This window comes from Quercus robur, chromosome 5 (assembly GCF_932294415.1).
Source record: "Quercus robur chromosome 5, dhQueRobu3.1, whole genome shotgun sequence".
Taxonomy (NCBI): domain Eukaryota; kingdom Viridiplantae; phylum Streptophyta; class Magnoliopsida; order Fagales; family Fagaceae; genus Quercus; species Quercus robur.
In genome coordinates, this window is record NC_065538.1 from 8,288 (window position 1) to 115,512 (window position 107,225).

At 35.4% G+C, this 107,225-nt stretch overlaps 8 protein-coding genes and 2 long non-coding RNA genes across 11 annotated transcripts; 2 read left to right on the forward strand and 8 right to left on the reverse strand.

Annotated features, from left to right (window-relative positions):
- The first annotated feature begins 12,228 nt into the window (after window positions 1-12,228).
- LOC126724730 (uncharacterized) lies at window positions 12,229-15,699 on the forward strand. Its single transcript, XR_007655101.1, has 3 exons — window positions 12,229-12,644; window positions 13,629-13,715; window positions 15,483-15,699. It is a non-coding gene; the product is annotated as an uncharacterized LOC126724730 (long non-coding RNA).
- A 21,872-nt stretch (window positions 15,700-37,571) lies between these two features.
- LOC126724718 (26S proteasome regulatory subunit 8 homolog A-like) lies at window positions 37,572-38,434 on the reverse strand. The gene is made up of 2 exons (XM_050429092.1): window positions 38,189-38,434; window positions 37,572-37,712 (listed from the first exon to the last, which is right to left on the reverse strand). Exons 1-2 carry the CDS (start codon window positions 38,432-38,434, stop codon window positions 37,572-37,574), a joined length of 387 nt encoding a protein of 128 aa, XP_050285049.1.
- An 831-nt stretch (window positions 38,435-39,265) lies between these two features.
- On the reverse strand, window positions 39,266-41,431 carry LOC126724719 (kinesin-like protein KIN-10B). Its single transcript, XM_050429093.1, has 8 exons — window positions 41,143-41,431; window positions 40,810-41,015; window positions 40,369-40,679; window positions 40,226-40,289; window positions 40,041-40,104; window positions 39,848-39,948; window positions 39,638-39,747; window positions 39,266-39,525 (listed from the first exon to the last, which is right to left on the reverse strand). Exons 1-7 carry the CDS (start codon window positions 41,429-41,431, stop codon window positions 39,718-39,720), a joined length of 1,065 nt encoding a protein of 354 aa, XP_050285050.1. The 3' UTR covers window positions 39,266-39,525; window positions 39,638-39,717.
- A 1,158-nt stretch (window positions 41,432-42,589) lies between these two features.
- On the reverse strand, window positions 42,590-44,383 carry LOC126724731 (lysine-specific demethylase JMJ29-like). The gene is made up of 4 exons (XM_050429102.1): window positions 43,998-44,383; window positions 42,933-43,340; window positions 42,786-42,858; window positions 42,590-42,708 (listed from the first exon to the last, which is right to left on the reverse strand). Exons 1-4 carry the CDS (start codon window positions 44,331-44,333, stop codon window positions 42,605-42,607), a joined length of 921 nt encoding a protein of 306 aa, XP_050285059.1. The 5' UTR covers window positions 44,334-44,383; the 3' UTR covers window positions 42,590-42,604.
- Window positions 44,384-45,366: 983 nt separating this feature from the next.
- LOC126728977 (acyl-CoA-binding domain-containing protein 4-like) lies at window positions 45,367-46,361 on the reverse strand. The gene is made up of 3 exons (XM_050434754.1): window positions 46,282-46,361; window positions 45,740-45,850; window positions 45,367-45,549 (listed from the first exon to the last, which is right to left on the reverse strand). The coding sequence occupies exons 1-3, from the start codon at window positions 46,330-46,332 to the stop codon at window positions 45,382-45,384; spliced, it is 330 nt and encodes a 109-aa protein (XP_050290711.1). The 5' UTR covers window positions 46,333-46,361; the 3' UTR covers window positions 45,367-45,381.
- A 24-nt stretch (window positions 46,362-46,385) lies between these two features.
- LOC126724720 (acyl-CoA-binding domain-containing protein 4-like) lies at window positions 46,386-48,954 on the reverse strand. The gene is made up of 7 exons (XM_050429094.1): window positions 48,882-48,954; window positions 48,689-48,786; window positions 48,463-48,533; window positions 47,726-47,789; window positions 47,562-47,633; window positions 46,453-46,652; window positions 46,386-46,422 (listed from the first exon to the last, which is right to left on the reverse strand). The coding sequence occupies exons 1-7, from the start codon at window positions 48,952-48,954 to the stop codon at window positions 46,386-46,388; spliced, it is 615 nt and encodes a 204-aa protein (XP_050285051.1).
- A 105-nt stretch (window positions 48,955-49,059) lies between these two features.
- On the reverse strand, window positions 49,060-50,325 carry LOC126724721 (leucine-rich repeat extensin-like protein 5). Its single transcript, XM_050429095.1, has 2 exons — window positions 50,080-50,325; window positions 49,060-49,866 (listed from the first exon to the last, which is right to left on the reverse strand). Exons 1-2 carry the CDS (start codon window positions 50,323-50,325, stop codon window positions 49,060-49,062), a joined length of 1,053 nt encoding a protein of 350 aa, XP_050285052.1.
- A 2,770-nt stretch (window positions 50,326-53,095) lies between these two features.
- LOC126724732 (ethylene receptor-like) lies at window positions 53,096-56,363 on the forward strand. Its single transcript, XM_050429103.1, has 2 exons — window positions 53,096-53,314; window positions 55,697-56,363. Exons 1-2 carry the CDS (start codon window positions 53,130-53,132, stop codon window positions 56,052-56,054), a joined length of 543 nt encoding a protein of 180 aa, XP_050285060.1. The 5' UTR covers window positions 53,096-53,129; the 3' UTR covers window positions 56,055-56,363.
- A 4,548-nt stretch (window positions 56,364-60,911) lies between these two features.
- On the reverse strand, window positions 60,912-63,968 carry LOC126724733 (uncharacterized). Of its 2 annotated transcripts, XR_007655103.1 has the most exons (3): window positions 63,549-63,870; window positions 62,011-62,423; window positions 60,912-61,969 (listed from the first exon to the last, which is right to left on the reverse strand). It is a non-coding gene; the product is annotated as an uncharacterized LOC126724733 (long non-coding RNA). The 2 variants fall into 2 exon arrangements; XR_007655102.1 differs by having other exon boundaries at window positions 60,912-62,423; window positions 63,549-63,968.
- A 15,735-nt stretch (window positions 63,969-79,703) lies between these two features.
- On the reverse strand, window positions 79,704-81,105 carry LOC126724722 (uncharacterized). The gene is made up of 4 exons (XM_050429096.1): window positions 80,961-81,105; window positions 80,591-80,873; window positions 80,236-80,448; window positions 79,704-80,130 (listed from the first exon to the last, which is right to left on the reverse strand). The coding sequence occupies exons 1-4, from the start codon at window positions 81,103-81,105 to the stop codon at window positions 79,704-79,706; spliced, it is 1,068 nt and encodes a 355-aa protein (XP_050285053.1).
- Window positions 81,106-107,225: the final 26,120 nt, after the last annotated feature.

Sequence of the window (107,225 nt, forward strand, 5' to 3'; positions counted from 1 at the left end):
TAAACCCTAAACCCTAAACCCTAAACCCTAAACCCTAAACCCTAAACCCTAAACCCTAAACCCTAAACCCTAAACCCTAAACCCTAAACCCTAAACCCTAAACCCTAAACCCTAAACCCTAAACCCTAAACCCTAAACCCTAAACCCTAAACCCTAAACCCTAAACCCTAAACCCTAAACCCTAAACCCTAAACCCTAAACCCTAAACCCTAAACCCTAAACCCTAAACCCTAAACCCTAAACCCTAAACCCTAAACCCTAAACCCTAAACCCTAAACCCTAAACCCTAAACCCTAAACCCTAAACCCTAAACCCTAAACCCTAAACCCTAAACCCTAAACCCTAAACCCTAAACCCTAAACCCTAAACCCTAAACCCTAAACCCTAAACCCTAAACCCTAAACCCTAAACCCTAAACCCTAAACCCTAAACCCTAAACCCTAAACCCTAAACCCTAAACCCTAAACCCTAAACCCTAAACCCTAAACCCTAAACCCTAAACCCTAAACCCTAAACCCTAAACCCTAAACCCTAAACCCTAAACCCTAAACCCTAAACCCTAAACCCTAAACCCTAAACCCTAAACCCTAAACCCTAAACCCTAAACCCTAAACCCTAAACCCTAAACCCTAAACCCTAAACCCTAAACCCTAAACCCTAAACCCTAAACCCTAAACCCTAAACCCTAAACCCTAAACCCTAAACCCTAAACCCTAAACCCTAAACCCTAAACCCTAAACCCTAAACCCTAAACCCTAAACCCTAAACCCTAAACCCTAAACCCTAAACCCTAAACCCTAAACCCTAAACCCTAAACCCTAAACCCTAAACCCTAAACCCTAAACCCTAAACCCTAAACCCTAAACCCTAAACCCTAAACCCTAAACCCTAAACCCTAAACCCTAAACCCTAAACCCTAAACCCTAAACCCTAAACCCTAAACCCTAAACCCTAAACCCTAAACCCTAAACCCTAAACCCTAAACCCTAAACCCTAAACCCTAAACCCTAAACCCTAAACCCTAAACCCTAAACCCTAAACCCTAAACCCTAAACCCTAAACCCTAAACCCTAAACCCTAAACCCTAAACCCTAAACCCTAAACCCTAAACCCTAAACCCTAAACCCTAAACCCTAAACCCTAAACCCTAAACCCTAAACCCTAAACCCTAAACCCTAAACCCTAAACCCTAAACCCTAAACCCTAAACCCTAAACCCTAAACCCTAAACCCTAAACCCTAAACCCTAAACCCTAAACCCTAAACCCTAAACCCTAAACCCTAAACCCTAAACCCTAAACCCTAAACCCTAAACCCTAAACCCTAAACCCTAAACCCTAAACCCTAAACCCTAAACCCTAAACCCTAAACCCTAAACCCTAAACCCTAAACCCTAAACCCTAAACCCTAAACCCTAAACCCTAAACCCTAAACCCTAAACCCTAAACCCTAAACCCTAAACCCTAAACCCTAAACCCTAAACCCTAAACCCTAAACCCTAAACCCTAAACCCTAAACCCTAAACCCTAAACCCTAAACCCTAAACCCTAAACCCTAAACCCTAAACCCTAAACCCTAAACCCTAAACCCTAAACCCTAAACCCTAAACCCTAAACCCTAAACCCTAAACCCTAAACCCTAAACCCTAAACCCTAAACCCTAAACCCTAAACCCTAAACCCTAAACCCTAAACCCTAAACCCTAAACCCTAAACCCTAAACCCTAAACCCTAAACCCTAAACCCTAAACCCTAAACCCTAAACCCTAAACCCTAAACCCTAAACCCTAAACCCTAAACCCTAAACCCTAAACCCTAAACCCTAAACCCTAAACCCTAAACCCTAAACCCTAAACCCTAAACCCTAAACCCTAAACCCTAAACCCTAAACCCTAAACCCTAAACCCTAAACCCTAAACCCTAAACCCTAAACCCTAAACCCTAAACCCTAAACCCTAAACCCTAAACCCTAAACCCTAAACCCTAAACCCTAAACCCTAAACCCTAAACCCTAAACCCTAAACCCTAAACCCTAAACCCTAAACCCTAAACCCTAAACCCTAAACCCTAAACCCTAAACCCTAAACCCTAAACCCTAAACCCTAAACCCTAAACCCTAAACCCTAAACCCTAAACCCTAAACCCTAAACCCTAAACCCTAAACCCTAAACCCTAAACCCTAAACCCTAAACCCTAAACCCTAAACCCTAAACCCTAAACCCTAAACCCTAAACCCTAAACCCTAAACCCTAAACCCTAAACCCTAAACCCTAAACCCTAAACCCTAAACCCTAAACCCTAAACCCTAAACCCTAAACCCTAAACCCTAAACCCTAAACCCTAAACCCTAAACCCTAAACCCTAAACCCTAAACCCTAAACCCTAAACCCTAAACCCTAAACCCTAAACCCTAAACCCTAAACCCTAAACCCTAAACCCTAAACCCTAAACCCTAAACCCTAAACCCTAAACCCTAAACCCTAAACCCTAAACCCTAAACCCTAAACCCTAAACCCTAAACCCTAAACCCTAAACCCTAAACCCTAAACCCTAAACCCTAAACCCTACACCCTAAACCCTAAACCCTAAACCCTAAACCCTAAACCCTAAACCCTAAACCCTAAACCCTAAACCCTAAACCCTAAACCCTAAACCCTAAACCCTAAACCCTAAACCCTAAACCCTAAACCCTAAACCCTAAACCCTAAACCCTAAACCCTAAACCCTAAACCCTAAACCCTAAACCCTAAACCCTAAACCCTAAACCCTAAACCCTAAACCCTAAACCCTAAACCCTAAACCCTAAACCCTAAACCCTAAACCCTAAACCCTAAACCCTAAACCCTAAACCCTAAACCCTAAACCCTAAACCCTAAACCCTAAACCCTAAACCCTAAACCCTAAACCCTAAACCCTAAACCCTAAACCCTAAACCCTAAACCCTAAACCCTAAACCCTAAACCCTAAACCCTAAACCCTAAACCCTAAACCCTAAACCCTAAACCCTAAACCCTAAACCCTAAACCCTAAACCCTAAACCCTAAACCCTAAACCCTAAACCCTAAACCCTAAACCCTAAACCCTAAACCCTAAACCCTAAACCCTAAACCCTAAACCCTAAACCCTAAACCCTAAACCCTAAACCCTAAACCCTAAACCCTAAACCCTAAACCCTAAACCCTAAACCCTAAACCCTAAACCCTAAACCCTAAACCCTAAACCCTAAACCCTAAACCCTAAACCCTAAACCCTAAACCCTAAACCCTAAACCCTAAACCCTAAACCCTAAACCCTAAACCCTAAACCCTAAACCCTAAACCCTAAACCCTAAACCCTAAACCCTAAACCCTAAACCCTAAACCCTAAACCCTAAACCCTAAACCCTAAACCCTAAACCCTAAACCCTAAACCCTAAACCCTAAACCCTAAACCCTAAACCCTAAACCCTAAACCCTAAACCCTAAACCCTAAACCCTAAACCCTAAACCCTAAACCCTAAACCCTAAACCCTAAACCCTAAACCCTAAACCCTAAACCCTAAACCCTAAACCCTAAACCCTAAACCCTAAACCCTAAACCCTAAACCCTAAACCCTAAACCCTAAACCCTAAACCCTAAACCCTAAACCCTAAACCCTAAACCCTAAACCCTAAACCCTAAACCCTAAACCCTAAACCCTAAACCCTAAACCCTAAACCCTAAACCCTAAACCCTAAACCCTAAACCCTAAACCCTAAACCCTAAACCCTAAACCCTAAACCCTAAACCCTAAACCCTAAACCCTAAACCCTAAACCCTAAACCCTAAACCCTAAACCCTAAACCCTAAACCCTAAACCCTAAACCCTAAACCCTAAACCCTAAACCCTAAACCCTAAACCCTAAACCCTAAACCCTAAACCCTAAACCCTAAACCCTAAACCCTAAACCCTAAACCCTAAACCCTAAACCCTAAACCCTAAACCCTAAACCCTAAACCCTAAACCCTAAACCCTAAACCCTAAACCCTAAACCCTAAACCCTAAACCCTAAACCCTAAACCCTAAACCCTAAACCCTAAACCCTAAACCCTAAACCCTAAACCCTAAACCCTAAACCCTAAACCCTAAACCCTAAACCCTAAACCCTAAACCCTAAACCCTAAACCCTAAACCCTAAACCCTAAACCCTAAACCCTAAACCCTAAACCCTAAACCCTAAACCCTAAACCCTAAACCCTAAACCCTAAACCCTAAACCCTAAACCCTAAACCCTAAACCCTAAACCCTAAACCCTAAACCCTAAACCCTAAACCCTAAACCCTAAACCCTAAACCCTAAACCCTAAACCCTAAACCCTAAACCCTAAACCCTAAACCCTAAACCCTAAACCCTAAACCCTAAACCCTAAACCCTAAACCCTAAACCCTAAACCCTAAACCCTAAACCCTAAACCCTAAACCCTAAACCCTAAACCCTAAACCCTAAACCCTAAACCCTAAACCCTAAACCCTAAACCCTAAACCCTAAACCCTAAACCCTAAACCCTAAACCCTAAACCCTAAACCCTAAACCCTAAACCCTAAACCCTAAACCCTAAACCCTAAACCCTAAACCCTAAACCCTAAACCCTAAACCCTAAACCCTAAACCCTAAACCCTAAACCCTAAACCCTAAACCCTAAACCCTAAACCCTAAACCCTAAACCCTAAACCCTAAACCCTAAACCCTAAACCCTAAACCCTAAACCCTAAACCCTAAACCCTAAACCCTAAACCCTAAACCCTAAACCCTAAACCCTAAACCCTAAACCCTAAACCCTAAACCCTAAACCCTAAACCCTAAACCCTAAACCCTAAACCCTAAACCCTAAACCCTAAACCCTAAACCCTAAACCCTAAACCCTAAACCCTAAACCCTAAACCCTAAACCCTAAACCCTAAACCCTAAACCCTAAACCCTAAACCCTAAACCCTAAACCCTAAACCCTAAACCCTAAACCCTAAACCCTAAACCCTAAACCCTAAACCCTAAACCCTAAACCCTAAACCCTAAACCCTAAACCCTAAACCCTAAACCCTAAACCCTAAACCCTAAACCCTAAACCCTAAACCCTAAACCCTAAACCCTAAACCCTAAACCCTAAACCCTAAACCCTAAACCCTAAACCCTAAACCCTAAACCCTAAACCCTAAACCCTAAACCCTAAACCCTAAACCCTAAACCCTAAACCCTAAACCCTAAACCCTAAACCCTAAACCCTAAACCCTAAACCCTAAACCCTAAACCCTAAACCCTAAACCCTAAACCCTAAACCCTAAACCCTAAACCCTAAACCCTAAACCCTAAACCCTAAACCCTAAACCCTAAACCCTAAACCCTAAACCCTAAACCCTAAACCCTAAACCCTAAACCCTAAACCCTAAACCCTAAACCCTAAACCCTAAACCCTAAACCCTAAACCCTAAACCCTAAACCCTAAACCCTAAACCCTAAACCCTAAACCCTAAACCCTAAACCCTAAACCCTAAACCCTAAACCCTAAACCCTAAACCCTAAACCCTAAACCCTAAACCCTAAACCCTAAACCCTAAACCCTAAACCCTAAACCCTAAACCCTAAACCCTAAACCCTAAACCCTAAACCCTAAACCCTAAACCCTAAACCCTAAACCCTAAACCCTAAACCCTAAACCCTAAACCCTAAACCCTAAACCCTAAACCCTAAACCCTAAACCCTAAACCCTAAACCCTAAACCCTAAACCCTAAACCCTAAACCCTAAACCCTAAACCCTAAACCCTAAACCCTAAACCCTAAACCCTAAACCCTAAACCCTAAACCCTAAACCCTAAACCCTAAACCCTAAACCCTAAACCCTAAACCCTAAACCCTAAACCCTAAACCCTAAACCCTAAACCCTAAACCCTAAACCCTAAACCCTAAACCCTAAACCCTAAAACCCTAAACCCTAAAACCCTAAACCCTAAAACCCTAAACCCTAAACCCTAAACCCTAAACCCTAAACCCTAAGATTCAATGGAAAATAGTGAATCAAAATTGGGCTTTTCTCAAAACACCCTCAATTCATCTTTATTTGATTTGGACCTTTTCTGGCCCCAATCCTTTGCGTTTAAAGTTTCTATTCACTATTTTGTTGAATTGTGATAGATTTGACTGAAGGGAATGGTCAAAAATCAAGCCTATGATCTTTTGCTTTAAGGTATTCTTTCTTTCTTCCGTTTTTTCATTTTATGTTTTTGTTTTTAGTTTTAATCCTTCTGCTTTGCGTAGTTTAGGTTTTTATATTTTTGCTTAGGTCAATTTTATAGTGCTATTGTGTTCTGAGGATGCTAGGTAGTTAGAATTAGGTTTTTTTTTTTTTCTTTGTTGTGCTTTGTTTTCTGTTTCAGAATGCTTGTGCCTCTGTCTTGTATGCTTGTTGTCTTTAACATGCTTTGAATAGGATTTTTATGTTTGTTTCTTGTTTTGATGCTATGCCATTCATTCACATGTCCATGCATCAATGCCATAGGTGCTGAGTTGCTAAAAGTTAAGTAAAGGGTAAGTCACGCGTTAGAAACGTCCACGAATTTGTGTTGTGGTTTTATTTTGATGATATGATGAAGCATGCTTAGATGTACGATTTGGGTTTATAATGTGTTAATGCCTTGTTTACGATATGTTGTGTGTTTGATGATATGCTCGTTGCCATGCTTGGGGTTGCTGCCTCGTTTAGATGTATGATAGGGTTTTCGCATGTTAGATGAATGCTAGGGTTTCTTATGTGTACTTGGCTCTCTTTTGCTTTATGGATAGATAAGTATGCTTGTTTAGGGTAAAGATGTCATGTTGTTTGTTTGATGCTTGATTAGTGTTTTTGTGTGTGTGTGAGTTTAGAATACAAGTATTTAAATAGTTCTTAATAAGGTTAAGACATAAGACACAATGATGGGAGGTCAACCTTAGGGTTGGATGATCTTGGGTGCCTAACACCTTCCCAAGAGCATACGTAAACTCTAAACCCATACTCTTGTAGTAAGATCAAAGGTCCTTCCTTGAAAGGATGCTATATATATGGTTCTTAGACCATTGCAAGGACTAGATGGCAACTTCCCCCTTGTGTCCACAATAGGCACCTTTTGTTTGGTTGCTTGCTTTAAAGCTTGCAATTTTAAAAAATTAAATAAATAATAAAAAAGTAAAAGTAAAAATAAAAAAATTGGGCAAGTATGCTCAACTCTACCACAAAAGTGACAAAACCACTGAGGTTTGTGTTGTTTCTTACTTCTAGGATGATTGGGTTTCTTGGGTTTTGACTCACTAAGATCTACCCTAATCTTCCCAGTAGCTAGAATCTCTTCCTTAGGCATCTTGACTTCTGGTGTCACTACAACAAAAGTGGGCTATGGTGACAAAATCTAGTGAGGATAAACAATTTCATCACCAAATGATAACATTTAGTGAGGAAAAGAAGAATTCATCACAAAATATTATAAAAATTTTTAAATTGGTGATGAAATCAATATTTCATCACCAAAGATGTACCAATTGGTGACAAAATCAATATTTCGTCACCAAAGATGTACAAATTGGTGACGAAATATTTATTTCCTCACTATAGGTCATGAAAAAAAGGCAAACCTAGGATGACGAAATATTCGCGTCACCAAAGACTTACCAGAGGTGACGAAATTATAAATTCGTCACCCAATATTAGAATGTAGGTGTTTTTGGTGACGAAATAAATTTTCGTCACCTATTGTTTAACCAAAGACTAACCAAAATACATCTGAAATCTAAAAACTGACTGAAATAGCCTGGATGCTTGAAAATTACCAAAATACCCCTAATTGTAAAAAATGACCAAAATACCCCTCAAAACCCAAAAAAAATGACTAAAATACCCCTGAAACCTATAAAATGACAAAAATGGCCCTAAAACCTATATGATGATAAAAATACACCTTAAACCTAAAAGATGATCGAAATACCCTCAAACCTAAAAATGATCAAAATACCCTTAAATGACCAAAATACTCATTTTTATAATTTCTAGCTATTTTGGTCATTTTTTAGGTTTATGGGTATTCTGGATTTTTTATAAGTTTCAAGGGTATTTTGGTCATTTTTTAAGGTTTTGAGGGTATTTTCAGTTATTTTATAGGTTTTGGGGGGTATTTTGGCAATTTTCATATTATGAGGGTATTTTGGTCATTTTAGGTTTCATGGGTATTTTGGTAATTTTTAGGTTTTGGGGAGTATTTTGGTCAATTCTTAGGTTTAGGACGTATTTTTGTCATTTTTAGTTTTGGGGGGTATTTTGGTCATTTTGAAGGTTCCGGGGGTATTTTGATTATTTTTTAGGTTCAGGGGGTATTTTGGTTTTTTTTTTTTTTTAGTTTCCGGGGATATTTTGGTAATGTTTTAAGTTTTAGGAGTATTTTGGCAATTTTATGATTTTAGAGGGATTTTGATCATTTTTAAGGTTTAGGGTGCATTTCGGCAATTTTAGAGGATTTTAGGAGTACTTTGGTTATTTGCAAGTTTTAGGGGCAATTTGGTAATTTTGATTATTGGGTAATTGGGTGGATTGGGGCTTACCCATAATAATTTGGTTGAGTTAAGTTTGGGTTAGATTTAATTGGTTAAATGGATAATAATGGGTAAATTACATCCGATTGACATGAAAATTGGCATGCATGTTAAGACCATATAGAACATGTAATCCAACGGTTAGATTTTCAAAATATGAAATCAATAATAATTTATTGGGTGGTGTAACATTTTTTAGAGTTACATTAGGTGTAACTTGAACCCAACCCTATAATTCTTAATTCGATGTGAATTTTGATAAATCTACCGTTAGATTACATTATCTTCATATATTTTTCATGCTTATAAAATTTCAATGTGATCAAAGATTAATAGGTATGTCATCAATCAATTGTCTAAATTCAAGTTTTTGTATTTTAAAATAACGTAAAAAATATGAGTTTAATGTCATGCATGGTAAATTACACCTGATTGGCATGAAAATTAGCATGCATGTTAAGAACATATAGAACATGTAATCTAACAGTTGGATTTTCAAAATATGAATTCAATAATAAGCTATTGGGTGGTGTAACATTTTTTAGAGTTACATCAGCTGTAACTTAAACCCAACCCTATATTTCTTCATTCAATGTGAATTTTAACAAATTTACCGTTAGATTACATTATCTTCATATATATTTTCATACATTCAAAATTTCAAAGTGATAAAAAATTAATAGTCATGTCATTAATCAATCATTTAAATTAAAGTTTTTGTAGTTGAAAATAACGCATAAAAGATGAGTTTAAAGATCAAATGGTAAACTACATCCGATTGGCATGAAAAATGACATTCATGTTAAGAACATATAGAACATGTAATTCAACGGTTGGATTTTCAAAATATGAATTCAATAATAAGCTATTGGGTGGTGTAACATTTTTTAGAGTTACATCAGCTGTAACTTGAACCCAGCCTTATATCTCGTAATTCGATGTGAATTTTGACAAATCTACCGTTAGATTACATTATTTTCATATATTTTTCATGCTTACAAAATTTCAAGGTGATCAAAGATTAATAGGCATGTCATCAATCAATTGTCTAAATTCAAGTTTTTGTAGTTTAAAATAACGCATAAAAAATGAGTTTAAAGATCAAATGGTAAGTTACACCCGATTGGCATGAAAATTTGCATGCATGTTAAGAACATATATAATATGTAATTCAACGGTTGGATTTTCAAAATATGCATTCAATAATAAGCTGTTGGGTGGTGTAACATTTTTTAGAGTTATATCAGGTGTAACTTGAACCCAACCCTATATTTCTTAATTCAATGTAAATTTTGACAAATTTACCGTTAGATTAAATTATCTTCATATATTTTTCAATCTTACAAAATTTCAAGGTGATCAAAGATTAATAGTCATGTCATCAATCAATTGTTTAAATTCCAATTTTTGTAATTTAAAATAACGCATAAAAGATGAATTTAAAGATCAAATGGTAAGTTTCACCCGATTGGCATGAAAATTTGCATGCATGTTAAGAACATATAGAATATGTAATTCAACGGTTGGATTTTCAAAATATGTATTCAATAATAAGCTATTGGGTGGTGTAACATTTTTTAGAGTTACATCAGCTGTAACTTGAACCCAGTCCTATATTTCGTAATTTGATGTGAATTTTGACAAATCTACCTGTTAGATTACATTATCTTCATATATATTTTCATGCATTCAAAATTTCAAGGTGATCAAAGATTAATAGGAATGTCATCAATCAATTGTCTAAATTCAAGTTTTTATAGTTTAAAATAACGCATAAAAGATGAGTTTAGAGATCAAATGGTAAACTACATCCGATTGGCATGAAAATTGGCATGCATGTTAAGAACATAAAGAAAATGTAATCCAGTGGTTAGATTTTGAAAATATGAATTTAATAATAAGTTATCAGGTGGTGTAACATTTTTTAGAGTTATATCAGGTGTAACTTGAACCTAGACCTGTATTTCTTAGTTCGATGTGAATTTTGACAAATCTACCGTTAGATTACATTATTTTCATATATTTTTCATGCTTACAAAATTTCAAGGTAATCAAAAATTAATAGACATGTCATCAATCAATTGTCGAAATTTAAGTTTTTGTAGTTCAAAATAACACATAAAAAATGAGTTTAAAGATCAAATGGTAAATTACACCAGATTAGCATGAAAATTGGCATGCATGTTAAGAACATATAGATCATGTAATCCAACGGTTGGATTTTCAAAATATGCATTCAATAATAAGTTATCGGGTGGTGTAACATTTTTTAGAGTTACAATAAGTGTAACTTGAACCCAGTCCTATATTTCTTAATTCAATGTGAATTTTGACAAATTTACCGTTAGATTAAATTATCTTCATATAGTTTTCAAGCTCACAAAATTTCAAGGTGATCAAAAATTAATAGTCATGTCATCAATCAATTGTTTAAATTCAAGTTTTTGTAGTTTAAAATAACGCATAAAAGATGAATTTAAAGATCAAATGGTAAGTTACACCCAATTGGCATGAAAATTTGCATGCATGTTAAGAACATATAGAATATGTAATTCAACGGTTGGATTTTCAAAATATGAATTCAATATTAAGTTATTAGGTGGTGTATCATTTTTTAGAGTTACATTAGGTGTAACTTGAATCCAGCCCTATATTTCTTAATTTGATGTGAATTTTGATTGCTCTAACAACTATGACTTCGGGATCATTTTGGGATCTTAACAGAAACGTTCAAAAACTGGTTGAGTCGTCTTGGTTTTCGGTTTTCACGGTTGATCAGCCGATTCCTAGTCAATCTTGGGTTTTTACTATTTTTCGGTTTTTAGTTATAACCAAACTGGATCTATGATCGGTTCCTGGTTGAATCGGCAAGTTTGGTCCAGTTATTAAAACCATGATAGTGCCAACCATGGTTTTAAAAACCGATACGAACAAAGAACCAAAAAAGTTACTGGTTACCAATTTTTTGGTTCAACCGGTGACGTCATAAATATTTATTTTATAATTATAAAATAAAAATATAATAAGTTTATTACTAATAATATGTAGGTAAAAATTTGTAAAAGATTTATGTGAGTTTTCACATCTTATATTTAGAAAATAAAAATAGCAAAATGTAAAAATGTAACATTTAGTGATACTTTTCATTTAGATTTAATTATTTTTCTTCAAAATGGACCATCGCATATGTTGAATTGTAATCTTAAAAATAAAATGTTTATTATTTATTTATATGTGTATATATATATTAATGAATTAATGTTAGAGAAAAATTAAGTACTTTTTAAATTTATTCACTTAATTAGTTAAAACTACTATTTTTTTTAATCATAATTATAATAAGAAAAAAAAAACTAAATTCAGTGAATAACAAAGCTAAATCATAATTATCAAGTAGTAGTGGTAATATATATATATATATATATATATAATATTATAATGTTTTTGAGAAGTAGTATTACAACATACGCTTAACCAAAAAAAAAAAAAAAGTGTAATGTCCAGTGTTGCAAATAAGACAAAAACTAAAAGTAAAGGCTTAAAAAATATCAAAATTACGTGGCTCTTATTCATTCTATATTAAAAACTCAAAAACAAAGGTGTGGCTCTCATTCATTTGTTGTGTACACAAATAGGACTAGCAGACTAGTAAAGTAGTGAAGCACACACTTTGTAAACTGAAAGTAGAAGTTCAGCTTTTTCTTTTGAGTAGTGAATAGCACGTAGTGAAATTTTTTGATTTCATTTTGCGCGGTGACCAATTTTTAGGCGGGCTCTAAATTTTTTAGGTTTTTTTTTTTTTTTTTTTTCATTATTTTTTATTCGATAAAATTCTAGTACTGTTGCTTAAGTTTCTCTCTTATGATTTTTCCATGTGGCTACTTAATTTTAAAAATACACTTTTATTCATGAGAAAAAAGCCACGTAATAAAATCTTAAGTGAAGAATATGAGGAATAACATCTAAGAATTGTAGCTAAGTTTTACCCTTCTTTGTTTGTGTGAACAAACCACTGTTACTCTCTCTTTCTCCTCCCATAGACAGACCCACGCCTCTCAGCCTCTCCCAAAAAGACTGGTAAGCTCTCTCTCTCATCGATCCTCTCTCTGCAAAAGTTTATAAAGTTAAATATCAGATCTGATTTTCTGTGTGTGCCGTTTTAAAGTATGGATTTTGGGATTATTTTTGAAGTCTTTGCATAATATTAGCAATAAATGCCTTCTGATTGATTGCCCAACAATTTTTGTAAATGAATAGTAATTATTTGCTCTATGGATCCATAATATTTTGTAGTGTTGTATACGTGTATGTGTTTAATATATTGAGTTATCATGAATTAGCAAAAACCTTGGTATTTGGAGATTGTATTGTACGCTTTTTAAAAAAAAATAAAAATCTATATAATAGTTTGTTCTTATTTATTTATAAGGTGTTTGGATATATAATTTCACTAGCCGTGCACAGATTAATTAAAATTCATATCTAAAATAAGATCAATTCATTTTATTAAAACTATAAATTGTGGGAGATGAGCAAACCTATTTAAATAAATAGGTTTAATTTCTTTTCAGATTTTCCAAACTTTTAATAATACAATTTTCATGTAAATAGTAATTTAATCGTATTGGAAATTTGGCAATAGGGCTTTATGTAAATTTAAATTAACTTAATAAATTTAATCTGTTTAAAGTGTAGTGAGAGCATAAGGGGAGGGTATATAACATATGATATTATAATCCTTGCATTATTCTAGGCCTCTTTCCTGAAAGTATTGAATTGATAAGTTTGTGGTATGCACAGCTTATTTCCTTAGGCCTTGTATTGTTCACCTTTCTTATTATGTTGTTTGCACTGCTTGTTGTGGACAAGTCTTGTGGCTGTTTCATTTTAATTCATTTGTTTTTTTGATTGGTAATTTACTCGTCTTTTGAATGTTGCCTGCTTTTCAGATGAGCTCTGTGCCAATGCTGCATACATGTCTTCTGAATTTACATCTACTTTTTTTTTTTTTTTTTTTTTTTTTTTTTTCTAATTAAAAGTTTATATTTTGGTATATGGTAGGTTATAATGCTAGTGGTTCAGATTCAGATGAATTGAAGGGTGATTCTTAGCAAACCCTTTAGGCCTGTAAGTCCGAAACAATCAAATGTAAGTTGATATCCCTATTATGTTTGGCCTTATTGTACTTAATTTTTCTCATTACCTTGTACTTAATTTAGAATAGCGAGATGTTTACATGGCCTTATTGTACTTAGTTTTTCTCATTACCTTTTACTTAATTTAGAATAGCACGATGTTTATAAACATACGAAGATCATGGGTTATTCACTGTTAATTGTGATAACATGCCCTTTTGTGTTTGGTTTTGTGAGAACCTATTTTGTGCATTCACATATAATTTTGTTTTTACTTGGCAGTAAGATGCACTTATCTGAATTTGATTAGCGCATTTAATACTATAATTTAGTAAGTTGATTTACCTTTTTTTTGTTATTAGCGCACTTAATACTATAATTTAGTAAGTTGATTTACCTTTTTTTTACCCTAAAAATAGTGAAGCTTTTGTTGGTTTCTTGTAGATTCACATGTGTAGGTTTCATCTTTCTAGACTTGCTTGTTTGATTTGCCTTAGTGTAATCATTGAAGCTACTGTCTCTCTTGTTAATTTGTCCCATAGAACACACCTTGGTTAGTGTTTTATTTTCCTGCCTAAAAGCATTAGTATTGGGGCTTGTATATGGTATATGTTGCTATATTGTTTAATGGTGGTGGTGGGTTTTGTACATGTGTTAATGATGGTGGCTGGATTTTTTGTTTATTGTGTGGTTAGATTTTTGTGTTTATGGTGATGATTGGGTTTTTTGTTGAATGTTGGTGGTGGGTTATTTGTTTATTGTGATGGCTGGGTTTTTTGTTTATGGTAGTGACTGTGTTTTTGTGTTAATGGTGGTGACTGTGTTTTTTGTTTAATGGTGGTGGTGGGTTTTTTATTTATGGTGGTGGTTGAGGTTTTTTGTTTAATGTTAGTGGTGGGTTTTTTTGTTTATTGTGATGGTTGGGTTTTTTGTTTATGGAAATGGTTGAGTTTTTGTGTTAATGGTGGTGGTTGTGTTTTTTGTTTAATGGTGGTGGTGGGTTTTTTGTTTATGGTAGTGGCTGGGTTTTTGTGTTAATGGTGGTGGCTGTGCTTTTTGTTTAATGGTGGTGGTGGTTTTTGTGTTAATGGTAGTGGCTATGCTTTTTGTTTAATGGTGGTGGTTGGGTTTTTTTATTTATGGTAGTGGCTGGGTTTTTGTGTTAATGGTGGTGGCTGTGTTTTTTTGTTTAATAGTGGTGGCGGGTTTTTCGTTTATTGTGGTGGATGAGTTTTTTGTTAATTGTGATAGTTGGGTTTTTTGTTTATGGTAGTGACTGAGTTTTTGTGTTAATGGTAGTGGCTATGTTTTTTGTTTAATGGTGGTGGTGGGTTTTTTGTTTATGGTGGTGGATGTGGTTTTTGTTTAATGGTGGTGGCTAGTTTTTTTTTTTTGTTTAATATTGTTAGCTAGATTTTTTATTCGTTGTGGTGGTTGGGTTTGTGTTTATGATGGTGGTTGGGTTTTTGTTTTGGATTTCACTTTATTTGTTTTATTTTAAATTGAGATTTTTTCTGCATTCTTTTTTATTTCTCCATGGTTTGTAATGTGGGTTTAGTTTTTATTTGATGAGAATGTTGTGGGTCTTCTTTCTTTGATAGTTTGGCTTCATATGATGTTGCATTTTGAATATTTTGTCTAGTTTGTTATTAGGTATTCTGTGAACTTTTTATGCATTGTCTTACTAATAATAATATTTTTTTGTTGTAGTACATCTTATCAAAGATATAGGTTTGTAGTCTAGTTTGTTATTGATGTATTTTCCTTTATACTTGTGCAGATATGGGATTGGTGGCAAAAAGATAGCTTTTGTGGGACTACTTGAACTCAAATAATTTTTTGTAAAGTTTGGAAGCTAAGACATCATTTGTATATAAATGGTTGTAATTACTTTGTGAACATCTTTATTGCATTTTTAGATTGTATGGATGTTTTTTTTTATGGATTTGGTTAGAAATGAATGGATGTTTGTTTTTATGGATTTGGTTAGAAATGAACAGGTTAATGTAATGGCAAGTAAATGTAAAGAATATTAATACAAAAAATAAAATTGGTGACATAATTTTCGTCGCCATATTTGACTATAAGCAAAAATTAGTGACGAAATAATTCGTCACCTGATCTATTGAAATTAAAATAAAAAAAAAAAAAATCAGTGACGCAAAACTTCGTCACCTAATCTATTGAAATTGGAAAAAAAATACATTTGGTGACTAAATATTCCGTCACTGAAAATAAGGTTTAGTGACGAAAACATTAGGTGACGAAAAACTTTTGTCACCTATCATTTTTTATTGGTGACAAAAAAATTTCGTCACCTATCATTTTTTTATTGGTGATGAAACATTTTCGTCACCAATACATTCTGTGACGGAGCTTAGGTGACAAATGCTGTTTCGTCACCATTTCGTCACCATATGTATTTGGTGACGAAATAAGAACATATTGTGACGAAAAGTTTCATCACCGTAGTCCACTTTTGTTGTAGTGTGTAGGAATAGATGAAGTAGGTACAAACTTAGTAGGATGAACAACAGAAGTGGAAACACTATCAACAAACCCTAACCCCGTCTTATTAGAAGTAGGTTTTTGAACATTCAACATGTTATCCAATTTAGAAGTTGAATATCTATCAAGTTGTTCTCTAGTAACAGATAATTCGGATTCTAAACTTTTAACTTTCTCAATCAAACACATGTTCTCAATCTTAATAAAGGTTATGAGTTCATTAGCATCAAACAATTTAACCAACAGATTTTTGTTCTCTTGCTCAAGAGTGTTTATCTTTTTCAAACCTACGTCAACATTCGTGGCATCCTTGGCTGTAATCTTGTAAAGCTTGTTATAAGCCTCTTGCAAGTCAGCATTCTTAGAGAGTTCCCCAACAGAGGGGTTCTTATCAACAATTTCAGACTCACTTACTACAGCAGTAGCAGTGAAATCCATGAAATTTCCATCTTGATCACTTTCAGACTCATGATTAGAAACTTTCATCATCACTAAGGGTAATAGCCATAGTTTTTCCCTTAGATCTCAAATAAGTAGGACATTCTGACCTAAGGTGAGCATACACCTGATAATCAAAACATTGTTAACCTAGAGAATTGTTAGAGGATTGAACAACCTTATCTTTTGATTTTTTAGAATTACTTTTTTAGTTGTTTCATTCTTCTTCACATTCTTAGGGTCAGTATTGTTTCGATTTCTTACCCTTCTGTTATTGTTCCTTTAAAAGTTTTTAAAGTTCTTGGCAAGATAAGCAATCTCTGTAGAAGAGATTTCATCAATAAATCCACAATCATCTACATCATCAACAGATTTCAAAGCTATAGATTTGGATTTGCTAGTTTTGGGTAAGTCAAACTCATAGGATTGAAGAGATCCTACAAGTTCATCAACAGTTATAGTGTCAACATCCTTGCTTTTAGTTATAGCAGTGACTTTAGGTCTAAAATCCTTAGTTAAGGATCCAAGAATCTTCCTAACAATCTTAGGTTGATCATAAACTTCACCCAAATTAAAGGTTGAGTTTACTATGCCATTCAGTTTGGCATAGAACTCATCAAAGGTCTCATCTTCAGACATCCTAATGCTTTAAAACCTAGAGGTCAACTATTGTAGTTTATTAATCTTTACAGCCTTAGTGCCTTCATGCACAATTTGCAAAATATTCCCAGTAGTATAAGCAACCTCTACGTTAGAAATTCTTTTAAAATCTTCCACAGAAATAGCATTGAATATTGCATTCTTAGCCTTGCTATTAAAGCTTGCTGCTTCTTTTTGAGAAGTAGTCCATTCACTTACAGTAGTGGTAGGTCTCTCCCAACCATTTTCAATAGAGAGCCATACTCTCTCATCCTAGCCTTCCAATAAGCATAGTTATTCCTATCAAAATGTGGAGGGATCACAAGAGAGCGACCATGTTCCATGACAGTAGGGGTCAAGGATCAACTCAAGGTAAACTACCTAATCAAGAGCTAACCAGCTTTCATACCACTTGTTTATTTGTTTAGACCCCTTAAAACAAATTGTTTAACCTAATATATTAGTCAAGTGATTACTTAGGTTAATTATGAGATCTAGGTTAAACAGTGAAAGATCATATCATGCACAGCAGTGGAAAAGTAAATAATACACAGATATAATGACCTAAGAAAACCAATGAAACGAATCGTTTCAAGGTAACAACGTGGGGAGGATTTGACCGAGCTGTCCTCAAGTTAAACAAATTCACTAACAGAGAATTGAAGTTTTTACAATAAGATTTAATCCTAAATTTATTGCTACCTCTAGTAGTAACTTATTGACACGACCACGTGCAAGCTTCAAATCCACAAACTCTTCTCTCTTGGATTTGCAGCACACAAGCTCCCACACTTATGACTTTGAGATCCCACTCAAAGATTTCAGATCACCACTTGTTGATCTTGCAACAGCAACTAGATTCCACTAGCACTTAATTGTAGAACTTGTCTGGGAGATACTTGTAAGGTTAGAAGATAGAGAACCTCTTAGATCTCACAGGAGTAACTCACAAGTCTTCTAAAAGTTTTCAAAATGTAGTTAGGGTTTTCCTTTTATACTTAGAAATGTTGGACTGAAACCCTAAACATTTTTGCAGGCTTGGGCCTGATTTAAAATTCTGCATAATTTATTTTTCTGCGATTTTCGATCAGTCAAGCCTATCCTTCGATCGAGCGAGCTTCAATGAATTTCAATTCTTTTTCCTGCAGCTTGAATGTTCTTGAGACTTGACTTGAATCACCTTGAGCAATGTCTAACACTTATTCTAGACATGTTTTAGTTCTTGGTTTGCCAACATAAACAAATTAGTACTCTAAACATTTAATCTTAAATCTTTAGAACCTAACACTCCGAACCCATACTCTGGTAGTAAGACTAGTCCTTCCACGTAAGGGCACTATATTCATGGTTCCTAGACCATAAAACTAGGTAGTGACTACTTGTTTCTCAGCCCCAGTCCATTCGACCGAGACGTACTCCCCAAACCACGCTTTACGCCTACAGTGGCTACTCCACTAGGATAGAGAGTTTCATTCCAATGTGCCCTATTTATTAATCTTAATAAAAACTTGTTCAATACTTGTTTGCACACACTTTACTTGGTTCTTTTATCCCATTACCTCGGTTGGTGATAAGAGGGAAGATGAGTACGCTCCATATGGGCCAAAATCTTTCGAAGTTTATCCCACCAACTCATAACGTGTGCCATTACCTATGATGGGCTTTGAGTATGTTAATGGTTTACCACCAATCCACAAAGGTCCACTTAGGCCCTCAGTTGGAATTATGGCCCATCTAATTATAAGTGACCTACTTATCTATCTTTTAGCTCTAAGGAACCTACTCACACTTAGAGAGATCCTAGATCCCATCAAAAGATGATACCCTTTATTTCTCTTGTTTGTTCAACCATATATCTGTTGGGAAAATAGTATTAAGTGAATAAGAAATTGACGTTTAATTTGTTCACTTGAAGATGTTATTAAAAATGTTGAAAATCCTTAGCCCCACATTGGAAAGGAAAGAGATAATATATGAGTTTATATGCTCATGGGCGGGACATTAGGTTGGGCTTTGGCATATTTGGACTGGGCCCTTTTGTCCAAATAATAAATTTATTATTTTATTTTTGAGTTAATCAGTCTGTGCACAATAATTTTTCTTTGAACAATGTGTCTGTTCACTAACGTATATAAATTCATAGTCCCTCATTCATGAAAACTAACTTTTTTAGAGAAAAACTCTCCCAGAGAGAAAATATTTTTGTGCATTCTGATATCGCACAGAATCAGTAGGTTGAATGCTCCGGCTTCGATGGGCTACTGGTGACTGTGGAAGGCCTACAAAAGTGAACACGCAATCAAAAGTGGACCGGAGTAGACCGGCCAAACACCCTCCGATGGCAAAGTTAGTCTCTTACAAGAATGGAGTTCCAACTTTTTGGGAGTAAAGTATCAGAATGTTCTTACCTTCGTTTGGTTCAGACCGACCCTTTATATAGAGACCCTAGGGATGGTTATTTATCCAATAACTTCCCCAAGATTCGTGGAAGCCAATGAGTCCAGACATAACTTCCTCAACTGCTACAGAAGTTGTAACTGCTAACGGAAGTTAACTTATTCGAGGAATTCATGGCGATAATTATGGGTTTAGTAACCGTTCCAAAGTGTTGAAAGTTTCCTAAGTATTGCGTGTTCGTCCATCCATTGTACGGACGATTCGGTCGTCCCTAGACATTTGATCATCATCCATGGACGACCTCTATGGATGACCTTGTTATCGTCCATGGGAGACTTCATAGTTCATGAGTTGTATTCTGGTCCATGAATATCTTTTCTTCTCCTTAGGTTATTCCTTATCTTGTTTGCTCTCTTGGTCCTGGACGATCAACATGGACGAATTGGAGGTGAACTAATTTTTCGCTATCCCATCAACTCTTAGACGAGATGGCAAAAAGGAAAATGAGGGGCAAGGAAAAGAATGCACTATTTATAGGCCCCAGAAACAGGGTTAGTGAAACAACGCGCACCATTCAAAAATTGACACTTGGCGGTTCCTTTGGGAAACGAGATCCATGTAACAGGCCAACCACCGGCTTTGCGACACGTGGCTCAAAAAAAATTAAAACTTGATTAAAATCATATAAATATGCATTAAATCAAGACAATATCCTAGACGACCCTTTGAACAAAGGGGCAACTAATGGGATAGCAAAAAATTAGTTCACCTCCAATTCGTCCATGCGGATCGTCCAGGACCAAGAGAGCATTATTTAGACTGTTGCTTGTGTTCGTATTGTGCAAAAAAAAAAAAAAAATCTGATTGTTTTTAATTTGTGTGCCTTCTTTAATTTCTGGGCATTTATTTCGGGCTGTTTGAATTTAGTGTTTTCCATCACCCATTTTTATCACCCATAACTCAAAATTGGTGGATCCCACGGTTGTTTAGTTTGTTTGAATTTTTTTTTTCAGTTTTTGTTTCAATCACTTAATTCTCTGATTTTTGAATGATGAGTTATGGAAACTGAAAACAACTTTTAGGTATTTTTGAGTTATGAAAATAGAGTTATGATGACATTTTGATAAATACACACATATTTGAGGGACCCACAACATGTAAGTACTCAAATCGAGTTGGTCTTCTTCTTCTTCTTCTTTTTTCCTTTCACACTGGTTGGTCTTCTTCTTCTTCTTCTTCTTCTTCTTCTTTAATTCCTTTTCATTGGGTTTGGTGAGTTTGGGTATTGGGAGTTGAAGGAAAAAAAAAGAAATAAGAAGTAAAAGTTGTACCAAGTCAATTTGTGAGTCTCACAAAAAGTAAAATTTCTTGAATTATGAAAATTAAAAACATGGAAGCCACCATATATTAAATAATAATTAAAAAAAAAAACTCTTCCCCTCTCTCTTCCATTTTCTTTTTCTTTCTTCTTTTTGACTTTTTCTATCTTTAATTCACTTTCCTGGGAGCCGCCGCATATTAAATAATAATTTAAGAAAAAAACTCTCTCTTCCATTTTCTTCCTTTTTCTTTTTCTCCTTTTCTATCTTCAATTCACATTCCTTTCACTTTTCACTTGTTACATCACCATCCTAACAACTGTTTTCACACTCAATGATAACCATTCGCGCATCATTCCTTTCTTTCACATCTTTTTTACTCTCCTATGACCGAAGCTCCCAAGGCAAGGATGGTTACATTTTTGGTTCTCTCATACAACCTTGCCTCACCGTCTATCCAATTAACTAACTTTATTTTCACCATCCCTAAGGGTCTATTTGGTTGGAAGAGTGGAGAAGTAGAAGGATCGAAAATAAGGAAGTGGTAGAAAATGAGGAAGACAGAAGAAATTTAGTTTTTTCTCTTGTGTGTTTGGTTTGGATGTGAAAAAGTGGAAGGATGAAAAACTTATTTGATTGGTTAAGAAGAAAAGTAAGAAGATAGAAAATGAAGTTTGTATAAAATTACTCTCATACCCCTACATATAATATAAGAAATAATTTCATTGCAATCGTTAAAAAAAATATTTATTATCATTTAAAATTAAAAGAATAACATCTTATAAAAATTAACATATTATTAATATTATTATTTTATTTTATTTATATATAACAATTAGAGGTGCTTTCTTTGAAAAAAAAAAATGATTGCCCCCATTTGATAACACCACCGTTGATTAGAAAAAGAAAAAGGAAAAGCCAAAAAATGCAAGAGCAACCTTTTGAAACTTTGAATAAAAAGACAAGACGTTGAAAAGAAAAAGAAAAAACAACACAACGTGAACGTTACTCAATGCATAGACACACTGAAAAGGGAGCGGTAAATATGGTCTTTGGTTGGTATGGTATTTTCTCTTCAGTTTTCTCCCTAAATTGGGGAGAAAACATATTGGTGGGCCCAGGAAGAAAATACCCAGGCTCCACCAATTTTTTTTTTCTTCCCCTCTCTCCAACCAAACACCCACCAAAAATGTTTTCTCTCCTTTTTTTTTTTTTTTTTTTTTCATCCTCCCTAAAATCCACCCAACTAAACATACTCTAAGGCCTAGTTTGGTTGCGATAAAAGCAAGGGAGATAGAAAATAGGGGAAAAATGAGAAAGGATGAGTGGGAGAGTGGTTTTTTTTGGGGGGAGGCGAGGTAGGGGTGGGGTGGGGCCTGACCGTATTCATCTCGGGCCCACCAAATTTCAACCCCAAATCAGGGAGAAAATAGGGTAAGAAGAGAAAGGGCTGATGAAAATTAGCCATCTACCCATGGTCCTTCCCCCACTGTTTTAAACATTGGATTTTCTTCTTCTTTCTCCACCCCCCCCCCCCCCACTTTTTTCTCTCCTTCCCCCCTCCCCCAACCCCACCCCCACCCCCTACCCTTACCCCCACCCCAAAACTTTTTTCCTCTTTTAAGTTTAAGTTTTGGAGTGTATTTTTTTTTAGACATGGCAAAACAAGCGGGTCGGGTCAGGTTCAGATTGGGTCAATCGGGTTTACGGGTCAAAACGGGTCGCGGGTCAAACAGGTCATTTTTAAACAGGTCAATCGGTTCGCGGGTTGAGTCGGGTCGAGTTTACCCGTATTTTTCAAACAATTTTTTTTTTTTTTTGAAATAGATGCGATTTGTCAATTGTTTATGAGTTCCTTAACTGTGATTAGATTCTCACTGGTGATATTGTTACCAATCACCACTAAACACTTGATACCCAAATTTAGTGCAACTCTTGTTCCAGCTTTCTAGAAGCTAATCTTGGTATAATCTTAAATCTGTTTAAAGTAGGAAGAGAAAATGAAAGTGGCAAGTAAAGAATGACAAACTATAATGGAGTACATGACATATTAAGTAAAGAAGAATAAGTAAATTATTTATAAGAATTACACCTCAATCTCAATCTACTCAACGTTGGTAGACGTGGCAAAATGGGCGGGTCGGGTCGGGTTGGGTCAATTGGGTCGTGGGTCAAAATGGGTCATTTTCAAACAGGTCAATTGGGTTGCAGGTCAATCGGATCAGGTCAAGAAATTCTGACCCATTTTGCCATGTCTAATTTTTTTACCCTAACTTTAGTTTTTATTTTCTTTATAAAATATATATTTTTAATATAGGGTCATGAGCGTAAATTTATAAAAACAATATTTTCCATCTTCTTATTTTTCTTTTTAACCAAACTAAAGAGTTTTCCATCCCTTCAAATTTCTGCCCCCCATGGATGCAAAATACCAATTTATTCCTTTCCCCAAGTCCAACCCCTAAACAAAATTTATGTGAATTTTTTTTTTTCCATTTTTTATGTTTGGTTTGTTTTTATTTATTTATTCCAACAATAATTTTTTTATCCTGTATAAAAAAAAAATAAAAAATAAAATGTAATGTAATAGGGGTATGAGAGTGAATATATACAAAGTCTATTTTCTATCCCTCCACTTTTCCACTCTAATGAATCACAAATGAGGAAAACTAAAATCTCTTATATCTAGGAAAATTACACTCTTGCCCCTTAAACTATACCAACTTTTACACTTATCCCCTAAACTATTACTCGTGTAACACTTTGTACTCTTCCATTAATTTAGCTATTAAGTTGGATGGAAATTACAGTCACTTGACTTCTGCATACATGGCACCACATGAAAAGACCAAATTGCCTCTCACTTTTTAATTTCTTCGAACATCACAAGTCCCCTAAATCCTTCTCAATCTGTTGCTTCACACTCCCTCAGTGCTAGTCTCTCGCTTTACCCCTAAATAACCCTTAAATTGAATTTACCTTATATTTATTGTTATCGAAAAGATTGATCCAACAGGCTACTGGAGAAAAAGAATAAATAAAAAATTAAATTAAATTAAAAAAAATAAAGAAGAACAACCTAACAAAAAATGCAAACACAAAGCACCGAATCAAAACTCAATAAATAAATAAATAATCGATAGGAAAGGAAGAACCGAAAGGAGCCAGGAGAGAATAGAATAAATTAATTAATCCTTATCAGATCCACCAATTTCATTTAACCTCCACATCGACAATTCCTTTTTAAAATTCAATTTTATTGGTTGATTGGATATAACTTATAAGTAAACAATGGATACGACGTCTTCTTTGAGTTTGAGTCAGATGGAGTTCAATTACCTATTCAAGTTGTTTTCAATTTGGGGTAATTTGAGTCTTAGGTTTCTTGCGAGTGGAGAGACTAGGATTGAGGGAGTGTGAAGCGAAAGACTGAGAGGGACTAAGGGAATCTCATATGAGTAGGGGTGTCAGATGGGTGGATTTAGGGTGGGCATAATTGGATTGGGTATACAAAACTCATTTAACTAATTGCTTTTAACCCAAACCCAACCCAACCCAATTATTATGGGTAAACCCCAACCCACCCAATTACCTTATTATCCAAATTACCAAAATGCCCCTAAAGTGGAAAACTCAAATCTCACGGCTCCACCCCTTATCCTTCTCTGGTTCAAAAAAGTGAGGTTGGAAAATTTCATCAAATCTCCACACACAGACCAAAAAAAAAAAAAAAAAAAATTGCCATCATCCACTAAATAAAATAATCCAAAATCCAACAAATTTAAACCCTTCTGCTCATTTTCTACAACCCTATATCTTCCCTCTACGTTTAATTGTTAAGAAAACGCAGGAAAAACAAAACTCTAATTTTCTCAGCAACCAAACACTCCTTAAGAAATAGAAGTGGAAGTGAAAGTTAGACTCCCAGACTTAACCTCCCACCAAAAACTCTCTACACTCCTCTCCCCATTCTACAGCAAAACCCTTCTCCAAGAAAAAGTCTTCTTCAATGGCTCCGACTCCCAACTCTCCTCCAACCTCATCGTCCTCCGTCTCTGCTTCATCACCACCACCACCACCACTGCCAACCACTGTGTCCTCTCCCTCAAGGCCAAACCCGTAATTTCACAAGGAATAAGCCATGCCCAGGAGCTGGAAGAACCCAGGGGCCCCACTCTTGGTTGCACTTGCATAGCTGAGCCATGGCAGCTCTTGTTAATCACTAACTCCACCATTGTTGAGAGAGTGAAGCTAGAGTTTGGGGTTTTTGGGTTGGTTTGCTTAGGTGAGTTTAGGAATCTGAATACATAATTGGAGGCTGAGAAAATGAAGGAAAATTTTAAAATTTGAAAACCTAGTGAAATGATTAGAGATGCTGAAAGAGGGGTAGGGCTGGGTTTTTTATTTTTATTTTGGATGGGAAGGGCTGGGTTGAATTTGGGTTAATTGTTTTTGGGCTAAATGGGCCTCAATGGGTTTTTAGTTAAAACCCAATAATTACTAGCTTAATTGGGTTGATACCCATTTAACCCAAATAATAATTGGGTGGGTTTGGGTTCAATTAGAGCTGGTGGGTTTGGACAGGCAAATAGGTTTGGACTTATTTTGCCACTCCTATATATGAGGGACCTTATCTAAAAATGTGAGGGACTTGTAAGGCCGTGATGTTTGACGAATAAAAGAAGGGATAATTTGGTCTTTTCCTATGGGGGTATTCAAAAGTCAAGTGATTGTAATTTCCATCCAAATTGATAGCTAAATAATTTGTTGGGTGCAAAGTGTTACACTTAGGATCTGTTTAGGATCCACTTATTTTGCTGAAATTGAAAACTTTTTGCTGAAAATGCTGTAGATAAAGGTAAAAGGTAGCTAAAATAGTACAGTGGGACCTATGAATTGTATCAAAAAGTGCAGTGGGGCCCTTAAATAGAACAAAAATAAGCTGAATAGTAAAATAAGTTGGCAAAAAATAAGCTATCCAAACGCACATTTAATAATTTAGGGGGTAAGTGTAAAATTAGGTATAGTTTATGAGGGTAAAATGTAATTTTCCCCTTATACCCCCACTTTTACATCACCTTCCCATTTTCGATCTCCCCACTTTGCCACCCCCCAACCAAATAAAGCCTAAGTGTGTTTTTGGTTAAGGATAAAAAAATGAGGAGGGGCAAATATGGGAGGATTTTCGGTGAGGGGGTTGTTTGTTTAGGAAGTGAAAAAGGGAGAGAAAATGATGATACCTATATGTTTTCTTCTCAGACCCACCATTTTCTTGTCTCACGAAGATAAAACTTTGTTGGGATAATTGTTACCCACATATGGTTAGGCCCATTTTAATAGTGCCTACTCGTGATTTGAAAGTGTCACTTAACCTACCTAAAGAAGCCTCTGTTAGACAACCGTAACCAACTTCATCACTTTCACTGTTAAAAAAAAAAAAAATGCTAAAATTGTATTTTCAATCACTTTTTATGTCTTGCTCCTCCATACCCTACTTTGGATCCAGAACTCCAAGAAAACCCAACTATCCTAAAAACCCCCAAGATCAAAATTCACAAATCTCATAGTCCAACCCCAAAGAAAGAAATAGAGAAACAAGTCAACAATGATAGATTACTAATGTTAGGTTCTAATGATTTAGGATTAAATGTTTAGAATTTCAACTTGAATGTGTTGGCAAACCGAGAAAAAAAATATGTCTAGGATAGATGTTAGACATTGCTCTAAGCTGTACAGGTCAAAACTCAAGAATGTACAAGCTGTAGGAAAAATGATTAATTTTTTGTGAAGCTCGACTGATTGAAGGATGAGGCTTAATTAATCGAGAGTCGTAGAAAAATAATTTCTGCAGAATTTTTAAACAGGCCCAAGCCCGCGAAAACGTTTAGGGTTTTAGTCTAACACTCCTAAGTATAAAAGGAAAACCCTAGCCATGTTTTGAAGACTCTTGGAAGACTTGTGAGTTACTTCTGTGAGATCTGAGAGGTTTCTGTGCCTTCTAACTCTATAAGCATCTACCAGAAAAAGATCTACAATCAAGTGCTGGTGGAATCGAGTTGTTGTATAGATCAACAAGCCATGATCTGAAACCTTTGAGTGAGATCTCAAAGTCACAAGTGTGGGTGCTTATGTGCTGCAAATCCAAGAAAAAAGGAGTCTATGGATTCGGAGCTTGCACATGGTCGTGTTAGTGAGTTACTATTGGAGGTAGCAATTGATTTAGGATTAAATCTGATTGTAAAAACTTCGATTCTCTATAGTGGATTTGTTTTACAATGAGGATAGTTAGGTCAAATCCTCCCCAGGTTTTTACCTTAAAACTGTTGGTTTCATTGGTTTTCTTAGGTTATCATATCGTGATGTTATTTATTTTCCGCTGCTTTGCATGATATGATTTATTTTGTTTAACCTAGATCTAAATAATTAACAAAAGTAACCACTTGGTTAATATATTAGGTTAAACAATCTGCTCTAAAGGGTCTAAACAAACAAACAACTAACAAAGTGTCGTTCTTATTGTAAATCTTCAAAGGTGTTGAAAGAGCCAAAAAAATCAAAGGTGTAGTTGACCTCAAAGGGAATGGCTTTGGCGTTTAAACTTTTTGTCTCTATTCCTTCTTTTCTTTCTCGATTTGGGGTTTTTATTCCCACAATGACAAACCAATTTTATACACTTTTTAGGAGCCCCAAACCTTATTATTTTATTTCTGAATTTAATGGATTTGTAGGTTTAATATTTTTGGGTTTAATGGATTGATAGGTTCAAATTTTTTGGGTTTACTAGATTTGTGGGTTCCAATTTTCTAGATTGGTTAGAATTTCCCTTTGGCTTGATGGTTTTTAGATTTTCCTTGATGAGGTTGGGATTTGCTTTGATATGGTCGAAATCTTGTAATTGATGGAGAAGTTGCTAAAGCCACTACTAAACTAGAAATAGAACAAGCTTAACCAAAAAAATTTGAATCAACCTAGAAAATTGGTTCTTATTTCTCTCTTTCTACCATTGGGTTATTCAAACATGAATGCACCTGTTAGATATGAGATTGGCCACCCGAAGTATATCTTCTTGCTTGCATTTAGTAGAGGGAACTAATTCTTATGTTGATCAAAAAAGATTCTAGTCACAATATGGGATTTAGGTTTAAAGATTTGATTTCTAAGTTAGTGAGAGAAGGAATTTGATAATATGTTGCTTAGATTAGGTGTTTATTGTGTCTTATATACTAAAGGTTTTTTTTTTTTTCCTTACTACAAAGGGAGAGGTGGGTTATTGTTGTCTAACGAAACCAACCTCAAGTGGGTTAAGTGATATTTTTCAAATTATGGGTAAACGTTATTAAAATGGGCCTAATCAAAAGTGGGTAAACTGCAATTAGCCCAACTTTGTTTTACTATTTCCTTTACATTTTTTTTCATGTGGAGTGTGTGTATATGTGTTTATTTTGATTTTTTGTGGTTGATTTCCTCTTGAGTTTGTTGTTGGTTGGGTTAGGGTTTAGATGTTTGCCTCATGGCTATGTGTGAACCCATTTCCAAGACCAAAAATTGATGTCATCTTTGATATGTGGTTTGGGGCTCGTGTAGGGTTAGGCCCATTTTGTCACACAAACCTGAGGATCTACCAAATGGTATGTAGGGATATTTTGAATTTTGTTATTTTTTATCTCGTCAACGTACACATTTATATAAAAACAAACAAACAAACACACACACGTATTTTTGATTTCATTAACGAACACGTTTTTATCTCAATTCCATTGATATATAAATTTATATATCTTTGCTTGCATTAAAATACTTATACCTATGTGTTTACAGATTTTTGTCAATATATATGTTGTTGAATGTTTATATTTCCATCAATATGTATGTTGTTGAGTGTTTATATATGGATATGTATGTTTATGTGTTTATATTCTAGCCAATATAATTGTTTGTATGTTTATGTTTCTTCGATATTTGTTTATGTACTTATTTACGTGTTGTCATTTCTTTATGCAAAAACGGATATGCACATACACGCACTCACATATAGATATATGTATATGCAATATATATGTTGTTGGGTGTCTATATTTCCATCAATATGTATGTTGTTGAGTGTTTATATATGGATATGAATGTTTATGTGTATGTATGTATATATATATATGGATAGGCGTAAATGCACTTTTAGTCCTTACATTTTGCATCTTTTCCGTTTTGGTCCCTATGTTTTCATTTCACCACTTTTAGTCCCTAAATTAATTAACGCATTCCATTTTGGTCCTTATCGTTACTCACTTAACAGAAATTGTTGATGTGACAAATGGAGTGCACTGTTGACACATTAAATACTGATGTGGCCAATAAAGTAATATTAAAAAAATTATTTGGCATTTAAAAATGCCACGTCATCATTTAAAAAAAAATTGAGAGCATCATTTTAATTTTTTTTTAAAAAGTCATCTCACATAATGTTTGAACAAAAAAATTAAACTAAAAACAAACATTAAAATCTAATAACTAAATAATAACAAATCATTAGCTTTCATTATTTTTCGGGAAGAACACTTCTGTTCTTTCTTCCCCAAATCCAGAACATGAAAAGTCAAAGGTACCTCTCTCTCATTTTCAAAGAGAGTGGTTTGAGATCTAATTGGATAGGGGATATAAAGTGAGATTGGGTCACTGCTAGGAATTCATTTAGGTTTTGGCCTTGAGGGTTTGAACCATTGAGAACATTAGCTTGGGGTTTCGGTCTAAGAGGATGGGTTAGAGAGAAAAAGGTGTGGAGAGATGGCGAAAGACCAAGTTGGTTCAAAGAGAAGTCATCATCGAGTGGTGGATGTGAGTGACGAAGTGCTGGTTTTCTTCTCCAAAGACACAGATCTGGGAACAGAGGTGGAGTGCAGGTTCAATCTCTCTCTTTCACTCAGCTCAAAATGACCGAGACCCACGAACTCAACCATTAACAACAGGGTGGCACACACCAACACCACCACCAATGGTGGCCGTCGTTATCACTCTCCCTTCCTCTTTTTTTTTCTTTTACATTACTCTATTTATTTTAATTTCATTTGTCTTTTTTGTTTTGGGTATGGCCGAGACTCTTTTTTTTTTGGTTTGGTTTGTTAATTAGGTTTGGTTGCAAGAAGCTGATGAATGTGTGTAAATTCTGATTGCTTTCAAAATGGGTGTAAATTCGGACGAATGTGTGTACTGTGGAAGTGTTTGTGTTTTGAATTTTGAATTGTAAATATGTAGGCTTTGGTGTGTGTGGATATGCATGTTTGGGTTTACATGTTCTATGTGTTTCCTTGCTGGATTTATAGATTTGATTTGCTGGAGGTTTCAAGTTTGTGTGTGTTCTTGTGTTATGGAGGTTATTGTATTTGTGATCTTGTATTCCAGTTGTGTTTTGAGTTTGTATTCTTAAGATTAAAATTTCTAGGTTGTGTTCATGTTTAAGATGTAATTAGATCTGAATTCATGTTGGGGTCATCTCCGGCGGGATCGGTCCAGCAAGAGCGTTGTTGGAGAGATCTAGGTAAACGAGATAAGGCAACCAGTTACAGATTTGAGATGGGAAATTTATGTTTTTGTCAGTAAATGTATTTTTTCTGAGTTTGTGTTCATGTGATTGAATATTTTGGTTTTGTATTCTTTCTTGTTCATGTTTAAGATGAGACTAGATCTAAATTCATGTGTATTTTAGGTTCTAATTTTGTTTTGTTTTTTTTTTCATTTTTTTTTTGTTAAAATAGATAAATTAATTTTCAAAATCAAAAGTTGACGTGGATGCTTATGTGTCTTTTTTAATCATTATTTTATGCTGACGTGACATTTTTTAATATTATTTTATTGGCCACGTCAGCATTTAATGTACCAACAGTGCACTCCATTTGCTATATCAGCAATTTCTGTTAAGTGAGTAATGGTAAGGACCAAAATAGATATGCACACACATGCACTCACATACAGATATATGTATATGCATGATGTAATAGATTTATATATTTTACATATGAAAATCTAAGAAGATAAATGAACCCCATTTAGACTTATTCCGGGTTGTTGTCGGGTTTCGACTCATTTTGTCATATGGATCCAAGGGCCCACCCTATGCTTAATCAGTTTTGTTATTTTATCATATGTCCATAGGACTCATGGGTCAAAATGTGTTAAATAAATTCCTAGATTTAACTCAACTCTTTATATATTTTTTGCACATTTGCTGAGAAATAATCTGCGTGAATATTCATCACTAATGATTCGACTGGAATTCTGGTATAAGTTAGCCTCATTAACCCTTTTAGCCTCATTAACCCTTTTAAATTCATGTCTTTAAATTATGCATTTCAACTATATGTTTTTGATTCGAGTAATATGTGTATGTTATGTTTTCCTATGTATGCGCTATTTTGAGTTGATGGCAATTATGCATTAGAATGATGGATATCACTATTCAGTACAAGGTAGATCCTATGTTGGATATGGATACTGAATCACTAGGGTTTGAGCATAGAACCAAGGCAGAAAATCTGTAAGTCCATGTACATCTCCTAGGTGTATATTTCGCATAATTAACTCATATGTGTTTAAATTCGAGTATATGCATGTTTTGATATCTCCTATTTATGTTATAAGTTGAGTCAATGTTAAGCATGCTTTAGAATAATGGATGTCACTATTTAGTATGGAGTAGATCCTACATTGGTTAGGGATACCAGATCTCTAAGGTCTCTGCAGAGTCCCAAGGTAGAAAAGTTGTAAGTAAATGTGTGTGTACATAGTACAATTGACCTCATGTGTGAGTGCCATGATCTATGTTAACCTCAATGCAAAATGCTGTAGGGTTTCTGTCATGTAAATAGTGCGGCAGAGCTCAACTGAATTTTCACCTTGGAAATGGGATAGAAATTCCTATTTACCGAAGAAACACGAATAGAGGCCACAAATGTCCTCTTTTCAAACAAAATCACCTAAGTCCATTCTTATCACCAATGGACGGCCCACATTACTTCGGTTTTATTGGGGGGGTAATGTGATCTCGATGATGTCTTAGGGCATAGGATCCATGTTAATTATGTTAGGATTCTTAGGGCGAAAATGGGTAATTACCCATCAAGATGAAACTATTCAGTTAGTTGGCCCGGTTTTGAAAGAAATTGGGAAACTAGCAACTCGAGCCTCAGAGGCTCGATTTTGGGCCCCTAAATCGAGCCTCTAAGGCTCGGTTTAGGTTGTTTGATGTGGCAAAAATCCACGTGACGTTTACATGAAACTCGAGTCTCAGAAACTCAAGTTCCACGTAGATGCCACGTGAAACTCGAGTCTCTGAGACTCGGTTTCACTTTAAGTAAACCGAGTCTCAGAGACTCGAGTTTTAAGCAAAAAAACGCGCGCATTTTAACTTTGAAACCGAGTCTCTGAGACTCGAGTTTTAAGGCAAACTGAACTCGAGTCTTAGAGACTCGAGTTTCAAAGTACTCTCATGTCTGCCTGTCTGGTCATATCAAGCTGTCTTTGCTGTGCTCTGTGCTAGTCTATTAGCTGTGTGCTCTGTGCTAGTCTATTAGCTGAATACATTGTGCTTTGTGCTAGTCTATTAAGCTTGTGCTGAAGGACGTGGATATAATTTGTCTGTTGCTTGTTAGCCTATTAGTCTATTTTGTTGCTTGTGCTAGTCAACAACAGTCTTTGTTGCAGGTACACTATTAATTGAGTACGTTGCTGAAGGACATGTGAATATAATTTGTCTGTTTTGAGACATATTCAAAAAATATGTTAAACTAGCACAAGCACCAAAAACTTCTCTCAGACTATGTTGAACCACAACTCTCACACCTTCAACAACTTGAATCACAAAGCCTCAACAACTCTCACACCTTCAGCAACTTCAATCACAGAACCTCTCTTAAGAACTCTCACAGAGACTGAAACTCTCATACATATTTAGCAGCAAAACATTGCTCCTCTCACTCTCATACAATCTCAGCAGTACATTTGCACATCATTATGTCAAGTAAGGGTCTCCTCACTCTCTAATTAGTTGTTTAGTGTATATAGCTGCTTTAACCATTATTGCTTGCATTGTTTTAGTGTATATGCCATTTCGTAATAAAATATTTGTTTGTATTAGGCAAATATATTTGTTTCCTAATAAGATATTTGTTTGTATTAAAATATGTATATTTGTTTCCTTATAAAAAATACGTATATATATTTATATTTATATTTATATGTATATTTATACAACTATATAATTAAATATTTATATATACATATTTTTATTTATATATTTATAAAACTATATAATTAAATAATTAAATATTTATATAAATATATTTATATTTATACAACTATATATATAAATACTTATATAAATATATTTATATAAATATATAAATATTTAATTATATAGTTGTATAAATAGGCTAAATATAAATATATTTATATAAATGTATTTATATAAATATTTAATTATATAGTTGTAGCTTTTGTTTAGCTGGGAATGTTTTGTGGTTTAAGGTTCTAGTTCTTTGAGATTAATAAGCTTTTTGAGGCTCTCTTAGTTGGATAGTACATGGTATTTGCTTTTTGTTATTTGGGCATAGGTATAAAGGTGTTTATGTATTTGTGGCTGCATACGTTTGGCTTAAAAAAAAAATACATATATATATTTATATTTATATTTATATGTATATTTATACAACTATATAATTAAATATTTATATATACATATTTTTATTTATATATTTATAAAACTATATAATTAAATAATTAAATATTTATATAAATATATTTATATTTATACAACTATATATATAAATACTTATATAAATATATTTATATAAATATATAAATATTTAATTATATAGTTGTATAAATAGGCTAAATATAAATATATTTATATAAATATTTAATTATATAGTTGTATAAATAGGCTAAATATACAAATATATTTATATTTATATATTAAATTAGATGATATGTCTAATTTGATTGATCATGATTATATTCACATTAGTGTTTTTTTTTTCTTTTTTTGTCTGATGAACCCTGCTCTATGTTATTTCATCAATAGTAGTGTAATAGGGTATGGCATTAATTTAAAATTACTTGAATGATGTTGTTACATAATTGCACTCATTCATTTGCACATCCTCATGACTTTTGTTGTTTGGTTTGATATTTTTATTTATATTTTTGTTAGAGCTGAGTTTCAATTTTGTAATGGGGGTGAGTTTTGTCTTCAGTTTTTTTATTTGTTTGACTATGAAATTATAATGATTGAGTGTGTTTGTATGTGATGTGGGGTGAGTATATGCAATTGTTACACTTTTAGAAGTTGCGATTGTTGTACTTTGAGTAGATAGAAAAGGTTTTGTAATTGATGTTAAATCAAAGAGATCAAATATGTCACTAACATAAATTTACTTGGCTCTCTAATAGGTTCACAATCTTTGAAGAATATTGACATAAATGTATACTTCGGTGGACCCCTTTACAATCCTGAAGGGATTGACGGATTTCCATTTAGAGGGGAGGGTATTGAATGCTACTACATGATGTTACGTCGTAAGTTGAAGACGTTGACTGATTTGAAGAGGAAAATAATGGACGAATTGAAATTGAACCCTGCTTGGTATGACATCAAGATTATTTATCGTTACCCACAAGAAGTTCTTCATGAACGGATAAATTACGGGTATATGGCGATTAAAGAAGATAAACATGTAAAGATGATGTTTAATAGGATCCAGAAAATGTCCCAAGTAAATGCTGCTGAGTTGTATGTAAGTTTGGAGGCGAGTGTAGACAACAGTACTGAGGTGGTGCAAGAAACATCTACGGCTTTACAATTTACAACCCTAGATAATGGATGCACTACAATGGGAGGGTATGCAATGGGAGGTTATACGCTCCCATCTCAAGATTATGTTGCAAATACTGGTGAAACCCTCTACTCTCAAGAGACACATTTAGAGGAGGAAGACGAAGACGAAGACGAAGATCATGCTGCGAATGATAACATAAATAATGATGATATGGATCAGTACGAAGAGAGGATTGAGCAAGGTGACTTTGAGAACGATGTGGATGAGCATGAAGTCGTTCCTAATTTTGAAGAGGAAAATATGGAGTACCATGATGAAGGTGATGCAGATGATGATGATATTGGTGTCCAGCATGATACAGATACGACCATTGGCTACAGAGCTCCTGCGGACTCATTCTACGCAAATACTTGGGAAGATATGGTTGATCCTTCACTTCTTCAGATACCATTTCTTTGTACTTGGCAAGATGGGATGCATTTTTGTAAAAGGGTTGACTTTTGCAAATAAAGCTGCGGTGAAGCGTGCATTGATAATATACGCAGCAAAGGATAATAGAAATTTCTCCATCCAAAGGTCGAGCACAACTCAATTGTGCGCCGCATGCGTTGACGACAACTGCAAGTGGTATGTTGGGGCATACATGAAGTCTAAATTGAATGGTCTGTGGATGGTCACGTCTTATGTGGGTCCACACAGTTGTATACCCTTTGGGCTGCGAAGAGACGGTAGAATGATGGATTCTAATTTTGTTGCATCAGAAATTGTGGGAAGATTGCGAAAAAAGCACACTGCTACTATTGATGAGCTTTGGGAGATCATACGTACTAAGTATGATCATGAGATTTCTTACTATAAAGTATGGGACGCAAAACAAAAGGCAATTGCTAAGATTTTTGGGGATTGGGAGGAGTCTTACCAAAGGTTGCGAAAGTTGTTGTTGGCATACTTGGATCAAGATTCGGGTACCCAGTATAGCTATCACACCATACCTAAGCCATTAGAAGGTACTACATTACTGCGCTATGTATATTGGGCATTCGCTCCATGCATTGCTGCATTCCAGTATTGCAGGCCAGTGATCAGTATTGATGGAACTCATTTATATGGTAAATACAAAGGGGTATTGATGATTGCAATGGCAACGGATGCTAATCAAAAGGTTTTGCCTATCGCCTTTGCTGTTATGGATAAGGAGTCAGGGGCTAGTTGGGGGTGGTTTTTAGAGTGTCTCAGGACTTCGATAGAGCGTGTTATTGAAAACAAGGACATTTGCATTATTTCTGACCGACATAAAGGTATCAAATGCGCCATTCGAGAGTGGCCTAGAGGGCAAGACGGAAGAGAACGGGTATATCATCGATATTGCCTTCGACATGTTGCTAGCAACTTCAACACACACTTTGATAACCCGACTCTAAAGGCATTGGCCTTGAAAGCTGGATATGCGACTCATGATGCTAAATTTGTGTCCATAATGCAAACCATTAAGGAGGCCGAGATTAATTTACTGAGGGGTGTAGACCCTACTGATCGCCGGATTATACGTTATATGCCATACACATATCTAATGAGTGAGGATGTAGACAAATGGACCCAGTGGAACTCGAGTATCTTATACTCGATTTCCATAAATAGAAATCGAGTCTCTAAGACTCGATTTCTATTTATAGAAACCGAGTATAAAATACTCGAGTTCTACTGGGAATTTTTTCCTTTACTTTTTGCCCCAATTTGGTGACCTGCGGCCAAAAAAGAAAAAAAAAATTCCCAGTGGAACTCGAGTATCTTATACTCGGTTTCCATAAATGGAAATCGAGTCTTAGAGACTCGATTTCTATTTATGGAAATTGAGTATAAGATACTCGATTTCTATAAGTGGAAACCGAGTCTTAGACTTGATTTCCATTTATGGTAACCCCATTTCTACTGGGATTTTTTTTTCACTTTTTTGTTATTACCCCATTTGAGAACTAATTTCAGGTAATTTTTTACTAAACCGCCAACATCGAAGAGTAAACCTTGTAAATCCAAAAATATAACTGAAATGAACAAAATAAAATTATACAATCTGGTTTTTTTGTTTTCAACTGCCAACATCTAAGTAACCCAACCCTGTAAATCCAAAAAAAAAGAAAAAGAAAAGAAAATCAACATCTCATGTCTTCACAATCCAACAATACACAAAAAGCACACATTCAGTATAATTTCATATCACATTGTAATGCACAAACTATAAGCAAGAAAATTGAGTGGAATATTAAAAGTTCAAACTTGTTCTTTTAATTTTATTTTGAATATAATTGAAGTTCTAACTCTAATTAGCTCATTTACAACCACTACATGGTAGGATTGATCCCTGAGTGCTATGTCTCATGCTACAGCTACACATGCCCAGAAAACTAAGCCACATGTGCTTGTCCACTAAGCACAGATTTTTAATTATCATTCTGGTCGTCTAACCAATAGATTGATAACAGATTGACAGTCATTGTCTACGGACATTCTTGTCAGATACTTGAAGTAAAACACATATTACATAAAAATGTATCACAATAAGAATATTTAACAAAATAAACAGAGATGCCAGTGGTATTTAAAAAACTTCAACAAAGTGTGGGCACCCCCATGTGGCTTTTATATCCATACAAAGAACAGAGTTGTTGGCTGTGTGTGAAGAACAAAGCCACGGATCAATTATATTCAGGGTGGTGGAGTGAAACAAAACATTAACATGGAGACACACTACTTCCATAGCTTCCGCAATGACATGTTTTTCTCGGTCTCCTTCTTCATTACCTTTGCCACTACCATCTCAAAATCTTCTTGTGTTACATCAACCCTCCTCTCCCTCAGAGCAAACATCCCAGATTCTGTGCACACAGCCTGCAGCAAACAAAATAAACGAAAAAAGGAAGAAGGGATAATATGATTATGCACAGAGAAAACACACAATCTTTCACTTCTGAAGACTTTAATAGCCCAGTGCAATAGGTCGTTATGGAATTAACAAGACTATACTTATCATTTTGTCCAAATCCATCGAAAAGAGTTCAGATTGTTTAAATTGAATAAAATACTGGCAATCTTTACAAGAATGAAGCCTATTTTGACATGCTTGCCAAATACTTACAATAAGAGATGAATCTGTTTAAATAGTTGAGGTCACAATAAAGAAAAGTACCAAAAACTAAACAACCCAATCTGCATAATGAAAACACACATGAAATGTACATTTTTTTATTTGATGCTTCAAATCCATCCAGCTGGTTGAGAAGCTCCAGCATAGTCCGCTGCACTTCACTGTCACCATTGCCACTACCAGTTTAAATGCAGAAAGTAAAAGGGTACACGAGGCAAACCTCCTTTATCTCTTTAATTTGCTGGTCAAGACCGCCAATCATGTCATATGTGGAATCTGGAACCTTTTCAACTTTCATGAGGTTGACCAATGGATCAACTTTGCTTGGCAAGATTAAATGAAGCACATAACTGTCATTATGGAGAGCAACTCTTGTTGATGGAGTTATCTTGGTGATATCGATATTTTTATCAATGTCAACAACATATTTCCGTTCAATTGTAAGATTGTAAACAATATGAAACATTAGATAAAAATGTATTCAAACTATTTTCAAACCATCTCTTATTAACAAAAAGGCACTCCTAAGGCACTCCTTGTGCATGTAATAGTCTATTCCCTTGCTAAAATATCATTACTTTTCAAAAAAATATATAGTTAAAAAACAGCTGCAAATTTACAATTGAGTGCATTCATATAGGAATATTACTTACCTTAACTAAAACGTTATTCGTCCCCATTACTTTGACAAATAGTGTGTATATATATAACTTTAAATTGGCATCAATGTTAATATAAATGTGCTAATTTCGACTTTCAACATTTAAATGAAGTTAATTTTATTCTTAGAAATTGGTTTTAAAAGTGTATGAACAACACTATTGATACAACTAATAGTTGGGGAAATTGATTTGAAAGTCGAGGGACAAAATTGATACTATTAAATGGCTTGAAAAATTTACGATGCTCTAAAAGTATAGGTTTAGGAACTATTTTTAAAAGCATTTGATAAAAAAAAAATTAACTAAGTTTTTGTCCTTAAAAATGATTTGGTAACAAATAATCTAAGGGCATCTGTTAACAAGACCCAACTAAAACTAAAACTGTGACAAATTTATAAAAACCAAAATCTCTTTAATTTGGCCATTTTATTAATTTTTTTTTTTTTTTGGAGGGTGGCCATTTTATTAAAGTTACTAAAAAAATTCACACCTAATGATGACATTGGCTTGATTTTGCCAAGGCTGAGTGATTAAATTGATACAAATAGTATTTCTAAAAAAAAATTTATTGATACAATTATACAAATAGTAGTTGAGTGTTAAATTAAATTTAGCCCAAATAGTTTGAAACCAAGTTAGTAATTTAACATTCCATTTATTTTATTTGTTTACAAATCTTTTTTTCTTTTTTTGGGTAAAGAATCTACAAATGTAGTTCAAAGTTTGCATCTGTCGTTGCCAATGGTTGCAAGTTTCAGAACAGCAACAACAACCATCTTTTATGCAACCACTATCACATACAAAATTTTAAGATTCATTCCAAGAAGGTTCGTGGTAGGCACCCCAACTTTCCTTCATCCAATTGATTTTCCTTCCTTTCACTGGCTTCTCATAGCTGCACAATAGAAATACTTATAATACTTAGCAAGAGGAATTGTTCATCAAATTCCTATCAATTTGAAAGTCCTTGTTCAAATGGAAATATGAATAGCTCCAAAAGATCTTACCCATCAAAAAAGTCAAAAGAACTCTTGAATTGATCAGGCAAATTAAGAAGTGAAAAGTCTTCGAAGGAAAATCTTCCCTATTAAGCTATGTTATGAATGCAAAAAGCAACCTGCCATCATTTGTGAAGCTGTGTTAGATCCTAACAAATAGAAATTCCCAAGTTGACCACAATTCTGTAGGTAACCCAGATCAGCGCAAGGACACCTTACCTTGGCATTTTTATAGAGTACCCTTGATTTGTACTTTGTTTTTAGGTAGCATGGAAGAAGAGCAGTGTGCCAATCATTGGCAATGAAGACAACATCCTCCCCTGCAAGAAGCAGAAAAGAACATCCTTAATGAAGCTATTTATTTTAAGACACTTCAAGTTTAAGAAACAGAAAATGGTTCCAATGTCCACACCATATGGTCCAGAGAAATGTTCACTGCTTTTTAAGTTCAGAACCCTTGGTGCCTCCAGAGCAGCCTGAAATTTATAAGAGGGGAAAAAAGTGTATTTCAGCTATCTACTCAATGTCTGAAATGTTAATAACTATATGTCAATGAGCTGTTAGTACAAGGCGCATCTTACAATTTCAGATTCTTACCTCCAAGCAAGCATCGGCCAGACCTTCGTTGTTGTTTAAATTTATGAAAGGCACGGGATCAAACCTGCACATATATTGAACAAATTAGGCAATCGGAATGTTACTTATCTTAATCTGTGAAAGGTTCAATCAATCATCCATACCTTTCTTTTGCCTTAGAAGCACCTTGTTTGGTACTACCCTTTGCTGTCACAGAGCTGGGATAAACACTGGCTTTCTTAACAGAGCTTAATGAACCCAGAGTTTTTCTCGTAAAAGGAGAATTGAATGGTCCAATTCGTTGTGCACTCTTTGTCTTGCCTCTGGTGTCAAGCCAAGCAAGCAGTTTGGCCTCCATGTCCATTCTAACCTTTGGGGTCTCTAGCTTATGTGATGAAGGTACAAATTTGGATACGTGCCTTGACCGAGCAGCCAAGCTCACAGTATGAACAGATTCCTGGTACTCTCCTGGATTCTATTATCAAAGAAAATAATTTCCCTTAAAAAACTTTAATACACTTAAAAATTGCAGGGTCAACAACATGAAATGGAAAAAAGAAAAAGAAAAAGAAAATAAGGAATAATTGCTGAGACAAAGTCCATACCAGGCAAGCAACCATTAAAGCACGGCTTATCCCACCAAGTGAGTCTTGCAATATACGGGTCAATTTGCTTTCTCTATAGGGCACACGGGTTTTGTTATTATTCAGTGCATAAATCACATTGGACAATGCAAACAAAGACTGGTTGATACGGACATTCTCTAGGAGACAAATTCCTTCATTGCAGGTCCTTCTATTATCTTCATTACCTGTTTAAATTACAGGCAGAATTACACAAATCAAAATTTGGGAAAGACCAGAAATAAACCCCTCTTTTAGTCTTACGTACAGCTGAGCTATGACCCTGTAATTGCACAACTTAAAAGAGGAAATAACCTGCCAAGTCTATAAGGTTCAGCTTCCCAGTAACAACAGCCTCAGAGCCATCACCACAAGGAGTAGAAACGGCAATCACTAGCATCCCATGGCTCCTACTAGAGACATCGTTAAGCCCGGTGTGCGCGATTTTCCTCCTCTGAATCCCACAAGAAAATATCTCATAGAATTCAGACATCGACTTCACAGGGACCTGAGATAGTCCGCGGAGATGAATTTGCCCGTTTTTATCATCCAAAACTGCAATTTCCTTCCCCTTGAGCTCTAAAAGATCGTAGCACCTGTCCATATAGACCTCATGACAACTGTAATACAATGAATAAAGTCGAAAATCATACAAAGTGAAACCCAATAGAGGTAACTTTAATGCTAAAAAACTCTGCACAGTGACACAACAACTTACTGCAAGAGCCTTAGCTGAATCTCCTTCAGTTAAAATCAAGGTACATTTATCAGCCACCCACATTAAAAGCCTACAAAAATTTTGAAGCTACGGCTGTATAAATATAAATTGAGTTTGTTTTTCTGATAAAAATCTCGTTATGCTAATTCAAGGTTGCAATATTTGGGAAACAAGCATACCTTTTTATTCAATTAAGGTTTCAAAACCTTCATTTAGATTAGCTCCAACATTAGTGCAGCTACTTGAACGTGAGAGGTAGGGTCCAAGGAAACTGATGAAAAGGCTGATGAGGTTCTAAAGTGGAATATTCTGGACTGTTGGACTCCACAAAATCATTACCGATGGTCTAAACCCAACATGTTTAACACTCAGATTCAGTCCATCCGTAGTGATTTTCTGGCGTCCAACAATCCAAAATATCCCACTTTAGAACCTCATCAGCCTTTTCATCAGTTTCCTTGGACCCTACCTCTCACGTTCAAGTACCTGCACTAATATCCACTGCATGTGATTGAATCCCCACCTACAAAGAGTCATACAGTAGTCTGTGAGATATATACACCTCAGGAGACTTGTAGGACAAGGTCTAGGAACATGCTCCCTTGAAGAACTCCAACAGATAGAAGAACAGTTAGAGAGGAGCGTAAGCAGCATTAGAGCTAGAAAGGTTAATTATAAAATCCCTAACTTGGCTTTCATGATATTTTACTAAATGGTAGTTTAACATGCTTTATCTTGGTCTATACTTTCAGCCGTACATTTATCAAGGAACAAATTGAGCAACTAAAGGAAAAGGTAAAGTTTTAAATTGATTGATATGTAGGCCCAACAAGGTGATTTCAAGTTGCGTAGAAAGAAGTTTCCCTGTTTTTTTTTGTTTTTGTTGAGTTCCTGGCACTGAAATATTGCAGCACCATAAGTTTTTTCTTAACAGAATTCTTCAGTTGTTGCTGACTAGTATATGTTCTATTTTCTAATTTTTCTTCAGGAAAAAGTCCTAGCAGCTGAAAATGCAAGGCTATGTGAGAAGGTGAACTTTTGCAATTATTATTACTAGTACTAGTATTCTTTTATTACCTTGAGATTCCTAACTTGGTGTGGGCATCCAGCAGGTATAAATACTGCTTCCCCAAGCCTTTGCACAAAGGTCCACGGTTCAACACCTACAAAAGTGAAGTAATTGTGTAAATAATCATGCAAGGGTATCACTAAAATATTATTGCATTTTTATCATACTCACCAAATTCTTCCTTTAGCTTCCTTTTGTGCTCCAAAGTTAAATAAAAGGATTGGTCATGAATTGGGTGGACAACCTAAAAAAGCATTATCTATCAGAGACTGCACATGAGACATGGCTAATCAGAAGCTTAACTTGCTAATAAGTTACCTGTTCAACAGGTGAACAATAGGTGTGCCTAAATTCGTTTGCATGCTTTCTAAGATATGCCTCTAATTGAGGAACATCTTCCCTCCGAAAAATGTCCCATAAAGCACTGCCTGTTTCTTCTGTTTCTTGTTCTATGGAGAAACCAGGACAAGTAGCCCCTTCTATGTCACTTTTTGACATCTCAATTTTACCATCAAAATCAGATGGATGCTTGCTCATATCTGCAATTTCTAGGACCTCCATGTCCTCACCGTTGCTATGAACAAGTTTTTCAGTTGGACAACTTAACTCCTCTCGATCTAGACGCTCCTTCCAATCTTGGGCCCTATGCCTTTCTTTTAAGGTTGCAATTGCTGAGCGCTGCTTGTCACTCAACACTACTTCTGCTGTATGTGTCAAAATATTCACCTGCATTAATCAACATTGGAAAAAACATGTAACAATGTTGCTTTCATAGTACCAAAAAAAAAAAAAAAAAAAAGGAAAAATTTTTCCACATCCCATTTCTATAAGGAAATTGTATTTTATCACATGTAGCAATTGTAGAGTATAAACAATTACCAAATAACACAATTTGGACCATTAACTTAAAAGAATACAAAATTATTGACTACATGGCCAAAAAGGACATATCCTCAAAAATGATTATTCACATCTATAATGTTTCTAAGAGCCCAATATTCACATGTTCAGACATTGTTAGGAAGTTTTAAATCAAAATTGACCAATGCTTACAGTCTTCACCAAATACACTGCATTTTTTAATTTTAAGTTACTCTGTTTACACACAGTTACAGCTAAGCAAGCCTTATAACAGAGTTTCTATATATTTTAAAAAAGAATTCTAAATATTAATTTCAATAACCAGATTTGAAATTGTTAAAAGGAAAAAAATTAGCAGGAAAAAATATTGATAGTTTTGAAAATATTTGTGCATGCGCAAAAAGCCAACAAAAACTGTTCCTTGACTCCAAAATATAACTAAATTGCACTTTTTATATCCCAAAGTCTATGACAGTTTGAAATGCAATGTCACGTGCTACAAGTCATATTGTTATAACATACCGCATCTGACATATCACAATGAAGCTTAGTTACAGAGTCCCCTCTTCCAAGCTCCTTTGCGAGCCCATATCCGATATATGTTTTTGGACCCAGGTCTGGTTTCAACACACCAGGAGGCAACTTGACAGCTAAGTTAAGGAGGCCTGACCTAGGATCTGTGTACTCTTGAAATGGCAATGCACGGATAAATTCATCACAATGATGGGGCAAAAAATCCTCGAACTTGTTAGAGGGGGGCCAGTCCTTTAGTTTAAGCATCTCAGGCCAAAAGTTATAGTATGTTCTACCTTCCATATAGCCTTGAAAAAATTCACGGGTCTTAATCTCCACCTGCATATTTTAACAAAATCAACATTGGAAGTACAAAATTGAGCAGGCATAACCTAGTAGGATAATAATATATTTGAGCAAAAAAAATAATGTTTCAATTAAAAGTCATGAGAATGAAGAACTGTTTAGAAATGGTATGATGAGGAGAACAATAGTGCATGTCTTCAGTATTATTGTACTGAATGGCTTGCATAAGTTTTGAGCTTTTTACATCATATACTATATAATAAAAGTTGCATTATAATATTTTCTTCATTTTTTTTTTTTTGTTGCTATGTGGCACATTTTGAGCACATTAAAGCTATTAATATAGTTTCCTCTTAAGTGAAACTTTATTTCCAAAGTTATAAGAGGTTCAAAAGTACTACAGCAAATTAGAATTTTTTATTTTATTTAAAATTCACTTTTTATGTTACCTTATTTTAATAATCTACCATAATCTTTTTTAATAATAAAGTTGGGTTTTATGCATTGTACTTTTACTATGTGTTTCAATGTAAGCATTACACAGTACGACGTGATTTTGTAACGTGAGACACTACAAGTATATACAAATTATTAACATAGTTTACTACTCGATAAGGATTTGAATCATTGACAAAGTTTTCAGAAATTTAAAATGTTTTCATGAATAAATTCAATAATTAAAGGATCGAGAGATCTAAAAGGCATTTTATTGTTTATTTTAATTTATGTGACCAAAATTCATTATAGTTTTTTGTTTTGACAAAAACTCAGTCTAACACTGTGCTTTCGCCAAGTAACTTAAAGTTTATTTTATAATATCATTTTTACTAACTATTTTATTGTGTAATTTAAATTATATTTTTGAAGTATTTTCTTTATTTACGTATGACTTTTGATCAATCTGTGTATCAGACATGCCAATGATTAAAAATTTTATATTACTATAACTGTCATGAATCTCAGTAATCCATACCTCTTTTTAAAGGTGAATCACGCGTCAATAGATTTAGGTCAGAAATGGCAGAATGTTCCTTTTTCTGGTCATAAATGTTTCTCTAACTTAAAACTTTCCACGGTTTTTCCACTTTTATAAGTACGATATTTCCACAAAGTTCACAAACTCAAATAAATCAAAAGGCAGTAAATGATATTGACTTTTTTTGATAGGTAAATGATATTGACTTATACCTTGTATACTTTCAGCTGGATCCTTTGTATGTCCAGCAATAGACAGAAGCTTATTCTCCCATGGTATCTACAGAAATAACGCAAGATTATAATTTCATCACCACTTAAAAGAATTCATTACCGATACAAAAAATGTTACAACTTACAACACATGCCAGTAGAAACAAATAGATAATATGCAAAAGTTCATATATTACTGAGAAAAACTTTCTTCAAGAAGTCCACATAATGAAAACATAAAACTGCTCTTTACTAACCAAGGAATGACCAGCACAAGGAGCAAACGTTACTGGAGACGGTGACTCCAGGGACTCAGCCCCAGACTTTGCCTCAATCTTTGACCAAGTCCAACTTCTCAAATCCAGTACCTGCATTATTACTCAAGTTAGGGAAGGTGGAAAAATCCGTAACCACATCAATGCAAAGGCAAAAAACAAAAAGAGTTTAAATGTAAAACCAAGATTCCATCTAAAAAATGAACACACAAGAAAATAAAGCTCAGAATCACAAAAGCACAATGCTAAATATTCAAAGTTGCCCAGAATAACTCTTACTTTTACTTTCTATTTATTGCTCCTTTGTTTTTTGTGAATGAGTAACTACTTATCGAACGTATAAAAAGAAAAACAGAGAACTAATGAAAGCAAAGGAGACCAATTCAAATACCAAGTAAACAGGAGACAACAACCAAAAAGGCAGTGCCCTAGCGATAGCCCGAGGAGCAAAACAAAATGGGAGATGTTATTTCTATATCGCATGAGGCCATCAACACATGTATATGTAAAGAAAATTTTCTTACATGAATATCATTAAGGTAACGACCATTGTGGTTTCCGCCATATATGTACATCTTGTCTTACACAACTGCTGCAGCATGCTGAAAATATGTGACCAATGCTTTGTTCAGAGAATAGAAGAAAAGGCCAAAAACAAATTCATACTATAAAAAATAAATAAATAAATAAATAACAATATCTCATATCGGGCTTTTGGGCGTTGACCAGATATTGGAGGTGCAATCCATTGATCATACATGGCAACTGAGCCAAGGCCTTCCACAACAATATCTTTATCCTGAGTTTCTGTCAGGCTCCCATTTTCAGTGGAAATAGTTTTTGTCTCAGGAAAAGAATTGCCATTCTCAACCACTGGCTCAACTTTTGAATTATGCTATGAACCATCCAAAAAATTATGCAAAAAGACGAAGAAAAAGTGAAAAACACAATAATCATAGTAAGAACAAAGATGAAAAAGAGCTGGATGCTATACATGCAGAATTAAGGTATAATTATTACACCTATGGCTGTCAAGAACACAAGACTTTGATCACTTAGAGCTCCCTCTTTTCCAATCCCAATTTTAAAAACAGACGCATAGTGGAGTATGAGAGCATTTTATTTTATTTTTTGGTAAGTAGTGGAGTGTGAGAGCAAACAAGAACAGATACATAAGAGAACAAGAATATTTCCTTTTTTTAGTGGCCTTTTCAAAAGCAGAAGAAACATGAATGTATTGAGTGATCCACTTAATGCATAGATAATTTACCAACAAAAAATAAGGCAGAGGATTAAAAATAGATGAAATGCGATGTTGGTTATGTAATTCAAGATAACCGTGTAGTGGTGGTGGTAGGAGGGTCGAAATCAGGGAATGCCAGTGCAACAGCAGTGATTGGATAGGCAGTGGTATAGTGACAGTGGTATGATAATGGAGGCTTAAGTGAGACATCGTCACTTTGGTCGCAATGCTTTTTTGTAAATTTATGGTGCCTTGCTAGTAGCATCAATGTAAAAAAGATGGTGTATTTGCCATAATACAGTGCCAGCAACAGCAGCAGAATAGAAGTAATAGTGATGGGTAACAGCAATGGTAGTGATGAAGCATAAATGGTAATGGTGGAGCAGATATCAGAGTGGTTATATGGTTATCGACAGAGATTTTTTTCACATTGTTCTGTACGGTTATCTATTATGACAAAATATGAAGATAAAATTCTTAACTGACATTGATTAAGTCAATCAAAAATAGAGGAAGAAGAAGAAGGAACTACACAATATAAACAAGTTCCATGATACTCACATTCATTTGCACATCTACTACAGGCTCTGCAACAAAGTTAGAAGCTCTTGAATACCAACTTGGATCATCTTCCTACACAAAAGGAAAATATAAAAAAATCAATTACCCAAGTTTCTACACGACATTACAAGAAAACGCCCCTAAAAAATCTTAATTGCATGGACCTCCAATATTTTCACAAAGAGACGCATAGCTTCTGTGGGAGACGTGTTTCCAAGCCCGCTCCAGCTGCATAAATAATAAAACCCTTGAGAAAACCAAATCCAGCAAAGGCCGCAGATATCAAATAAAGTCCGCAAGTATACCATGTGCCATATCACCAATGATGTAACAAGGTCCCATTCATTAATAACATCATCATCATCATATTTAACCAAATTCCTCCACATCCAGCAAACTCATATCCAACTCTCCACAGAAAATATAAAATGATTCGGTAACTGCCCAATTTTTTTTTTTTTTGATAAGTGGTAACTTCACAATTTTTTAAATGCTAACATTTCAAACTTCTCCCTCAACCACTTTTCAGCTTTCCTCATCCTAAGGCTTCAAGACCACTTTTTTCCTAATAGCATGTGTTCATTTTAAGAAGCTAAAAAAAAAAAAAAAAAAAAAAATAAAAAAAAGGTACTCAACTAGATAACTTTCAAAAATCCCATTCCCTAGCAACTAGCTAATGCAATGGGTTCCCTAAGCAAAGCTCAAAACCTAGGCTCATCAGCTCATGTATGTGTTCTAAGGTCTGACAATCCTTTATGCCGTTTCCAAATATCACCAACTCATTTTAGAATACACAAATTAAAATATTGTGCTACAAGTGCAAAAATAAGCACAAATTTGTGTTTAACACATACACATTGGCATATGAAATGACAGCACAGGAGAGCTTAAGAGCACAAACCTCTTCCATTTGGTATGCTCAACAACTTTCCAAGAATTAGGTTCTGGTATGTTACAAGCTCCAACTGTCGCCTGCAACAGAACGAATAGCAAATTCAGCAATGAAATTCTTTTTAACAAAAATCTCAAATCAAACAAGTCATTCCTCTCTACAAATAATTCATGAATCAAATACTCCACACATAAATACTTAATTTGACATGTAGCTTAAGGTTACAGTTAAGAACCATCACACTATCCAAATTCCTAATTCTTTTCCGTGATCTCGCCTTAACAAGAAACATTGTTTCTTCATCTTCTTCAAACTCGTCGCTAAAACAATCATCTTCGGAATAAAATTATATGTAGATTAAAATAACAAATGATGCAAGGAATAAAATTGCAACAAAAGCATTTAACAACCAACACATGTTGGGTTACCTCCATTGTCACATTTAAGAACCATATCCTTGTTGGAATATCTACCTCCAGCTAATGTCCTTATTTGAGGCATTCACCTAGTTCCAATAATGTACGTTCAAACCATATTGAAAATAAAAATAATCTTATTGAAATGTGAAAAGAGAAATAATAATGGAATAAAGTGTGTTGTTTCACATTAAGCTTTCAGATACCCTTTTTGAATCTTACGCCGTCTCGTATAATGAGGAGGAGGTCTTGCATGTCCTTCGTCAGATGCCTCGGGCCCAACATTGTGTCCATGTTTGTGCCCCCCTGTCCCACATGGAGGTGCCTTTGATATGCGTTTAGGCCGACCTTCAGCCTCTGTAGGTAACCCAACCGCCTGCTCAGCCTGAACATGGGGTGGGTCAATGGCTGAAGAAGGGGTACTAAACAAACTATGGGAGGGTGGCTCCTGCTGCATGTCAGGTGGGGTACCCAGGTCAAAGGATGGAATGGGTGACAGCTGAAGAAATGACTGTGGGGTGGGTGGACGGACGTCAGAGCCAGAACAAGGAAGTGGGGTGGGTGGAGGGATGGTGGGGCAAGGAGATGGATGGGGGGTGGGTGAAGGGATGGTGGGCGTAGGGGCTGGATGTGGGCTAGGTGAAGGGATGGTGGGCGTAGGAGCTGAATGTGGGTTGGGTGAAGGGATGGTGACGGTAAGGGATGGATGTGGGGTGGATGAAGGGATGGTGGGGCTGGCGGATGCATGTGGGGTGGATGCAGAGGGATCGGGGGTAGGGAGAAGCTGAGGGGTAGCAACAGGCGGACGGGATTGACATCCGGCCAGAGCTGTGCTCGTGCTTGGGCCGGTAGGCATAGCTGCCTCCTCAATCGGGGCCTCAGGGATAGGAGGTTGGACACGTGCCATCGCCTGCACTGCCGTCAGCACCTCAGTAATGTCATTGTGGTCCTCCGTGCCCACTGGATGACGCCTCAACAAATGGACGTATCCTTCAATCTGCACATGAAAAGACCACACATATTAGACCTGCAATACGAAATCAACAATGCGAATTGATAATAAAATAAATGTTGGTTCTGCTACTAAAAATTGCAAATTAAAGGGAGATGAAGTGCTAAGCAAAAAATACACGAGGCAAACATCATGCTCTCTAAACAGTGGTTTCATGGTAAGAAACACGGTAACTTGGGTTAGAAATAGAGAAGTTACCAGCAGAGTCACTACAGCACCAGACCTATCGATGAACCTCCGAGTCACCCTTTTGAACCAGTCGTGGTACTCGTGCTCTGGAGGCATATCACCAAGCACTGCTTCACAACGCCGATAAAAGCGATTACCCCACTCAAGGATATGCACAGCATGTTTCTGCATCCAATTAACACCGATCTTCCCCCTCAAATCAATGCCATGAAGCACTCTGTCAGTGTTAACAGCTTCGGGAATTTCTTGGATCATCCCGAATTGACGAACAACACGATCCGGTGTATGTTTCTCTACTAGGTGGAAAAATACAAGCGGCACCGTTGCCGTTCATACGGCCCTCCCTGCAACACACCACGGCGGGAGGTCGTCAAAATGAGCTTCATATGGCTGCCACACCACCTACAATAGCCAAAAAAAAAGTACACAACACATTAGCGAACAATGTTTATATTTCAAAGTTCACAAAACCTATATGGATGTTCGTAAAAGCGTAAAATAAGGCATTTTCATACCTGGTCTGGCAACATGGAAGCTAGTTGCTCGCGATACCTGTCCCTGAAAATGTGGGCGGGCCTATTTTTCTTGTTTGGGACCCACAACCACCTACAATCAAGAAGAATGGATCAATAAGTACTGAGATAATCTTAAAACTATAATGTAATCACAGATATTAAATATCAATATAATACTAAAAGCTGAAACGTAGCAATTAATGTTAATTGGATGTTAAAACTAAGATATTAAACTAATTAATAATATCAATATCAATATAAAACTTATGAGTCTGTTAAAACTAAGATAATGTAATCACATATAACTACTGAGATAATCTTAAGGATATTAAACTAATTAATAATATCACTGGAATAAGAAACGGCCCTTTTAAAAGACAAAGCACAAACCAGCTATATTGAAAGTCACAAAATTATAGTAGATTAACATAAAATTCTACATTGGACCTCGGTTTAAAATGTTGTTATGTTGACATAAAAAATTGCTAGAAGCCTTTAAAATCAATAAATAAAATCAAGTTACATGATTGTGGAGTGGGTAATGATCAATCCGGAATGATAAGTGTTATTGGACCCCAATGTTTCTGTGTAGTTCATGATTGGGATGAAACAAAGGAGAAAAATCAAGATTTCGGTGGCTGTGAACAGAAAAATAAAGAAAAAGAGACTCGTGGCTGTCATCATTCTTTTAAAATTCACTCTCTCTATGAGTGTTACTGATTACAATAAAGCCTTTATAAATAACCTAAAGAGACTAGGACTTCAAATAGCAAATAAAAATACTCAAGAAGAAGTTAGAACCAAATAGAAAAAGAACTCAAAACATAATATAAGACTCGTGCTTTGGTGAAGACAGTATGTTATAGCAGTATGAGGTAGAGACTTACTTCAGGGATAGTGGACCACGTACTAGAGGACCGTAAGCACCCACTGGCGGGCCTCGCTCAACTGTCGGGCACAAATAGGGGAACCTGGCCCATGCCCAGTACTGGAGCAACAGCAAGCACCCACCAATCTGACTGGTGTCCTCGCTTGCCCTGCATAGCTCTCGATACAACCATGCAAGGCAAGCACTTCCCCAACTGTACCTCCGTGGGTTGTGAAGGTCTTCCAACTGCTGCACCCACATTAGATGCACCCTATCGCCGGATTTGTCCATGAATATTGTGTCCCCCAATAGCGCTAGGATGTAGCATCGTGCGTACTTATGCAACTGATCCTCTTCAGCATCAGGCGGCAATGGGTTAGCAACTTCCTCCAAAAGGCGGTTGATGAGAATCCTCTGCCCATCAAATTGCTTATGGTTGTTTTGAGTTACAGGTCGAAAGCCAAGGAAGTCCCGGCACACATCCACCCAAGTTTTTTGTGTGCTCCCTGTTATAGCCTCACCATCAACAGGAAGCCCGAGAAGAACCTCCACATCCTGCAATGTGATGGTCACCTCACCATGTGGCATGTGAAAGGTGTGAGTCTCGGGCCGCCATTGCTCCACTAAGGACGTTATGAGGCCATTGTCAATCTCTCTACCCGGGACCCACAGGAGTCCCTCCAAACCAACTGTGGTGATGATGTTCCTCACTCGGTCGTCCACCATTGGAGGTTGCTTGGAGAACTCTGAACTACGACTACGGCAGGTAATGGATCCTGGATCCTGCACATAACATCTCGTTATGGATTAATATAGTATATGCAAATACGTGTACATTGTATGGATTAAATGCATGTGCACAAGTAAATATTTAGTTGAGTGTTTTACCCGCCCATTCCAAATAGCTTCGGACCGATGCGTCGCCTGCTGTGACAACACCGAGTCGTCAATGGGTCCAGGCTGTGTATAGTCAATGCGTCCAGCATTTGCAGCAGCCATATTGAAGAAGAATGATAAGCAGTTAGTTTCAAAATTGAACACACAATATGCTTAAATATATAGGTATGAGTTAGAGCAACTAAAGCCAATTTGTACAATGAGAATTCAGTAAAAGATGAAAGAGTAAACCAAAAGAGACCAATATGAACACAAAGCTTTTTAGACTTAGGATTTTATTTTTAAGGTTACAGTTTTGAACACACGCAGTTTTTTTTTTTTTTTTTTTTTTTTAGAAGAAGATCACACACAAAATAATGCTTAGTTACAAATACCACAATACAATGAAGGGCTTTGATAAACTTACTATCAAACATGAGATTAAAGGGTAATTTAGGAACATAAAAAAAGAAAAAGAAAAAAGAAACTAATGTATTAAATAGTATTGATTGATTTCATATCAACAACTAAATAAATTAATTTTTGAATGAAAGAAACAATTTTTTTTATATCAATTTTATTACAAAATGCTTACAAATTGACATGATAATTCTTTTGTTGTTAGATGTTTAGCTTTGGTTTGGTTTTGTTAGGCTATACATTCAGTATATGCAGGTGTCTCTGCCTGTTTTTTTTGTATTGCAGTTTTTGTGGACTAGATTTGAAAAGACTATTTTCATATAAAGATGCAGCTGTAATTCTTTTTCCTTTCCTATGATGTGATCAGGTTTGTAAATCTTATGGAGGGACATATCTGGCTTGAAAGTGACGGCCTTGCCAAGGGATGTACTGCCACTTTCATTGTAAAACTTGGAATTCCAGAGCGATCAAATGAATCTAAGCTTCCCTTCACACCTAAAGTACCAGCAAATCATGGTCAGACAAATTTTTCAGGGCTGAAAGTTCTTGTCATGGATGATAACGGGTCAGTAACTTTGCCATCTTTTGTACTTAGTCCTGGAATTGTATCTATGGTTGCGAAATAATACCAAACAAAATGTCATTTAATTGGTTCTAAGATCATTAGACCACGTAATCCTGGATTTTGATAAGGACATAATGCATACCTCTCTTAGCAATCAAAGTGCGTTGTCTCCCAATGTATTTATGTTACTCTTTCTCTTTTTCTTTAGTGTTTTGTGGATAGGTGCAGTTCCCCAAAATAGTTTTGGTGGCCAACTAGGTTGTGGTTTGTCTTATTTATAAGACTTTAGGTAAAAACCTTATAGAGAGATTGAATGTGCGATCCTTAGTGATATTAATCTTTAGCTATAAAAATTAATCATTTCCTTTAAAAGGCTATTGACATAAACTTGTAAACTCTTTTCCGTAATCAAATCATTCAATTGACCCTTGAAGATTTGAAAATTACAAGTGAGGTCTGCACCTACAATTTCTCATATTTTTCCTTCCTCCATTCAATATTCCACATGAGCCTCTACTTCAAAACAATTTCTAAAAACTCTTAATACATGTGTATATATGTAGTTTGAAAAATGTCACCAGCCAAGTTTCATTAAAGTCCAACCCCCATAGAAATTTTTGCTATATACTATCTCCTTTTAGAGACTATTGGGTTCCTTGCCTTTGGTTCATTAACCACCGGTATGATTTTTCTAAATTGATGCCCTCACAAAATCTATGTCAACATCATATGTCTCACTTTATCAATAATTATACCCATAATAATCATGCATGCGAATATGACGTTTATTATTAAATAATAAATTCTTATACTTGGTTGTTGAGTGTTCAATTACCATTTCTCCCAAAAGCTTCAAGTTATTAGAAAATGGTAAATTTAATCATTTAACAATAGTTTTAACCCCCCCCCCCCCTTCTCTCATATGAGTCTAAACTCCCCCTTAATAAATGGGGCCCAACAAGTGGGATTTTTAACATTTTAAATAGAAGGTAGAATCAGAATCTCCTGCCATGATACCATGTTAAATTGCCAGGTCTCCCCAAAACTTAAGCTATTAGAAAATGGTGAATTTAATCATTTAACCATAGTTCTTATATTGAAGGTATAGGAGTCTTATACGAAATTTTTTTTTTAAAAAAATTTCTAACATGTACCACTATCTTATTAGGGGTTTATAAATTATTTACTCACTTAGTGAGGTATAGACAGGCTGGAATACAACAACGTTTAATCTATGGTTACAATCCTTGAAACAATTAATAAAAATGGCTCTTTTTTTTTTTTTTTTTTTTTTTTTGATGAGTAGAAACAGCTTGGGAAATGAGAGGCTGGGATTTAATCTGATTTTGAGAATTAAGCAAAATGCATTGGTTTAATATTTGCCAAAATTTGTGAAATTTCTTGGAGATACTGAAATGATGTCTTTTTGTCTCCAAAACATTTCCCATGGCATTTCTGTTAGTTCATCTATGTTTCTGTTTGACTTTGAACACACTATAAACAGAATCACACTTGAGATCAGATGTTCTGGTAACTGGGCTCTAACTAATCCTGAATCACTTGGGATGTGTCATATTTGACCTCTAGCTCAGGCCTTGAGCTTGCAAAATGTCTCCAACCAAGGCAAGGCGGGCATCTAAAGAACATGAAATCCAAGTTAGCTCAGACTTTGAGTTAACAAAATGTCTCCAATGAAGTTAGCCTAACCTCTTCCTTTTGCAGCTGGACATCTGGCAGGTAAGGCAGGTCATCTAAAGAACATAAATTCCAAGTTGCCACCAGGCAAACTGATAGAAGTCATAATATAAACAACAACAATTGGCAAAACCTGGCATCTCAAACATTGACAAGGGAGAAGGCTTTAATAAGGATGGCATTCTTTTTAGGGCAAGGCTTGCTAATTAGGTTAAGGAAAATATAGTTACCATTTACCACTTTCCAAATTTCCATTAATATCAGCTCTCTCTCTCTCTCTTGTTGTGTATGTAAGTCTTTATTTACTTAATTACACCACTGATCGTGCATAAAAATTTGGACTTAAAGCCCTGGCACTTGAAATGCTTAAAAACAGCTACAATTTGCTTTAGTCTACGACTTTATTGTGTTGTGTTGGTTGAAGTTCTTGAAAACTGGGATTTTAATTTAAGTAATCTTGACAAAGTCTGAACTAGACAACTTGTCTACATTGGACTTAGACTGTAAGAAGTCTAAATTGTATATTGAAATTACAAACAATGGGATGGTGTGGCACTTCTAGTTTAAAATGTGTTTATATTTAGTGATAATTACTATCATTTCAATATTTCATTTCAAGTTCAATGGAACTATTGTTAGCAATTTCAATCACATTACTGAATGTTGAATTTTATTTGTGTTATACAGGGTTAGCAGGATGGTGACAAAGGGGCTACTTGAGCACTTAGGATGTGATGTGTCAACTGTAAGCTCAAGCGAGGAGTGCTTGCATGTTGTTTCTCATGAACACCAGGTGGTGTTCTTGGATGTGTGCATGCCTGGTATAGATGGTTTTGAGCTTGCTGTCACTATACGTGAAAAATTCGCAAGACGTCATGAAAAGCCACTTATAGTAGCACTTACTGGAAACACAGACAAGGTTACCAAGGAGAACTGTATGAGGGTTGGTATAAATGGAGTAATACAGAAACCCATTTCAGTTGATAAAATGAGGAGCATTTTATCAGAACTTTTGGAGCACCGAGTTCTATACGAGGCCCTATAAGTAGCAGAAATATGCAGCACCATTTGAGTGGTTTCAGTCTTGTGTATATACCACGTGTATTGGAAACTTACATTAAAAATGAAGCAATGATGCAAATAACATGACATTCTATAAACGGCTTTATGTATTCCTTCTGTGCAATTTGCTAAAAAGCGTTGGCAAGAAAGAATGATGACGGCTTGCTGCCATTTTTTTTTGTAAACGAGTTGGTTCTTATTCGAATCAAAAAGGAAATTGTCATTTGGTAACTTTTACAATGAATTGCTCTTCTATTAATTTGAAATTTTATTTTGAGTTTTAATATAGAAACATCCAATGTTCCATTCTCTATGCTATCAGTCCATGGGAATTCTGAGGTGTCCTATTAATTGGGAGTGGAATAGTCCGATAAAGGCTGGGAGATTACTTCCTTATATGGAAATTTCTAGATACCTAAAACCAATTTATGCCAAGCCAGCTAACGTAAACAAAACTTCTAACCAAAATCCCTTAATCAAAACTAAATCTAATCCATCTATTTAAACTAATTAAACAAAACCATTCCTAACCGAAAAATCTAAATCATAACCAATCAACCAAAATACATAACTGAAAAAAGACTATGTAATTTGTTTCTTCAATAGCAAACTACTAAGTGCTTTTTTATATGCATATAATTTAGTAATTTGTAATGGTACGCAAGCACTATAAATATATGAGATAACTATTTCATATAAACTTGTAAGTTCTAAGCTCCTAATAGACAAGCAAATGGGCCTAATGAGATATACAATTCTCTCGTAAAAGCTATAATCCTAATCAGCAATAACAATCTAACCTGAAGGCAGAAATTTGGAAACTCTTAAGGATGGCAGCAACAATATGCACTATCCAAGCAACAATGTCATCTGCACTCACCAAATCCAAACCCAAATTTCATAAAAATCATAAAATAAAAATTAAATAAACTATCTACCACAAAATCCAAACCCAAATTTCACAAAAATCAAAACTGAAAATTAAATAAATAACCTAAATGTTAAGTATCCAAATCCAAACCCAAAATTTCACAATAATCAAAACAAAAAATCAAATAAATAACTTACCAAGCAAAATCGGAATGGGTAACCAAGCAAGTTTGACTTCAGCCAAAGAGAGTTGAATGTCATCTGCACTCACCAAATCCAAACCCAAATTTCATAAAAATCATAAAATAAAAATTAAATAAAGTATCTACCACAAAATCCAAACCCAAATTTCACAAAAATCAAAACTGAAAATTAAATAAATAACGTAGATGTTAAGTATCCAAATCCAAACCCAAAATTTCACATTAATCAAAACAAAAAATCATATAAATAACTTACCAACCAAAATCGGAATGGGTATGGGTATGGGTATGGTGAGGAAAAATGAATGGGTATGGGGGTGGTAATGAGAGAGAGGGAGAAAAGGAGAAAGGATCTCCTAGTGAGGGAGAGAGAGATCGATGAGGAGAGGAGCCGATGGCTGGGCTCAGCCTCGTCGGCGTCGTCGCTGGGCTGGGCTGGGCTCTGCTCGTCGACGCCGGCGGGGTTCTGTGTGTGTGTGAGCGTGTGTGAATGTGAGAGGCCATGTGAGAGATAGAGAGAAAATGAGAGAGTTTTGTGAGTGTGGGAAATGAAAATGTAAGACTGAGGGTGAGAGCGCTCTGGTTTGTGTGAGAGTGAGAGGGTGTGAGCGTGAGTGTGAGTGAAAGTGAGACAAATGCAATAGACGAAGACGTTAATTTTGAAAAACCCCAATTGGAAACCGAGTCTCTAAGACTCGATTTCCGGTTGGAATACACGTGGAAATCGAGTCTAAGAGACTCGATTTCCATGTCAATGCCAGATGGCAACTCTGCCACATCAGACGTGGTCAAAGCACGTAAACCGAGCCTCAAAGGCTCGATTTAGAGGGCCAAAATCGAGCCTCTGAGGCTCGAGTTGCTAGTTTCCCAATTACTTTCAAAACCGGGCCAACTAACTGAATAGTTTCATCCTTATGGGTAATTACCCATTTTCGCCAGATTCTTAGTAAATCTTGAAAATAACCAATATGAATCTCATCATTTTCAAAAATCTATTGTCAAAAGCTTGCACACAAAGCAATAAAACCATCATGGCCATCTACTTACATCACCCTTGATGTGGGCAAACAAGATGGAACATTTTACCCTAAAAATCCAATGTTAGTTGAACCATGTTAGGACATATGTGATTCACTTACTAGGAACATATATCACAATTTTATATAATTAACTTATCCTTTGACAAAATGCACTTTACTTGTATTTTGGTAGATCTAGGATATGTTTAATACTTCAAGAAACTGAGTTTCAAGATTAGGTGTTGAATTCATGCAAGTTTGTCCAAGATTCAAGCTGAAGAAGTGCTATTCATTAAAACTCGACAGCTAGCTATCCATCGAGCTTAAGAAGTTGTTCCAGCCCCGTGGCTCGAAAGCTACTCGACAGCATCTCAACAGACAGATATCTGTCGAGCTTTATGAAAAACAAAATTCCAGTTTTGTTTTGACTCTAATCTGTGATTATGTGTTTGGGCTTTCTTTTCTTCTAACCCGAGACATATAAAAGGATTATTTTAAGGGCCGTCAAAGAGTACACAAGTTGCACAAGTGTTGAGCAAAGTTTGTTCAAGCAATTTGTAACCGGGGACAAAGTTTTGCCCTAGTTCATCATTCTTGCGAAGAAGTTGCTGTGTATGTGCACCATAGGGTTTTGTGACCAAGCATCTTCTTGATCTTCATTGTTAGAATGAACTAAAGAACTTTGCAGCCAACAACTTTCTCTAGTTACTAATTGAAGTCGCATACTGGGATCCGCACATAGGTTAGTCACATACTTGAGAGCCGTGCATTAAAAGGGGAAATTGTCACTACATAACAAGTCCAATTGAGTATCGGGGCAAGGGTTCAATTGTAGGTTGGTATAAGGTACTAAGATTCCTTTACATGTAACTGCTTATTTTGATAATAGTGGAATTTCGGGAGTGGTGACTTGAAAATCACCCGGTGGGGGTTTTTGCTGTTAGGTTTTCCCCATTCGTAAACAAATTACCGTGTTATTTATTTTCCGTTGCATAATTAGTTTATTAGTGATTTGTTTGTGCTACCACACGTTTGCATATTAATTAACTTACTTAATTCACTTGGCTAAATTAATTGGTTAATTTATCACAAGGGATCAATTCGTTTTTGGCCTATCAAACCACTTTCTTTTAAATAAAGCACCATTAGTAAGTTGACCAAAAAAACTATCGGCGAAAATGGGAGTCATGGGTGCCTAACACCTTCCCCATGCATAACCAAACATCCAAACTTGCAATTCTATTTCAAGAGCTAGTTTTAATCCTTAACCTAAATAGATAAATCTATATATATCTTAATCAATTTAGAATTAAAATCAACATAGACATAGATGACTAATTACACCTCAGAATCTCAATGGTTAGTAGTGACTCCATTTTTCTACGTAAAATCCCCATTTTACCAAACCCATTTCCTCAAACATGTGTGATACATGTGAAAGGATCACACTTGCACTTTTTCACTAAAGTACACATTTTCACTTTACATATCCATAATAAACTTATTTTTTTCATGTCATCATTACTGGTGGTATGAATGCACGCGCACATCTAACGCCTTTCTCTCTCAAGGGACTGAACAAGGTATGTCAACAATAGGTAACCTAAAGGAATTACCACTATGATAACTCAAAGGAATCATGATGAAGGGTTGCTTTATGTTTTTTATTTTGTTGCAAGGAACCTAGAAGAATTTAAACTCAAACAATCTAAAGGATCATGATGAAGGAATTTTATGCCTTTTTGTAAATTAATTACGTTATGACTCTATGTAAGTCCATAGATTAAGGGGCACAATATCAACAATTGAATCTCCACCTTGAGATTCGCTACTAGAGGATTCCTTTTCATTACCCATTAAATATAATAATCTACAATCTCCTTGGGTTGTGGTAAAAAAGAGAAGAAAAGAGAAATGTCCAAAAAATTAGGATTCAAGTTGTGATGTCCTAGATTTGATTAAATGTGTGTTGTGTGGGTGTGTGATGGGTCCTAGATCTAAAATATACTGGGCTGATCTAGGCTTTATAAATAATCACAAGGAGTCTTAATTGTAACTAGTTCTTTTGGGGTATGAGCGTAGATGTGATTAGCACTTTTTCTTAGGTCATAACAAATGATATCAGTGTCGGCTTGGTTTTAACTCATTATTATTATTGAAAGGTTAATATGAATTCTTATTGAAAATAATGTCCTAATTTTTACTAACAGCTGCAAACAATTCTTTTTTGAAAAGCTAGAAAATGCCCCAATTTCTTTTGGAGATTGAACAAAAAAAAGTGCCTTAGATTTTAAAAAAATAAATTTTAACTTTTTTGATTGTTTGATTGAAAAGTGGGTTGTAAGGACACAAAAATCAAACAGCCCAAGCCCACTTAGAATAGTAAGGTTCGTGCAGCTCAACTAGGCTCAAATTAATAGATATTTGTAAAAGAGTGGGTTAAACAAAAAAAGGGGGGGCCTAGCCTGAGGACAAAAATAGGTGAAGAGTGACTATGAATCAAGAATATATAGAAGGCTTATTACAAGCTTGCCTGAGGAGGTAGTTGTCACGCCCTAAACCCGATACCCGGATTTGTGACCATGACCAGCATGCTAATATCAAGTTTAAACTTGATATTAACAAGAACCAACTTAACTTTTAGTAAATTTTTCCAAAATCTTCTCTTTTTCTTTTCATACTTGTTTCTTTACTTCTTAATATAATTTTTCACTTGATAGTCAGAGCATCTACACCGTACTCAAAATATAACATAATCCACCAGTCATTAATTTCATACTTATACATAATACATCTCTTAATACTTTAAGGTACACAACTTTCATTTGATCCTAGAATACACAATAACTATAAAGCTAAACGTCAGAATGCTAACTTAGGATCTATACATATAAAACTAAAACCAGCTCCTTCCAAATTCGACTAAGGCTGCCTCTGCTCCAAAATAAAACTTGCTAACTGAAAGAGTGGAAGGGGTGAGCTACACAGCTCAGTAAAGGTAAGATATATGAGAATTCAATAAGGATACATGTAAATCAGATGATTTCATTCTATGAATATTCGAATAGGAGAACATCTTTTCATGCATAGTATTTAATACTATTCATAATAATAACTTATATGCTCTTCATAGAAAACAATTATTCTCCTTTTCTTATTAGGTTAAAATTACCAAACCTTTTAGATTAAACTTCTTTCATTTCCTACAAAGTCGCCATATATATATATTCTCATTACAAAATAATTATTTTAACTTAAATCAGATAATCGGCAACTTTGTATTAAACTAGAAACATCTTGACTAATAAGAAAACTTTTCCTTATAAACTTCTTCTCATAGAATACTATAATTTTCATGATCATAAAACTTAACGTTTCATAAAAACAGATATCTAATAGCTTTTAAACATAAACTTGTACTTTTATCAGAAACTTTATCTTTATAGCACAACAGAACTTCAGAAACTTTTATTTTTAAAGAACAGCTTTTCTTTTCATCATAAACTTCTTTTCATGAGAGCTTTTAACTTTTTATAATACATTTAAACAAAATCATTCTCTCATGATTAATAACATAATATAGCTATTCATAAATAACTTGTTGGTTAGTCCATATCTGATAAATCTGTACAGAGAAGGCCTCATCACATTTGGGTGCCCCCGTGTGTATGATATTGTCCCCTTTGGGAGGCCTGATGGCACATCCCCTCCAGGTTTTGTTCCTCCCCGCCGTCCATACACATTGGGGAGAAGGCCTTATTCAGATTAGAGTTACGGGCAACCCCATTTCCTCTACTTTAAATGGCCTAGAGTTACGGGCAACCCCGTTTCCTCTACTTTAAATGACCAAACAGATAACATTTTTCCATGGAAAGCCAATAATTAACCCCTACTAGCCGAGTTCAGATCATCAGAGGACATAACCCGAAAATGCTTCATACTTTACATCATACTGAAATTTTGCATAACATTTCATAATAATAGCATTTCCATTCTTTTCTTTAAACATCATGTTCATGGAATCAATAATAGCATCAATATGCTTAAATCATATACATAAGTTTTTCGAAAGCTCACAAACATATCTTTGTCAGAATAATAATTACATGCCATATCTCTAATCAAAAACATTTTAATGCATAATATATTTTAAAATAATCTCATGACTTACCAAATGCCCATATAACTTATCCCTTACCTGAAAGTAGAGGAACTGAGAGCCTACAGTCGAAGGAGCTTAGACCTGGATACTGGTAACACCTAAACCAAATATCAAAGCTTATTACTATCCATAATTCTTTATCATAAACTTACACATTCATCTCAAAACCTATCTCTTAGAATTAAGGAAATCCTAATCCTACCTCAAAGAGGTTCCCACAAATACAAAATACATTCATCAGACAACAGGTACAAAATCCTAGAGAAACCAACATTCTTATATTAATCCCATATCTCTAGAAGAGCCAACTTTATTTCAAAAGGTGCTTTGAGGTTAGGGCAACAATGCATACATAAATATAAAATCCTTTAAGCATGGTCATGTAACTATATACATTCGTGTGGTAACATACAACACGTCGGACAAAACAGCTTCATAAATACAACTGTCTCGTGGTTTAGAACCCCTCCTTTGAGTACTAAACCTCAAAACAAGTTACACAAAAATTAATCTATGATCAAGACATACCAAAAGATAAGCATATTAAATTATAACTCAAAACCTTCACCCTAACTTTGGAATTAAATCCCCAAAGTTAGGCATGTCCCTTACTGTTCACTGTTTTATTCCAGCAGCGTATGCCTCATTTGTAAAATACAAATGGGATGTTCACGCACATCCAATTGTCATGAAATTTTACAGAACAACTTCCCTATATGTCCAGTATATACCAGAAAAATTTCGGAGTCAAAGCATAAACCCATGATTTATTAAAAATCATACAAGACAACGTACTCAAATCTGTCCTGACAGAATTTCATGCAACTTATAAATTAAACCATTATTTTTATATTAATCCAAATTCTGTGATAAAAATTCAATAACAACCACAAGTGTCTTAGGTTTCATAGGAATTATCCCTAGCATCCAAATTTACTATATACAATTTAATACATAATTTAACATGCATGAACACACAATCTGTCACAGTGACAGCTTCAGTACATATTCTTACAAAATCATCAACAAATAACAATAGGCCTTAATTTCATTTGGGTATTTTTATACCTATAATTAAAATACTAAAATATGTTATTAAATATTAAATAAACCATAATATCATCAAACCTTCAAATCACTAAAACAGAATCATAATTCAGCCTATAAAATCAGGATAGAGGTTAAAGAAGTAGAAATAAACAAATAAATTTTTGATTACTTACCCCCAACAATTTGAAGCTGAAATTTTAGTATTAACCCTTTAATTTCTTCTTTAGAGAGGGATATTTTGTTTTGGTGAGAGAGGGAGGGCTGCCATGTAAGAAGGGAAGAAGAAAGAAACAAAGAACAAGGAAAAGAGTAGGGAAAGAGGGGCTGGAATTTCTGTCTGGTGCAGCCAAGAAAATGAGTTGGGGGGAAAACTTTTGGGGCAGCAAAATCAGATAAGAGAAGAGGGCTTTTGGGTGGAATACGTGTATGGCTAGGGAAAGAAAAAATCACACTCACTTTCCAACTTTCTTGCATTCATACTCAAACTTTCCTACAAAATAATTTCTTGCATTCACACTCACACCTTTCTACAAAAATAATATCACTTTGCATATACATACATATATATATATATATATATATCCTTACCTTTATAAAATTATATCCATCACATTAAAAGAGGATATATGTTCTAATTACTTTGAGAGAGCATAAAAGAAGAATTAGGATGGAGTCTTGTCTTTCTTTCAAAGTGTGGACCCATGGGTTTGCCAAAAGGGACTTAAGGGAGTTCCTAGCACTTTCCTTAAGAGAAAAGAGACAAAAGTGAAGTGAGAATTCAGATTTTCCATGGACCCGTGGGAAATGAGAGCAAGAGAGCTTATGGAATGTCCTAGAGCTTGAGAAAAGTCAAGAAAGAAGTGAGGTGGAACTTGGTGATTGCATGGCCAACCAAGTCTTGATCTTTGGGTTGTCAACATGCATGAAACTTTGGCATTATGAGTTGAATTCCCATTGGTTGCATGTGGGTGAAATTTCTACTATACTATCTCATGCATCATGCTTAATTAAAATACCAACTATGTATGTAATAACTTAACCCACTTAATATAGTTTTGTACATGCTAAGTATATATTTATAATACAAATAGTCATTTCAATTATTTATAATCTTTACAATTCTTATTCAATGACATTATAAAATAATATGTTTATTAAATACTCTTATATCAATTTTTGTAAGTAAGTGGCTTAAAATATTAATCATACTTAACCACTTAAACACATAGTTTAATTATAAAAATTGGGTCGGGGTGTTACAGTAGTTCTTACACAGAATGATCCACTGTTCACTTTCTTCTCTCAAGGCTCTTATTCTAATTTCTATATTTCCACTATTTTTGTCTGGATCCCTTTTACCTAGAAGTTCCCTTCCCTTATATACTTCTTAGCCCTTTACATCTTGGCCCTCCATCTCCACCTACCTAGGCCCTCACCATGACACTTGTCTCCTTAAACTTCTGTTGAAGGTGGTAGAAGGTGCTGCTTCGCTATAAATTCCACTATTCAGGTCATTTCCTCATCAATGCCGCTGATAAAGCTATTGTCAGTCATTTAATGCGGAGGCAGTAGGATAATTCTCACTTGAGACTTCCCTTACCTTCCATGATTCTCTCTCTACACCTCATCCTTCTCTTCCGGACTTCCCAGAAGTCCCTTGTCTCTTCTTCTCCCATCCTTGGTTGGATCCCCTCTTCGGGCTTATGATGCTTTAATAATGATAACAACAACTAATCGAACCCTTCCTCAGTCCCGGGCCCTCATATATATATATATATATATATATATGTATGTATGTCTGTGTGTGTATCTATATTATATTTTTTTTTATTTAAAATATTTTTAAATATTTTCCTCCATTTTTATATGTTTCCTCCATTTTTAGTTTGATATGTATCACATTTTCAAATAAAATGGAGTAACTTATTAAGTATGATATATATTTTATTTTAAATTGATATATAACTATGATATTATATCAAAATAATTGGACCCTATTGCATTTTTTCTAGATCGAACGTAAGACTTTTTTTTTTTTGGGGGGGGGGGGGGGGGGGGGGGGGGGGGGGGGTGGGGTGTATCAGAATCTTCAACTTTAGACAATTGCCTATGGTCAAAATTATTGGACCTTCCTCCTGTCCTTTGGTTCGTTGATTAGTTGCTGTTTATTTATTTAGTTTTTTTGGTAAAGACTGCTTTCTCGAGTTTTAAACCTGATGGACTTGTTTAATATAGGATAAACTTGTTGAGATGAAATTTTTTTATTGACGTAATATTATTTTTACAACATTGTTTTTATTATTAACCAGTCCTAACCTATCACATCAACTGTGGTGAGAAAAAGCATGTAATTTATTGAGTCATTCGACCCACTGTGTGTGAGTGCAGTTTTATTTATTATTTATTTATTTATTTATTTCATTTCTAAAGATTTGGATTTATGAATTTTTGCCACTCATTGTGCCCTTGTCTCCTCTCACACGCAAAATTATTCTTAAATAGACAAAATTACTAGGTACTCTTAGAATATAGTGACATGATACTCCCTTCACTTACATAAATAGTGAATTTTGCCATGAATTCAATTAATGTGACTTATTATTATATGAAATGAGAGAGTACCAAGTCATTATACTCTAAAAATAATGAGATAATAATGGCACATGCACTAATATATGTTAGTTTTGTATTTGATGAAAGATAGGATCTGCTATGGTATTCATTGCTTTGTGTGTGTATATATATATCATTTTAAACGTTTTTTTTTTTTTTTTTTTTTGGAGAATGTCATAAAGAATTATAGTAACTCTAGTCACAGCACATAACTACTTGCTTGGATTTTTAAAATTCATAAACGCAATAAAAACTGAAATATTCAAGAAAATTGATGCCCCTCGAGGGGGAAAAAATGCAGGTAGTCAGATTTTGATATAATGCTGTATTTGGGGTTGGTTAAATAGGCATCAAATACCAAAATCATGATCATTTAAACGATGAGGACTTCCAAAACTGTGAACTACACCAAATATAAACTTTTGAGTACTTTTTATAAGGGGAAAAAGTGTGGTAAATTGCAATTGGTAAGACATTGGATTTCCTTTTGATAAAAAAATTAAAAAAAAAAAAAATTCAAAAAAAAAAAATCCACAAAAAACAAAAAACAAAAAAAGAGCTTAACAAAACAAAGCCGAAGCGTGGGGTGGGGTGTATTTAAATATTTTTGACCAAGATTAGAAAAATTCAAACGTGTGAAAGCCCAGCTTGTTTGGTAAGTGTTCTTAAAATGTTTTTTGAGCAGTTAAACGTTAAAGCATATAAGACCCCAAAAGACGTTGTGCTATTCATACTTCTCTACACGCTGCTATTGTTGGTAAGCCTTCGGTGTGAACGGTGATATAGGCTCTCTTGCAATGGTGGCACGAGACAATCCCTTGAGGAAGATGTCAGATTCAATTCAGGCGCTTGCAGATACTGTAAACTCGGAAAATCCACACATCAAGGTCAGTGATGTGGTTCAGCTTTGCCGTCTCAATTATACTGCCATTTCCTACCTTGGCATCGCTATTAAGTTTACGGACCTGGAGCTCCAAACCAAGGTGTGAACCATAGAATAATTTGATTATGACTTAAAATATCTACTTCAACAATGTTTCTTGGTCTGTATTCCTTTTAGCTTCATTATTTTCCTTTTACTCACTACTGTAAGTTTGCTCACTGTCTACCTATAATCAAAGGTGGATAATCTTGTGGAAATCTCAAAGAAATACGACACAATACAGACTTTAGTGGAGACTGAAATTAAAAATGGTTTTGCGAAGGATAACAATAGTCATTGCAGAAACCTGGTACGATTAAAGCGAGTAATCAACTTGGCGAGGGAATGTATGGAGCGACTTCTTGAGCATGGCTGGTACGTCAAACCATGGACCTTCAAATATATATATATATATATATATATATATATATATTATTTTTTAAAAACACGTTCTTTTATTTTATTTTTATATGGGAAAAAAACTCTGTTTTTAATTTAACTAGTAGTTTGCATTGTTGGGTAATCAATTACCCAAGTTGATTAATTAGTCTAGTTACATGCAAGATTCAATTAAAACAACCAAATCGCTAATCTAGAGTTAAGTGCAATGAAAGATAAATTTGACACATCAATGTAGTTATGATAAGAAAAACTCTAACAAGTAATTATGTAGGCTACCACTCCTGAATAATCCACTATAAAAGATTGAGGTTACAAGTACAAGAAATCTTACCATATCCTGAAGTACAGACACACGATAAAACCTTCTAATCTATATAACAGCTTAGATCTGATCCCAATTGGACTACTCTTTCTAGTTAGTAGACTTCTTTATTACACGAATCTCCTATCCATAACTGATTGATGCAGATTAGTGCAAAGTCCTTCACAACAACACACTTCAAGGAATTGGTAGCAGCTAGGTACAAAACTCTAGTCACACAGATGTTGTAGCGGTTTCACAGTAGCATGTGTCTCTTTGAAGTTATGATCATAACTGAAAAATATTGATTTTATATAAACATTGAGAATCCTAGTGCACAAATACTAAGATGGGTCAAGCCATCATAGGTTGGAACAGATAAAACTGTTTTGAAATCCCGTAACTTGATAGATTAATAGGTATTGAGTTAGGTATCGAGTCTAATAAATCTCGATAAATTGATAGGGATCAAAGGACCTGTTACATTAGCTGATTTTTTTGTAGTTTCTTAAGTAGTTTTTTGTGTCTTCATTTATACCACTTGAATACAAATAGACACACTTAAACAGAGACTCAAATACATAAATAGAGACTCGGATATGCCAACACATAAAAATATGACCCTAACAATCTCCCCATTCAGTTATTTGTAACAAAACCCAAGAGTACATTAATGTCCTAGAATACATTCTACTCAAGTTACATTAAAAATAGCCTAATCTAAAAACTTGAAATCTGGAGGAACTTTGTAGGAACGGAGATCTAGTCCTGATCTGGCTTACAATCTTGTCTTTCATTGAAATGCAGTAAACAATACACATCAAGGCAGCATGTAGAAAATAAGACAAAGTAAAAAACAATAAATAATGCTCAAAGTAAATCAACACCTGCACGATATAGTAATCAGTTACCAAGCATGTGGATAGCCAATACAAAATATCAATCTATATAGATAAAACATAAGTGTATCACGGTAAATGTATCAAACACCATTGTGGTGTTACCAGTCATAAAAACCAAAAGTACATCTCCCTTTCACTACAAAAAGATAAACACTTCATGCTCATACTCTCTAAACTCTCCTAATAAGTAGCCTAGCTACTCCCTCTTTTTGTCACGATGGACAAAAGACACAATCAATCACCGCCAGAACCAGAAGCAACAGGCTCGTCATCAACAGAGAAGTCATATCCAGCATCCTCATCATCATTAGCCTCATTTGCAATAGGCTCGGGAGAGGAAGAAACGTACTCACGAGAACGAATCTACCAGTTGGCTATGCGACAACACAAGTGTCCTGTTGGTACATATCCTCCGTGAATGTAACCAACCTCTGCTTATGTGCAGTCTATAGATCCATAACCTGACAAATGTCACCTCGCATGAGACGTATCTCATCCAAAATGGTAGTTGGTGTCACCTCAACGTCGGAAACGGAAGCAAGAGCCTAAGAAGATGGATGATCAACATAGGTGGCGTCCTTAGCAGTATGGATGACATCATCCTCCTCTTATTCAAGCGTCTAAGTGAAGGGAGCACCAAAGGACCGTTAGCGGTTGGTCCTAGAAGCAGACAATTGTGCAGAACTCCTGGAGATAGTATCCTTCCCAAGGGCACCATGAGGAATGAAATAAGGATTGGGAGGAAATGCAACATGGTGGTGTAGAAGAACATGAACGATGGCAGAAGGAAAGATCAAATTTTCTTGATGAATGAGAGGATCATGTGACGAGAATTCAATGGAGTGACCCTGTCATGCCCCAACTCTTCATTTGCAAGATATTGTCCTCTTTAGGAGTGACAACTTTTTCTCTCACAAACTTTCACATCATACATCTATCTCCTTTTATAGGGTGAAGTTACAAGAGCTATCATTATTGTCATAACTCTTTGTTTCATAACAAAAAATTCTAGAATGTGGAAGACTCAAAGATACAAACGTTTTGGAATGACAATAGACACAAACAGCTATAAAAAAAAATAAAAAAAATAAAAAAAAAAACAAAAAACAACAATAGTTATGGAAAAACAAAAGACACAAACTGTTATGAAATATCAAGAGGCACCTTTTGATTTTCCACTTCCAACATTCCCCCTTAAACCAAAAGCATCTTCACACCAAGCATTGTCCTCAATCTTCTGAATCTATCAACTGGTAAGGCTTTGGTAAAAATGTCTGCTACTTGCTTTTCTGTATTGCAACACTAGAGCTTCACAACTTTCTGTTTCACATAATCTCTGAAGAAATTATACTTCATGTCAATATGTTTGCTCCTTCCATGTTGAACTAAATTTTTAGAAAGTTCAATAGCAGACTTGTTATCCACATAAATAATTATGGATTCTTCTTATGGATGATCAAATTCTTTTAATAAATTCTTTAACCATATTGCTTCACAAACAAAAGAGGATGTTGCCACATATTCAGCTTCACATGTTGACAAAGCTACAATACTCTACTTTTTGGACATCTAAGTGAAAGTTGTTGATCCAAGATTGAAAACATATCCAATAGTGCTTTTCCTTTCATCTTGATCACCTCCCCAATCACTATCTGAATATTCATATAATGTGGCATCATTATTATATGAAAATAAAAGACCAAAATCCATTGTACCTTTTATATATCTTAGGGTCCTCTTTGCTACAAGCCAGTGAGATTCCTTTGGTTTCTCCATATATTTGCTCAAAAGACCAACACTATAAACAATGTTTGGCCTTGGGATTGAGAGATACCTTAAACTTCCAATCAAACTCCTAAATAGAATTGGATCTATAATTTTCCCTTCTCCTTCTCTTGTCAATTTTAGATCCACTGCAACAGGAGTATTGACAACATTGCAATTTTTCATATTAAATTTGTCAAGCAATTCCTTTGCATATTTTTTTCTGACATATGAAAATACCATCTAGTTGCTGTCGTACCTCAATCTTGAGGAAAAATGACATTAGTCCAGAGTCAGTCATCTCGAACTCCTTGAACATAGCTTGTTTAAACTCATGGATCATTTCCTGACTGTTTTCTATGAATAACATTTCATCAACATAAAAGCAAGTTATAAGAATTTCACCATGGGCATTCTTCTTGATGTAGATTGCATGCTCATAAGGACACTTGACAAAACCACTTCCTTGAAAATAGCTGTCAATACGAGAGTTCCAAGCTCGAGGAGCTTACTTTAGCTCATATAAAGTTTTCTTCAAACGATACACCTTGTCTTCTTCTCCTTCAACCATAAAACCTTCAGGTTGCTCTGCAGACACCTCTTCTTCAAGTATGCCATTTAAGAATGCTGATTTGACATCTAGTTGGTATATTTTCCAACTATGATGTGCTGCAAAAGAAATCAACATCCTCACTAAGGGTGTAATCGGTTCGGTTTGGTCGGTTTGAAGTGCGATTTTTCCATCGAACCGAAAGGGAGGAACACCGACACTGAACTAACTGGATTTCAATCGATTCAGTTCAGTTGGTTTTTGGTTGCTTCCAATTTCTTAGAACCAAACAGATCAAAAAAAAAAAACCCTATTTCTCTTTACTTTCTCCCACATTTTCTCAGCACCCAAACACCAAGCAAAAAAAAAAAAAAAAAAATCAAAATCAAAATCATGTATATAATCAGAAAACATACCAAAATAAGAAAAAATATATATTTCCTTTGCTTTCCCACGTTTTCTCACCACCCAAACACCAAGCAAGTAGCAAACACACAAAAAAAAAGAAAAAAAGGAGAGAACGTAGAAGAAGCAGAGACCGTGAGAGAAAGGGACTGGAGAATGGAGTGTGCTTCCGTCTGTGAGAAGAAGTACCAGTCGGCGCATTGGAGGGGGTTGGGGCAATTGGTGGGGGAGGAGCCAGAGGCGAGGTTGAAAGAGCGGAGGAAGGCGATGGAGGAGTGGCGAATAGAGTTGGAGCCAAAGAGGGAGTCGGTGGCTTTGAGGTGGGAGCAGGAGCATGAGACGGTGGAGAAGAAGTCGGAGATGGAGACTTGGTTGGTGATGAGGCTGGTGCGGATCCTGGAGCCTGAGCAAGAGCCGAGGTGGCTAACTTTACAGAGAATAGAGAGAGTGAGAGTGAGTGAAAAGTGTAGCTGGGTAGGGTTTTCCAACTTTTATTTTTATAGTTTAATTAGTTTAATAGAAATTTACTTAGTTTAATCGTAATTAGTTAATCTAACGGGCCTAATGTTTTAAAATAAAATGAAAGGGTTGGAGCCCCAACTAATGTACAAACTAGAGGCCCACTTTTTAAAAATAATAATAATAATAACTAACGGAGGCCCAAATTACAAATATATACAGACTTTATATTAAAAATTTTATGTAAAATATATTATAATATGTTCGGTTCGATTTCGGTCGATTTGATGTATTCAAACCTGAAATCGAAACCGATCCGAAATTTTCAGTTTTTAAAAATTAAAACCCGAAACCAAACTGAACCGAAATTTTGGCAATGGTTCAGTCGGTTTTGGCCGGTTTTTTCGGTTTATCGATTTTTTGCACACCCTTAATCCTTACCGTGTCAAGTCTTGCTACTGGAGCAAAGACTTCTTCATAATCTACCTCATGTTTTTGCTTGTAACCTTTAGCTACAAGCCTTGCCTTATAGTGCTCAATTCTCCCATCAACTGTGTGCTTAATCTTATATACCCATTTCACAACAATGGTTCTTTGACCTGGAGGAAGTGTAGTCAATTCCCATGTGTTGTTTTTCTCAATGGCATAAATTTCTTCTTGCATGGCATTCCTCCAACAATTCTCTTTCACAGCTTCTTTGAAAGTAAAAGGCTCATGGTCCACATACAAACCAAAGAGATTTGTCTCTTCAATTTGTGCATAGATATCTTCTAGGTCATTTTGATTGGTGTTGGAGATGGAGAAATGCTACCTGGGCTTCAGATTGATGAAGTGTCTGTTGATGATGCATAGTGGTGGGGTGTTGAGGAAGGTCTCTCTAAAGCTTCATAATTCATATCTTCTTCTTGCACTTCAAACTCAAGTGGCTTCTCTTTACTTATGATGTCATCATTCCATCCCCATGACTCTTCTTCACTGAAAATGACATCTCTACTCACCACTACTTTGTTGGTAAGTGGATTATAGAGTTTGTAAGCTTCTCCCCACGATCATCCAACTTCTTTCTCTTAGTCTTAGGCACTTGAGCATATGCAATACACCCAAAAATTCTTAAGTGTGACACACTTGGTTTGTAGCCACTCCACGCCTCTTGTGGTGTCATATTCTCAACACTTTTCAAAGGGCATCGAGTGAGTAAATAGGTTGTACATGCCACTACTTCTGCCCAGAAATTCTTTGGAAAACATTTTTCTTTGAGCATGGTCCTTGTCATATCAAGGATCGTTCGATTTTTCCTCTCTGCAATGCCATTTTGCTATGGTGTGTATGCAGTTGTAAACTGTTGCTTGATGCCATTTTTCCTACAATAATCTCGAAATTCATTTGAGGTGTACTCACCACCTCTGTCAAATCTAAGTATTTTGATCTTACAACCACTTTCCACTTCAACATGTGCCTTGAAACTTTTGATTATAGTGAAAGCTACAAATTTTTCTTTGATAAGATAAACCCATAATTTTCTACTGAAATCATCAATAAAAGGAAATGAAATATTTGTTACCTCCAACAGAAATTGGATCAAATGGACCGCAAGTATCCGTGTGCAACAGCTCTAATGGGTTAGGTGCTATCCATGATCTCCTGCTTGGAAAAGGACTTCTTTGTTGCTTGCCAAGAGTGCATATCTCACATACATATTCTGGCTTTTCAATACTAGGCAATCCATGCATCATGCTTGATGTGGATAATAGTTTAAGCCCACTGAAATTGAGATGCCCAAGGCGAAGATGCCACTTCCATGACTCATTTTTTACAAGCCCATGGAAACATTTCTCTATTATTGAGTTAAGATGGAGTGGAAACATACGATTGTGACCCATTTGAACTTTTGCAACAAGCCTTCCTTTAGCATCCTTCAAAACAAGAGAGAGTTTCTCCATGTGTATAATATACCCCTTTTCTAGGAGTTGCCCAATACTAAGAATATTGCTTTTCATGTTGGGCACATAGTACACATTGGAGATAAATTGCAAAACACCATTCCTTTGACATATTCTAATTTTTCCTTTACCTTTTATAGGCAATTTGAATGAGTCTCCCAAACGGACATCGCCTTGAACACCTTCAACAAGCTCAACAAAGAGCGCCTTTTTTCCACTCATGTGGTTGCTAGCTCCAGAATCAAGATACCACACCTCTTGCGAATTATTTGCCTCCTCTTGTGCAAAAAGAAGTGTACATTCTTCTTTTTCAACATTTGATGCCTCAACAAGATTAGATTGTTCATTATGCTCCTCCGATTTATTGTACCAACAGTCTGATGAATAATGTCCAAATTTGTTGCAATTGAAACATTAGACATTTCTATTACCTCCACGTTCACGAGCAAATCTGCCCTTGAATGTTCCTCTTCCACGACCCTTACCACAGTTGCTATTGGTATATCCTCCATGAAGAGTTTGCAAACGAACTCTTTTCACATGATCAACACCCATGCTTCTTTACTCGACTCTACTTTGGCAATTTTCTCAAAAGTTGACTCATCCACCCCTTATTAGAGTAGAAATAGTGTCTCCTTGTCTTTCTTCCTTTGATCTTTGAGTAAATTTTTTCGCTTTGCGTTGTAGGTGGCTTCTTGCTCACTTATGGGTTCTACATACCCATTAGTGATGAGCTCCCATAGCTCTTGTGATCTAAACAACGCTTTCATTTGAATCTGCCAGCTCTCAAAATTTTCTTTCGTCAATTTAGGTATTTGTGGTTGCACCATATTAGAAGACATCTTCACTAATGGTGTAGACAAAGACTCTAGGCTCTAAGAACTTGGCTCTTATACCACTTTGTTGGCTTTATAAAGCCTTGACTTAAAATTTAACAAAGTACTCGCAAGGAAGAGAGGAATAAAAATTTTATTAGAGTACTTCAAACTCACAAACAAAGAGATTAGGCTACTTCCTTGAGAGCTCACTACAACTTTTTCTCTCACACACTTTCACATCATACATCTATCCCCTTTTATAGGGTGAAGTTACAAGAGCTATCGTTATTGTCATAACTCTTTGTTTCATAACAGAAAATTATAGAATGTGAAAGACTCAAAGACACAAACATTATGGAATGACAATAGACACAAACAGTTATGGAAAAACAAAAGACACAAACTGTTGTGAAATATCAAGAGACACCTTTTGGTTTACCACTTCCAACACGTGAAGCATAGTCAAGATTTAGTTCTCCCTCAACTCACCCCATTTAAAGGTCTTTTGGCATTTTGGGTCTCCACAATCTTCCCCTCTAAGGGCCACACATCCCTATGTGGAACCTACCCACCATTCTGTCTTGTAGGGTCCACTCTAATACCATTTTGTCACTCATCAACTCTTCATTGGCAAGATATCATTTTCTTTAGGAGTAACATACCGCCTCTTCCTTAAAATTTTAAGAAGCCTCTTACCAATTAGTGTGCAAGGCCTTCCATATAAGGTTTAGGACCTCCCCTTATTTAGGCAATGTGGGACTTGGTCAATATTCACTTCTCCCTCATCCCACCCCACTTAAAAGGTCATTTAGTATTTTGGGTCTCCACAATCTACCCTTTTTAAGGGCCACACGTTCCCGGGTAGGATCTACCCACCATTCCGTTGTATAAGGGTTCGCTCTGATACCATTTTATCATACTTCAACTCTTCTCTAGCAAGATATTGTCATCTTTGGGAGTGATACAAAGCCTCTCCCTTAAGGTTTTAAAAGACCTCCCACTAATTAGAGATCAAGGATCTCCATATAACGTTTTTGATCTATTCCTACTTAGGCATGTGAGACATAGTCAAGATTTGGTTATCCCTCACTTTACCACACTTAATTTTTTTTTTTTTTTTTTCTTTTAGGTCTCCACAATTTACCCCCCTTAAAGGACATATGTCCCCTTATGGGACCTACCCACCATCCTGTCATGTAAGGGTTGGCACTAATACCATTTTGTCACACCCCAATTCTTCATTGGCAAGATATTGTCCTCTTTGGGAGTGACAATATGTCTTTCCCACAAGGTTTTAAAAGGCCTTTTACCAATTAGAGTTCAAGGCCCTTCATATAAGGCTTTAGACCTTACTCCACTTAGGAAATGTGAGACTTAATCAAGATTTGATTCTCCCTAAACTTGCTTCACTTAAAGAGCCTTCTAGGTCTCCATAATCTACCCCCTCGAAGGGCCACGCTTCCCCGTGTGGGACATGCCCACCATTCCTTCTTGTAAGGTCCACTCTTATATTATTTTGTCATGCCCTAACTTTTCATTGGCAAGATATTGTTTTCTTTGGGAGTTACATAAAGCCTCTCTCTTAAGGTTTTAAAAGGCCTCTTACCAATTAGAGTCCAAGGCCTTCGATATAAGTCTTAGGACCTCCCCATACTTAAGTAATGTGGGACTTAGTTAAGACTTGGTATTCCCTCACCACACCCTACTTAAGAGGTCTTTTGGCCTTTTGGGTCTCCATAATCTATCCCCTTAAAGTGCCACATGTCCCCGTGTGAGACCTACTCACCATTCCATTGTATAGGAATCCACTCTTTAGGGGTGACACAAACCCTCTTTCTAAAGGTTTTAAAAGGCCTCTTACCAATTAGAGTTCAACGCCCTCCATATAAGGCTTAGGACCTCCCCCTACTTAGGCAATGTAGGGCCTAGTCAGGATGTAGTTCTCCCTCACCTCACCTCACCTCACTTTAGAGGTCTTTGGGTTTTTTGGGTCCCCCCCCCCCCCCCCCCCACACCCGAAAAAAAAAATACTAAATAGAAAATGAGCACGAGTGTCAATGATGGTATTATAATAAGTCACTGGAGTCAGAACATAAGTCATGATCATGTTAAGAAAACGGGGATTCCTAAAAAAATCTTGTGTAATTATGTCATTTAGAATACCACAAAGGTAATACAACCTCAAAACTATGTACCAAGATCATCACAAGATGAACCAATGTTGTCTAATTAAGAAGGATAGTCAAGGTTCTCAACCTTAGGAGCATGAAACAACTCATGGAAGAAGTTTGGTGTCATAGAGATCCTAATGCCTCTAACACGAGTGTTAAACATAGGAACATAAGTATCCACTGTGGAGATATTAGAGTAAAACTCATGAACAAGAAAAGTGGGGCAAATGATGGAGGCACCACTATGAGATTCTCAACCACAAGAGCGGAAAGTCTTAGGTACACGGGTACAAGTGAGATCACCCGAGTATCTGACACTCATTGTGACGCTGGCATTTAAATTAAAACATTTCTTATTGAAGGCTTGGTGGTAGTTAGAATTAGGGAACTTACGCTCTATAAGCTCAGAAGAGGTGGTATTGGAGGAAAAAGAGATAGGATTACGGCAAGGAGTGTCTTTCTTGGATCTACAAGAATAGATACTTTTCAAGAGAAAAAAGAACCAAGAAAAGAAACATAATAAGAACGTTGTCCCCCCCCCCCCCCCCCCCGCCCCCCTCCCTAAAGAAATTTGAACATAAACCACCAAATTTCAAAAATCCACGAAACTTCAAACCCTAGATCTAAAATGCAATGCATGACATAAATGCATAATTAGAGAGGGATTAGAGGGATTACCACAAATTTTAGAGAGAGAGAGAGAGAGGGACGAAAATCTGAGAGAGAGAGAGAGAGAGAGAGAGAGAGAGAGAGAGAGTGAAGCTTGAATTGGTGGGTCAAAAGGTGTCACAGAAAATCTAAAGAGAGAGTTTAAAATGAATGGTGAACTGCCTTAGGTATTTATAATACCTGCAGCTTGATAATGCAAAGAGGTATTGAGAGACAGTTCTCGATAGATCGAGACAGGTATCGACCAGGTATTGAAGACATAATAGATGGGGTATAATGGCTCGATGAATTGAACAAGTATCAAGATAGCTCAATTGATCAAAGAAGGTATTGAGAAGATATCATAGAAATAATAAGGGGCCTAAATCTGGTCAATGGATCGATATGCAGTTGAATAGGTATTGAGGAGGGCTAGATAGGTTGCAAAGGTATTGAGAAGGTATGGAGGCATGTAGTTTTATGCAATAGTCAATATGAAACACATGCAACACTTCTATACTTAATACCACAAAACTAACCTCAACAAATAGAGCTTAAAATATGCATGATGAACTCAATTAGAGACTCCAACTCATTTCAGACATCATGGAAATGAGTTGGAGTCTATTTTATCTTCTAAGCAATTTCTTACAAACACAAATCAAGCATATACAACTAAATCATCTATTTTATCTTGAAATCAAGTCCAAAATGTTTAGCATGCTTTACAAGCACATGCATCACTTTAGATGGCCAACCACATCGACTTATTCACGTAACAAAATTAGCAAAGACTATGTATGGATTTTTTGAAAACATTTGCAAGTGAGTATATGTAATACAAGATGTGAAGTGAACTAGTGAGAGAGACATACACACTTACATCTTAGTTATAACAATTTGATGGAGATTATCACCTTCGAGGTACATCCTATAATTCTCACATCTCCTAAACCATTTGAAATTTTGACTAGTGCATATGTAGTATTCAATGCTATCTAGCTCAAAACACAATCATATTGAACTACATGAGCATAAAGAACATAGAAAAAGAAACAATCCATTATTATTTTATTGCAATATACACCATTTTCTTGCTATGAAATGCTTCACCTTTTACTTAGCTTGACTTTTATCATTTGCACACAAGTGTTTATTTAGATTTACAAATTTTCCTGGTGAGATGATTATTTATGCCTTTCTCTTAAAATTTTCTAGTCCTTCTCATTAAAATGAGTGACACAGATTTAGAGTATTCATGTCAATCTCCTAGTCTATGGTCATATAAAGAAACAACACAAACATGAATCAATGTTCATTGGCAAACCAAATGTACATAAGAAACATGTATTTCTTGAAAGAATACACAAGAACCCATAATAAGAAGACATGCAAGGATGAGGTCCAAGAAAAGATGGGAAGAATTGAACTACAGACAAGCATCGAAAGGTTAAGTAGTAGCAACCTTCTCCACCAACTCAGTCTTAGGAGTAGACTATGTAATGGAAGAGGTCTTCTTCTTCTGAGATTGAGTTCAAAAAGGTCTAGGAGGATTCAAATTCCCTCAGAACTAAGTTAAAAGGATTTAAGCCTTTTTTTTTTTTTTGATAAGTAAAAGTTTATTGATCTCAAAAAAATGGAACACCCTAGTACACATGGAGTGTACAAGGGGTCAAACAATCAAGAACAAAAATTACAAGAATCTAAGAAATCAAGAAAGGATGAAAAGGATTGGTTCCGCAATGTAGCCAACCAATCCATTAAAGTTCTAAAGAAAAATAGTTTCCAGTCTGATATGGATCTCTCCTTATCTTCAAAGCACCGACTATTTCTCTCCCTCCAAAGGCACCACAATAAGCAACGGGGAACCATAAGCCATATATACCCATTTCGATGACAGCCAAAACTGCCTTGCCAACATGCTAGAAGCCCCACTACAAATTGCGGCATAACCCAGCTCACTCCAAACAACCCGAACACCATAGCCCACATATCCATTACAACTGAACAATGAAGAAAAAGATGATCAACCGATTCCCCATTACACGTGCACATATAGCACCAGTCTAATATCCAAACCTTCCTTCTTTGTAAATTGTCAATAGTTAAGTATTTCCCAAAAACAACAGTCCAAACAAAGAAAGCTACTCAAGAAGGAATCTTCTGCTTCCAAATGCTTTTCCAAGGAAAGCAATAGTCATTAGAGCCCACTAAGAGATTGTAATAATCCCTAACCGTGAAGTCCTTCTCTCTAACAGATTTCCAACACATCTTATTTTCACCAAGCCCTCTAACCTACGCACCATATATGGTATCCGTGAAACTGGCTAGTGCCTCTAGTTCCCGAGCATGCACACCCCTAAAGAAACTTACATCCCAAAATAGGATTCCGTTATCAAACTTCATAACCTCAGCCACACTAACCTCTTGATCTCAGCAAAATCTAAACAATTCACGATAGCTGATTGCAAGAGATGTTTCACCACACCAACGGTCTTGCCAAAATTTCACCTTAGACCCATCCTCAATATCATATAAAATGTGGCGAGAGAAAGTAGGCCATCCCCGACTAATATTTTTCCACAAGCCAACACCATATGGACTATTAGTAGGCCTAGTACACCAACTACCCCATTCACAACCATATTTCACAGCTATCACTTGCCTCCAAGGGGCAGCCCTCTCCATCCCAAATCTCCATAGCCACTTCCCAAGCAGAGCTTCATTAAAAAGTCTTACCTTTCTTATCCCCAAACCACCCGAAGCAATGGGAGTGCAAACAGTAGCCCATTTAACCAAATGGAATTTTGGTTCATCACCAATGCCACCCCATAAAAAATCCCTCTGAAGTTTCTCAATTCTGTTAGCCACAGAAGTAGGAATAGGAAATAAAGATAGAAAATAAGTGGGTAAATTAGATAGAGTGCTTTTAATTAAAGTGACTCTACCTCCCTTGGATAAGTACAAACGTTTCCATCTTGCTAATCTCCGTTCTATCTTCTCCAGAATTGGGTTCCAAATTGTCTTATCCTTGCATTTAGCTCCCAAAGGAAGGCCAAAATATTTCATTGGAAGGGTAACTTGTTTACAACCAAGGACAGTCAACAATAAGTCAAGATTTGCACCATACCAACAAGAACCAGCTCTAACTTGCCTAAATTTATCTTCAGACCAGAAGCTGCCTCAAACCAAATGAGAATCATACAGAGAAACAAAACCTGATCCAAATCAGCATCACAAAAAATAAAGTGTCGTCCGCAAAGAGCAAATGTGACACCCCCAAAGATCTTCCCTCTAAACGACCTACACCAAAGCCTAACATGTAACCATCATGGACAGCCTTATCCAACATTCTCCCAAGGGCTTCCATCACCAAGACAAACAACAAAGGGGACAATGGGTTACCTTGTCTCAACCCCCTGGAGCTCTCAAAAACCCCACAAGGAGTGCCATTTATCAAGATAGAGAAGCAAACTGTAGATATACAAAAGAAAATCCACTGCCTCCATTTAGCAGAGAACCCACTCCATTCTAGTAATTGCATAAGAAAACCCCAGTTGACATGATCAAAAGCCTTCTCAACATCTAATTTGCAAAGTATCCCTGGCAAACCAGTTTTCACTCAACTGTCGAGGCATTCATTAGCAATAAGCACAGGGTCAAGAATCTGCCTATTCCTCACAAATTGACCTTTAGCAAAAAAATGGTGAAATACAGCCATAAGATCAATTTTGAGAATACCCCAACATGCTTGGAAGAAGGCCATTGGAAACCCATTAGGTCTAGGTGCTTTGTCACCATTAAAATTCTGTATTACATCAAAAATTTCTGCCATATATTTTGCCTTAACTCACCGAGCAAATGCACCAAGTCTTGTGTCTTATTTTAACATCTGTTATTCGGCACACAATTCTTCTTTTAGCTAGCAAGCCATTTGAAGCAATTTGGAGATGTGTGTCCAATTGCAACACAGTGGTGGCAGAAGTGAGATCTCTTCGACTAAGAGTTTCTCTTGGGAGTAGAACAAGGATTTTTCTTGTGCGGACTTCCAAGAACAAATTTGCCTTCATCAACCTTAGGTTTTTCACCTTCAGGTTTAGACTTCTCGAATTGCTGTACAATGCCAACACGAGGGCCATTTAGCTTGGATGTGATAGGAATAGAAGAGTTAGACCCATCATATCCTAAACCTGCTTTATCAGAACTGTATTTCTGAACACTTAACATCTCATCAAGCTTAGAACTAGACATTCTTTCTAATTGGGAATGGGCTTTACTAAGTTCAATGTCTAGAGTCTTCACATTTTTCACAAAGGTGGTGTTCTCAAATCTAAAGGTTCCTATGGCTTGATTACCCTCATCTATCTTGGTTGACAAATTCTCCATCTTAAGATCAACCTCACTAATCTTCTTCAAGGCTAGACTATAAAGTTTTCATATAGATTCTCCTTATTGGATTCATCTTGAACCTCCATTTCAACCTCAACCTTCTCTTCTTCCTCCTCAACAGTAGCAATAAAAGCCATATATTTTGCCTCTTGATCACTATCATAATCACTCTCCAGTTAGATGACACTTAAGGTGGCAGCTAAGGCTTTACTCTTCCCTGTAGGCTTGAGGTAAGTAGGACACTCTTGTTTCATATGATCATAACCTTAAGATCCAAAGCACTTTTGTCCTACAGGTTGACTCGACAACTAATCAACTTCCTTATACTGCTTCTAAGGTCAATCATTGGTGTCATTAATATTGGAGTTAGACTTTTTAGGGGCTCTATCCTTACCCTTAACTTTGGCATTTTTCAGAAACTTCTTAAGCTGCCTAGTGAAAAGACCCTTTGCTCTTGATAGCTCATCATCAAAAAAAATCATATTCCTCATCTACGATCTTAAGGGCCATAGTCTTGTTCTTACCTGGCTTACCTAGTCCCATCTCATAAGTTTGAAGGTTTCTTACAATTTTAGAAACAAGAATTTTATATATGTCCTTAGCTTCCTCTATAACTGTAGTCTTAGCACGAAACTGTTTAGGGAGAATCCTAAGGATTTTTCTAAAAATCTTAGGTTCTTATATGGTTCCTCTTAAGTTGTAGGCAGAGTTTATAATGTCCTTGAGTTAGCAAAGAACTCATCAGAATTCTCATCCTCACCCATCCTAATTCACGACCTTGGTTCCCTCATATATAAGTGATCTCTAAATTGGTCCAAACTTTCTTGGCCACAGTTGAGGTAGAGATTTTCTTACATTCCTCAGGGGAAATGTCACTGAAAATTGCATTTAGAGCTCTACTGTTGCAGTTGGCTACTTTGTTCTTCTTATCATCCCATTTAGCCTATTCTTCCTTAGAATTTTTCCATCCTAGATCTAGATCTATTGACAACCAAAATTTTTCTTTCAAAGATTTCAAAAAGGCTTTCATGTGAACTTTCCAATAAGCATAATTAGTTCCATCAAAATATGGTGGAATCACAAGTGATTGCCCACGACCCATGATGAACAAGGGTCATGGATCACACAGTAAAGATTAAACTTAATAAGAGTGTGCCTACTTTGATACCATTTGTTAGATTAAAATTTAACCTCAGTTAAATTAATCAATTACATAAGTTAATTATTTAGTCTACTTACATGCAAGATTCAATTAAGGCACAACCAAATCGCCAATTTAGAGTTAAGTGCAGCGGAAAATAAATTTGACATGACACTATGGTTACAATGAGGAAAACCTTCACAGGAAAACCCTAATGGGTGATTTTATATAGGTCAACACTACTTAAGAATCCACTATAAAAGAATGAGCTTATAAATATAAGGAATCTTACCCTATCTTGAAGTATCTAACCATAGCATAAGCTATTGACCTATATAATTGCTAGTCTCTAATCCCAATTAGATACTCTTTCTAGCATACTTCTTCTTTGCACAAATCTCCTATCCATGATTGACTCCTACAAAATTGCTTGACCGGTGCAAATTGATTAATTAAAGATTGCTTTTGAAATGTAAATTATTTAAAGTATGGAATGAATTTAATTTTTAAACACATATGTAACAACAATGTTAACTCTAGGAATTTCAACTTTTTTATCTTTAAATTTTAAAGTAGTAACTTTCTAGATTTAAATTTCCTAAGGATTAGACGGACATTCTATGTATCTTGTCTCTTTGTTGAATATAATTACATACAACATAATAAAATTGAGAAAATTACATATTACCACCCTAAATTATACTCTTGATTACACTTTGTACCCTAAACTTTTCGAATGGACGTTTTATACCATAAACTATGATCCTTGTTACACTTCACACCCCAACATCAAGTTTACTGTTAACTTGAATGCAAAAATATGGCACCACGTGAAAAGACTTAATTGTCCATTTTCTTAATGCTTTAAAAACAAAAAATAAATTATACTTTGCCACCCTAAACTATACTTTTGATTACACTTTGTACCTTAAACTTTGAATTTCTATCCAAGTTAACAGCAAACTTAATGTCAAAGTGCAAAGCATAATAAGGGTCATAGTTTAGAGTGTAAAACACGTATTCGAAAAGTTTAGGGTGCAAAATATAATATGCGGTATAGTTTAGGATAGCAAAGTGTAATTTCCCTTGATAAAATTATATTGATATTCAGGGTTGAATGCGACTTCTCCTAAAAGAACAAAAGATATCTAATCCATTTTATGCATATAACGAAGTAAAATACATTTTTATCATATAATAAATCGATTGGATTTGTATTCGCACTATTCTTTCATAGATGTTTTTATTTAAACATATATAATGACTTCCAACGTGACAGGAGAAAATCAATCGTTGAGATATTTGCTGTAGCTTATGAGCAAGTTTTTGCTCCATACCATGGATGGACTTCTAGTGACGGGTTTATTTTGTCAATTGGTCTGTCTGCGAAAGCTGTGATTGCTGCATTGGAAAGACTTCCTTCTAGCGACCTCATATTGCAGTTGTTAAATGAAGATGGTAAGTATTCCATGTTACATTGCTAGTTTCTTACATTTGAAATCTTGATAGCGTATGCTCGAAATGAGGAGTTGATACACTTGCCTCAAGCATTGATTGTAGACACAAATTAATCATTTGTTACACTAAAAGCATAACCCCAATAGCATAAGCTCAAGCCCAGTCCTACTTTATGTGCAAGATAAGTTTTCTACTTAAAAGTCTATTAACTCTAGCATTTAACTTACTATATATATATATATATATATATTCTAAAGAGTTTCAACCTATAGCGTAAACGGGAGTTTAACCCCAAACCTCTTATTTAGACATGGCAAACAGGCGAGTCGGGTCAAGTCAATCAAGTTGTGGGTCGAGTCAAGTTAACTCATATTTTTCACATGATTTTTTTTTTTTAATAAAGAAAACATATATTTGCCATTCGGAAAGTTATGTAACAAATTACTTGATGTAAAATACATTACTTTGAATTCACCACTTATATCAATAATGAACTCAGTTAAACTTAATAATACTTATTCAATAATTTAAAAATTATACAAATCTCAACATTGCTAACTAAAACAAAATAATACAAAGTAAAACAAATACACGTTTTATTTCTATACAATATCAACATCCCAAAATATAAAACAAAATTACAAATGACTTATTGGATAACTCATTTGACAAAAAATAAAAACATATAAGAAATTTAAAATCTTGAAAATTAATTTTATAATCTATTATCAATTATGGTTGGCACTCTATTTCAATTTGAGAATATACATTAAAATTTGATTATTTACTTATTTATACATAGTTTCTTTTATAAATATCATATTATTGTTAAGCAACACACACTCTAGGAAATATCATAATTTATTTTGAAAAACTGTTTTTTTTTTTTTTTTTTTTTTTTTTACATAAATTGTAAAAAAAATAAGTCTAAGCATTCATAATTTATGCTAATTTGATATTTTGGCTTCACTATTTTTACACTTATGAATATTTCTCACACATATCTACAATTTTAAATCTATGTTTATAACTCTATTGTAACAAGATTATCTTGGTATATACTTTGCTATTTGATATCTAAAAATCTTTATTTATTACAGAATGCTCAATCATTCATCTTTTAATTCATTTGCATGCAGTTATGTAAATGTCTCAATTATTTTCTAAAACTCACAACAAATAATTAAACCAATATTGTCTTAATTTTTTTTTTTTTTTTTTACTTAAAAAAAAAAAGTTTTAAAAAATTGTTCGAGTCGCAGGTCAAGTCGAGTCAGAAAATTCTGACCCTTTTGTCATGTCCACTCTTATTCAACCATCAGAGACTTTACCAGTTGAGCTAACTGGAACCCACACTATATATACTCATGTTAGTGTTCATTGTAACACAGGAATTGCGTTACACTCATATAATAAAGATGTAGTCCTTAAGGTTTCCTTCGTAGACGTATACTATCAGGCTGAACCACGTAACTTTCGTATTCTTTTGTTCTTTATTTTATGATTCCGCTTCAGCATCTATTCTAGTATATTTAACATAGTATATTATAGCTAATATTCAACAATCACATATAGTTTTATAAGTTATAAGATATCAAAGTCTACACCCCTAAACCAACAACAAATAATACAAACAATCCTCTTTTAACTAAGTTTCATACATTTACCTGATTTCACAACACTAAGTACTAACAACACACTAGCTCCTAAATTTCTCCATTCCACATTTAGGAAAACCTTATGGAGCTTCATCTGGTAAAGGTTCATTATTCATTATAATTTTCCAAATACTAAGTGATTGTTTGAATCCAGTTGAAAAAGCCAGCGCGTCTGCGTCTGCGTCTGCGTCTGGCGTTTTCCTCTTCTTTTTTTTTTTATGCACGCGTTTCAATGGGTGGGAGACAAAGTACACTATTCACACATTGTTCACGCACTATTCACAAGACCCATAACCACTTTATTCAGAAAAAAAAAATTAAAAATAAGTCTCACAGTACTATTCATACATTTAAAATTTATTTTGCTACAGTGTTTTCAGTTTTCAACAAAATAAGCTGTATCCAAACAGACCATAAGTGTGCGTTTGGCTCCAGCTTAAAAAGCCAGCTTATTTTACTATTCAGCATATTTTTGCTACTATTCATAAGCTCCAATGCATTTTTTTGTACTATTCATAAGTCCCACTATACTATTTCAGCTAATTTTTACTTTTATTTACAATACTTTCAGCAAAAAGTTTTCAGTTTCAGCAAAATAAACGAATCTTAAACAGACCCTAAAGATGCTAAATAATTTTTCAGTTAAAACTCCTGATAAAGGTTATACTATTAAAACTCTAAAACTAAAGCTTTACTTCATATTGCTAGAGTATTTTAATGAGATGATTATAATTGGAGATGAATTGCATGGTATCCAAAAGCTCAAAAAGTTTCTTAGTAATTTAAGATTAAAGATCACAACTCCATCAGCTACTTTTTTATTCTCGAGGTTTCCTTCTTCTACAGTGGGTATTAGGATAATTACTAGAGCACACACTCTAGTGTACACACTACATACAAGTCACATGATTTTCTTATAAATTGTGACTTGTGTGTATTATGTGTACACTAGAGTGTGTGTAATAGGCACCACTCATGGGTACTATAACAGAGGCAAAATATGCCTCTCGTCTCCTCTCAGCTAGTTGTATTCAAAACAAGACGTGACACACCTATAACGCCTAACACTTGACTTAATATTGATAATAGAGAGTTGTTTTGCGGTGTCCTGCTATCTTGGCATTTAGTTGAAAGTTTTGTATATGTTATTACACGTTTTGCGATTTCATATGTTCTTCTCATTCGATAGTTGATGAACTTTACTTCTAATGATTATCACCCCTTACATTGCAACATGCGTTAATGCTGGTTAGGCAAACATCCTAACCATTCATTGTTCCCCCTGAAGGCTTTTGCTTTCTATTTGGCAACTCCCTCATTTCATGTACAGCAAAAAGTAGTTTGTGGTAGCTCGATCCAACATAGAGGTTGAGTACTACTTATAAGCTCCTTTGTTTGCATTGGCTCTTACAAGAAATGTTTGTTCTTCTCTTTTCTATCACCCCTCTGCTCACAATATTGTGTTTCACAAGTACAACAAACATATTCAGTTTGATTATCATTTCATTCGTTATCATCTCCTTTAAGGTAATTTACAGCTCCACCCCAATGCCTCTGATGGTCAATTAGTTAATATTTTTCACACAATTGTTGGATAAAATTCAGTTTGCATCACATACAAAACAAAAATAGCGAAAAACAATAGGATCGACTTTTACAATACAAGATAATACATGAACTTTGAATCCTAGATTGATGGTTTGAAACACATACCTTGCTTTAGATCTTCACCTCAATTCCACAGTAGCCTTAAAGTGTGGGCTCTAATTCTCAGAAACCTTGAAGAAGAATGTCCCTTCTTCCTTTGTACATCTCGCGTGACAAAGAATGAATAGAAGAGAACAAATCTCCTTTTAATTTTCAATGTACGTTAGAAAAATTGCTACTGCAATAGTAAGTTTTTCTTTATTTAATAACCGTTTATTAAATAACCGTTGCTAACTAATAATTGAATTAGCTTTTGGGCCAGTCCAACTAGGCTTTAGTTTGTGACTTTAGTTTATGACTTGAGATGGGACAAAAAGATGTAATAAAACTCTACTTTCAATGTGTTATGGGCTCTTGTCAACTTTTGACAAATCTAAAGTTATTATTAATTATATTTAACACCACTAAGGAAATATAATTGCATTATAGACTTTATTAATTAAATTATATCACAAGATTTTATTATATTATCATTTGACCCCTCTATGAAACCATCCATAGTGATACAAAGTCATAAAATAATCACTTCATAAATCATTATTTTATTCCATGAGTCTCTAGTTTAATCTTTCAATTAGTCTTATATTTTATGACATTTAATTTCATTAATTATAAAATTTAGTAATTCTTTACTAAAATGGTTGGGCCAACACTTTGAATAATCAATTCCTATCAAATTTATTTTGAAGGGATGTGTCGTGTCTCTTATCAAGATTAATGATTTTGTCTTGAGAATATGTGTTCTCTCAACACTATATAGATTGCCCTACATATTGAAGTTTTGACAATTAATTTGAGATTTCTTTTTTTTTTTGATAGGTAATAAGACTTTTATTAAAAAAAAATTGAACATCATGTTCACGATGGTGAACACTTTGAACAATGAAACAAATACAAGAAGATCAAGAGCTAAAAGAAATAGAAGCTAAAAAATCCGCTACAACAGTACAATTCGTACACCCCCAAATACGAGCCCAAAGAAACAGAGTATGAAAAAGTAAACATTTTAGATGTTCCAAAGTTCTCGCCTTGTCTTCAAAAATGCGGGCATTACGTTCCTGCCATACTAACCACATTAAACATGCCGGGACCATGTTCCAAATGATTGAACGATGCTTCCCAAACCAGTTTCTCCAAATAAAGAAAAAAGATTTCACTGACCTTGGCATTACCCATTGAATCCCAAACACTGCAAAAACTTCACACCATAAGGCATGAGAGAACTTACAGTGAAGAAGAAGGTGGTTCACTGATTCCCCATCACGACAACACAAGCAACACCTATTAACCAAAAACTGACCTTTCTTAATAAGGTTGTCAATAGTGAGTATCCCATCATTAGCTGCTGTCCATAAGAAGAAAGACACCCGTTTAGGCATCTTAGTACGCCATATACATTCCCAAGGAAAGTCATCAGTGGTAGGACTAGATAGTAGCTTATAAAAAGAGTGCACATCAAAAACACCAGATGTAGTCAATCTCCAGACCAGCTGATCCTCCCCCTCACCCCTTGGCATAGAGGAATAAATAAACTCAAAGAATGAGTAGACAGTGTTTGCCTGCCAATCCTGAGGACCATGACGAAACAATAAATTCCAGCTCCTACCTCCTTCTGAATTTGATACAACCAAGTCAGAGACCCATGCTTCTTTAACAATAGAGCAATCATACATGGAAGGGAAGAGGTCCTTTAAAGGAGTAGGCCCACACCATGGGTCATGCCAAAATCTAACACGGCTGCCCTCCCCCACAGTAAACAAAATCTGGCTAAAGAACTTCCCTGTTCCTTCTTTAATACTCCTCCACATCCCACACCCGTGAGCACCTCTTACCCCTCTAGTGCACCAACCTCCTCTCGCCTCTCCATATTTGTCTGCTATAACCTGACGCCATAATCTATGATTTTCTTTCCCAAACCGCCACAACCACTTCCCAAGCAAAGCCTTGTTAAACAGCCCAACTCTCCGGACTCCCAAACCACCACATTCAACTGGCAGGCATACCTCATCCCAAGCAACTAAAGGATATTTAAAAACATCCTCTGAGGCCCCCCAAAGGAAATTCCTCTGAATTCTTTCAATTCTTGCAGCCACAGCCTGAGGGATAGTAAATAACGATAAAAAGTAGGTGGGAAGACTCGATAGGGTACTTTTTAACAAAATAAGCCTACCTCCTTTCGACAAATACAGCCTTTTCCATCCAACCAACCGTTTCTCCATTTTTTCAATAATAGGATTCCAAATTGATGAATCCTTATAATGTGCCCCAAGGGGCATGCCCAAATATCTCATAGGCAGAGTGCCCACCTTGCAGCAAAGGATACGAGCCAAACCATTCAAATCCCCAACATCACCAACAGGAACAATCTCACTCTTGCCTACATTCACTTTTAGGCCTGTAATAGCTTCAAAGAAGATCAGCACCATCCGCACATATAATAACTGGTCCCTAGCAGCATCACAAAATAGTATAGTGTCATCAGCAAAAAGAAGGTGAGAAATATGGATACCCCCATGTCTATGAGACCCCGCTTTAAATCCACAAAGAAAACCACCATTTTCTGTCCTCTTCAATAGTCTACTCAACACTTCCATAATCATAAGAAATAGAAGTGGAGATAAAGGATCCCCTTGGCGAAGACCACGAGAACTACCAAAAAAGCCTGCAGGAGATCCATTAACCAGAACAGAGAATTTAACTGTAGAGATGCATGCCTTGATCCACCTACTCCACCTTGCCCCAAAGCCCATCCTTTCCATAAGGTAAAATAGTGCATTCCAGTTCACATGATCATAAGTCTTCTCAATGTCCAGCTTTATTATAACACCTGGGATACCACTCTTCAACCTGCTGTCTAAGCATTCATTAGCAACAAGAACTGAATCAAGGATTTGTCTCCCTCCCACAAAAGAGTTTTGAGAGTCGGATATCAGTTTATCCAAAACTCCTCGAAGCCTATGAGCCAACACCTTAGCCAACAGTTTATAAAGGCTGCCCACAAGACTAATAGGGCGAAAGTCTTTGATATTTACTGCATTAGTCTTCTTGGGGATCAAACAAAGAAACGTGGCATTAAGAGATTTCTCAAAAACACACTGACTGTGAAAATCTTTGAAGAAAGCCAATATATCCCCTTCTACAACACTCCAGCATTTCTGAAAGAATGCCATAGTAAACCCATCTGGCCCAGGGGCCTTATCGCCTTCCGCCTCCTTAAGAGCCTCAAGAATCTCCTCCTTCTCAAACTCTCTCTCCAACATAGACCTCTCAGTTTCGTCTAGACAAGCGAACTCTAACCCATCAATAGTAGGTCTCCAAGTTTCTGGTTCCTGATATAATCTCTTGTAAAAATCCACCACTTGATCCGTAACATCTGATTCCTCCTCAAAGAGAACGCCATCCACCTCCACTCCCCTAATCTGATTTGTTCGCCTATGGGAATTGGCAATTCTATGAAAGAACCGTGTGTTGTTATCACCTTCCTTGATAAAAAGAGCCTTGGATTTCTGCCTCCAAGAAATCTCTTCCAGGGAGGCTAGAAAATCTATATCAGATTTAACCACCAACCTTCTAGCCCTATCCTCTTGAGTCAACACCTGCATCTCTTCTCTCAAGTCAATGTCTAAGAGCTCTGTCAAAAGCCTCTTTTTCCTAAAAGCGACATCACCAAAAACATTCTTGTTCCAATGCTTCAAATCCCTTTTAAGAGCTTTCAATTTACAAGCTAGAACATAACTTGGAGGTCCTATGAAATGATAACCATTCCACCAATGACGAACCATATCCACAAAACCCTCCACTTTTAACCACATATTTTCAAATCTAAAAGGGCTCTTCCCCCTCGACATACCACCAGCCTCTACTAGCAAAGGACAATGATCCGACACCACCCTGGGGAGAGTTCTTTGAGTCACATCTAAGAAATGCTCTTCCCACTCTGCTGTCATCAAAACTCTATCAAATCTGGACATAGAAGGACTATCAGAGTCTCGAAACCACGTATATTCTCCTCCTACCAAAGGCAGATCAATCAGCGAATGTTTAGCAATGAAATCCGAGAATTTAAACATGGCTGGACTGAACGAGTTACAGCCAAGTCTCTCAGCCAGGTAACGGATAACATTGAAATCCCCCAACAAGCACCAAGCCCCAGCCCACCGTGATCTCACTGAGTCTAATTCTGCCCACATAGCATCCCTAAGACTTCCATCAGTCGGTCCATACACCCCTGAACAAATCCATTCAAATCCATCTGACACACCCTTCAACACAACAGAAATTGAAAAACTTCCAACCACTGAATCTACTCTCTCAAAAACCCGTCTATCCCACATCAGAATAACACCCCCAGATGTATGTATGGCATCTAAAGCCCCCCAATCTACAAAGGGACTACCCCAGAGACTTTTAACCAATCTGGAATTTGTGCTGTCAAGTTTAGATTCTTGAATACAAACAATATCACCCTTCCATTCCCGTAAAAGATTCTTCACAACATCTCTCTTATGAGGATTATTCAAACCCCTCACATTCCATGACAGCATTTTTAAATTCATTTACCAACAAATAAACCCAAACTAGAGGATTTCAAACTGCCTCTAGTACTTCTACCAGAATGCCCATCATAATTAATAGATGAAAACAAATTTCTTAACTCCCTCATCCCCTTTTGGTTTGAATTGCTTACCCGACAAGTAGTAACAGCAGTTGCTTGTTGCTCCCAAACCCTCTCAAGTTTTTGAAAAAAATCAATACACTGTCTCTCGCAACAATCAATTGGGAAACCCACATAGGTACCAAAATCTCTAATCATCCTGCTCACCCATTCTGAAGGCTCCAAAACCTCTTCCACTGAAATCCCATCCGAGTCATCATCCATAGAGACAAGATCAAGAGAACCATTTGGGTCCCACAGAGCCAGAGGTGTAATGACCTCAGGATCAACAGCCTCCTCACCCTTACCCAAAGACAAAGAAGCATCCCAAATCAGTCTAGAAACCTCAGAGTCAACCGACCCACAACCCACCTCAGAAATAGGAACATTCAAGTCCGAAACCACCCTCACTTGGCTCTGAACTTGAACTGGACACCCAGAATTTTCAACAGTTGTCACACGAGCTCCAAGACCTGTATCGGCAACCAAAAACCCAGCCCCTTGGTCCACGTTTTGATCAGCGACAATAGGGGAGCATGCCAGTGTTCTATCGACACTCAAGTCTGCCTCCACAACAGTGCCGTGAACAACTGACCCCAACTCACGATCGACGAGCTTCGAATCAGTCACAAGTGGGTCGCTCAGTCTCTCGCCGGAGCACTGGAACTCCCCTGACTCTTCCATGTGAGCCGGTTCCTCAACGGACTTCATATCGGCAACATGGAAGCCACCCAGTCCCTCGCCGGAGCTTGGGATCTCCCCTTTCTCGTCCTCATGTGTTCCGGATCCTTCCCCAGTCACCCACTCAGAATTTTGCAAGTCATCGGACCCATCACTTCTACGGATATGACTTGAAATATCAAAAGAGGGCTGGCCCAACCCAATCTCACGATTGGTTTGGTGGGCTTGATTGGGTCTGCTAGCAATGGGCTGTAATTTACCCCAGGAAACAGTCCGCTTACCCTCACCCACTAAGTCAATGGAAATTTTTAAACAAAAATGGGCCTGGGTCCATTTTAAATGACTTACACGGACAGGCCTACCAGCTATTGACACACTAGCAGATATTGTCTTTTTGGAAACCTCATCAAATCCCCCCAAAGACTCAAATTGATTATGCTGACCAGTCATATTTGGAAGATGCTTCACCAACCGTAAATTACTCCCTTTAATATCGAGGCCATTTAATTTTTTCCAAACTGGGGGTTTTTGCAGGTCAACTGCTTTTTCAAACTCTCCACCTCCGGCTCCTAATATATCAAAGCAACTTACATTTAATGATCGGGTTCACCGCCCTCCTAGAATTGAAAGTCCATGAAAATAGAGGTCGTGAGATTTATTATTTCGTTGACAATTGTTAATAAAACAATCTGACCTTGGTCCTTTTCTATGTGTCTTAAAACTTAAAACATACCGACAAATCTACTAAAAGTCTCTACTTCCATAACTAAGATAAATTATCTTAGTTAATATGTTATAATCTTGGCAAATGAAATGCCTAATTTTATCAAGGGTTTTGAGTTTACAAAAGGCTTGTGATTTTGATCTTCTACATGAAAATCATATCCCCATGACCAAATCACGTACCATGCATCTCATGCATAGTTGTCAAAACGTGAATAGTATCATGAATCGATTTTTGATTTCTCTATATCGTGTATTTTAAGATACATAAACACTGAATAAAATTTATAAAAAATTATAAATATACATATATAAAGCGTATATTCATTATAAATTTTGAATATATTTAATTAATGACTAATTTATTCATCACTTAAGCAATAATATTTAACAAGCTAACTAAATAAATCAAGAGCAAACTACATTAGCAATTTTGTTGATGTAGCAAAGATTCAAAATAAAAAATTAGTTTATTTTCACATTGAAGAAAACTAATTTTTTGTTTTGGTCGTTAGCCATGTCAGTAATTTCCATCAAAGGTATAACAACATGGACTAAATTGATATGGCATTAAAAGGTTAGAAACTAAATTGATACATTTGAAAAGTTATAGACCAAATTAAAATATAGTGTAAAAGATAAGGATCAAATATATAATTTACTAAATCAAACTAACATGTGTTTATAACATACACATTCAAATTTATTAAACTCAAAAGTGATAATACATTACAAATAACCCAAAATAATAATTTCTTTTTATCATATTGTCCGATCAACTCCATATAAGTCAATGCTATCGTCATATTCATCATTTTGCAAACTTATTTCTTCATTGAAAATTTTTTCCTCAACATCAACATTTACCATTTCTTTTCGTTCTTTTATTTTAATAATTTTTTTAAAAAAATAGTACTCCTTGACATACTACTTTCTTAGACTTTTAACAATAATGAAAAAAAAAATTATATTGTCAGTTAATAGCTTATTCATAATATAGAAAAGAAATTTGTCAATATAAAAGTGGAGTGTAAGTCTGTAGTTTAAATTTTGAAAAAAAAAAAACCTTATGGACATGTTATTTTATTAGGTTAAATTAAGTAACCTAATAATTTTGTGCTACAAACAAGTCTAACAACTTGTTAGATTAAAATAAAAGTACAAATTTTAACCCAAAAAAAAAAAAAAAAATCATTTTAAATCATTTTTCTATGTATCGTACGATATGTATAATTTTATAATACGATATGATATAATTCATATGATACGCATACTGTATCGTATGATTTATAAGCACTTATAACACGCTCTAACAATACAAAACTTTTTACACACAATACAATACATATCTCGTATCATATGATACTGACAACTATGATCTCATAGACTATAATATAATTTCCAATTAATTTATGCACAAACAACCTCATGTAATTAAACATTTTAATTAATCGTATTATGTCATATAAAATTGGATTTTCAGGCACAGCTCCAAACCATCTTGCACTTTCACTCAAAAACAATTTTGCATATATTTGACACCCATTTTTTCTTTGAGGTACTCAAAATCCCTCCAAGGCAAGGTTTGGAAAAAGGTTTCAATAGAATTTACTATAAAAAATTTCTTTCTTACTACTACATCTTACATATTCATATCTCTCTAATGAGATAATACTTACACTTAATGTGTACCTTCACCACCCAAGGTGAACACATATACTGAAGTCAAATTTCATGAATTACACTTAAAAGTAGAAATTGGAGTTGTAACTAGTGACTATCAATTCCTCACTTTGGCGGACAAGCATACAATCTCATGTTTTCCTAAGATACTAGAATATATGCTTTATTGCTTACCATACTCACTGCATAATAGATATATAGCCTGGTACATAAGATAGCATACCTAAGACTTCATATTAACGAAGTATAAGGAATCATCTTCATATGCTCTTCCTTTTTATGTTTGAAGATATCAATCCTTCATAATAGAGGAACTCCATACTCTAAATGAAGCAATTTTTTCTTTAAGTATCACATACTATAGTTGGTCAAAATCCAATATATTTAAGTAGTTTGGGATAGTCCCAACATCCTAATTTGTGAATCTTGCTAGAGCTTGATCCTTAGAATGTAACTAGCCTTACCCCAAGTACTTCATATCAAACTAATTTTGACAACGAAAATTCTATTGATGATAATATCTCTACATCGCTGTCAATAATTATAATGTCATCAACATACAACACCAATGAATTTATTACTCCATCTTGATAGCTCTTGCACACAAAAGGCCTATCAAGACTTTAATCAAAATCAATCAATTTGATTGCTTGATCAAATCTAATAGTCCATGATTTAAATGCTTGCTTTAGTCCATAAATGGACTTGTGCATTTTGCATACTATATGCAATAAGTTATTTCATATAAATTATTTTGGCTACATCATGAAGATGTCTTCCTCAAGATTTTTATTAAGAAAAGTTTTCTTGATGTTCATTTCCATATTTCATCTAAATGAAATAAAATGGTTAAGTGAATTTAGATAGAATTAAGCAAGGCTACTGGCCAAAAAATCATTTCCATATTAGATCCACCTTTCTAAATATATGCTTGACATCCTGAAATGTTTAAGTATCATGTGCTGGGCTTTCCCTCAGTCCACCGCTCAACAGGTGTCTTAGGAACAAACTTTTGGAACCAACTTTAGAAAGTTTATGGTAGTGACTAGGGCTTATCTCCAAGAAGAAATAAGTAGAATAAATCTTCATGTACTTTACCATTTCTGAAAGATTCCTACTCCTCTTTGACTGCACCGACTTCAACAAGTCATTGGCATAATGTTCATTTACAATAAAGGAGATATTGATCAAATTACTCTCCAAACTTTCACCATTTTTTGAATTCCTTTTGAATTAATAATTTCTAGACTTAAGTGCCAAAACATACAATACTAGAGGATGAAAACTTTCTCTAAAATATGCAAGTTTCCTTCTAGATCACAATCTTGGAAAATTCTTATTACTATGCTTAGCCTCACCACAATGTAAACATTTTCCTTTTGGTCTTGCTTTTCAGTCTAATTTCATTTTTGGCAACTTCTAAGGCAACTAATTTGTCTAGGGACAAAACTTATATATAGTACCTTAAGTACTGTTCCTTAGGTTCCCCTATTAAAATTCAGTCATGTGCCTATTTAACTAAAAAATACACTTCCATACCATGAGACAAAAACCACGTGGTAGAATTTTAACAGGAGAACCTAAAAAATAGCACCTAAGTACTGCTCTTTGTCTAGCGGTTTGGAATTATCCTTCTTCTCACCACCCTTACCTTTCGGTTAAGGCTTAGAAGTAGAAGCCTACTCCATATTGACCCTAGTCTCGACTTTTAGGATGTCTTCTATCATTCCTCATTGCTTATTGTGGTGCCTTTGGAGGGAGCGGAATAGTAGATGTTTTGAAGATTCTGAGAGATCTATTCCGGATCTCAAGCTTCTCTTTTTTAGAACTTTAAGGGATTGGTTGTTTGCTTTGCAAAATAAATCTTTCCCTTCTTTTATTGTTTTCCTAGACTCTTGCAATTTTTGTATTTGATTTCCTTTCCCTTGTTCACTTCCGGTGCACTTGGGTGTTCCTTTTTTTCAATATATCCTATTACTTATCAAAAAAAAAAAAAAAAGAATCCACTCATCAATTTTGACAATATAAAAATGATTTTATTTATTTTGGAAAAAATATGAATTGATCAAATGATTATAGTAGGGAATAGTGAATCATATCCACATGAGATTAACAATCAATATCTACATCTTAGTACTCCAATTCATTCAAGGGTTAGACCATTTTCAAAAAATGACATAAAACTGGAATTCCTAAGTCTTTCTTAGCATTCAATAGGCTTTATATCGTGACTTGCCCAACAACACAATATTACAAACCAAACAACTCATTCAGAATTAAAATAAAATATAAAGCTAGTGCTTGCTCTTCCATATCATGTTATAGCACAATTGAAAAGAAAGTTAATGAAACATATTAGCATTTCAATGGATGTACGATCAAATCATTAACTATCCTCCAGAGATGCATCATACTTAGGAAAAATATATTACAATGCTGAATAGAAACAAATTTGTGTCCTTCAACCCTTTTGAGCACAATGTCCAAAATTATTTCCTAGTCAATATAATTTAAATAAGAGTAGTAGCTAGAGTACTAAAATTTATGACAATTTTTAGTTAGAGACTAAACATTATTACAAGGACATAATAATTTTGCATCTAGGCCATATAATATGGAACCTATAAACTATATCATATTAGGTGCAACAACAACCCATTCCTGCAATCAATATCCCTTAGCATAGAGTGAATACTAATCACTATGATCAGGCAAGAACTATTCTCATCATTAATGCTATCATGGTATGTTCTTACCCAAAAAAAAAAAAAAAAAAAATTGGCCACTCTTCCTTTAGCCTCTAAGTAATAATACCAAGAACTCAACATAGAGGATACTATCAAACTTAGTCTAGTGTACTCCTTGACTCTGTGTAGCCACATTTCATCAACCACTACAAGCTTTAATCTTATAGTACATTGATGCAAAACACCCTCCACATGGAACCCAAGGTTTGAGGTCAAGAGGTGTTTTCCACACCACTATAAACCAGGAAGTTCAATCTTGTAGTACCATGAAATAAACACCCTTCACATGAAACGTAAGGCTCAAGGCTGAGATGACGTGTTTACCCCACATCACTATGAACCAACAATGGAGGCTGTGAGATTGAACCCCATCCCTCTCCCGCTAGAAATTTTAAACAAGTGCATTGTCTTAGAATCGTTGTGATCTTATCACAAATATGATCCTACACATCAAATTGTGTTTAATTGTGATCTTAAACACTTTAAGAAAAAGGTTTCTTTCAAGATTTCAAATGGGCATTGAAAAATATGATTCAATAATTGATCTTACATCAAAAAGACCTTTGAAAACAATCAATTACTAAATCAAAGATCATCAAGCACGCTCTTCAAAATCAAATTTGAATCAACAACATCAAGATCGAACATGTTCATCATCAAGCTCATGAAACAACAACTAACATACATATTTTATGCTTGATTCTTATACAAAACATATAGAAACATGTTATACTATCAATCAATCAATAGATCATCAAAACTCAACATGTATCTATATCAAATAACACGATCAAAATCATAATTATGTAGAAAAGTTTCTGCAAAAAATTAAACTTCAAGAAAACAACTTGAATCTTAAGTAAAACAAATAGAAACATGTTATACTATCAATCTATCAAAAGATTAACAAAACCCAACATGTATCCATATCAAACATCATGTTCAATATAATATTTATGCAGAAAATTAAACTTCACGGAAACAACTTTTCTTTAGATCTAAAACTCAAATAACATATTATTCAAGTATGAAATAGAAGTAGGCTCTACTACCAATTATTGGATAACATCCGGTTTGCATCACATACAAAACTAAAACAGAGGAACACAATAGGATCTACTTCCACAACACAAGATAACCCATGAACTTTAAATCTTAGATTGATGGGTTGAAACGCCTACCTTTCTTCAGATCATCATCACATTTCCACAGTAGCCCTTGAGAGTGGGCTCTAATTGTCAAAAGGCTCCCCTCCCGTTCAAATTTCTCCCATTTCCCCCTGTTTTTATCCGGATGCAAGACACGTGTCAGAATAAAATATCCAAACCACCAAAAAAACCCAATTTAGTATTCTCTCAGCAACCAACCTCTCTTGTCAAACCCACCGGACCGCTGGCCTCTTCCCATAGCAGAGCCGCCACCGCCATGGCCATACACCAACACCATCACAGCGCTGCCAAGACTGCGAACATTACGTAAATAAACTGGGTTTCAATAATTTTACGGTGGACAAACCCTTAAAACACAGCCAGCATACAAACCCATTATTTTTTGTCTCTTGCCATTATCGTTTTCATTCATTAGTTTTTTCTTTTTTTCCAATTTCCATAAATTTCGTAACTACAACCTAATTTCATCCCATACTCTTTCTAGTCTGTTCGTATTAATTTAGTACAAACCCAAAAAATAAAGCAATTGAAGATAAAGACAACGTGAGTTACAAAGGCAAACCAAGTGAACCCAACAAAATGATTTTAAAGTTGAAGAATGCACAATTAAAATTTACGAAATGGGAAAAGAAATTCTTGAGAAATCTGAGGTCTTTTCGGCAATGGGGATTGTCCTAAAAATTGCGAAGTAATCTTTGGCAGTAGACGGCAACGGTCTTGGCGTATTTCTGGCCGCGGGTCTGCCACTAGAAGTTGTTGGTTGTCCGGTGGGTTTGCTAAACAGAAGTTGGCTGCTGAAAGGTTTCAATGTGAGAGAATAATTTAGTTTTTTGGGTGGCTTGTTTTGGGCCGTTGGATATTTTTTCCTGACACGTATCTTGCATCCGGATAAAAACAGAGGAAATTGGAGAAATTTGAGAGCTTGTCCCTTGTCAAAAACCTTGAAGAATTTTCTTTTTCTTTTGTAAGTTTTTTCTTGTGTGAAAAAAAATGCATAGAAGAGAACAATTCTCATCTAAATTTTTAACATACGTTAGAAAAACTGCTGTAATAACGTTTATTAAATAATTGTTACTAACTTTTCTCAAAAAAAAATAATAATAATTGTTACTAACTAATATTTGGGTTAACTTTTCGGCCCGCCTAATTGGGCTTTCGGTTGTGGTTAAAGATGAGATCAAAAGATTAAATAAAACACTAACTCTAATGAGTTTTGGGCTTCTATCAACTCTTGATAAATCCACAGTTATAATTAATTATATTTAGCACTATTATGAAAATATTAGTCTTGTCACACACGTTTTGCACATGCGATGAGGCTCTTTTTTTATTTTGAGTTTAATATAATATTTTAATTTTAATTTATATATTATTAGTGATATTACACTAGACAGAATTTTTATAAAACTAAAATTTAGGATTTAAAATGGAGTGAACTACTAAATTTAGTGTGTGCTAGTTTTTAGGAAAAAAAAATGTACCAAACGTAAGTGTGCTAGTTTTTAGATAGAAAGTGTGCTAATTTTTAGAAAACAAATTTCTCTATTTTTTTTTTTTTTTTTGTTAAATTATAATTTTAACCCTATTTTTTATTTTTTAAGAATAAAAATTATCTAATTAAATTAGGAGTATTTTTGACATTTTTTGAAGTCATAATTAACTTTCTGAATCCTTTTAATATATAGAGATAATTGTACTCTCGATTTCATTAATTAAATTATATCCCAAAATTCTATTATATTATCATTTAACCCCTCCATAAAACAATCTATAGTGATACAAAGTCATAAAATAAATTTCACTTTGTAAATCACTATTTTATTCCAAGAACTCTTAGTTTAATCTTTCAATTATTCTTTATATTTTATGAAATCTAATTTTGTCAAATATAAATTTTAGTAACTCTTTACTAAAGTGGCTGAACCTGACATTTTCAATAACCAATTCCCATTAAACTTATGTCAAGGGGATGTTTCGTCATGTTTGGCCGAAATTGGCCGAGCTACTCTTGTGTTTATTTGTATATTTGTACTAACCTTAACCAGGTTAAGGGCCTAGGTAAAGGAAATTCCTATACCGCTATTGACACACAATAATAATAGTTTATTTTCGATATCTGAGTTCTGATCACGCTGTTGTTTGATATCTGATAATCACTGTTAATGATAACAACATATTCAAAATCTTTGAAAATTAATTAGATGGTTTTGATTTTGTTCTTCTCAATTTTCTTTACTTTTATTAGAAGAGTCAGTGAAGGAGCCTATTCAGAAGTACGTTACTGCGGCTAAAGCTGTTCTACAATACGTTGACAACCTCTTCCTTTCAAGTGAGACAGGAGCTGAGCTGCTTAGGTTGATCTAGTTTAAACTCCATTCTGACACTTGCTCATGAAGAAAAATCTCAATCATGGTTTGTAAAACATTGTCATTGCAAAACTAGTTTGATTTCATTAAAAAACTTGTACGCTGCCCTACTGGTTTCAACTTAATTTGTAAATTATGTTATCATAACGGTATGTAAGGTGAAAGGTGAAAGGGTTTGGCAAGAAGCAAATAGCTTTCTATTATAGTTGCAAGGGTTCCAAACCTTTCGGTATAAACTAGAGTTGTTGTTTATCCAAAAAAAAAAACTAGAGTTGTTAGTTTGCTAGGCCAAGTTGTTGTTTATCATAACTCAGGTTTCATCAACCAAATCTCAAAAATTGTGAGGTCCATTGAAACTCATGATTTGTATTTAGTTAATGGTTAAGGATTTGAACCCTTTTAGGGTTGAGCAAAGGGTAATGTGCAATTGGCTTTTGTTTATGTACAACAAAGACTTTGCTTTTAGTACAAATGGGGAAAAAGCTTGTTAATTTTGATTGGGTGCTTTTTTCCCAGCCACCTTAGCTTCTTGGGAAGCTGCTCTTTGTGGAAGCTAGAAGCCCAAGCTAGCTAAGATGGCCAGTCATGCTCTAGGGTAGGGATGGTAATTCGTGTTTGTGTGTCGGCTTAGTGTCGTGTTGAGTCATGAGTATTAGACTATATGGGTCAACCCTAACCCAACATGTTTATTAAATGGGTTAAGATTCTTCAACCCTAACACAACTCATTTATTAAACAAGTCAGTTGTGTCGACTCGTTTATTAGATTTTATCATAACGAAAATAATAATAATAATTTTAGTATTAAACAAATTGATATGAATTATGAAAACGCAAACAAATAAATATTTTTATATAAAAATTAGAACTAATAAGTAACTGTATTACAAATAATAATTCAAAACTAAAGCATATCTCAATATCACATATAATCAATCATAATATGTCAAAGAAAATAAATCACAACAATTAAGAAATTTATATACCTAGGGTTTGAAGGGTATATTGGTAAAATGTCCTTTAATTAAATGGGTCAAACAAGTTCCATGTGATAGACACTAACCCAACCCATTTATTAAATGGGTCAGTCGTGTCAACCCAAATATGACACGAACCCATTATGTCTCAACCCATAACATACTAATCTCGTGTTGTGTTGTGTCGAGTTCGTGGGTCGTGTCCAATTTTACCACCCTTACTCTAAGGTCTAAGAATGGGTTGGTCAAATCACTTAGCTACATACAGTAGAAAAAGAGAAGCCTCTGTTTTGGTGAAAGTTTTGGTTACATTCTAGACCTTTTCCATGGGCCCTAGGTGATGCCAGCGTCTCCAGCCCTCTTGGTGCACGCACGGATGCTCGTGCAAAAGGTCCAAATGAGAGCCTACTTATACCCACTGAACCACACTCACTCAATTTCCCTTTATATCACATGGATTTGGGTAATGCTTAAAAAATTAAAATAAATTATAATATATGAATTGAGCCTACAAGGAAGTCAAGTTTGGCATAATTGGGCTTATAGGAAATCAATTGCGAAAACAACCACCAATACCGTGTCCACACCCTTGACCATTATTTTTTCCATAATTATTAAATGATTTTCCATGCGCTTTAGGAAATGGAGTAAAACTAGTCAGGTGAGACGGGTGGTTTTTCATCAAAAGTTCATTAGTTTTATTATAAATTAGTTTAGAATACTTTTTGGCTTCTCAAAAAAAAAAAAAAAAAAAAAAGTTTAGAATACTTTTTGAACTTAAACTCTCAATTATGTTATTGCAGGAGCACATTTGAAGCATGGTATATGTGTCTTCTATCACATAATTTTAATTTTGAGCTAATTTTAAAATGGTGCACAATTGTACTCACTTAGAGCATTCGTACTAGTATGTGTATAATAGAAAAAGTTGTCAAATTTACACATTTAATCCTAAAAATTGCTCACATTAGTTAAGCTAAAAAATATCCAGTTTTACTATAGTAACTATATATATTTACATAGTTACAATTCATTTGTAATTTAGGCTGCATTTGAATCGACTTCAAAGTGATTCCGGAAATGATTTTCCAGAAAATAGGTGTGTTTGGTTGTTACTTCAAATTCGATCAAACTGAAAAGCATTTCCAATTGACCGAATTTGAGAGCCAAAACAACGGAAATGATTTTCCGTTTCTATTTTCACTTCAAAGTACTTCCGACCTTGGAAAATAGAAGAGAGAGAGAGAGAGAGAGAGAGAGAGAGATCGCGACATCACCGTCCGCCGACATCACCGGCTCGCGCGGTAGCGCCGATGGCGATCGCGATCGCGATCTCTGCTTCGATCTTCGCGCAATGTGTCGATCTTCGCGAGATCACGATTGATGCATCGCGCGAACGTGATCGACGCATCGCACCGCGGATCGCGATGCGCCGACCGCTTTGATCACGATCGCGCCGATCGCGATCTCTCCGATCGCAATCTCGCCTTCGTTTGTCCGGATTTGATGATTTTTTGCTGGGTTTTGTTTGTGTTTTGATGAATAAATGATATTATATAATCGTTTGGTAACCAAGAAAATGTGAGAAAATGTGAGCAACAAGTAGAAAATGTGAAAATGTGTTTTCTATGGTATTTTCAAGAACACAACCAAACATCAGAAAATATTTTCCGAAATTTTTTTTGAAATGCAACAAAACACATGAAAACATTTTCCTTTCTAGAAAATAGCATTTCCGGAAAATAGAATATTTTCCGGAAATACTTTTACACGAACCAAACACAGCCTTAGGGTGTGTTTGTTTTGGGTGAAAATCACTTCCGGAAATGCTTTTCCGGAAATGAGGGTGTTTGGTTGGTCCAGAAAATAGAATTTTCCGGAAATTAATTTCAGTTGACCGAAAAAAACACGCTTTGACCACGGAAATGAATTTCCGTTCTTATTTTCACTTCAAATGAATTCCGGAGAGAGAGAGAGAGAGAGCGAAAGGAAGAAGAGGCGATCGCACGCACCAATCCAGTCTGACGATTGCCGGCGAACCTCGAGCTCTAGTCCGCGTCGATCACACGCACCAGTCGATCTCGCAAGCTCCAGTCCATGCCGATCGCACGCACCAATTGATCTCGCGAGCTCCAGTTCGACAATCGCACCGCACTGCTCGATCTCACAAGCTCCAGTCCGATGATCGCACCTTCTATCTCGCCTCCGTGCGATCTCGCCTTTGACCCACCGATCTTCGACCCACCGATCTCTCTCTCTCTGTGATTTTGATTTCTGTGTGATTTTGATTTCTGTTGTTGTTATGGTGGTGTTTTGGTGGTTGTGGCTTTTGATTGCCGGAGTTTGCTGCCGTGGGTTGAATTGCCGTGTGAAAATTTTGTAGGAAAATAGCATTTTCAACCATACAACCAAACACCAGAAAATATTTTTCACAACATTTTCTGAAATGCAACCAAACACTTAAAAATATATTCCTTTCCGGAAAATAGCATTTTCGAAAAATAAGTATTTTCCGAAAAATCACTTACATGAAACAAACACAACCTTATACTATATTCTTTTCCCACTATCTTTTCTCTCTACCTCATCTCTCCAAACATGTAAATAGTATTTTAATAAAATATATTGTAAAATAGATGATCAAATATAGGATATTTTGAAAAGTGGTTATGTAAAATATAAAAGAATAGGTTTTTATACTAAAATAAACAGAAAATTTTGCGCCAATTGATGCCAATGCTGTAATACTTCTAAATAATTGCAATTCATTTGCAGTTTCAAATTCTTGCAACTTCAGCGCGTGAAAAGTAAAAACTAGCTAAATAGGACGCGTCTTCTTCCCATTCCTCAGATAAACAGGTCGTGAAAGCCAAATTATAAAAACTTAACATTTTGTCAAATAAAATCACTATATCATTATGTATTTAACTGTTCTAAGTTATAACGTTAGTTTCATGGATTGAGAAAGAAATAGGCCCATTTAACATTAACTACAAAAATTTAGAGCAAAAACTCAATCAAATAAAGATCCACATTTCAAAATAGCAACAGGATCTGTAATACTCCCTTAGAATCACTAGTACATATTCAATGAAAGAACCAAAATGAGTAGATAAAATAGACATACCTGATTATATGATAGAAAGAAGCTTCTATGAGAGTAAGAAAAGAAGCCAGAAATTCAGGAATAGCCGACTGTGTAAGGAAGGTGTCTATTAGCTTCTTGCTGATAAACATGTTCATATGAAATAAAGGAGATAGTAATAAAGAAATACTAAAGAACAGAAATTATATAAATTTCGGTCAAGTGGTCAACCACACAATTTTTTTTTTTTTTTTTTTTAAGAAATAGGTAAGGACCACACAATTTATTAATCAGATGATATCTATATACAATATCTCTCACCACGCTCAATTGCAAGTTAGGGTAGTATTTTTTTTTTTTTTTTTTTTTTTTTTTTGAGAAAATCAAGTTAGGGTAGTATATATGGCAATAAGGGGCGGCTTCGATCCTTGCTATATGCTAAAGTAATTAGGCCATAGTTAATTACAGATGTGTACATGTTTTTCCCAAGTAATAATAGGTGGGAAATACTGTCGGCAGAAAGCCACAAAGAAGTTACAAGAAAAGTAGCCGACATATTTGACAAGAAGAAAAAAGGCTGGGTAGTGGGTCTATGATTTCGGCTAGCACTGGCCCAAGCCAGCCACATTCCCAACAATATGTAATTTCTCGGGAAAAACATTTCCCTTACACCACCCAATTTACTGACATGTTGACTTCTAACAACATTAGCATTGAGTGTAAAATCTCTAAGTTGCTATTCTACACCCCCACACACCAAAAACATGCTTTACTCGAGGGTGTAAATTCAAAATTTTTTACAACCTAGTTAGAGTGAGTTCTTCTTATACATAAGAACTTCGAGTATTCACATCTAATTTCTACCAATTATCTCATTTTACTATTTCAAAAGCTATTTTCTTTATTATACCATTCTATTTTACAATAGACTCAACATTTTATTTCTTATTTATATCATCTATTCAATAAAATATTAATTTCATAACCTCTCTCTCTCTCTCTCTCTCTCTCTCAATTCTCTCTGTCTCTTTTCCTTTTCATTTCTGTGTCTAAAATACACCATAAATTTTTTTTTTAAAAACCCAGCCACCACCACTGCCACTCACATCCGAGCAAACCCACCACTCAGACCAGCATACCCACCACCAATTCAACGAAACCCAAAACTCAGACCACCAAACCCACCACCAACCATAGCCACAACCACAAGAAATAGCCACCACAAAGGAAAAAAAAAACACAAAAAAGCCCCCAAAAACCACTAACAACAACCACATCCACAAGAAACAGCCACCACATAATCACCATGAAAAAAAAAAAACAAAGAAACTTTCGATCTCGCTAACAACAACCACAATGTCGAAAGCCAGAAACCCACCACCACCGATCTCGCGAATCTAGAAACCCACCATCGCCGATCTTGAAACCCACCATGCCGATCTCCACCTCACCATTCCACCATGCCGATCAGCAAACCCATTACCCATGATAGCTAACCCAATATTAAAATCCACCAAC

Bases quoted from the DNA above. Each gene is read 5' to 3' on its own strand.
- LOC126724718 (XM_050429092.1), bottom strand. From the start codon at position 38,434: ATGTTTCATATTGTTTACAATCTTACAATTGAACGGAAATATGTTGTT. The intron at 37,713-38,188 runs GTTTGCCTCGTG...TGTTTGCTGCAG, and splicing joins AAATTAAAGAGATAAAGGAG to GCTGTGTGCACAGAATCTGG.
- LOC126724719 (XM_050429093.1), bottom strand. From the start codon at position 41,431: ATGGACAGGTGCTACGATCTTTTAGAGCTCAAGGGGAAGGAAATTGCA. The intron at 40,105-40,225 runs GTAAGAATCTGA...TATAAATTTCAG, and splicing joins TGGCCGATGCTTGCTTGGAG to GCTGCTCTGGAGGCACCAAG. The intron at 39,949-40,040 runs GTGTGGACATTG...TGCTTCTTGCAG, and splicing joins ACATTTCTCTGGACCATATG to GGGAGGATGTTGTCTTCATT.
- LOC126724731 (XM_050429102.1), bottom strand. From the start codon at position 44,333: ATGCAGGTGGAGATTAAGACCCGTGAATTTTTTCAAGGCTATATGGAA. The intron at 43,341-43,997 runs GTATGTTATAAC...TGATTAATGCAG, and splicing joins ATTGTGATATGTCAGATGCG to GTGAATATTTTGACACATAC. The intron at 42,709-42,785 runs GTGAGTATGATA...TCACTTTTGTAG, and splicing joins GAAGCTAAAGGAAGAATTTG to GTGTTGAACCGTGGACCTTT.
- LOC126728977 (XM_050434754.1), bottom strand. From the start codon at position 46,332: ATGTACATATATGGCGGAAACCACAATGGTCGTTACCTTAATGATATT. The intron at 45,851-46,281 runs GTAAGAAAATTT...GTAATAATGCAG, and splicing joins GTTACCTTAATGATATTCAT to GTACTGGATTTGAGAAGTTG. The intron at 45,550-45,739 runs GTTAGTAAAGAG...TTATTTCTGTAG, and splicing joins CTTGTGCTGGTCATTCCTTG to ATACCATGGGAGAATAAGCT.
- LOC126724720 (XM_050429094.1), bottom strand. From the start codon at position 48,954: ATGCCTCAAATAAGGACATTAGCTGGAGGTAGATATTCCAACAAGGAT. The intron at 48,534-48,688 runs GTTCTTAACTGT...GTTCTGTTGCAG, and splicing joins GGAATTTGGATAGTGTGATG to GCGACAGTTGGAGCTTGTAA. The intron at 47,634-47,725 runs GTCCATGCAATT...CCTTTTGTGTAG, and splicing joins TCTTTGTGAAAATATTGGAG to GAAGATGATCCAAGTTGGTA.
- LOC126724721 (XM_050429095.1), bottom strand. From the start codon at position 50,325: ATGATCCAAGAAATTCCCGAAGCTGTTAACACTGACAGAGTGCTTCAT. The intron at 49,867-50,079 runs GTAACTTCTCTA...TTTCATGTGCAG, and splicing joins GTGCTGTAGTGACTCTGCTG to ATTGAAGGATACGTCCATTT.
- LOC126724732 (XM_050429103.1), top strand. From the start codon at position 53,130: ATGGAGGGACATATCTGGCTTGAAAGTGACGGCCTTGCCAAGGGATGT. The intron at 53,315-55,696 runs GTCAGTAACTTT...TGTGTTATACAG, and splicing joins CTTGTCATGGATGATAACGG to GGTTAGCAGGATGGTGACAA.
- LOC126724722 (XM_050429096.1), bottom strand. From the start codon at position 81,105: ATGGCAGAAATTTTTGATGTAATACAGAATTTTAATGGTGACAAAGCA. The intron at 80,874-80,960 runs GTCAATTTGTGA...CTGGTTTGCCAG, and splicing joins TCACCATTTTTTTGCTAAAG to GGATACTTTGCAAATTAGAT. The intron at 80,131-80,235 runs GTACTTATCCAA...TGTGGCTAACAG, and splicing joins TTAGCAAGATGGAAACGTTT to AATTGAGAAACTTCAGAGGG.